At 51.3% G+C, this 133971-nt stretch overlaps 7 protein-coding genes across 14 annotated transcripts; 3 read left to right on the forward strand and 4 right to left on the reverse strand.

Annotated features, from left to right (window-relative positions):
* Positions 1–220: 220 nt before the first annotated feature.
* ADGRG1 (adhesion G protein-coupled receptor G1) lies at positions 221–13140 on the forward strand. 2 transcript variants are annotated; one of them, XM_075101984.1, is made up of 14 exons: positions 221–357; positions 6161–6248; positions 6758–7183; positions 7724–7847; positions 7930–8077; positions 8158–8286; positions 8529–8645; positions 9156–9201; positions 9567–9667; positions 9751–9866; positions 10459–10733; positions 11383–11494; positions 11760–12028; positions 12479–13140. In XM_075101984.1, the coding sequence occupies exons 2-14, from the start codon at positions 6209–6211 to the stop codon at positions 12598–12600; spliced, it is 2025 nt and encodes a 674-aa protein (XP_074958085.1). In that variant the 5' UTR covers positions 221–357; positions 6161–6208; the 3' UTR covers positions 12601–13140. The 2 variants fall into 2 exon arrangements, with proteins under 2 accessions (XP_074958085.1, XP_074958084.1); XM_075101983.1 differs by lacking the exon at positions 221–357 and adding an exon at positions 524–652.
* Positions 13141–16435: 3295 nt separating this feature from the next.
* LOC142061216 (uromodulin-like) lies at positions 16436–22971 on the reverse strand. Of its 2 annotated transcripts, XM_075101989.1 has the most exons (9): positions 22874–22971; positions 21877–21943; positions 21180–21347; positions 20189–20394; positions 19436–19596; positions 18625–18870; positions 17803–17962; positions 17251–17395; positions 16436–16571 (listed from the first exon to the last, which is right to left on the reverse strand). In XM_075101989.1, the coding sequence occupies exons 1-9, from the start codon at positions 22874–22876 to the stop codon at positions 16471–16473; spliced, it is 1257 nt and encodes a 418-aa protein (XP_074958090.1). In that variant the 5' UTR covers positions 22877–22971; the 3' UTR covers positions 16436–16470. The 2 variants fall into 2 exon arrangements, with proteins under 2 accessions (XP_074958090.1, XP_074958091.1); XM_075101990.1 differs by lacking the exon at positions 22874–22971 and having other exon boundaries at positions 20189–20411.
* A 1226-nt stretch (positions 22972–24197) lies between these two features.
* On the forward strand, positions 24198–40331 carry DRC7 (dynein regulatory complex subunit 7). 3 transcript variants are annotated; one of them, XM_075101985.1, is made up of 18 exons: positions 24198–24264; positions 25073–25227; positions 25658–25832; positions 26726–26851; positions 28051–28245; positions 28581–28736; positions 29062–29280; positions 30017–30145; positions 31085–31160; positions 31694–31822; positions 32673–32801; positions 33449–33675; positions 34564–34779; positions 35846–35956; positions 37078–37188; positions 38185–38379; positions 38870–39009; positions 39157–40331. In XM_075101985.1, exons 2-18 carry the CDS (start codon positions 25091–25093, stop codon positions 39245–39247), a joined length of 2562 nt encoding a protein of 853 aa, XP_074958086.1. In that variant the 5' UTR covers positions 24198–24264; positions 25073–25090; the 3' UTR covers positions 39248–40331. The 3 variants fall into 3 exon arrangements, with proteins under 3 accessions (XP_074958086.1, XP_074958089.1, XP_074958088.1); XM_075101988.1 differs by having other exon boundaries at positions 31088–31160; XM_075101987.1 differs by lacking the exon at positions 24198–24264 and having other exon boundaries at positions 25018–25227.
* Positions 40332–41913: 1582 nt separating this feature from the next.
* Positions 41914–62074, forward strand: KATNB1 (katanin regulatory subunit B1). Of its 2 annotated transcripts, none has more exons than XM_075101994.1 (20): positions 41914–42058; positions 42283–42423; positions 45064–45194; positions 49359–49476; positions 51275–51375; positions 51910–51951; positions 52617–52700; positions 53569–53684; positions 54212–54283; positions 54559–54709; positions 55140–55327; positions 55452–55585; positions 56508–56555; positions 56730–56806; positions 57446–57565; positions 58529–58678; positions 59014–59090; positions 59509–59583; positions 60303–60419; positions 61003–62074. In XM_075101994.1, exons 2-20 carry the CDS (start codon positions 42384–42386, stop codon positions 61133–61135), a joined length of 1974 nt encoding a protein of 657 aa, XP_074958095.1. In that variant the 5' UTR covers positions 41914–42058; positions 42283–42383; the 3' UTR covers positions 61136–62074. The 2 variants fall into 2 exon arrangements, with proteins under 2 accessions (XP_074958095.1, XP_074958096.1); XM_075101995.1 differs by having other exon boundaries at positions 41920–42058; positions 55455–55585.
* Positions 62075–63762: 1688 nt separating this feature from the next.
* Positions 63763–79179, reverse strand: KIFC3 (kinesin family member C3). 3 transcript variants are annotated; one of them, XM_075101991.1, is made up of 21 exons: positions 79090–79179; positions 78235–78349; positions 76431–76576; positions 75468–75615; positions 73326–73519; positions 70880–70945; positions 70283–70426; positions 69957–70196; positions 69548–69721; positions 69260–69407; positions 69039–69169; positions 68833–68944; positions 68393–68574; positions 68203–68307; positions 67806–67936; positions 66994–67117; positions 66412–66541; positions 66071–66300; positions 65311–65445; positions 64869–64977; positions 63763–64312 (listed from the first exon to the last, which is right to left on the reverse strand). In XM_075101991.1, the coding sequence occupies exons 2-21, from the start codon at positions 78317–78319 to the stop codon at positions 64287–64289; spliced, it is 2760 nt and encodes a 919-aa protein (XP_074958092.1). In that variant the 5' UTR covers positions 78320–78349; positions 79090–79179; the 3' UTR covers positions 63763–64286. The 3 variants fall into 3 exon arrangements, with proteins under 3 accessions (XP_074958092.1, XP_074958094.1, XP_074958093.1); XM_075101993.1 differs by lacking the exon at positions 79090–79179 and adding an exon at positions 78763–78779; XM_075101992.1 differs by lacking the exon at positions 79090–79179 and adding an exon at positions 78574–78675.
* A 13184-nt stretch (positions 79180–92363) lies between these two features.
* CNGB1 (cyclic nucleotide gated channel subunit beta 1) lies at positions 92364–119514 on the reverse strand. Its single transcript, XM_075102001.1, has 32 exons — positions 119326–119514; positions 118997–119054; positions 118795–118852; positions 118543–118678; positions 118260–118302; positions 118003–118084; positions 117832–117913; positions 117404–117443; positions 116901–117051; positions 116720–116795; positions 116133–116169; positions 112431–112605; positions 111239–111313; positions 109294–109423; positions 108898–108940; positions 106418–106556; positions 103335–103433; positions 102196–102353; positions 101859–102038; positions 100886–101094; positions 99950–100000; positions 99748–99834; positions 99317–99381; positions 98742–98864; positions 97248–97389; positions 96846–97005; positions 96160–96257; positions 95991–96074; positions 95457–95575; positions 94706–94852; positions 94046–94241; positions 92364–92721 (listed from the first exon to the last, which is right to left on the reverse strand). The coding sequence occupies exons 1-32, from the start codon at positions 119422–119424 to the stop codon at positions 92506–92508; spliced, it is 3558 nt and encodes a 1185-aa protein (XP_074958102.1). The 5' UTR covers positions 119425–119514; the 3' UTR covers positions 92364–92505.
* A 9139-nt stretch (positions 119515–128653) lies between these two features.
* Positions 128654–132678, reverse strand: ZNF319 (zinc finger protein 319). Its single transcript, XM_075101997.1, has one exon. The coding sequence runs from the start codon at positions 132359–132361 to the stop codon at positions 130700–130702; it is 1662 nt and encodes a 553-aa protein (XP_074958098.1). The 5' UTR covers positions 132362–132678; the 3' UTR covers positions 128654–130699.
* Positions 132679–133971: the final 1293 nt, after the last annotated feature.

A 133971-nucleotide genomic window follows, 5' to 3' on the forward strand; every position in this document is an offset into this window, starting at 1 on the left:
TTTCCTGCGGGGAGCACGACAGGGTTCACAGGGACACTCTGTCCCGGCTGCCTTCCCATTAATTGTTATTTTTTAATCCAGTTTTCAGCCAGGCGTGCAGCCGCCCAGCTCCTTCCCGCTGGATGCATGCCAGCCTGCAGCTGAAGGGCACTGGGATAGGGCACTCCCGACTCCCGGCTGTCCCCAGCCGTGGTCCCTCAGCCCATCCCGGTGCCGGTGCCGGTGCCGGTGCCGGTGCCGTTCCGGTTGGGCGGGGTGATGCAGCCCCGTGCTCCCGGGCAGAGCCAGGCTGAGCCAGGCTGAGCCGAGCTAAGCCGGCCTGGACTGGGCAGAGCTGGGCAGGTGCCGTGACCGAAGGTTGGTGGCTCCGCGGCTCCCGCAGCGATCCCAGGGGGTCTCGGAGAGGTCGGTGCGGCGCGACCCCTCCCGGTCCCGTCCCGCTGAGTCACCGCCTGCCCGGGGGACGGGACGGGACGGGACGGGACGGGACGGGGCGGGGCGGGGCGGGGCGGGGCGGGGCGGGCCCGCTTGTCCCGCGGCACCGCGCTGGGCGGAGCCGGGCTGCGAGGTGCCGAACGGAGTCCAGCCGGGCTGGTCTGCAAGGTGCCGAGCCGAGTCCAGCAGAGCCAAGCCCACCCCGACCCGGGCACAGGTACTGGGGGCAGCGGGGAGCAGCCGAGCCGGGCGGGGGAGGGAGGAAGAGTGGGGGTGTCCGGTGTTTGCTTTCGGGGGTCCCAAAGGCCACGGTAAGGGGCGCTACCTGGCACGCCTTTACTGGGGATGCTGGGGGCGGATGCTGCGGGGTCCTTGGTGCGGGCGGGGAGGCGGCAGGGGCAGGAGGCAACCACTGGGTGCGGGAGCAAGCAGTGCTCCGGGCCAGGGGACCCCCACGGCTCTGGGCGTGTCACTCCCTGGGGCCAGCCTAGCAGCACTGGGAGGGCACTGGGGCTCTGCGTGGCTGCAACTGGTCCCACTGGGCAGCACCCTGGGACGCTCAGTTGGCCGACAGGGCAGGGAGCAGCCTGTCCAGATGGAGCTAAGGGGTGCTCCATGGGGGGGCTTTGGGATGCACCCTGCTCTGGTAGGTACGGGGACATTTTGTCTCCCCGTGCCTGAGCAGTGGGTGCAACACCTCCACCTGGGCAGGGACCAGGGGTCTCTGCTTGTGGCCAAGGTGCGAGTTGTCTGGTGAAGCCCCCATCCCTGCCAAATGGGGCTCGCCCTCGCCTGCCTCATTGTCTCTTGCCCCTGCCCTGGAGCCAGGCTGAATTCCTGGGCTGTGGAGCCACAAAACCCCCTGAGCCACCCAGGACCAGCTGCTCGCGGCTGCTGCTGGCAGCACAGCTGAGCTGTGTGAAGCCCCTGCCGCCAGGCCAGGCCCTGCGTGTGGCCACTGCTTCCCACTCTAGGGGAACCACCAGCGTGCCCCATTCCTCCTCCTCCTCCCTCCTGGTGAAGGGCGCAGCACCCCTGTGGGACCGCCAGCATGTCTCGACAGGGTGCTCTTCCTCCCCTAAAATGCCTGTAGGGGGGATTCCTCCTGCAACATCTCAGCTTGCTGCTGCTGGTCCTGGCACGCTGATGCAGGATGCTCTGGGTGCTCCCTGCCCACAATCTGCCTGAACTACCCCTCCAGAGGACCAGCAAAACCCAGTAAGGCCAGCTGGAGAATTGAAATGAAGTCCCCTGGAATAACCTCCTGGCAGCAAGTCTGAATGGCTGCTGAGGAGGGAAGGCAGCCAAAGCTCATTTCACAGTCTGAGGGCTGCAGTAACCCCCCTCCAAGCTCCACCGCCAGTGAGGAGCCAGGAGTGTTTTGGAGATGTGGGGGAGGCAAATCCTTTAAGCCCAGGACTGCAGCCACGGTAGGTTTGCCATGCCCCTTGCTCTGGGTTTGCAGCTCCAAAGTGAATTAAGCCAAGGCCTAAAAATGCTGCATACTTGGTTGCAGTCCAGCTCCTAATCCCGTGGCCTGGGGGCTGCTATTCGCAGAACAACAGGTTTGCAAGCAACTGTGTGCTGCTGGGAAGGGGACTCCCAGGGCTGGCCATCCCCGCACCTTGCAGTGGCAGCTGTGGGTGTCAGAGGGACACTGTGCTGTGGGGTTTGCAGACAGTGGCCTGGGTGGCTCCCAGCATGCCAATGCCCACGTGGTACCAGCTGGGTGGCAGCTTGCCGACACTTGCTTTTCAGGAGGGCTCCAACCCACCAACTCCTTTCCCATCAGCTCGCTGACAGCTGGGGCTTGGCAGGGATCTGTATCCTCTTACCTGGCTTCTTGAGTACTGCAACCTTCACCCTGGTTGTGCTCAGCTTTTTTGCAGCCAGGAAAGCCTGCCAGGACCAGGTTCACCCTTGCTGGGCTCCAGTTGGCTGCTTCCCATGCTAAACCCCTAAAGCCTGGGAGCCTGATTTGGGGTGGTCCTGGGCTGCTCTGCACTGCCCTATACCTTCCTTCCCTGGCACCCACGGTGCAGGCAGGCAATGGGGACCTTGCTCATGCAGAGGGGGACAAGACCCGGGAGGGGATGCAGTGTTTTGGAAGCCATTTAAAACCCAGGGGAGTGGTTTGGGTAGAGGGAAGGTACAAGCCGACCTGCAGGAGGAGGTCAAGGGGTTTCTCCTGATAAAGGCTGAGCGGTGGGACCGTGCCATAAGGATGGCTGTCTGTATCCCCTGAGGCCAGTGCTACATGGTGCTGGGGAGGACAATGTGCACTGACTGCTTTGTTCCCATTTCAAGCTAGCCCTGAATTTGTCGCAGGTGTACCTGGTCCTTTGCAGGCTGTCTGCAGCCCCTGCCAAAGCCACAGGCTTTGTGTGCCACTGAACCAGGTGCCGTGTTGCCCAGGAAGCAGTGGTTTAGTTTGCTGTGATATTTCTGTCTGTGGTGTCTTTTAGGAAATGGAATTTTTTTAAAAGATTTTGAATATTACAACCCAACCTTTAAGCAAAACCTCCATCTCGAGAGCCTCAGAGACCGGCGGTCTGCCTGTGCCAGCGTCCCCTCTGCTCCCCCCATGCCTGCTTGGGAAGGGATGGTTGCCAGTGGCTGGTGAATGACAGATCTGATAGGGAACTGTGCCACTCTGTTGGAATCTTTATCGGGTCTGGTTTTGTTCTGTCAGCAAAACTTATCTCATGGGTGCCGAGTATTGTGTGGAACCCCACAGCCCGGGAAAAGCTGATCCTGCAGCACAGGCTTGGCACAGCCAGGCTGCCAGCGCAGCGCAGCTTCCGCTCAGCAACTTGGGCATTAACAAACATGCTGGGTCGGACCCTGCCGCCCACTGGTGATGGGAAAGGCTCGCGTGCCGATGCCGTGAATAACGGGCGGGTTGGCCCCTGTGTGTGCGAGCCATTGGCCAAGGACAAGGGCACTTTGTGAAGCAGCCGGGTGACAAACAGTGGGGCATCCCCTTCGTGAGGGGGTCTCTGCTGGGGTACCTGCCTCCTTGGGCAGCTCCAGCCCCAGGGCACATTGTTTGCACTTCCTACAGTGGAGGCCAGTCATGCAAAGCATCTTGGGGAGTCCGTCCTGGCTTGCATATCCATGCCTCAGTTTCCCCATCTGGTTCCCGAGCCCTTGCCTGGGTAACAGGCTGCGGGTGATGAGCTGTGGACTCATTAGCATCTTGAGGAACAGAGCATTGGCTTATTTTTTCTAATGGACCTGGAAGGAAAACAGAGATAAAAGTCCCTGGATCTCCCCATTTCCGGTGTTTGTTTGAGGCGTCAGATCATCTTCCCTTCTCCTCGGGAAAAACGTCACATCCAAAAGCCACGTGCCACCTCCACAAGCTTAAATACATGCTGCCAAGTCACCCAGTAAACACCAGGCTTTTTTAGGTTGTTTTCCTGTTTGCCTCCAGGTTTAGACGTTGCTGTATTATTCCTTGGCTTTCCTTTCCGAGATCAGTGTGTTCTGTCAACGGGGGGATAAAACGTGATGCCCGGGGCTGAGCCTCCCTCTGTGCCAGCAGCAAGAGAGCCTGGTCCAGCCTGTGTAACCCCAGTGGTTTCCCTGCCACCTCTTTTTACATCATCTGACTGATTTTGGGGCCAAACCAGGATGTTTTCTCTGTGTTATTGTTCTTAGAGGAGCTCAGCCCCCAGGCTGGGGCAGTGGGTAAACCCATCCTACCTTGGGGATGATGGAGTGGAGGTAGGGTTGGTGCTGAAGGGGGTCTCTGCTTGGTTACCATGATAGTGTGGGACCTTTGAAGACAGGTGATACTGGGGAAATGCCCTGGGGACACATGGCATTGCCACAGGTACCCAGGGGCAGTGATGCTACATGTCCCCCACTGCTACCCAGGGATGGGAAGATGACGGGGCAGGATCTAGCCCCAGCATGGGCTCAGTGCATCCGGCTCCCTCCAGCACTGCTTATCACTGGCACAGATGGGAACCATGTATTCCCGCTGCAAAACCACTTTCGGGGGGATTTTCTCTCACTATTGTTTGGCTCAGGAAACAGCAATCGGCGTTGGGGCGAGCGGGACCATACAGGGCTTAGAGGGGAAATACCAGCTCCCCCACCCACATCCCCACAGGGATTTCTGGTCCCGGTTGAGTAATGGCTGAAAGGGGCTCATCCTGTCCTCTGACCACCCCAATAAAATTCCAGCTGAGCCAATGGAGCAGGATGGGCTGAAGCCTTGCTGGAATTCAGCATTCTCCATCTGGAGGGGATGCTTTCCCAGCACCCCAGCTCTGTGCCATGACGCCATGGGTGGCATTGCTTGTAAGCGATCCAGGTGTTTCCTATCGCCACCAGCATTTTGCCACCCTGGATCTGTTCTTTCTGGATACTTGTGCATGATTCCCAAGTGTGCAGCAGGGCACCGGCATGCCAATTCTGTCCACATCCAGCTACTGCTGCCAAGTTGTGCCTGTGGCGTACCCTCCCAGCCCATGCTGGGGAGCCTCGTTAGCGCCACACTTAATTATATCCATGGCACCAGGTTAATTAACTACCTAAAGTCCCTGCCTTCCAGCAATAAATTACTGGAAGAAGCAGACAGGGAGGGACAGCAAGTATCCTGTGCCGGTGCAGGATGTGCCCCGGCTCTTTGCTAGCCAGAGAAAACTCTGGGAGAAACCCATGTTGGTGGGAGAAACCTGCTAATAGGGACGCTGAGTTTTCAAGCAAGTGATTTTCCCTCAGCCTTCCCTTGGGTGACCCTTGGGTGACCCTTGGGTGCCTGGGAGAGCACATAAGCCTTTGCAGGTGATGCTGGTGGGTGCCCTGGCACCTTCTTGGAGCACATGAAATGGGATTCAGCCACTTGGTGGGTTTCAAGGAGCGTGCTTTGAAAGCGGCAGAGGAGTAGGATGCAGTGGTGGCAAAGCAGATGCCAGCTTGTCTGTGGGTGTTGGCAAGCATTTGGCTCTGCCAGCTGGTCCGGCAGCCCCTGCTGATGCTGTCCCACCCTGAGGGGACTCCTGCTGGTTGCTGCACCCCGGCACGATGGGTCCCACCAGCCTTGACCCATTGCTGGGGTGACAGTAGGGCGAGGAGGAGGTGAAGCTTGGTGCACCCCAGTAGTGCTGGAGATGCAGTTCACAGTGCAGGGAAGGTGGAAAGTGTGATCGAAAGGGCTGCAGGTGCGAAGGCTGCAGCCACGTGGAACACATGGGTGTAGCAGCAGCCTAGGGTGCTTGGCACTAGCCTGGGTGCAGGTTACAGGAGCCCTGGCTGCATATAAAGTTTGCATTGTGCCCGGCTCCTCGTCTAATCTGCAGGAGCTGAAAGCACCCAAGAAAATAATTTTAGAGCTGACGAATTAGGAAACCACCATTTCCTTCTGTTCCTATCGCTTGCGATAAGAAGCCAAGGCCTGAACTGAGATGTGAAGCAGGGAGTGGAAGATGGGACCCCTCCTGTGCTGAATCGTTGGCGGTTGGTGCCTGTGGTGGGGGACCCTCCTTGTGCCAAGAATGCAGGGATCTGGCTTCTGGCCTCCCCCCTCCTTCCAGCCCACAGCTGGGTGTGATGCCTGGTGCTTGTGGCCCCTCCTGGTGGCAGAGGCACCAGGGAGCCAGCTGTGACGCCAGCTAGTGTCCCACTGGCACAGCCTTTGCTCTCTATCCCCTGACCCCATGGTATGGGTGATACCTAATATTCACGTGGCCCCTTTCCTTTTGTACCCTTCTAGGCTCTGCTTTCTCCTTGGAGGCAAAGCGAAAGCAGAGAACTGCCTGCGATGAAGGTCCTCCTTCTGTTCCTTCTCTCCCTCCTCCAAGGTAGGCTGTCCTCAGCCACGTCCTGCCCTAGCCTGAGGGGCCAGGTTTGGTCTGCTGGATGTAATTGGCAGGCCCAAAATACTGGGAGGGCATCAAGGGGCATTTGCAGCCATGGCTTCCACAGAGGTGAAATGTCTCATGGACTGACATGCCTCTGGTGGGGACTCTGGGGCAGGATGAGCCTTTTCCAGAATAAGGAGATGGTCTTCATCCATCGTATCTGGAGATGGAGAGCTCCTCTGTTGGTCTCTGCCAATGCAGGTGGTGGCACCAAGACATAGGAAGTCCTGCTGCCCCAGGAGCCTTGGCTCCCTGGCAAACCCTCCCAGCATGGCCATGAGGACATGGGGAGGTGGCCAACATCACATACCCCATCTAGGATGGGGTCAGGATGTCTGGGGCAGAGAGCCTGGCATGCCACAATGACAGCTGCTGTGGGGGTGTGGTATTTGCTGGGGGTGGCTGCCCCTCTGGCTGAACTGGCATCTCCATGTGCTTGTGCAACGCAGGGATGGGAGCCAGCAGCCACCGGGAAGAGGACTTCCGCTTCTGCGGTGACCGAAACCAGACCCAGAACAGCTCTGTCATCTATGAACATGGCCCTGCCACCATCTCCATTGAGAACACAGCCCAAGCGCTGATAATAAAAAGGCCCTTTTTGCCAAACAAGAGAAATTCTTACTACAAGTACAGCTTGCCCCCTGCTTTGGGCAGGTATCGCTTCTGCGTCTACTGGTTCAAGGCCAACAGGACCCTGAGGCTGGCATATGGGAAGCAGAACTTCCTCCTGGGTGGGGACCCATCCAGCAGCATCACCCAGGGGAAGGAGAGTCAGAAGACTGAAAGAATTGGCACCTCCATCTTCAACGTGTCTTACATCTCAGAGGGTGGGAAGAACACCTCCCTTGACAGCGCACCTGTATACTTCTTCCGCGGTAAAGACAGTTCAATGTTATTTTAAAGAAATAAAGGTTTCATTTCATCCCAAGCCCATTCTCTAGCCATCAGCGAAGCATTGGTGGTATCCCAGCACCACTAGCTGTATGTGCTACAGCATGATGGTGTGAAGACATAGCTGAAGGGTGATGGAAGGGGACATAGGTTTACTTGAAGCAGCCCAAAGGCAGCCCCCAGTATCCAGGCTCTCCAAAGATGAAGACAGAGATTTTAAAGTCTTTTGCACCCTAAAATCCTGGGAAACTATTGGCTTTGCAGAGGTCTCTGAAGGTCCCATCTGCACTGCTAGACACCTAGCTACCCTCAGCCAGCCTAGTCCTGATGCCCTTGGTGGGAGCCAAACTCTGAGTGGCAAGAGAAACTCTCTGGGTTGGGGTATCCATCAGCTCCCCTGGCTTGGGGTCACCTTGAAGCCCTCTGCTTTCTGCTCCCACCAGGGCTGTGCCCAGTGGTTCGGGGCACGGGGAAGTTGGCTTTGCCTGTGCATCTCATGGCGTTTCCTTTCATGTGCCTATCAGCCTCTCCAGAGAGCATGCCCATCTGGGAGCAAGATGTGGAGGAGCAGCTCACTGCCTTGGACAGCCTCATTGCCCAGCCCCTGGTGCCGGCTGCAGGAGCCACGGAGCAGCGGGTGCTTCGGCGGTGAGTTCCTGGCTCATGCAATTCCTGCTGCTGCCACTACAGTGCCCGCTGCATCCTGCTCACTGCACCCCTTCCCCGACAGCAAACTCAGGGAGCTGGAGAAGACACTGTCCAAAGTGGAGCTTGAAGGGCAGAATCAGACCTTTGGGAAGGCCACTGTGCGTGCGACTGTCTTGAGGGTCCAGCCCACTCAGGCTCCTTGGCACCTAGCCTTTGCTTCCCAAAGAGAGGTGGGTCCTGGGCAGCCTGCCCTGGTGGTCTTGGTCTGCCAGCATCCTCTCCCAACCTCCTGATGAGTCTCTCCTTTCAGGAGGGTGAAGAGGTTCATGGGTTCGCGGTGGACCTGCCGAGCAGCCTATTCATGATGGCGAAGGAGAGGGAGGAGGTGGTGGAGCACAGGGTGCTCCTCATGGATATCAACAGCCAGACCATGTTCCAGGTAAAACCCACATGTGTGGCATGGTGGGGTGTCCCCGCCATGCTGGGGGCTTTGGTGGTACAGTGTGGCAGGGATGCCACCCAGACCAGGGTGTTGGTGCTTGCTTGGAGAAGATGCTTCAAAGATGAGATAGAAGCTTGATGGGGAAAGAAGCATGGGATCTCCTTCATTGGGACTCTCACCCACTTCATGCCCAGCAGCAATCCTTTCCCATGCTACCATTGCCTCCTCTTCTCCCACAGGATGAAAACAGCAGCCACGTCCTGGGTGACAAGGTGATCGGCATCTCCCTGGTGGACACGGTGGTGGCCAACCTCTCTGATCCAGTGGTCCTCACTTTCTTCCATGACCAGCTGCCGGTAGGTGGAGAAACAGCCTCATTGAACCTGGTCCTACCAGGAATGGAGGAGCAAGGAGGGCTCAGGCCTTGCCAGCCTACAAAGTGGTCACAATCCGTCAGGTCCATGCCCTTGGCCTGCCTGTACAGAGTCTGCTATGACTTCTGGGGCTGTATCATGATCATGGCTTCGCCATGTGCACTGGTGGTGATGCTGCCTGCTCCCGTCCAGGAGATGCTGCTTTGCAGATGTGTTGTCTCCAGCACAATCTCCAAGGCTGGGGAAGGCTTTGAGTTAACAATCCCTTGGCTCATTCATGGCCCTGTCAGGTGCCTGCCCAAAGCCGAACCCCTTGTTTGAAAAAGGGGACCTGCGAGGAAGTATCTGCCTGGAGCCTGGTCCCATGATATGGGACAGTTTATCTCCTGAGGCCATCTTGCCTCCTGCCACGTTATTCCCTATCAAATGTGCTGGACAGGCAACAAAGCCACTGCTGCATCCTGATCAGGGCCTGTGATTTTGTCATTGCAGAGGAATGTGACCCCACTGTGTGTCTTCTGGCAGGAGGATGCCACCGGTGAGTGCTACTGCACTTGGGTGTTAAGCCAGGCGCTGCCTTTGCTCCTTTTGTAGGGTACCACAGTCCTGCTGGTAGGAGTAAAAGTCACTCTGCACCTCCCTTCCTAGCCCCAGCTCCATAAACCTATCGCACAGGGTTGATTTCATGTTTTCCCCTCCATAGATAACCTAAGAGCTTTCTCACTCCCTAGGGATGGGTCCTGGTGCTGAGGATGCCATTTGAGTGTGTGTGCTTGGCATGGGACAAGCTGGGACCCCCAGCTTTGTCCTCCCCCCTACCATGGATGCTTTGCCCTGAAGATCCACAAACCCAAAGTAGATGTTCCTGCTCCTCACCAAATGCTCTCCCTTTCTCTTGCGCAGCCAGCTCTGGGAGCTGGGACAGCTATGGTTGTACAACAGCAACAGAGAGCAGCCAGACGGACTGCAGATGCAACCACCTCACCTACTTTGCTGTGCTGATGGTGGGTAGTGCCTTCCCACAGCTCTCTACATCGTTCCCACTGGCTGTTTTTCCCCACCATCTCTCATTCCTCCTTCTCCTCAGGTATCCTCCCCAGAGATCACCTACATACACAGGGATTACCTCAGTATCATTACCTACATCGGCTGCCTCATCTCAGCTTTGGCATCCATTTGCACTATCTTCTTCCTCTACTTCAGGTATGTTCTGACAGGTGACCCCATGCTCCTTGTCTGCATCCTGCCTGTTGCTACTACACCTGTGTGGGCACAGACTCTCCAAACACAGTTGGTGGCCTGGCTAGAAGATGGTGAGGGAGCCATGCTCGAAGAAAGCAGAGTTGTCCCCTCCAGAAACCACCCTCTTTGTGAGGTTACCCACAGGGCGCTTGAAAACATCAGCTGTTTTCAATGATTTTGGAGAATCAGCTTGGTTGTTCTGGCAAGCAGAATCCTGCAAAGATCTTTTCAAGGGCCCAGTGGAGAACATGAGTGTCTTCTCCTGAGTCATGTCACTGATCCTACATGGATGATTCAGAGCTGAAGTGTGTCGCTCCCTACCCCCCATGGCCTAGACCTGAAATGCAGGGTCAGCTGCAGGGACCTGAATTTGCACATGTAACAGGTGGTCCCACCTGTGGTGTTAGGGTCTCAGTCCCTGACACCACCAGAGGGTCTCCTGGCTCTTCTGGCAGGAGCAAGTTGCCCCATGCGGAGCTGTAGGGTATTGTGGGACACCAAGGATGCTGGCAAGGCATAGTGATGAGGTCTCCGCCACTCCTTACTTCTCCAGAAGCAAGCAGCGAGACCAGATCACAAGCATGCACATCCACATGAACCTGCTGGGTGCCATCTTCCTCCTGGACATCGCCTTCCTCATCTCTGAACACTTGGCTTCCAGCAGCAGTGAGGCAGTCTGCAGAGCTGGGGGGATGTTCCTGCACTTCTCCCTCCTGAGCTGCCTCACCTGGATGGGCATTGAGGGCTACAACCTCTACCGGCTTGTGATTGAAGTCTTCAACGCCTACCATGACCAGTTCCTCCTCAAGCTCTGTCTGGTGGGCTGGGGTGAGCATGAGGGAGGCAGAGACACCCTGAGGGTCTGGGCAATGGGGGCAGAGGGGCACTTGAGTAGGTCTTTCCCACCATCTGTGGTGACTGGATGGGGATGGAGATGTAGCTGTGGGGGACCGGATGTCTGAGAGCAGAGGGGTGTCTCTGTTGAGAGACTCGCTGGAGAAAGAGACTCAGTGGCTGAGAGCAGAAGCTGGTGCTAGAGCAAGGGTGGGTCACCCTGGGGGTCACCCAGCAAGGGAGGCATGTAAGGGCCACTGCTTGGGGTCTTTAAATAGTAATTAATCCTCTTTTTCTGAAAGAAACATCCAGGACAGGCCAGAAAGATGGGCTTGATGCAGGAAACCCCCACACCTCTCTGCCGTGCTTTGGTCGGGAAGCCGCAGTAGGAAGATCTAATGATCTTTTGTGGCCTAAAATTCCACTACCCTGGGAGACACCCAGCTGGGGTCGGTGCAGCACAGCTCACTCCCAGGCCAGGGCTTATGCCAGGTATCTTGGTGCATGCTCCATCCTTGGTTCCCCCTTGGGAAAGAGGGCATTGGTTTGTACTCTGTATGGGGAGAAAGATGCAACAAAACTTCCCAGAAGGCCTGAGGGCTGGGGACTAGAGCGGCTGCTTCACTCTGTTCTTGCTGTGCAGGACTCCCTTTCTTCTGCGTGATGCTGATCTTCCTGACTAGCTGGACGAACTACGGCCCCTTCTCCATTCCTGTCTATGAATCCATTGGTGGCAAATCCACCAACGCAACCATGTAAGTAATGGAAAATGGGTTGCCTGGTCCCTAGTCTTAGATGAAGTCAACTAGCTAAACCTTCACTGTGTCCTACAGATTTTCCCTAGCCCACCTGTGGCTTTTTTGGGGCTTTGTGCAGGGTGGTGGTGGGGTATCCCCCCTCCGTGTTTAACTAATCTGGGTGCTGGGTTTGCACAACACCTTTGTGCTTCCCCCAACCCCTCCAGCTCCTGTCCCTGTGTGGTGACACAGCATAACCCTCTGCCCTTTCTGCTCCCTCCAGATGTTGGATCACGAGCCCTCTGATCCATAATGTCGTGAACCTGGGTTTGTTCAGCCTGGTGTTCCTCTTTAACTCAGTCATGCTGGGGGCCATGGTCCGGGAGATTCTCCGGCAGAACAAGAAGGGCCACAGGCTCAAGCACGTCTTGGCCCTCTTTGGGCTGAGCATCCTGCTGGGCATCCCCTGGGCACTGGTCTTCTTCTCCTTCACCTCTGGCATCTTCCGCCTTGTCTCCCTCTACATCTTCACCATCATCAACTCCCTCCAAGGTGAGCCTGAGATACTGGGCTCCTCTGAAGGGCACTGGGGCTTTCATGGGGTATTGGTGAGGTGGTGATGGAGTATGAGAGGAGCCATCCCTGGCAGGCTGGCTTGCTTGCCCTCGACTGCTGTTGGTCCTTAGAGGGGGTTCACTCACCCTTCCTTCCCTTTGGTTGTCAGTCTCTTTTCCCAAGTAACAAGTGATAGGACGAGAGGAAATGGCCTTAAGTTGCGCCAGGAGAGGTTTAGATTGGATATTAGGAAAAATTTTTTCATTGAAAGGGTTTTCAAGCATTGGAACAGGCTGCCCAGGAAAGTGGTATTTAGAAGACATGTAGACATGTTTAGACACATGGTTTAGCGGTGGACTTGACAGTTCTGGGTTAGCTGTTGTACTCAAACATCGTAAGGGTCTTTTCCAACCTAAATGATTCTATGATTCCTCCCTCCTGTCCCAGGTTTCCTCATCTTCCTCTGGTACTGGACCATGGTGCTGCAGGCGAGAAAGTCCCCTGACTCGCAGAACAGCTCTGACAGTGTCAAACTGCAGCCGAACAGCAGCCAAAGCCACCTCGGCTGAGCCCCGTGTTGGCTGCGCTGCGTCATGCCAGGGTTCCCTGTGCAGAGGATGGCCATGGGAAGGACCAACGCCGTCTGCTTTGCCACTGCACTGATCTCGTAGAACTGCTAGGAGCCCAGGGACCCACAGCAAGGCCGTCTGCCCCTCTCCTCTGCTGGCCCCCTTCCCAATTTTCCTATCCACTGCATCCTGCTGGGCAGCGGCGCATCCCTTGGCTTGGCATCCTTGGGGCAGGAGGGAGGGATGTTCACCTGGTCAGTGAGGGCTGCAGGAAGCAGATGGGGCAGGGACAGGGTCCCCTCCTGTGCCTCAAGGCCAGGGATGATGGGTGGGAAAGGCCCATCTCCAGTCCTTGCTAGTGGTCACCGAGAGGGTCCTTCCCAAGCGAAGACAGAACAACTCTGCCCTCCCAATACCCTCTAGCAACTGAGATAATCTATTTTTGTTATTTTGTTGAATGTATATTTTTGGATGGTGTAGAAGTTTAATGAGCATGCCTGCACACCAGACTTGTGCCGATTAAAGTTATTCCTGCTTGGAGTGCAGCTTGCTGGGGTCTATCTGCTAGGAACATTCACGGGCTCTCTGATTGGATCTGTCCCTTGGCTGGGGTTGTCCCATCCCCACGGCAGGACCTGGCATTTCACCTGCTGAGCTAGGACAGTAATGGCACTCTTGGCAGAGCACCGGCAACCTGGTGCTGTAGGGGTAAGGGTCATGGAGGGGGTGCCACGGCTCAGGAAGCTGCTGCAGTCTCCAGGGACTGTCACTACCCAGTGAAGAGAGAGGCTGGGGGAAGACAGGAACCCAAAGAAGGAGGCTTCACTGGAATCGCCTCCTTTGGTGGCTCTGGGGTCATACAGAGCACGGCTCTCCTGGCTGTGTCACTTGCAAATGCAGTACCACATCTTCCAACCCAGAAGTTCCCCTTCTGGATGATGCTCTGCCTGGTTCCCAGCTCCCTGCTGGGGCATTGGGACCTTCCTGGGAATGGGATGTTTCATCCCCAGCAGCTCGTGGTGATGCCTGGTGGTGTACCCAGTTTGCAGGAGGGATGCCCCGACATGTTGCTGGGCTGGTGGGGGGCATTGGCCAAGAATTTGGCAGGATGGGGTTGAGAAGGGGAAGGAAAAAAGCCCTAAATCAGACAGGGGAAGTGGCCAAGGGGGAAACAATGTGGTTCTGATGGTTATTGCTGTTGCTGTGAGCTGGGGCAGGAGGTCGTTTGCCAACACCCAGAAAGGCATGAGGAGTTCGTAGAAGGGAAATGAGGATGGATCTTTCCTCAGGAGCAGCCACAAGACCCAGGGAGGAATAGAGTCACCAGGACAAAGGGAGCAGGACATCGTGGGATGGCGGGGGTGACCAGGAGATGCCACAAAGCAGCATGAATGTACTCCTAGGCACCATCCTACTGCTCCTGGTGCTGCCCAGTGACTGGTGGGCGAGGAGGAGATGAGCACCCTTGGCTTGGGATGCGCAAGGCCTTGGCGGGTACATTTTCCCTTGAGAAAGTGTTGACTCAAAGACCATGGTGGGGTTTCACCCTGAAATGTGGTCAGGCCAGTGTACATCGTGGGATCTGCAGAGAGCTGGCAGAGGCAAGCAAAGCAGGGTGGGGGTTGCTGCTGGGGGCTATTTGAAAACCTAGGGCCAGCAGGCCACGGTCTCTTCTCTGAGCCACCCTGTGGGGCTGGATGCAATGATGTGTCGATGCAGGTATGGTGGCTTTGCTTTCACCAGCCCTGACAGCTGTCCAGTTGCTTTTTGAAGCCCGTGAAACTGTACGGCTGCTCCTTTCGAACATGGCGGCTGCCAGATTCTCCTGCCTCCCACTTCCCCTCTGGCCAGGGGGAGGACTGACCACAGATTTTGGGGTTTCCCCCCATTTCCCCACATGGTCTTCTTCCAGACACTGCTGGAAGACAGGAGAGCTGGGCCAGTGAGTGGTCCCCCCCATCCCTGCCCTCGCCCTGGTGCACACTCAGTGCCACGGCACCCAGAGATCACCCCACTCCCCTCCTTCCCAGCCCTGAGGCAGGGTGACAGGCATCACCAGTGCTGCAGCATGGTGGAGTTGGAGGAGCAAGGCAATGGGACCCCCAGCCCTGTCTCGTCCTGGTGCTGCCAGGAGCTGGGGCGCTGGGGCAGCCCATGTGTGCCTGCCTGCGGGAGTGCTGGCTCAAGTAGCGGGCAGGGGTGGCAATAGCAGGGTTTGGGGTCCCAGCCCCCCACATCCACCGGTTCCACAGCCCTCCTGCCCTGCAAGCTGCTGCAGTCAGCAGGGCCAGCATTGTACAGCAGGCTGGGTGGGATGTAGGTGCTGCTCCTGAACCATCAGCAGTGCTGTCACCTGTGATGTCCTCATCACCTTCTCCCTCATGCAGGTGAGATGTACCCCGCTCCCTTGCTCGGAAGGCCCCGTGCCTTCCAAGCATCCCTCAGTCCCTGCCCAAGGGCTTGGCATGCCATGGCATGCTCTTCCTCCACCGTGCTCCATGGTTGCATCATGGCCGACATCAGCTTTACCATTCCTTGGCAAGAAGTCACGTGAAATGGTGCTTGGGAAGGAAGAGCCCTCCCTGAGGAGCTGTCCCAGCAGCAGATGGGTAGTCAGGGAGAGAAAGAGGAAGTGGAGGAGGAGGATTGTGTGGGACCTTGTGCCTCCTGCCGACGCCCAGGCTCTCCCACACTCTGGCTGTCCCAGGGGACCATGTCCCATGGGGTGACGGTAGGTTGGGGCTCTCCTGGGAGCTGCTCCCAGCTTTGCCCTTTTTCTGCTGGGTGCTGGGGATGAGGTTCTCCCCTTTTGCCCTCAGGGCTCCTGCCAGTTGCTGAGCAAAACCCACCCGGGCAGGGCTGAATTTGTGGCAAGGTTGGTGGGTCTCAAGTAGAGAGGTGATGCTGCCAGCAAGCAACCCCACTACTGCTGTTCTCCACTGCAGGGCCCTAGGATGCTTAACATGATGGAGAAGGGGAAGGCAGGCAAAATCCAGCTCCCCAGGGAGATATTCCAGTCCCTGAGCAGCCAGACAGCGCATGTGGTAGTGACAGTCCTCAACATCCAGCAGTTTGGCATGTTTGAGGTATGAGCTGGCATTGCTGGCATCCCTCCAGCTGATGGCACTTACTGGGCAAAAATCTTGCTGGCAATTTATCATCATTCAGAAGGAAGAAATCTGTATGGATAGGTGTACATACACATGCATGCACATGCACACACAGAGTAGCCCTTTCTCTGCTAATTCTGCATCTGTGTCACACAGAACCACGCAAAGTCCAGCTTTGGTGGGCAGGTATCTAGTGTGGGTACTTCTGTCTCCCCATGCACCTGGGTGACTCTCTGGGGAGGAGGAAAGCAGGAAGAAGGAACCTCCCATCCTTTTCCTACACTCCAGGTTTCTGGAAATTATTTCTCTGCAAATGAGACCATTTTAGAAATGTCTTGATCCCTTGCTCTGCGCAGAAGGGGTCTACCCCTGCCAAAATCAACCACCTGCCCAGGGTAAGAAAGACTCTGGGCAAAAAAACTAGCTAGTCCCTCCGCTCTCTGCAATCTCTAGGCCAAGTCCAGAGGCAAGGCTTGCTGCAGCTGGATCCTGCAGAGCATAGCAGCATGCCCTTGCCTACTTTTACACCAGAGCTGCTCCTCTACCCCAGCTTTCCTGGGTACGTGGTTTGAATCTAGAGAGTGTGGGCTGAGGGGGAATGAAGTCCTAAGGATGCTACAGGGAACAGAAACACTCTGATGTGACTCATCCTTCAAGCACTGTTTGCATTCAACCACCACCTCCTTCCCCCCAAAAACCTGTAAAGACACAGGCAAGAGCCTCTCTGCTACTGCCACATTTATTTGGAAACAGCCATTTTCTACACCATTTGCCTCCTTGCACTGGCAGCTGCAGCAGCCACAGTGAGCACACTAAGTGCACACAGTAGGATGAGGGCCCCGGGGAGCCATGGATTGGGTCCTGCCAAAGAGGAGAAAGGTTGGTTACATGTCTGAGTCCCCTGAGTTGACGCTGGGCCCTGGCAGAGCATCTCTTGGCCAAGAGCAGATTCGGGGGAGGTCATCTCCTGTGAAGGGTAAGAGCCACAGGAGCTGGGGGTGCTTCAGGGCTCTGAGGGCACTAACAGGACTTGGTCACTGCAACTGGCCTCATGTGGGGCCTCCACCCGCACCTGCTGCCCAGGTGCTCCATTTAGCTTGGCTTTCATGCCTGGTCTGAGCTATGCTGTAGGTGGGCTTGTCCCCAGCCCTGGTCCTGGACCGCTGCTTGGCTCTCCTGGATTGACCTCGGTGCTCAGAAGGATCCTACCTTGCTGGGTTGATGTGGAGTTCCAGCATTGTGAAAACCCAGCCTTCTTCGCCTAGGGTGTTGCACCAACAACCTTCTGGCTCCTGGTCCCTTCCCACCCAGCTCCCCTGCTCAGCCTGACCTGTGCCTGGTACAGAGTTGCCCACACAGAGTTAGCCTCTCTGTGCTGGTTTGGCTGCTGGAGCACGCTGTGCATGGCCATGACACCTGAAAGACTCCATGCTTCTGTGCAGGGCAGTGATTTTAGCAGCCTTTTTTAATAACATGGCATTGCCTAGAGAGATGCAAGGGTTTGTGAGCTGCTTCTGCCCTCATGGAGGGACATACGTACCCCCCAGGTCCTGTTGGTCAGTCCTGGAATGGTGGGTCTCTGCTCCCAAGGAAGGAGCAGCCAGCAGGTGGATGGGCCCGTAGGAGACAATCTTATTGTACTCATCTGCCTGTGCTCGCTTGCTCCTCCAGTGCCTGGGACATTGCTGTCAACAAAGCCAAGGGAAGGTTGATAGGACCAGAGGGAAGAGGAGAAGACTGCTCCAGGGGGCAGGAGCTGTCCTGGTGGTTTCCCCCTGGCAGAGGCACAGTTGGGGCTGCAGTCAAACCCCAGAGCTGGTTCCTAAAAGGACCTTAGCCTGTTCCCCCCCCAAGTCCTAGCATAAGCCTCTCCTGAAAATACCCAACAGACAAAGGGAAATGGGAAAGAAGCCCTCTGGTGGGTTCAAGCCCTCATACCTTTAGTTCAGGGCGCTGGGTGAGCTCCTGCTGCTGGGAAGTGGAGCTGAGGCACCCAAAATCAGAGCAGAGCCCCTTCTCCAAACAGCAGGCCAAGGGAAGGGAAGTCCTCCTGTCCAGCCAGGGCACAGTGCAGACCACCAGGAGAGCTTACCTTGGCACAGGGCTCCGGGCTGTCAGGGAGACAAAGCCGGACACGGCAGTGCAGGAACACCTCGGGGTAACCAACAAACTGAAACATCTGGAAGCTGAACTTTGCAGTAGTGCTCTCTCCAATGGCATTCAAGTATGTCACTGTCTTGTCATGGGGACACCTGGAACATGACGTCTGAGTCAGCAGGTGGCAAACAAGGGGGAGCATCCCAGCCTGGGACACCAGAGCACACAGGGACCTGGTGCAGCCCCCAGGCTTTGCTGAACAGGACTATTTCTGTCTTGGTACCCATGGGAATGCCTTTCCTTGGCACCCTGCCTTGTGCCCAGCTCAGGGAGGAGCTGCCATCAGCACAGGAGCTGGCTCATGTCTTGCTCTGTGGGGCCATGGCTGCTCTGCAGGGGTGGAGTGAGCCTGGCTGTGGCTCCCACTTCCTGGATATCCACATTACTGGCTTAAGCTTGGCTGCAGCCACCTCTAAAGCAAGCTCTTCAGCAGATACCTCTAAGCATACCCCAGCAAGGTCTCTCCTCTCCCCTCCATGCCTTTTGCCTCTGCAGCTGGCCAGAGTGACACTAGAGGGAAGACAGCACTATTGGCAGCAGAGCAGGGTCAGGAGAGGGGTCTCAGATCAGGGAAGTTAGGGGCTTCATCTATGGGGCTGTTCTACCTATTCAATGATGGTGTCCACCATAGATTCCACCTATGAACAATGATGGTGTCATTTCTCCCTCACAACAACTTACCCTGAGCACCCAGCAAAGAGATGTGACTGGGCTCATGATGCAAAGAGACTGGATATGCTAGGGGTACTCCACTCACCCCTTCTCAATGAGTTCATGCCGCACGTCCTGGTAGGGGTCTGCACTTGGTGTGGCCCAGCAGTCCTCAACACTCAGCAGGAAGTACTTGAGCTGGTGCTGTCCTTCTATCTTCAGCAGAACATAGAGCATGTCCGTGATGGGGATAGCTGCAGTCGGCAGGTGATAGGGTTGGAGGTAGGAGGGAGTCTTGTATAGTCTCATGCTGACATTGAAGTGTCCTTCTCTGACTGTGAACTGCACCAGCCTGAGAGGAGAGGAGGAGAGCTCATGAGCATAACGAGAAGGCAGGAGGGTTGTAGCACAAGTCAGGCCACCAGTGCAGGTGCACCGACTCTGGATGTGCTTCTGCTCTTGGGTGTAGCCTTGTGAGAGCTGGGCCCCAAGATGCCTCCCAGCTGGTATGCCCACACCATGTGCAGACAGAAGCAAGGAGCTCCACAGCTCCCACTGACCTTCTGGCCAGTGAGGTCTACGAGAAAGGCAACCCAGGGGATCCTAACCTGCAGCTCCACAGGGGCCTGGTGGGGGGTATCTTTCAGTTCCCACCCTTTATTTTTTGGTTAGTTGGTTTCAAGAAATGAGGATAGGAGAAAGGCTGATTGTGCGTTCCCCAATTTAGCTCTGTCCCATGCCCAAACCTTGTGTTGAAAAACTATGTTGGTAAGAGAAAGGGAGACACCCTGATGTGGCATTGCTCTCAGAGCTCTCCAGTGGCTCCCCACAGCCTTTGCAGATCACCTCATCAAAGGCATCTATTTTTCCACAAGCTCACAGATACCATGTCAGTAGCAAGGTGAAGGACTACTCACTTGTCAACAGCAGTGAGAGCAAAGGGCAGCTTCACCACCTGCTCATAGGCATAGATGCAGGAGAAATGCACCTCCAGCTGAAAACTCCGGGAGATCACGCCCCTGTGAGCTTGCTGCTCTGACTCAATGATGTTGGAGTATGACACGTGGGAGCTGTTTTGCTGGAACAACACAGAAATCAAGTCTCCAGACCATGTCTAAATCCATACACAGAGCTCCAAGCTTTAGTTCAGATGGTGCAAGTCAGCTATAGATGCTTCAGGCCTTCTGGATATCTGCCTGGGGTTTTTGCTCATGCCCCGTGTCCAGGGGCTACTGGCAACCATCACCGGGATAGGCAAGAGTCAGCATATGGACCACAGGTGAGGGCCCTCCTGTGCAATGCTGAGCTGGAGCACCGGTTCCTCTGCACCCTCCCTGATCCATGAATCAAGTGAGGAACCAAGTAGCTATAGCCAGGGCTGCAGAGCTCAGAGAACGCTGCCAGAAAGCTGAGGGCTGTTATTAGCTAGTAAAGAGCACACTGAGACTTCCATTGTTGGCTGAGTAAGACAAGACGTGCTGCCAGCAGGGGTTTGGTGGAGGCAGAAGAGCTTTCTGACAGCCCCCAAGCCTTCCAAGGGGAACGAGAACTTTACAGCACCCAGATATAAAAGGGAAAGCCCCCAGGGCTTCCCCTTGCTGTCCCCACTCAGCATGTCTGTTCCTCTCATGGCTTCAGAGCTATGCAGAGAGGTTCTGCTGCATCCTCACCTGAATTATTGATCCACAGGCAGTGTGGTTTTCACCTGTGAGAGTGGCTGCAAAAAACAGCTCACCCTCTTCTTCCTTTTCTGAGACCTTGCATGCCTGGTTCTTCAAGTGGACAAGCTCCTGGGGGATTTTCAAGAGTTCAAACACCTCCTTCCTCACCATCATCTTCATGTGCTCTTCCTCACAGGCCAGCTTCAGTATCACATCTGGGGGAAAAAGCCATCTGCAATAGCAATAAGGAAGAGGCCTGAAGGAGCCCTAGGTCAGCTGTGGGATGGCACAGTCCCACTGAGCTCAACACACCCTCATCCCAGCCTTGTTGGAAGCTGCTGGTAGGTCTCTTCAGAGACACTAGGCAAGAGACAAACCTTTGGGAATGTGCAGATGTTAATGTGGGTCTGCAATTTTCTACTGGTTGCCTGAGACCTGCACAAGTCCATGGCTGCCACTACTCTGAACACACACAGGTCTTAAGCTCAAGACATCAAAGGGAGATGCTGTGGGTCTGTCACCTTTTGAGGGCTGTCTACAGAATTGCTGCAGTCTGTCAAGGGCACCAGAGAGGGAGAGTGATCCTCTCTTTCAGATGAACAAGACACAGTTTTTGGCCAGTCTCTGGAAGGAGCCTTCACTGTAGCTGTACTGGAGTCCATGTGGCTGTGCAGAGACTGTGAGCCAGCTGTGCTCCACAGCATGCCCTGCTGCCCTGACACAGCTACACCACGGCATGGCTTCTTGACAGCCAAGGTTTCCTTCTTACAGGAATTAAGACTTCTGGGGAGGAAAGAAATGGCCTTTGACTGGGTCTTGTACCAACATGCAGACAGGACATGGTGGTGGTGGTGGGGAATGCACCTGAACCAGGAGCTGGAACACGCTCTTGGAGCCCGCAGTGGAGAGCAGTGGCAATGCCATTGCACCGTACCCATAGCCCTTCCCTTTAGTGCCTGTGGACAGACTGGGGAGGGCTCACCAATGTGGCCAGCCCTACCTTGGCAGAACACCCCTGTGAAGCCTGGTTTGCAGGTGCAAACTGGTCTGTCCTTCATCACCTGGCAATCCCCCTGGTGCTGGCATGGGTTTGGCAGGCAGGTGTCCACGCTCCTCTTGAAACGGAGGACAACCCCTTGCCTCAGGCCATGTAGGCTCTCCAGCTCACCTGCAATAAGGAAAGGTGAGTAAGCTGAAACACAGCAAGAATATCTCCCCTACAAGAGACACAAGAGCGAACTTGCCCCACGGCATGAAGCCCTACACATCTTGCAAAGGTTAAGATCCTCGCCTAGAGCCGGAGCAGCACATCTGAGGAAGAATCCACTGCCTCAGCTTGCCTGGGAGGATGTGACTGAGAGCATGGGAGACCTCCTCAGCATGGCTGTAACATGGATTAGAGGTATAGAGCCTGCCACCAGCTAGCAAGGAGAGTGGTGGCATGTCACAGCACCTCTGCCCATATCCATGGGTTGTATACCATATGTGGCTGGGATGGAGAGCCTGAGGTTTCTGCCTATTTTGCCAGCTCTTGCACCCCAGTTCCTGACCCCCAAGCCCTGCTCTGTTGTCCCCTCTTAGCAGCCTTCAGCAGTGCCCTGAATGAGGAACCTGGACATGGATCAGCGAGGGTTTGACCTCTCCTTTCCATACTACCTGTCTGTGACCCAGCAGGGACAGTGTAAAGGGAGACTCACTCTTGTTGCCTTCGCAGCCAGCCAGGCGGAGGGCAGAGACCAGCAACAAACATCTCACAGTCCTTTCCTGTAAAAAGATGTAGTCTCTGGGTAACTCAGGCTTTTAGCATGCTTGCTGGAAATGTTTGCAGTCATTCAAAAAGAGCCAACCCTCAAGCATGGGTGCGAGAATTTCTCTACTATATTTCCTCCAAAAACTCTAGGTTCAATGGCACAAAGTCATTTCCTATACCAAAGGGATAGATCAGCAACATCACTCCCCCCCTCCTGGCTAACACAAGGGTCAAATTCTGCTCTGAATTTAAGTAGCTATTCCATAACGAATGCGTGGGAGAAACCTGACCTCAGACCTACAGGGATATGCTGGCAGTTATCACTTTATCAAGCCACATTTCAGTAAGAACAGGCACTTTGAATAAAACTGCACAGCTAAGGCATCAGTCCAGGCTTCCGAAAGAGGAAAGGAGTTTCTCTCTTCCCACTATAGCATTTTTGAAGAGTTAGGATTTGCAAAAGGATCCTTGCTTTTCCAGTAACACATATCCATAACAAGGAAACAATGGGATAAAAAAAAACTCCAAAGCCTTGAACACAACTAAAATTAATGCTACAAAGCCACAGATTAAGTCAATCTCCCCTGTTGGTCCAGATAATGGATTTCTTTAGGGAAATTAATGGCACGGTGCTGGATGAGCTCTGGACACTGGAGTCTCCTTATTAGAGATGCAGATATGAGTCAGCTGGGGCCAGTGGCTGGAGTGATCCTCTGCCACCCCTCTGCCCTGCAGGTGCTGTGAGAGGGGGGCAAAGCCAATGCCAAAAGCCCCACTCTGGTCTGGCAGCACATAGCATACCCCCTCCACTTGACCCCAAGCAGCTGTGACCACTGGACCTCCAGGTGAGGAAGGTTTATTCCCTGCTCTGCTCCTTCCTTGCGGCAGCATTCCTGAGAGGTCCCACCAGTGTCAAGATCTCACCTTGTTCTCTTCCCACTTACCATCACCAGGCCACTCTATGCTCCTCCACCCACCGCTGCCCCAGGTCACTCTTGTGCTCCCCGCTGCACGCCTTATATTGCCTTCTGGCAGCTCATCCTTCTCGCCCACGTGAACACACTGCCTCTGCGATTGCACAAGAGCCAGCTTAGCATCCTTCGGCAGCAGCCGCGGAGGAAAGGACTCTGCAAAAGTCCATCCTCTGCCACAAACGCCCTTCCAATTAGCCGACCGCTCACGAATGCTGACCCAATTAATGTCTGCAATGGGATCCCAAACAGGAGTATCTGCAAAATCCCCAGGAATCTGGAATTTTGTGCATGCAACTGTTTTTGTGGTACCTGCTTTTGACGCAGCAATAACAACAGATAGCACAGCAGCACATGCGAAGGCCAGATAACTGTGTCTACTGAATACACATGGTTTCGCAACCATAACATACTTTTGCTTCGGCTATTTTTTTAATTACTTCTGACAGCTAAGATCTGGTGAGAAGTAGTGGTGAGAGATGGAGGGATGAGGGCTTGGTCCTACCATGCTTTGTTTGGGAAACAGTAATCAACATGGTGCTTCTCGATGTATATTGACTCTCTCTGTGCATCCTCAGAGCTTTAATTGCTACAGTCACCATAACATAGCAGCAAACATGAACAACCATCCATACAGGTTTTTTCCTAAGCACAACGAAAAACAGAAAACAAAAATGTTTAGCACCTGACCCCCACTTAAAGCCTAATGAACTACCCATTTAAAAAAAAAAAAAAGCCTCCTCCTGCCATCCTCTGCTGCCAGCTTTTGGATGAGAATCTCTGCTTTCCATGAAGTATTTCACAAAGCAATTACCTGGGACAGGAGCATGCACAGACTTGCTCAGAGATGCAACGGCAGTGCAGCCCTAAGGCTTAGAAAGCAACAAAGGAAAAGGATGAGGAATCGGGTGGGTGGGTGTGTTTGGATTTTTTTTTTTTAAAGAGAGTGAAACTGGTGAGCCTTGTGGTCTCCCAGGGGCTGGTGGCAAAGCCATCCTGGCAGGCAGGTATTGGCCACTTCCCTCTCATTTTGCCCCAAAGGTGCCTTCTCCCGCGGGGTGCTGGGGTAGGTGTCAGGAGCTTTCAGACAGGGAGATGCTCAGGCCAGTGGCAGGGAGGGCTGGGGCAGCCCAGCGGGTGCAGTGTGGGCACCGGAGCAGCCCCCGGGGGCAGGGAGGGCACCCTGGGGGTGGTCTGTGCCCTGCCCGGGGTGGCAGGAGGCCTGCCAGGGGGCCTGAGGCCAGGCCTCGGGCAGGTCCCGGGGTAGGCTGCGGCGGAGGCCCAGGAGGGGCAGCAGGCCCCCGCCGCGGCCCCAGCCTCCTCTGCGGCAGGCGTTGTCATGGTGCGCCGGCCCGGCAGCAGCGGTGAGGCGAGGCGGTGAGGCCGGGGGAGGCGGCGGGCTGCAGGGGAGGAGTAGCTGCAGCCTAGCTGTCCTTGAGATCCGAGGGGCTGAAGGGGCGGCGGGGGCGGGAGGCCGTCGGGGTGTTGCAGAGGCCAGGGAGCAGCGCCGGGACACCCCTAGTTCTGCCACCCCCCACCGTCCCCACTGCAAGATCTTTGCCTCCCTCTTGCTGTCTGCTCCTCACGGGGTCAGCCTGACCGCAAGGAGGGAGAAACAAACAGCCCCCAACCTCCCTGAGATGTAAATAAATAATATGAACAGCCCTCTGTCCTTGGACGCTGCTGACTCGGCTGCAAAACATCTCCCTCCCTTCAAGGCCCCTGAGTGGCTGGCCAGGCTCAGTGCATGGCAGGTTCTGGCATGGGCTATCGGCAGGTATGCAGTGGATTTCCAGAGCTGATCTACAGCCAGCAGCACCCCAGGCAGGACGGAGGATGCAACATTTACATGGACAAGGGAAACAAGGGACGCACCACTGTCTGAGACTGAACGTGGGGATGTGCTCTGCCCTACCAAGCCAGGCTCCCCCGGTTTTGCCATCCTCCCCACGCTTGGTGGGGCCCAGGAACATGCAGCCATTTATTTACCAAGCCCAGACCAAACTCAAATTCAGTGCTTACCCTCTACTGTCGTAGAAATGAGAATCACACTCCTGGCTGCCTCAGCCGTGCTCGCGTACTGAATCACCACGGCCAGAGTGCAGCTGTTTCTGTGTCACTGTATGTCTGGGTCCCACCCCTGAATTTACCCTGGTGCATGCGTTTCTGTAGTGTCCAGGGGAAGGCAGAATGGAGGTCCTGCAGGAGAAGAAGGAAGAGGAGCAAAGAGAAGAAGAAGAGCTGAAGGCTTTTCAGGCCAGTGCTAAACTCCAGGACTTGGAGGTGAAGGTGCCCACGGAGCAAATCTGTGTCCCAAGTGATGTACCGTAAGTTGCATGTGTCTGTCAGTTACTGGGATGAGCAGAGAGGGTCCCTTTGGGGTCAGCGGGGAGGTTGCACATATGTGAATGGCTTGTGTGGTTCCCTTGCACAGGGAGGGGAGTTAGCGAGTTTTGCGTGCCTGGTGTGTTTGTCCAAGAGTGGGCACAAGTGAGTAAGACGATAACTCACTTCATTGTGCATTCATTCGCTGCTCTATCATGACATTATGTAAAGATACCTCTGAGCCTCTGGGTATATGTCATCTTGCCATCGCTCCGGAGAAGCTTGGCTATGGCAAAATCATGCCTTTGGGTATGATCCCTGTTTTTTCCCTGGGAAATAGGGAGCCCCTGCCACATTTTGATAGCAGGTCATCTTGCACAAATTGCTCCTGGCTTATTACCTATGTCTCTCTGCTCCCTCCTGCTGTGGAAGTGGTTTTGACTGGAGCTCCATTGACACGTCCCAGTTACCGTCCTCATACAAGACAAATTCCCTGAAAGAAAAGAAGCTGCTGCGCATCGCTGACCATTTCCTCCAGCAGTACACTTACCTCTGCCCTGACCGCAAGCCGCTCTTCCTCCACCCAGTCAACGAATGTGGTGTGGAGGTATGGGGTGGTGTGGGGCTGGGCCACAGCACAGGGGCTGCTTGGCTTCCATAGTGCTGGAGGCTGGGGAAGGACAGCAGCCCTTCTTACCCTCCCTCCTGGCCAAAGGGAATGGGAACCTGCTTGCTTTGCTCACAGCACCCTGAGCAGGCACACAGTACCCTGGGAACACCCCAGCTGTCCAAGTCCACAAGCACGTTGTACCATGTACACGGTGGTGGTGCCTTGTAGGCTGCAGGGAGCTTGCAGCCCTGCAGTGTGATGCTTAGGAAACAGGAAAGACTGCAGAAATATAAAGGAAAGTAAAAGAAACACATGAAATAGATAAGGCTCAGGCTCAGGCACAGATGGATCCTAACTCTGGATCCAGAGTTAGGTCTTATTCCGAACTTTGCAGAAGTTACAGGGATGGAAGTAAATGTGGAAGTTTGTGATCAGATTTTGTTTAGGACTGGTCCCAAGCTGCACAACTGTTGTCTAGTTCTGGACCTGATGCTCCCCCAAGCATCTGGAATTGCTACTTTGGACTGGCTTTCCCCAACATTTATTACATCATTAAAGTACGAGGCAAAAAATGCTGGAGGACATAAAAGCTGGAAAGGGTAGTAGTTATTTTTCTTGCATGAAAGCTAAGAGAAGAATTGCCTTGCATCTGTAATGTGTCTCAGATGAGCTTGAAGTTTTATCCACAGCCAAACAGACGGCCTCTCAACCCCATGCAATTTCCATCTCAGAACAGGTGAGAAGGGTTACTGATGCTGTTGATAGGCTCTAAGGAGGTCCTGAATGTGAGCTGCAACATCCAGGGGTGGTCTGAGGACCGAGGAGGGCTTTGGTCAGGAGACTTTGCCAGGCATCTGTTGGCTAACCAAAGTCCTCTTGTTGCCCTACAGAAGTTTGTGAGCACAACGGTGAGGCCAACGCTGCTGCCTTACACAGAGCTGTACCACTGGGATGGCTGTGCCAGCTTCGTCTCTGATTACCTCACCATGGAGCCCCTCAAGTCCCCTATCACACTGGTAAGAAAGGGGCTGCAGTCCCATTAGAAGCAGCCCCATAACAGAGGTGACAGAGGGACCTCTGAGCACGACACAATGTGGAAACCCCAGTGGCTGGGATTACAAAGGTCTTTGACCTCTCCATCATCCCCTCATTACTTAGGCAGCCCCACTATTTTCTCAGGACCTGTGCACTCTGTTTGGACACGTAATCCCAGTACACGTACAGTGTTGTACCCATCAAGCAATTAAGCACCATTTCTACAAGATTGGGCTTATCCCGGCTTTCAGTGACTCCAGATGACCAGCTGGTATGCTGTGGGTTGGAGTGGCTGACAAGCTTCTCATCCAAAGGCCAAGATGCCTTGCAGTAAAGGAGCACGCAAAGCCTAGGGGATGATGCTTGACCTCAGTGACCTGTTCTTAGGGGCTTTAGACATTTCTGTCCCAGTTTTGGGGATATTTTGGGTGGCTGAAGGGAGATTTCTAGACTGGCAAGAAGGGATGATGCTGGAGTTGGGGCAAGTTCTTGGCTGGTGAGAATCAGCTAAGGCAAAGGGAGAACACTTTCTGCTAGCGAGAACTGCTGATGCCCTGCAGGGTGCCCCAAACAGTCTGCACCAGATGCACACTGGCCAACGGTGTCCCAGGAGTCCTAGGGCCTCAAGAGGAACTCTGGCATTTTGTGACCATAGAGAACGTAGCTCCATTTAGAAGATGGAAACTGCCTTGATCACCTAAGGTGATGTGTGAGATCTGGGAGCAGATGTAGAACCTCTCTATATGCAGTATGGGGTATTGATCCATTTGCTTGCTCACTGGTGGCTGCTGGAAGAGAATATGTTCCCTCCTTTGAACTGTAATTTAGCTTATGGGTCTTTTGCTTTGAAATGCTGCAGACAGACCAGATAGAGATGGAGGAAAGCCCCACTCCAGAGTTGTGGTTAGCATTAGGTTTTCAGCAGTTTGATGAGCTTGTCCTGCCCATCTCTCCCTATGGTTAAATTTGTCCCCGGATTTGGGGTCAGAATTTCCCCAGAACACTTTGAAGGGGGCTTTTGGGGTCTACAGTTTATATAGGAATTTTATGCAACAGATTCCCTATGGGTGTAGGGCCCAGGGATATGGGCAATGCCCTCTCTTTCTCCCCTGCTCTCTGCCTGGTGTGTGTTTCAGCTTCACAAGACAAGCACTGCAAACATGCATCTCTCTCTTTCAAGCCCAGTTCACTCTATTCCCCAACCACCATCCTGAAATACCAGCGAGGGAATTGCTTTGACTTCAGCGTGCTGCTGTGCTCCATGCTGATTGGGGCCGGGTATGATGCCTACTGTGTGCACGGGTATGCCACCCGCGAGATATGTACCCTGGATGAGACTCTGGAGCTGTGCCCACTGCTCAGGAAGCCACAGGAGGTGAGACCTGCAGTGAGAGGGCAGGGAGGAGCCCAGCATGCACGCTCAGCCTGTTCATTTCCAGTGAGTTCCAGAGTTGAGCTAGGGGGAGCAGCTTCAGGTCCACACTGGGTTTCAGTCTGTACCAAGCAGGGACCTGACCAAAGGGATCTTTTGAGTGATTTTCCACAGTTTTGTCAGAGGCCTCGTTGTCTTCACTGTATTCCTGCTCTCCAGGTCCAATACTGCAAAGTGCCAAGGGTTGGGAACTGGGGGGTACCTGTAAGCCGTCCATTTTCTCCCTTCTCTTGATCTTGATCTCTGCTCAGTTTCACAGCAATACCCTGCTTTTGCAGAGGCAGGTACCAAAAAAGGGGATGAAGAAGTCCAACAAGTATAAAATTAAGCCCCCACCAGACCTGCAGAGCAAGTTTGAGCTTCAGCAGGAGTCCAGGAAGAAGGCAGAAACTGAAGCTGCTCAAAAGAGCGAGGAAAGAGAAGAGGAGGTCACGGTGAGTTAGCAAGGTCCACCTCATTGTAAACTCCAGGAGCAAGAGCTGAGATACAGGTAATGGCTGGCCAAAGAAAGGAGCTCACCACCCTCCGCTTTGAAGTATGACACAACCCGGATCATGGCCGTGAGCACTTGGCCTCTGGGAACACAGTGTGTGCTGGCACAGGAATATGTACTGGGTATGTACTACCTCACTCTTCTGAAGAGTGGTAAGGGCCTGGAGATCTTTAGAAGTAGGCAGGGGAGAGAATGAGATTGCCATTGGGTTGGACTAAAGTGGCAATAAAATGGCAATAATTACTGCTCTGTCCTCTGCACTACAGGAAGTGGAAAAGCCCGGGCGTGACCCTTTGCATGGCTTACGGGTGCATGCGTGGGTTTTGATTCTGTCTGGGAAGAGGGAAGTTCCTGAGACCTTCTTCATCAACCCCTTCACGGGAAACAGCCACAGCACCATGGATGAGCACTTCCTTGGGATCGAGAGCATCTGGAACCACAGGAATTACTGGGTGAACATGCAGGACTGCTGGAATGGCTGCAAGGTAATGAGCCCTTAAGCACCCCTGCTGGGGAGGGACAGCTGGGCTAACCTGAGTCCTAGGGCAGTCCAAGATCAGTGGTCATCCCGGTTTCCACTTAACCATTCAGTGTATTGGCTCTGGTCAGTTTGCTCTGATTACACAGACTCTGGAACTACTCCAGGACATCCCAGAGCCTGAGCTAGCAAATACAGATCACAACTATTAAACCCCTATGGTGCTAGAATATCAGCTTTTAAGGCTGGCTGGACACTTATTCTCTCAAACAACAGCTTTTAAGGCAGAGGATGTTTTGAGCCTGTCAGGCGTAGCTCAAGGCAGGAAAGATCTTGATTAGGCTCTTCCCAGACCTCAGCTACTCCCCAGCTGATATAAAGGTTGGGAAGCAAGGGTCAGAGTTAGAGCAACTTTCAGGCCTGTGTGAATGACCTTAGGTCGTGCAGGCCCGGAGGAAGGAGGCAGGAGCACTTCCAGCAACTTCCTCTGATCTGTGGCAGAGGCACCATGAGGAAAGGGCTCTGCAGCCTTCTAGGCACAGTGGCAGGCTTTGGGGTCCCACCAGCCAGCCAAGGGTCTGACTAGCCTACCTCACTGAGATCCAGGGTCTGTCTAGAATCCTTTACCTCTCTGATACCCAGCCAGGTCCAGAGCACCGCAGACGTGCAGGAGCAGGGTTCAGTTTCATGTCAGGCCCCTGAGACTGTCCTGTCGTTAAGTGGGTTTCTTCTGCATGGCCTAGGATCTCATCTTTGACTTGGGTGATGCTGTCTGCTGGGAAGTTATGCTTTCAGGGAGCAACAAGCCTGTTCAGCTGCTCCCAGATGCTGAGGAGGAAGAGGAGTTATCTGACAGGGACATGGATGATATGGTGAGTGACCCAAATGATGGCTCTTGTGCAGTGGGGATGCTGGATGGAACTGGTGTGTTTGTAGGCCCATACATGTCTGCCTGCCTGCTGCGCTCTCCAGGTCAGATCGTTATTGCTCTAGCTAGGTTTTGGTTGGCATGTTAGATTCCTTCTCAATCTTAAATAGTTCTGTTGCTTTTTGAAGCAGGACCTCAAGTGGTACTTCTGGTGTCCAAAGTGGCTAGGGATCTCTGTAGATCTCCAGTGCATCGACCTTTGAATGAAATAATTTTAAAAAATAAAATCCGAACTGAAATTTTTCTGGATGCTCTTTCTCTGCTGGTCAGCACCCTGCTCTTCTGGCTGCTAGGTGGAGTTGCCAACCAGATGTAGAAATAACATATATACTCTAATATACCAAAAAATGTTGCGTACTGGAAGCAAAAAATCATATGTTGTCCTGGTGGGAGAACACAGCATGAGCAAGCAGGCATTGCACCAACACAGCAGGACAGAGGAATGCCAATAACAGTACGTTCCCTCCTGTTATCTAATCTCCTCAGCCTGTGCCCATAACTGCAGAGCAAAGTGTCCTTCGTGGTCTGCATAAAACAAGCTGGCCATCAGTTTGAATGACGATTGTCACAGTCATCCCCTATCCAGCGTGAGCATTAGCCAGAAGAAGATAATTTCATTAGGCTTGACTAAGGGTATGCTAGTGAGAGTGTGGGGATGCAATAAAGCTCTCCTTCCACGTAAACTGCAGAGTGCTGCTTGCCTCGGTTCTCAGGCTGTGTGTGACCGACACAGCTCTCCTAACTGTGCCACCGTGTTCCCCAGGACCAGCACAGCCTCGCATGAGCTGAGCTCTGATTGCTGCACTGCATTCTCTAGAACCAAAATGCCTCCTGGCACAGTAAGAGGAGGTGCCAAAAATGCAAATCTTTGCTTCTGTTTCAGCAGGAAAAGGAGGTGGAAGACATGAGTTCTGACATGCCACCATCGTGGGTAGCCCCAATTCAGATATCTCCCAGACGTATGTTTTCTTCCTTTGCCTTTTTCTTGCCCTGCAGCTAGCCTTTTAGTGGATTTAGGACATTTGTGTATCTCGCTCAAGAGTTCTCCCTTCAGGATGGACAAGGTATAGCAGTGAAGTGCAGTAGATGAAGGCAGCAACAGCTATTGGTTTGAATGCCTGCTGTCAGTGCACTGTCTCATCCCTGGTGGGAACCCCCCTGCAGACACACACATGCGCGTGCACACACACAAAAATAAAAAAAATGCTTTCCTGCTAGCTGAATGATTTTACCTGGGATAGACTTTCTGTTACCGCTATGCACAAGGACCGGCCCCTGCGTTATCAAATATCTGCTTTGGGAGAGAAAAGAGTTGTTATACTATTATAACATTAAAGTACAACAGGCAGGTGCTGAACAGCTTTACTGGCAGCTGAAAGCAGTCAATAAATGCATAGTTTCCCTTAGACGATGTTTTTCCCTCTTGAATTCTTTTTCCTTGGGCTGAGTACAACGGAATCAATTTTTCTGACACCTCTCTTGCCCACTGCAGAGTTTGAGACCCGCTGTTCCCAGGGGAGGAAGGTGATCCTGTACAAGAAAGCAAAACTGGAATCATGGGCACCATACCTGTGTGGGAATGGGCTGGTGAAACGCCTCACCATCTACGCAGACTTAGACTGTAAGAGAGATGAGTGAAAACACTTGATTCAATGAGAAAACACAGCCTGGGGTATGGTGATGGGACGGGGGCGCAGTCCCCTTTCTGCTACAGTCTCTCATGTGCTTTCTTACCCTCCTTTCACATTTGTGGGAGATGTATCTACCACATCTTCAAATGCTTCATCATGCTCACTGTTTGTCAAGCCCCAGAAATTTCCGGCATTGCTACGGGTTTCTGGGAGAGTTTGAATCTGTTTACATCCCAATGATAGGCTGTTCAGTGTCACAGGTAAGCTGCTTGGATTTTCAGTCTCCAGCAAAATGGAATGCTGCTTTGATTTGATCCAGTAGTATCACTATTCCCATTGGTGTCAGCAGGATCCGTAGCTATGGACTGTGGATATTTCTGTACTCCATTCTTCAGCAGCTGGTCCAGGAAACCGTGCAGATTCCTAACTGGACATACAGTGTCCTGTCCTCAGCCCTCTTGGATTGTGTAATGCCCCTACGTCATTTCCCATCGCTCCTGATGCGATCATTAAGCATTTGGGTTGGAATCTCTCTTGCCTAATCGTAGCCATCCGCCATGCCACCTTCTCCCCCTGAGCTGATTACTTTAGTTCTTGTTGATGGAGAGGAATAAACCCTCTTAAGGTGTAATTCATCTACTCAAATATAGATTAGGATTCATCTACAACATGCCCCTGTGACTGTAATTGCCCCTGTGCCAATTCCAGTGACTGTACAATATCTGCTTTGGCTGTATTGGGAGCACAGGGTGCTTGCACAGACACTGAGAGCTTATCAGATGAATCTTGCCACCTCCAACAGGGTGATGTAAGGTTGTGAAATGGTTTGTCTCCTGCCAGGTACTGAAATAGTGGAAGTGAGGGAGTGGTTCAAAAACCGAGAAGACATGTTGGATATGAGAGAAATTAATAAACAAACACAGCTGACCACAGAGTGCTTCAGCCCAGGACACTTCCTCGGTCTCAGAGGTATTCCAGCTCATCTGGGCAGCCACTGCAGCTGATGGGACTTCATGTGGATCTCTTCTAGTGGTGGAAAAAGCCCAATGTTGTGAGGGGTGGCAAACTTGTGGGATGCATCACCTAGATAAATAATACGGTCTCCAGTGGAGAGTAGAGAATTGGGTGGTTGGTGGGTGGTGGACAGTGCTTCCCCCCAGCATAGCAGAAGAAAAACACATACCTATCACATACATAGGGTGATATAATTTACTTTTACCAGTAGAGGTGATAGAAGTAGAAACTTTATCCTTAGGATTATGTTCTGTCTCTCAATGTTGTGCAGCTGGAAAGTCCTGCAGCAGATCTGTTGCTAAAGCAGCATTTCACCCCAAGAGGCTGTGCCCATTCCTGGTTTGGGAAGAGCAGGGTCCAGGCTCCACTCACTACTGCCTTACTGTGTAAGGAAGGCAGTGGCCCTGCAAAGCTGTCCTGCCATCCTTAGGCCATGGCATATTGGTACATAGCAGTGAGAGATAACGTTCCTTTCTTATGCTCTTCTGTGCATTTGATTTATTAGCTGCTGAAGAAAATGAGACTTCCTCTGGTCACACCTATGTTCACCATATTATGATGGCTAACTCTGAAAATGTGTGCAATCTCTCTTACGTCCTTAGCTCACACCTATATGTCACTGGAACCAGACACTGAACGTACAATGGAGTTTTACAATGAGGCACGAGTTGATGGCCTCCAGAAACGTGTTGAAAATGCTAACGAGATGACAGAGTACTTCCTGGGACGTGATGACTTCCTGCATGTCCGGCACATGGAGTTTGGCAAAAGAGGAAAGAAAATACACTTGGCTGGCACCAGAACTGACATTTACTCCCGGCCTATAGTGGTATGGCCAAGGCAGGAACAGAAAAATATCTGTCACTGTGATATTTATACTATCCAAAGCAGACTGCCTAGGGCTTTAGGTTGATATTGAGCCAAGGCAAAACTCCAGATGAGATGTCCAAGCCTTGTTCAGCTGCTGTGTCTGACAGTTACTTGTCGGAGAGCGAGCTACATCATGACCTGCTGTCATGAACTGCATTGAGCAGCTAGAATGAAACTAGGAAACTGACTTGGAAAATGTGTGTCAGAGGAAAGAAAAAAAGCTTGATTATGATTTTGGAATGAAATTTTCACAAGACTAGTTCACAAAACTAGTCCAATGATTTCATGTTCTAACCCCAAACGAGTAACATTTTAGGTTCCTGATGAAGTATCCCATCACTCTGATTTGTTACAAGCAGGTGATCTACGTCTTCCTCTAGTCAGGTCTGATTTGGAGAACAGAAGAGGGAGGAAATCTGACATCTGGCAGTATGGCTCAGATACTTCACCTGCCAAGACAGAGCCATGCAGTGGCCTGCCTTTGGACCAGCACCTAACATGCTCCTTTTTCCTTCCCTGTGTTGGGGAATGTGGGAAACTTTGTTGTGCTCCAAAATACATTGCTTCCTGCAGTTCCCTCAGGCAGGGATGCATCCCAAGGTAACTTTGAGCTTGGAGAGCATACTCAGCTCCACCAATAGGAGACTTCTGTATTGCTTTAAGCAGCTTTGTGCTTTTTTTCTTGGGCACAGGAAAGAACAGTAGGACCATGGGCCAAGAGATGCCATCATAGTCCAGGAAGAAAAGCCCAATATTTACCTTGGGGTTTTTACCCAACTCTGCAAATCTTGTCAGTTTTCTGTGTTGTCTAACCTGCTTCCATCTCTTTCTTTTCACTGCTCATTAGAAAATCAAGGAGTGTTTCCACAGAAACCTAGAAAAGCCTGCTGATGAAGATGTAGCAGAACGTATCTTTCTGATCACAGAGGAGATGATCCATCTGACTTATCACCTCAAGGACAAATACATTACTGCCTCAAAGAAGGATTTCTTCAAAGCGGTGGAGAGGGATAAGGAAGGAAATGAAATTGTCATGACACCAGAAATGTGCATCACATACCAGGTATGGAGAAAAATTACTTATATCTTGAAGTTTTTCTAGATCATGAGACACAAAGAGGTGAAATGTCAGTGGAAGAACTACAAGCATTACATATTCCATGCTGCCCTGCTGCTCCATCTGCACACTCCTCTCACAGACGGCCTCCAGGCTGACAACACAAGTGCCCCTGGAGATGCATTACCATGCTGGAAGTGACTGGGGGCACAGGATGTAGCGGAGTGTGAAAGGCTTGCTCTGGTCATGCCTGAGGTCATCTTCCCAGACTTGGTCATCAGGCAGTGTAGACACAACCAAGATCTTATAAGATGCTGGTTCAGCAGCTGTTGGGCTCAGTCCTGCAGAGCCATGGCAGGGAATCTGAAATTTCCTCTGCCATTCTCTCTTGAAGAAGAGACTACAGCCGAGAAGCAGAAGCAGATACCCTGGGTTCTAGCTTGAATTCTGCCATGGACTTCTTGGGTCACATCATTGCTTAAATCTCCCAGAATTTACGCTGCAGACGCAGAACAAGATGCTGAGGCTTAATGCATTTCTGATAGATAGCCTTAAATAAAAGATATTAAGAAAAAAAAGGAGTGCTGTCATTAAGCCAAATTCTCTCATTCAGGATATGGGGGTCACTCCACTAACATAATTGATGTGAGTCTGTAACCAGGGGCAGAAGGCTGCCAGTAAATTCTGCAGTGATGCTGCACAGTTACACTTAGGAAGATCAAAGAGAGATTGCAACTACAGTATTGTTTTAAAGTTTCCATTTCCCATTGAGGTGAATACACAGAATGCAATTGCTGGAGTGCCATCCTTTAATCTCTAACCCTGCAAAACCTGTTCCAACCAAATAACAGCAGCATCAGCAAAGTGCAAGATGTGTCATCTGGCTCTCATTACTGATACAAAATCTAAATAAATTCTAATAAAATGTTGACCATGGATTAGGTGTTTCACTGGTGGAAATCAGTGTCACTATATTGACTATAGCAGAACTGTGCCAATTTCTGTTATCAGAGTACCTGTTCCCATGCATCCAAAGCACGGTACTGTCTTTCACTAGCTTATCTGCTTCCAGGCGGGGTCCTCTGAGCATGACAAGAAGCCGCTCCGTCTGTACAAATTGTTGCAGGAGCTAACAGAGGAAGAGAAGCAGCTGAAGAAACAAGTCCAGCAAGCTGAAGCAGAGGTAACAGGGAGGTGTCCACACTGTTGTCAAAGTTGGTGAAGCATGGAAACAGTTTCAGCTGACTGGTTGCCAAAGCATCTTCAGCATAAACTGTGATAAAAATAAAATTCTGGTGTCACAACGCTGGTCTCTGTGCTGAATTAGCAAGCTTGCAACCCAGGCATTTTTCAGTAAAGGTGTAGATTTAATATATTTATGGAGAGTCACCTACTTTCCAGCTCCTGCTCTTACTCTTTGTTCTCTGAGAGGAAGACAGTTTCAGAAAGCAAATGACAGCATGTGAATTGGGGCATCTAGAACCATGTCTGCCTTTTGCCTGGGAAAGAAACCAAAAAGAAAGGATATTATATGCAATGTTTTATCTAGTTGCTAGGCATTTCCAGGGAGTCCTGTCCAAAATATTGAAGTGACTTTTTGTGGGAGCAACTGTGGAGAAATACTTCATAAAATTGCTTGTACTGCTAATCACACTGTGACCAGTGTAACAAATGTGTGTTCTTAGAAGTCTTTGTAATTACTTTGTGATAAATACAACCATTCTAGCAGACGGAGGCAAAGCTATTGGATTTTTTTAAAATGTTTTTGTGAGGAAGAGGAACTCCTGAAGGAGCTGGAGAGGGAATGCTCAACTTTATTAGCATAGAATACTAGGAATAGTGAAGAACAAGATTACAAAAGTCGTTTTTATTTTTCTCCAGAAATTTGAAGCTAGTTCACTGTGACATCATGAACTACCTTGCCAAATTTCTCAGTCTTGATGTATTAACAGACAAAATATTCATATTGCTTGTGCTTTATATCCTATTAAGACAAAGAAATAAGCCAAAGCTATCAGTAGAATTTCAAAAGTAGTGGCAAGACTATGACTCCAGATGAACTTTCTTAACAGATAATATCAATAATTGTGTTCAAGAATTTCATGCAGAGCAGCAATCTAAAAATAAGACCACTATTGGCTTGATGTATCAGCAAGATATGAACATATTTGTATAGATCTTCTATATTTAACCTTATGCTACAGTTCTTGTATACAGCATCTGCTCTTTTAGCAGGTCAAGCATGTAAAAGTACTGTCATTTTGTGGGAAAGCTGAGGGGTCTTTCTTGTGATATTTTTGGAAGGTGTTAAATATTTTGAAGATCCGTGAGAATGAAGAAACGGCTGTTAAATTGTCAGTTTCAATTTATAACACAGAGAGGAATGAAAAGAGAAGGCAGCAGTATGAAGCCATGGTAGGTAGACTTTGCTAATACCAGTATTTATTACATGTATACAAAGAAATCCAGAGTAAGCTTTTTCTGTCTGAGGAATTATCTCTGAAGAGCTTTTAGTATCATTAAAATATTTTGGGCCAAATCCCTAGGAGGTGTAAGTCAGCACAGTTTCAACTGACTTCCCATCACATCACCAAGAAACATAATTGTTTCATATTGTTTAGTTAATAAAGAAAAAATTAACAAGGATTAGTTGATAATAGGGATTATGAGGGGAGTATGATAATGAATTCCAAGCTGCATCTTTCTAGCCAGGGCTCATGTTGTTAGGCAAATATGCACTTCTTTGTGTGATATGAATCGGTTATTTGTTTTTGTTATTACTTGCAAAGTCAATTTTGTTCCAGGATCTCTGTTAAGGAATTAATGCCTTATGGATGTTCTGGACAAATACAAAAAGATTCAAGAATAATTACTTGCTATTTTTCAAGATCTCTGAGATGCTTCTTGTGAATGGTTTTTAGACTGAGCTTTCCTGAATGGAGAGGTTATAAAGGTGATATTAGGTTTTAGATGCCAGACTTCTGGCATGAAACACAAGCAGGGGCAAAGATGCAAGAACCAGCTATTTGCCAGCCTACAAGCCAGTAGCACTCAAAATACCCTGTCCTAATCTCCTTCTGTCCAAATACAAATGCATTTTGTAAAGCCCTTCTTGCACCTCAGTGGATAACATGTTTTGTGTAAGAGAAGTCTCTACAATCAAGGAAATTAGGAGGAACGTTAAAAAGGACGATAGAAAATAACTACAGAAGAAAAACTGCATTGGGAAAGAGTTGGTATGCAAAGCTAATGCAAAGCACTAGTTCTGATCAAACTATAGGAAAAAGAATCATGACTTCCTCCCTGGGGGTAGGGAGGAGTTTTGGCATTTGCTTTTATTTTGCCTTATCACATGGTGTTTGGAGAAACAGGTAAATGGAACCATGACTCTTTCTGTCCTTTCCCCTCCAGAAGAACACAACGGAGGATGGGATCCCAGGACAAGAGGAACAGGATCTAGATTACTTGGCACCTTTTCTTATTCGAATTGGCCACAGAGAGAAAATGACCAAGGGTCAGGCCCTGCGCATCAGAGATGACTGCCTGACTGATTTTAAGCATCATCTCATTGATAAGGCTAATATCATCCAGGCTCACTTTGAAAAGGTATACCTAGCCTTGCTCCAGGTTGTGCTGTTACTGGAGTCTCTTCTGTGCTGGCAGGAGGGTAACACACAACACATCTCATTGTGACAGCAGGCAAGAAACAAGCGTCCTTTGATTACTTTAAGAGAGCCATAAATGTGCCTGTATTTTTTTTGTCACTAGCATGTGAGATCAAAGAACAAAATAGCTCCAGGGTGAAATTTAGTCCCTATCAGCTATCAGAGCTGATTTGGTTCTCCAGTGCTTCTTGACTATAGTGAGGCAACGCATTCAGGTTTTGCTGCCTCTTGCTGTTCCACATGTTTTGATTCCCCTTGTTTTCTGGTTCTGTGAGACCTCATCTCAAGCTTATTGCCTCCCATGAAAATAAACCAGCTCGTTTGTGGTTTCCTTCACCTTGGGTCCCTGAACTTTGAGTTGCACTTTTGTGTGTCTTCTCCTTGCTCTTCTTTCTATTCCCCTGACTTCTGTTTGCTTGCTCCCCCAACAGGCGGTGGAAGAGCTGCAGAAGAAGAGCCAGTGGTTTCAGGAAAACCAGAATCAGCTCAGTGCAGAGGAGGAGGATGACTTCCTCACCCATTACTCTGAAACCATGTTCCATATCCACATTCTAGTGCTGAGGCTCAACAGGTATTGGGAATGATTGCCTGAGTACAGTGCCCAGGGGAGATCTAAAAGGCAGCCCCCCTCAGGAACTCGGCACTGAAGCTATTCTATAAAATATTCTAGCTGATGTTCCGCTGCAGTTTTCCTCTGATATCCCCTCTCTTCTTCCAGGGAAAAGCAGACGGCACCACAGAAATACCTTGCTCTTCAAGAGAAGTTGCGCAAGGATCCTCGCCTAGCCGAGCACCTCAGTCATGCCTGATTTCTTTATTCTTTCAAGCCGGACACTGGAAATCAGTGCTGAAACCGGTTAGAAGCAGCCTGAAAAAAACATGAAAAAGTTTTCCTATTTGCCTGCAGTAAATCTTCATTATCATCAGATACATGGAGATTTTAATGAACTTGTACCATTCCACTGTCTTTTTCTTTTCCCTCTTTTAAGGCCCATCTACAGTTATATCAGTTGTCTTCTCATGCAATCCCATCATGTTTGAGACTGAAGTCTGAATGAGACCTTAGCTTTAGGGTCTGCTTCAGAAGATGCTACAAATTATGCATGCTGTATTGCAGGGCTTTTCTTCCCCAGACCTGCTCCCTAGCTGCTGACATCAGGAGCAGGATTATTTGGGAATACTGGTTCTTTTCCAACATAATATTTTAACAAATGTATAATTTGGCTTTATAAGTAGCACAAGCAAATATTTTGAACTTCTGAGTTCACAATAGATAGAAAAATTCTTTGACGTCACTTAGAGCTATCTATTAACTACAAAACCCAGCAAAAACTAATACTCAAATTGACAAACTTTGGATTTTAATGTCTTTCTCTTCGAATGCCTCCACTTACCATTCACAAATATTGGCAGACAGAATAAAAAGTCAAGAGAAATCCACAAAGCATTTCAAATCCCAGAAATTTTAGGTAATCAAGTATTTTGGTTAATAATAATTCCCCAGGATGCACAAATGGAAATCAGTATGTGTGCACCATGTATTGTTTTTTATATAAGTCCTTGAACCTGCTAGGGAACAATTTCTGGTGTCACCTGTTAGGCACTCTGGACACCTACAGTTCCCAACAGCTACAGTCTTCAAGGAACAATCTCTAATTCTTACCTTCAACGAAGACTACACCATTTGCAGCTGGGGGAAGGCAGAAACTTATTTTGCTGTGATACAGCAGAGTAAGTGACATTACACCTGAAATACAGCATGAACCAGAGCAGGCTTTTAGAGAGAAACATCCCCTGGCTGCCTATTTTATTGCAACAGAGTAATTTTCTCTTGCATTGTTTCTGTCACATTTTAAGAGGTGAACACAATATTAAAACCAAAAGCCACCATTAGCTCATCATGCCTAATCTGAATAACCAAGTCATTAAAATATACTAAATTACCCTTATAGGGAGCCCATTAATTTAGGTGTTACTTGAAGGATGCGCTCCATTTTGGGCTCAGAAATGGAAATCAGAGAATTCAGCATCTCCTATGGGAGATGGGTGCAGCATTTGACACCCACCACAGCAAATCCCCAGGTCTGCCTGGACCCCCCAACTCCCTGTTTTGGAGCTCCAGGATGTTTCACGACAATATGTCATGTTCCGAGCCATTCAACAACAGCAGCAGGCTATTTCACACCAATACAGTTTCTGACAGCTCTGCATCCCTCTGCCAGTGCTTGGCTAACCTGGTGACCTAGCACAGATGGAATCAGGCTGGGAAAGGAGAAAGCTCAGGACAGCTCACTTTTTGAGATAGGGAGTTTTTTTCCAGTAAGGACATGCTACTGAAAAGGAACATCAAGGGTTCTGGGAACTGATGTCAGCCAAAACAATTTCCAAATCACAAGGATCATGAGTAAGGACTGAGGGACCTCAGGGAACTAGGGAGAAAGGAAACGCTAAGGTCTCTGAACAGAAAGAAAAAAAGGAGCAAGCAACCCTGTGGTTATGAACTGATCAGCATTAGTTTAATACCAGCAAATACACTGAAACAAGTTATTTTTAAAAATCCTTTTTACAGGCACTAGGGACATAGAGACTGCAAAAAAAAAAAAAAATCAGCTAATACACGTTATCAAGGACTAGCATCAAACTAATTTGTTTTCCTCTTTTGATGGAGTAATTGGCTTCAGAGACAGGGAGGGGAGTGGGAGCAGCAGTGTGACTCCGTCTCAGCCAGGTTGTGAGAGCGTCCAGCAAGGCCCTGCTGGGAGGTAAAACCACCCGACGCCCCGGCGGGCCTGACTCGCCGGGGGCAGCAAGACAGAGGAGCTGGTGCTGGCACTGCCTAACAAAAAGATAGAAAGAGGGAACCCCGGGGGTCCCGGTCCCGCCGGGGCTGCGCTCGTGATTCCCGGCGAGGGGAATCATCGTCTTGACACCGGAGGCACAACTGCCACAGCCGCTGGCAGCCCTGGGGCAGTAGGCCGGGGAAGAGCCTCTCGGCCTCCCCCACGGAGGCAGTAGGCCGAGGGGCCACCGCAGCCCCGCCGCTGGCCGAGACGCGTCGGGCCAGGGCCAGGCAACCCCACCACCCCGCGCCGCAAAATGGCGGCCCCACAGCTCCAGCGCACTGCCCTCTTTATTGGCCGTGCTTGAAAGGCTCCGCCAAGAAGCTGCGTTGCGAATGGCCGGCAGCTCTATGGTCACTATAGCAACCACCCCTCCCTCAGCTCCTATTGGCCAAGCGGCGCGAGGACACAGGGCAACGGCTCGACTCGGCGCGGCGACGCCGGGTATTGGCCGGGGGACGGTGGCTCTGATTGGCGGCGGCCGGGCGGAGGCGGGGCGCAGCCGAGGCGTGTTGTGAGGGACCGGTTGTCAAGCGGCGGCGGCACCGACACCGGGGGGTAGGGGTAGGGGTAGGGGTAGGGGTGCGGGTGCGGGTGCGGGTGCGGGTGCGGGTGCGGGTGCGGGTGCGGGTGCGGGGGCCGGGGCCGGGGCCTCGGTCGCGGTCGCGGTCGCGGTCGCGGCCGCGGCCGCCGGTAGAGCTGGGGTGGGTTCCGCCGCCAGCCAACGATTGAGCGTCCCCACAACTGCTTCGGGTGCCGTTCGCTGCTCCTCATCGCCCGGTGAGTCTGAGGGCGGCCCGTGGAGCGCTTCCCGGCCGCCCCCCGGCGCCGCCCGCGGGGCTCCAGCTAGCCCGTCCCTACCGCGATGGCCGTCAGCGGTGAGGCCGGCCCTTCTCCGCCTGCCCGCCGCCTTGGCGCAGCCTTCCCGCTCCCGGCGCGGCGGCGTCGTCGCCGTGACTGCGGCCGGTTCTTGGTTTTATATTTATTTTTGTCTTTGCCTGCAGGGCGGCGCGGTGGGGCCGCGGGGCAGGAGCAGGTCCCGGGGAAGCGCGGCTGAATGGCCTGGCGGCGGTAGGACGCGCCGGCCGAGGAAGAAGGCAGAGCCATGGCCGGGGCCGTCGCCACTAAGACGGCGTGGAAGCTGCGTGAGTGGGGCCGGGCGGCTCCCCCGGGGCGAGCAGAGGAGCTTCCACCGCTGGGCGGCGGGTGGAAGAGGCTGTTTGTGATAGGAACTAGCTAATCCCTACCGCGGGTGCGGGTGCCCCGGCCCTCTTTCTGAGTTGCTGACTGGAATTTTTAACTTCCTAGAAATCCTTTTGAAAACATAGCAGCGTAGTGGAACAGCGTAGGGCCTTGCCGTTGCTATTTTCAATGGGTCACGGCCTGTACTTCTTCCAATTAGTTGCTCTAATGCTATCCTAAATTTCTAGGTGACCCCACGTGACTCTCATGTAGTACAGGAGCAACCAAGGGAGTGATGGAAACCCCCTTCAGAGCCGAGGCTGCATTGGGGAGTTCCCTCTGTGTCAGGTTGGCCTGTTTAGGGTTGTCCTTGATTGCTGCTCTCTTGTTACAGAAGATGCATTGAGCGTTTTGCTGCAGGAGGGACAAGGTGATCTTTGCAGGGCCTGTAAGTCTTGAAATTGCCTTGCAAGAGACAGTAAGAGCCTTTACATCCATTATTTTTCCTCAGAAGGAGCAGTAACCAGTTGCTGATCATCTGTTTCTAGCTGCTTCACTGGTCACTGATGGGTAATTTCATAAGGGCTGCTGAGGAATGCTTAGAAGCAATGGGAAGTGATTGGTTGTTCAGAAGCACGAGCTTTAGATCAGTGACTTGAGGTCTGGAAACTAGCTATCAGACATGTGGTATCCTTGGCTGGTAACACATGAAGGGAGCTGAGATAATCAACTTAATAATTTTGTATCTTTTTGAGCAGAAAGCCAGTGTGCCATATTATCTTCCCATCCCTGAAATGCCAGTTATAGGAAAAACTGGAAGTCGGTCAATCTCCATTCTCTTTAAGCAGGCAGAAGTTTTGATCTTCACTTTTGCTAGGCTGTGCCCCATCTTAGCATCCTCTTTGGAGCAAGAAGTGTTCTGAATGTTAGAAATGTTTCAGCAATGCTAATTAGGAGCTTAGTATTGCTGAGCTGGTGGGTAATATCTGGTGATGAATACTCCAGGGAAAAAAAAGTTTGTAGTTGTAAGGAAATTAGCACTTCACTGAGCGAGAGGGTGATGCTGTCTAGCCAAGGCTGGCATCAGGTTATAACCTGGCTTTTAGGAACAGAGGGTTGAATGCTTCAGCAGTGACTTCTAAACTTAAAATATATTATTAAGAATGAAATCAAGAGGAGGGGAAAAGTGAAGCTGCCGATGCAGTCATTTCAGCAGTGGTGCACAGCATCCATCCTTGCAATTTTAACTAGTGAGTTGGTCTATTAATACAATTGTACTCTTTGTTACCTTTCAGCCTGTGCAGACACACATACTTTACTTTAGCATTGTCATATGGAAGATTGGGCTTTCAGCTCAGTACAAGCATATTTTCAGATTTGCCCTTATGTAATTTACAGTTCAGTTACCTTTGTAATTTGTGAGGTGTTTCTCCAGCTAAAGTGAAAGTTGCGCAGTTTTGCTTTCAGAAAAACACTCTGAGAGCTTGAGATCAAAGTCCCTGTAATTATTATTTCAGCTGTCTAATATCCTTTTGGATTAGTGTTGTGTGTAAAGTGATCAAATTGCTCCTCCCGCCAAAACAATCCAAACGAAAGCTTAATTGATTGCTACCTAGCCTTTTTACAAACAACTTTCGTAACTACCAGGCACGCAGATCCCATGAACTTTCAAAGAGAACTGTAAGAGGAAGAGATTGGTAAATATATCTGTCAAAAGCCCCTGCCAAAAATTTGAGTGGATTTAAAAATCCACTGTGAATATTAGATGTCTAAGCAACGATGCTCGTTCGGCTTCTCTTTTGCCCCAGACTTGTTTCTTTATGATGAGGCTTCTGTGGAGCTCTGTCATTGCGAAGCCCTCTCAGTGTCAGAGCTTCCCCTCAGCCCCATTATTTAACGGTGTTTTAGTATCAATCACCATTGTTCTTTTGTGTACTTTTGGCTATATATTCACACGTCCTTTGTTACAGTTTTGCACTTTGCATCGCAAGTTTCACCTGTGTTACATAGTGGGAATGTAGCAAAGCCTCTGCTGAAGCTCAGACAAGGGACCCCCACCTATCCCTGCTGCTGAGTCTGACTTTTTCTGTGTAAGGTAAAATCTGTACTGCTGCTGATCTGCCAGTTCCTCTCGGGTCAGACAGTCTGCTGCTTTCTGGAACAGAATTACAGGGCCTTTCGTTCGGTGATTCTGGCTGCTGTGTCTTATTGCAGCTTCTCAGGCAGCTTGGCTTACTGATACCCACCCAGGTACAGAAGATAAAGCAGCTTCTGTGAGCAGGTTGCCAGAGATGACTGAATCTTTAAAAGCTATTGAGCTGCTGCTAGTGAGAGAAGGTGCTTTTTGTAAGCCATGTGAGTGTTGGAGTTGTGAAGCTTGGTCAGCAAATGTCTTAAGTACAGCAGGCAGATCCAAGAAGGACTGTTTCAAGCAAGATAATAGTGTGACTTCTTATCTGAACTGTGGGCTGCTGCAGCTTGTCCAGTGGAAACTGGAAGGTTTTTCCAGGGGAAGAATAATTTTTTTTTTAAGTCCTTTGGGAGGGATGGCATGGAAAATTATTATACTAGCCTGCACTAACTGTTTGCTTTGTTTTGTGCAGAAGAGATCACGGCTCATAGCAGCAATGTATCCTCACTAGTCCTGGGGAAAAGTTCAGGCCGGCTGCTAGCAACCGGAGGAGATGACTGTCGGGTCAACATATGGTCGGTTAACAAGCCCAACTGCATCATGGTAAGAAGAGGCCTGTCTTCAACTTTTGGGGGATGGGAACATTAATTCTGAGTTACAGAGCGTGGGGTTCAAGGGAAAGGATTGTTGAGTTGTAGCCTGTGGGACTTGTGAATAGAGTTTACCAACACAAAGCTGGGTGACTGGATTCTGGCTAAAGATGGGGACAGAATTCGGTAACTGGTGAGACCACTGCTCCAGAGAGAATCTGGGATGGATGGCTGCTTCAGCTGGGCCAGTGCTTGCTCAGATAATGAATACTGTGCCTTCCACTACTAGGCTACAGATAATTAAATGCAGAGTTTTGTATGAGATCAGCTAGTTTTATAGCACAAGCTACAGGGGCCAGTTTTATACCCTGGAGTTTGCCCTCAGAGCAGGAAACATCCCCAGCAGGATGCGTTCCCACCTGTCCCGCAGCCACTAACTGTCAGCACAAAGTTTGTCAGAATAGTTTGCTAACTTGCCTGTAGGGTGGGGAAGAGTAATGCTGGGCACAGCATGTTAGAGTAGGGTGGGTTATGCCAGTAGTGATCACTGAAGTGCACCATAAATATACTTAACAGATGTCTGTCCTACATTGCTTTTGCTTTGGGTGGGTGTTGTGGAAAACCATCTTTAGCAAGCATCCCTTGTCACTTTTTTAATTTACAGCACAATCATTTTGTATTATGAAAGGCATTTCTCTAGCCAGTGTGAACCTTGCGGGGAAGAAATGAAGAAAGTAGGGTGAAAAAGGCTAAAAGGAGAATGTGTCTACTTTTCCATTCTTTTACTGAGGTCAATTATACAGAGGTTGAAATGATTACAAAAGGAGTTGCTCACCTTTGGCAGTGCTGTGCTTCTTGCGTAGTGTCATTAAGCTGTGTCTTTCCAGGCCTTTGGTGGTAGCATGAAGGTAGTTTGAAACCAGAGTATTGCCTTCCACAAGAAGGGGATTGAAGGACTAAATATCTTAGTACCTTTTCTGTGGGAACTCTCCTGTGCTTCCTGGGAACCACAGGCGTTAGAAGCTGGTGTTTCTGAGAGGCAGGGACTGACTGGAACTGCTAAGGACTTGTGCCATTCTTGTATATCAGAAGACTCTTGATTCTTGGGGTTGTGCTGTATATTTTGTCCTCTGAAATGTTTATAGCGCTAGGATTACAGAAGTTTGCGTTTTGGGGAAGAGGGAGAAGAACTTTTCAAGTAGCATTGTGATTTGATTCAAGTTTGAGCTCTGTTTCTCATTAAGCAGTGACAGTTGCAGCTGTAGAGTATGTAGAGGATTTCAGTTGCATGTGAAATCCTAAGAAAGCCCCTGTCAGAACAGGCAGCTTTCAGCTGGCATTCCAGCCTCTGTACATGTGTGGGAGGCACAGAGCTAGCTTAGCTATTTAAAAAGACCTGTTTGAGGATGGAGTAAAGCATAGACTATTGCTTAACTGACAAGCAAAAAGTCTGCAGTAGTCGTATTGGTTTTCTAGAGCTAGTTTTAAATATTCTTGTGTTTTAATTAAATACTGGCCTTCTCAAAATACTTATGTAATTTGTAAGCTTTTAGATGCTCAATGATGAAAGGAACTGCATACATGTGAATTACTACCTTATACGTCAAGTTAATACTTCAGTAATAGCACCACATTATCACTGCAACACCCGCTGCTGGCAGTAACATTTGGCTTCTTGCTTATGTGAAGGTTTCGAAGTAGCCCTGCCTTTGCTCTTGCTTTGATTTTGTAACTGGTTCATGACACTTACGTGACCCATTTAGAGCAAACATGGTGCCATTGTGTTTGCACAGCATAATTTTTATAATGTAAGCGTGTGTCAACCTTGTCTGGGCATCCACACCTAATGTTTAACTGCCCACGTCTCTGTTGATGCATCCTTTAAAAATTAGTCAGTGTGCCCCAGAAAGTGGGATAACGTGGAAGATACTTGCACAGTGCTATGTGCAGAGATGGTCTTCAGGATGCTGTACCATACTGGTAGCTGATGAGGAGAAAGGATCCAGGGGCACAACCAGGTGGCCCCAAATTGTGGCTAAATACTTAAGTTACCAATTGAGTATGAACAACGCTGTTGTGGACAGGGCTGTGTCAGAAGCTGTTGATTGTTGGTGATTTTTGGTGCATCCCCAGGAGGAAGAAGTCAGGCAGAGGAGCCAGGAGACCTGCATGGATGAGCAAAGAGCTTCTAGAGAAACTCAAACAGAAGAGGGAGGTTCACAGTATGTGAAAAAAGGGACTGGCCACTTGGGAGGAATATAGGAATGCTGTCAGGGTGTGCAGAGATGTGATGATGAAGGCCAAAGCCCACTTGGAATTAAATCTGGCAATGCATGTCAAAGATAACAAGAAGGGCTTCTTTAATACATCAGCAGTAAAAGGAAGACTGGGGATACAGTGGCCCCACTGCTGAACGAGGAAGGGGCCCTGGCGATGCATGATGCAGAGAAGGCGGAGTTACTGAATGCCTTCTTTGCCTCGGTCTTTACTGCTAAGGCTGGCCCTCAGGCATCTCAGCCCACCGAGAAGAGAGGACAAGTTGGGACAAAGGAAGACTTACCGTTGGTTGAGAAAGACTGGGTCAGAGGCCACCTAGGCAAACTGGATCCTTGCAAATTCGTGGGCCCCGATAGGATGCACCCACAAGTGCTGAGGGAGCTGGTGGATGTTCCTGCTGAGCCACTCTCAATCGTCTTTGAAAGGTTGTGGAGGACAGGAGAGGTGCCTGAGGACTGGAGGAAGGCAAATGTCACTCCAGTCTTCAAAAAGGGCAAGAAGGAGGACCTGGGAAACTACAGACCAGTCAGCCTCACCTCCATCATTGGAAAGGTGATGGAACAGTTCATCCTGGGGGTCCTCTCTAGGCATGTAGAGGACAAGAAGGTTATTGGAAGTAGTCAACATGGATTCACCAAGGGAAGATCATGCTTGACCAACCTGATAGCCTTCTATGATGCTGTGACTGGCTGGGTCGATGAAGGGCGAGCAGTGGATGTTGTCTATCTCAACTTCAGCAAGGCATTCGACACTGTCTCCCATAGCATCCTCACAGGCAAGCTAAGGAAGTGTGGGCTGGATGAGTGGACAGTGAGATGGATTGAGAACTAGCCGAATGGCAGAACTCAGAGGGTTGTGATCAGTGGGGCAGGGTTTGGGTGGAGGCCTGTCACTAGTGGTGTTCCCCAGGGGTCTGTGCTGGGTCCAGTCCTGTTCAACATAGACATCAATGACCTGGACGATGGGATGGAGTGTAACCTCAGCAAGTTCACTGATGATACCAAACTGGGAGGAGTGGCTGATACACCAGAAGACTGTTCTGCCATTCAGCGAGACCTGGACAGGGTGGAGAGCTGGGCCGAGGGGAACCTCATGAAATTCAACAAGAGCAAGTGCAAGGTCCTGCCCCTGGGGAGGAACAACCCCATGCACCAGTACAAGCTGGGGGCTGAACTACTGTAAAGCGGCTCTGTTGAGAAGGACCTGGGAGTGCTGGTGAACAACAAGCTGACCACGAGCCAACAATGTGCCCTTGTGGCCAAGAAGGCCAATGGTATCCATCCTGGGCTGCATTAAAAGGCCAGCAGGTCAAGGGAGGTTATCCTCCCCCTCTACTCTGCCCTAGTGAGACCATATTTGGAGTACTGTGTCCAGTTTTGGGCCCCCCAGTTTAAGAAGGACATGGAACGGCTTGAGCCAGTCCAGCGGAGAGCTGCTGAGATGATCAGGGGACTGGAGCATCTCTCTTAAGAGGAAAGTCTGAGAGACTTGGGTTTGTTCAGCCTGGAGAAGAGAAGACTGAGGGGGGATCTTATCAATACTTATAAATATCTAAAGGGTGGCTGTCAGGGCGATGGGACTGGACTCTTCATTAGTGCCCAGTGACAGGACATGGGGCAATGGGCACAAGTTGGAACACAGGGAGTTCCACCTCAGTATGAGAAAAAACTTCTTTCCTGTGAGGGTGACAGAGCAGTGGAACAGGGTGCCCAGAGAGGTTGTGGAGTCTCCTTTCCTGGAAACATTCAAAACCCTCCTGGAGGTGTTCCCATGCCCCTTGCTCTAGTTGTCCCTGCTCAAGCAGGGGGGTTGGACAAGATGATCTCCAGAGGTCCCTTCTAACCCCTATCATTCTGTGATTCTGTGATTCTGTGGTCGTGACTCATGGTTTTCTTTGCAGAGCTTGACAGGCCATACAACGCCCATTGAGAGCCTACAGATCAATACGAATGAGGAGCTCATTGTTGCAGGGTCTCAGTCAGGGTCCATTCGAGTTTGGGACCTGGAAGCTGCCAAAAGTATGTTTCCATGAATTTTGACTTCTGTTAATGCACGCTTTTTGGAATATCCTTATGCTTAATATCTATGCTGACCTGAAGGTTCCCAGCTTAAGAAGGAACAGGAGCCTGGCATTGCTTTCATCCTAATTTCCATCCCTCCTAAAGGGCTTTTATGCACTTCCTCCTGAGACTGTAGAGCTGTGTATGCATGCTTGAGCAGAAATGTGTGTGTGTATTGTGGAGACTGATCTGAGGAACTAGTTTCTAGGTTTTGACCTGAGTGTGTTGAAATCTGTATTTCAGATTGGGTTCCATGCATGTATAGCGTAATTAGGCATACAGAATTTGTATTCAGAGCCTCAGCGTAAAATTGTAAACGTTAATAAAAGGATCTAAAATAATATTGGGATTTTTAAGTGTATTAAGTTCTGCACAAGCCCAGGAATCCCCTGCTTGCTGACCTCTTGTTCTTGTTCTTAGGTTCTAACTTTTCTTTTTTTTCCTCAAGTCATTTTTCTCTTCTTCTGCTCTTGCATGGCCATATAAATAGACAAAGACCTAATTTCTATTAGATCATAAAAACTATGAACTCATCAAGCACTGATCCTTTAAAGGCCAACTGTTGAGTCATGCTTTGTTTATTGCATTTTTCTCAAATTGTAGAACAAGTCTGCAAAGGTATCATGATCACTTGAGTGCATTTCAGCATGAATACTATAAAATGACTGAATATTTCCTATAGGTTGCTACTTGTTCGTAGAAAAGAATGTGTAATGAAAATAGACTTACACTGGCTAAGCTAAGAAGGCAAACAGCAGGTGACATAAATAATAAAAAGTGCTTTTGTTGTTCAGACAGTTAGAATCAGGTCAGTTATAAAACAGTTTGGCTCTACCTGTGGAGTGTAACTGATCTGGCTGAATTTATTAGGAGACCTATGAGCCAACATCTGTGCAAATGACCACTCCAGGTCTGGCTCAAGAGCCAGTTTCTGCCAGGGGAACAACAGTCCCAAATGATACTGTTCCAGATGATGGAGAGAGGTGGCCCTTGTTATTATCTGAGCAATTTTTCTTCCTCAAAGTTGAGTTCTGCATTTGTCTCTGCTTTCAAAGATACTGGTTCTACTGGTCCTTTCTGGTTTCCGGAATTACAAGGGGTATTACTTGGTTGATGACTTGTTGAAACACTGTGATCATTTCTTTGTCTCATGCTTCCTAAACATTGTTTCCCGGTCTTTGGGATGCTTCTAGCAAGGGGCAACTGAAGGAGTCCAAGGTGAATACTGGAACCCAGGAGGCAGAAGTCAGGCTTGTGCCTGGACAGGGGTGGAGAGTCCTGGGAAAGGGTCTGTCTAATAGCTGCAAGGTGAACCATACAGACAATCAAATGTCCCTTTCACTTCCTGGCTAAAACTTGTCTGTCTCTTACCCCCATTTTGCTCTGTTTGTAACAAGTGGAAAGATACACTGCCTGAGAGCTGCTTCAGAGTGTGGCTTTTTAGTTTTATTTTCAGAATGGAGACCTGTGGAGTTTTATTCATAGCTCCCACATCTAAGGACAGGACTTTCATTAGGGTCCTTGAACATGGGCCCTCTTTTGCTGTTTCTTTGCATTGCAAGGGTAAAGTTATAAACACTTCCATAAAACCATGTATACAGATGAATAAACAAGATATGGCATGTCTAATATATGTTGTATTAGCCTGTGCTTAATGGTGAGGGTAGTATGGCTAAACTTCTGCATGGTGTCTGGGGAAATGAACTAAATATTTGCTCCCTATTCCTTCTCCCTGCTCTGCTGCTCTTTTTCCCAGTTCTGCGTACCTTACTTGGTCACAAAGCGAATATCTGCAGCCTTGATTTCCATCCCTTTGGAAGCTTTGTGGCATCTGGCTCTTTGGACACAAACATTAAGGTAAAACTCAGGTTACCCTAGAGGCTGCCCTCTTTACTTGAAGTATCTTTGTTTTAAAGAGTGCCAGAACCCATTTCGTGCCAAGCTGTTGGTAGATGCTGTATGTCATCCTTTTCATGTGTGTGGGCAGGTGTATTTGTGAGTGCTTGTGAAAGTTGAGCATGTATTTTCATGGTGGTAGCTCATGATAGTGACTCCTCTCTTGTGGAATGTGGCTCCCAGAAAGGTGCCAGCTGAGACCTGGTTTCAGCAAGTGCAGATGTCCTGATTGCTGTGGTTGCATCTGCTTCATTATGCTGGTACTTGACTGTAGGAACTGAGCTCCTGTAGTAGGAAATAACTGAGAGAAATGATTCCCACTTGGGGAATTAGGGTAGGAAATACCCCTGAAGCAAACAGGGGTTCAACAGCTCCCTCACTGTTTTCATTCTGCAGTGTCTACCAGCTTGGTGACAGGGAGAGCTCTTGTTCTGATGGGACTCTTGGGCTTCCTGCATACTGCTCTAAGGATATCTTTTGTTTGCTTCCCTGTAGCTCTGGGATGTAAGAAGAAAAGGCTGTGTCTTCAGGTACAAGGTAAAATACTTCATTAGTATTCAGGTGAAGAGGGGAGAAAAATTTCTGTTGAGGAATTGTGGGCAAACCTTAATGTGATTATGTACAGTTAACTTCTTAGCTTTCCAGTACGAAAATAAGATCTGCGCAATTTGTGAAGTGGCCTGGCAAACCTCTGCAGGCCTCTGAACTGTATGGGAATATGAAATAGATATCATAGGAGTCGATGTGCTATAGTCTGGTTGGCTTCAGTGGGGGATGGGGAGCCTCCATGCCTGTTTCCTTATACTGTGACTGATATTCTCATGCAAGTCCCCACTGCACCAAGGTGGTTCTATTCCTGGGGTCTTTTTCTACTTACAGAGCTTGCTGTATATTAATTTCCTTTAGAAACCAACTTAGTGGCACAGCACTTCTATCTGACCACATATAAATCTGTGTAATTTAAGATTGATTCTTATTAACTAAGTCAGAAATATCTAGATAAGAGAGATCACACGCATTTAGTGTGGATGGGCGTAGCTCTTGAGTGTGGTGTTTAGTGTTCTGCGAGCTGTGGACCCTGTGAAAGTTACTTGATTTTATTTTATTATATTGTATAGGATTGAAAGACAAAATCCAGAATTCCCTCTAAAGGAAGGAAGGGGGGAGAAAAAGGAAAATACTATTTGTTTTTCTCATTTCAGGGTCACACAGAAGCAGTTCGATGTCTCCGCTTTAGTCCTGATGGGAAATGGTTAGCCTCTGCTGCTGATGATCACACTGTAAAGGTAATGTATTGTGACACTCTCCTTATGTGCTTGTGGCACACAGGAATGCTGGGATCATCTTTTCACCAGTTGTTACCAGCACTTGTTCAGGCAGCTAGCTGAGCCTTGTGGCTTTGCAGGGACTAGTTTATTTGTGAGGATCATGTCCAGTGGCCCACAACATCCAGAAAAGAGCTGTGTGTGTTGAAATGCACTTATCCAACAGAGACATTGGCACTTTGCACATGGAAGTTCAAGTTTTGGTGGTGGTAGAGTTGTGATACCTGAACATTGGCTTCAGTCATCTCAGTAAATGTTACAGAATGAGTTGCCTGCAGCATGTTACTTCACCATACCAATTTCTGGCTCCGCTCAGTTAATTCAGTAGGAATGTATTATCATACACGTTGTGCAGGATTATCAGTCTGAAAATTGCTGTCAGGACTGAGCAGAGCAAGAGAATGAATTCAGAAAAGTATCGACTAAAGGGAATGATTTCAATAGTTTAATACGTGGCATGGAGGAATGTGGGTGAAGGGCTGATTTATGTTTTCAGTTTCAAATGCAGTAATCTGATCAGTCATTTCACTCTGGATTTTTCAGTGGAGACTAGAGCACAGGAAGAATGAATTGCTAAGGGATTCAGAGCTTTGGGGTTTTTGTTCGTTCACTTTTGAGATATAATCTGTGGGGACAGGTGGAACTGCTGTATTTTATCCCAGTCTCTAAATATAAACCAGAAACTTCTAGGGGGTAAATTAAGTGGAAAATTTAAGAGAGAATGAAAAAAATAAGGCAGCCTTAAATGACTGGGACAGTACTTATTCCCTGATCATTGCTTTCTTTGACAAACTTAAGCCGGCTTGTCTGTGTTCTTTCCTTCTTCCAGCTGTGGGATCTGGCTGCTGGGAAGATAATGTTTGAGTTTACAGGACATACTGGCCCAGTTAACATTGTTGAATTCCATCCCAATGAATACCTTTTGGCTTCTGGCAGTTCTGACAGGTACATATGGGGAGGGAGAAAGAAGGGAATTGTATATGTTGGTTCCCTTTTCTGATGACCTTCCTTTTAGGAACACGCAAAATGGGAATGTCATGCAACTCAAACATGCCATTGCAAGAGCCTGAAATCTAGCCAGCAGCACATCACATCTGTGATGCGCAGAACATGGAGATCTTGCCTTCTCATCCAAAATTGATGGCACCTTCTACCTCACTAGAAAACAATGTGATAGCCTCAGGCATCTCACTAATCCAGCTGACATCCTCTCTGAACAGCAAACAGCCCTGCTCAGCTGGCAGGGTGTTCTCTTAGCTCTGGGTCATCTCTAAATACCTATCCATATCTAGAGCCATTAAGCATCTGTGGCTGGATTCACAGATCTTAGCTAGACTAGCCTTCTTTGTAGGTTCATCATATGTGCACAACAGCGGAAGTCATTCTAGCTGTTAGCATATTATTTCAATACTGATTCCTACAGCAGATTTCCAGAGGGGTGAGCAATGATTTTTGTTCTGTTGTGTGTACAGGACTGTTCGGTTCTGGGACTTGGAGAAGTTTCAAGTTGTGAGCTGTATTGAAGAGGAGGCTACCCCTGTCAGGTATATTAAATTCCTACTGCAGTGTACCAGGCAGACTAAAGTGGGGGTGAAGGGAGGATTTTCCTGAAAGATGAACTTTACTGGGGAGAAGGTTGGGCTGCAGGAGATGTTGCAGAGGCCCACCAGGTTGCACAGGCGAACACCATATCAGTAGGTTCGTTGTTAGAAACAGGACTGGAGGTTTTCAGTGAAGTCAGGGATACAGCCCTGGGGTCATTGTGAGACTGAGCAAGGTTGGGAAGCTGTGCCTAATTCTCTACCTGCCTTACTCCCAGGTGTGTGCTCTTCAACCCAGATGGCTGCTGCTTGTATAGTGGCTTCCAGGATGCGCTGCGTGTGTATGGCTGGGAGCCAGAGCGCTGTTTTGATGTGGTCCTGGTGAACTGGGGAAAAGTAGCTGACTTGTCTATCTGCAACAACCAGCTGGTAAGTCGCTGCTCCTGAGGAGTGGGGAGATGGCTGCAAAACACGAGATAAAATTTTCCAGCCCCTTGCAGGCCTTCTAACCTTTAAGCTTATGCCAGACTGTAAGTGGTCAGGGCTTGCAGTGTGCCCACACTTAGACAGAGCTTCTGTGCTTTTGCTTTCAGCAGCCGCGTGCTCCACTTCGTCTCTCTTTGGCTTCTGGAGGAAAGAACTGGGACTTGGTTTTACCAGGATTTAGAAACTATTCTTGGCAAAAGTTTTATCGTAGCCCTTCATAAAACATTGGCAGCTTCAATTTGAAAAAGCCAAAGTGCTGAACTGAGAAATTCTCAAGCATGTTTGCTCAGGGTCACTCCATCACACCCATTCTCAAAAAGGCTGGCATGCACCCTGCTCCCTGGTGAATTACCTTGATGTTTTGCCTCTGCAGATAGGAGTTTCCTTTGTGCAAAGCACAGTTTCTTCCTTCGTTGTGGATCTCAGCAGAGTCACAAAGTCGGGTTCCATTCCTCATGGGCTGCTCAGGGACAATGAACCTCTTGTGCCACCTACCCCCACAGGGTCCTCCCTTCGCCGCATCTATGACAGGCCCTCAACTAGCTGCAGCAAGCCACAAAGGTACGTGAATTTGCTGGCTTATTGAATTTCAAGATTTTAACAAAACATACAAGGAGCTTAGTGCTCTCACTCCCTCTGACAGAGTCCATATGACTTGTCCTTGACAGCATCTCTTTTTCCACAGCAGAGTGAAGCACAACTCAGAGAGCGAGAGGCGCAGTCCCAGCAGTGAAGATGACCGGGATGAGAAGGAATCAAAGGCTGAGATCCAGAACGCAGAGGATTACAAAGAGATCTTCCAGCCCAAGAATGCTATCTGTCAGTACCAAGGTTTATTGTGCTTTTGAGCATTGTTTGGATTAGAGCTATAGGCACTAAACTAGTTCAGTAGAGGTGAGCTTTGGCTTACTGTAATAGAGGCTTTGCCGGTGACTGAAAGAATTTAGAAAACTTTTATTCGTTATTCTGTGCTTGGACTCTGAACCACAGATCATGTTGAACTGCTGAAAGGTGGCACCTTTACTAGGGTGAAGTGATATCTGGTTGAAGCCTGGCTCAGAATCCAGAGCTCCATTGTAAGCATGCTGCCTTCCTGTCCTGATTAGAAAGGACTACTGTGGTACAAGATCTTTATTAACCTAGAATTTTGATATGTATAAAATCAGCAGCCTCCATTAAAGAAGGAAAGGCAAAATGTTTTTTATTTTAAATGGAGATTGTTGTTTAGGAGGTGTAGTGCAATACCTGTATCTCATTTTTATGTAAACGAGAAAAATGAGATACTCCTTATAAAGAGTTAAAGGTCATTACCTTCTAAATCAATTTAGAGGGAGGTGAATTCTTTCAAATATAATTTGTTGTGACAGTGCCTTTTCTTGTGCTTCACACCTCTACATCAGCGATGAACTACACAGGTCAGTTTTGTCCCTCCATGAGTGGAGGGACAAAATGATGAAACGTTTGTTCAAAAAATGATGAACCCTTCCTATGCAAAGACTGAAAGCCTTTGGCTAAACTCAACAATAGCATCAAGGTCCGAAGGAGATAACTCTGCTTGTATCACTGATGGCCCTAATCTGTGAAGTTGTTTGAGATCTCCCAGCTCCAGGGTTGACCTGTCACTAACCTGTAGCCTTGGATGCTCCTTTGTTTTAGTTTTTTTTTTTTTCTTGTTTGGTTGAGTGGTTGGTTTATTTTTTTGTTTGTTTGTTTGTTTGTTTGTTTGTTTTTCTCTCTGTAGGTCGAACTCCTCCTCGAAACGAGCCCTTTCCAGCCCCTCCTGAGGATGGTGAGTATGAAAATGATCTCTTGGTGGAAATGGGGTTAATGGCCTTCAAAAGAGGGAGAGCTGCATGGCTGCAGAAATGACCTCTTGTAGTCTATCTATACAGAACCTTCGCTCACAGCTTCTCTTGAAAGGAATAATCAGCTTCTGCTTTCCCACTTCCTTCCATCTTGGTAGAGCCTGTAACTGCAAAGGAAGCGGTGAAGTCCAACCCTGCTGCGGATGTCCAGACCCCATTGCCCAAGCAAGAACTTGTACGTACTGTATGATCTGTTAATAGCTGTTCGTGCTCCCACTGTGAAAGATATGTGAGTGCTGGAGACTTTACGACTTGTAATCAAGCTGATTTTCTTTAGGGAAGAACAATAAAAGTGCAGCTCCAGTCTTTATCCTGCCATGTGTCTTGCCTGAGCAGTAGAATTGAAGGCCAAGCCTCCAACAGGCGATGGGTCTATTGCTTTTGTTTGCTTCCCACACTTGCAGTGGTGTTTCTCCTTGCATCTCAAAATTGGGGTGCTCTGAAGAGAACCAAGTGCCAGATTTCTGCAAGTGCTTGAACTGAGGCGATTTTGTAGCCAAAATGGCGAGCAGCCATAGGCCAGGATACATTATACTGGCTGCTTTAGAATTCTCTCTTCACCTTCAGGCTGGCCATGGCCCATTGCCTGAATTTTAGATGCTGATAACAACAGCACTTGGCACTTCCACTGCGGCATCCCCATGTTCTTTGCAAACCTTAATTGCATCTTGTTGTGTACCTGAGAGATACTTTATTGCCTCTTACACCACGCTTCTGCGTTAGGACCCTTCTGTGAAAGTGGGTCAGGGAAGAAGGACATCAGACTGGGGCCAGATAGTTGCTGCTGGAGCTTTTATCCCAATTTCTCCTGCAGCCTGATCCGGTTCAGAGGCCACCTATTGCTTCTTCAACTCCTTTGACTAGAACAGAGCCGTCGGTGATTCCTGCAGCCAGGAATGAGCCCATTGGCCTGAAGGCCTCTGACTTTCTACCGGTAAGTGTCTCTGGACAAAAGTTTTCAACCAGTTTCTGTGTTGTGTAGAATCAGGAAGGGGGTTCTCTGAGGTGCAGAATGTCCTAGATGTTTTCCACAGCCTGTAGTCCTCAGTACTGGGTGAGAACATGTTATCTCCTCCTCTCCTTCTGCTCACTCGGTGCTTCCCCTGCCAGGTTACGCTCCTGCTGCCCAACCGCTTTGACTTGCACTTCCTGTGGAATTAGCACCTCAGGGTCGCTGCACCCAGCCCCCATTGGAATTGATGCGAACACAGCAGCGTTGATCCATGCTCACAAAGAATGTGTTATCAAAGCAGAGACCAAGGGATGAGACAAAAACACTGAAAAATTCCACATGCTAGACAATTATTAATTTAGAAAATGGTGTCTGCCATTACACCTACATGATTATTTGAAGAGTCTTACCCTCTTGAGTCTTGGAGGCCTCTTGGCCTTGCTCAGGAGGGTATTCCCTGTCCCAAAAAGGGGGAAGGACCAGAGCATCCTTATGATTCCAAATTCCAAATGTGAGCAAAGGAAGAGAGATTCCAGCATGGTGTGGGTGGGAATCAAATTGAGAGTCTAATAAACTGTGCGAAGTTTAGGCTGTTGATTTCAGATGAACATTTCACATAAACAGGGTTTGCATTAACACATTTCTTCACCAAAACACTGGTTTTGAAAGCTTACTTTTAATTAACTTTTTTCAATTTTGAGAGTTTTTCCAAAGTTTCAAATGTGTTTGTAATGACACAGTAGAAGAGGCAAAAGGGAAGTAGCTGAAATTGGAACAAATAGAGCATTTCCATTTCAAAATGTTTATAAAACAATCTGCAAGGAAGTCAGTATTTCCTATCTCTCTGTACAACAAAATTAGCTCTCACCTAGGGCAGAGAGAACTCCTACCCTTCTCTGCCATCCTGCTCTGTTACCGCTCCTCCATTAGTGTCTGTACTTTCAGGCTGTGAAAAACCAAAGCCAGACTGAGCTCGTGGATGAGGAAGCCATGTCCCAGATCAGGAAAGGCCATGAGACCATGTGTGTGGTCCTCACCAGCCGCCACAAGAATCTGGACACCGTGCGGGCTGTATGGAGCACTGGTGACATCAAGGCAAGGATGTGGAGATACCTGAGGCTTGTGATGGGAGCAACTGAGCAGCTCTTTTGGCTTGTCTGCAGCTGAATCTGCCCCTTACACAAAATGCAGGGTCTCACAGCTTTTGTCCCCAGGGATACACTGCAGAGTGCTGCTGAGTCCCACCTGTGGCTGAATGGTCACAAAGAAAAGTGGAGAAAACTTTCTCATGCGAGAGTTATCTTCTCTTCCCTAGCCAACTCCATGTTTCCTCTACGTTGTTTTTGAAAAGCAGCAGTTGATATTAATTGCTTTAGTCTAGCCAGTTTGAGCTTTGCAGTAGATGACTACCTCTTCCCCTTCTCTCTCAGAACTCTGTGGACTCTGCAGTGGCGATCAACGATCTGTCTGTTGTTGTGGACCTCTTGAATATTGTCAACCAAAAAGCGTGAGTGCTGGGTGGGGGCAGCCCTTGGGATGCCCGAGGGCCATCTGGGTGGGCGCTGGGAGTGCTGCATTCCACCTGCCTCATGACCTGTGGCCCATGGCAGCATGAAACGTGTGTGCTTGTAGACAGATCGTCAAGTCTGCAGTGCCAGTAACTGCTGGAGTTGTATGGGGCTTTTTCTGTAGGCAAATGATGTCTCACAAGGAAAATTAAGTCTTGGGGCTTCATAAGGTGATTCTGCTGAGTCAATAAAATATATCAGAACCTGCCACTTCCTATCACAAGGGGGAGTCAGTGAACTTGCTCAGTAAACTTGAGTGCTGCTGCTTGGGATTTCTTACCAGAAAGCATTATTTGTGTCAACTCAGCCTTGTAAGGTCTTGGTCTCCACTCTCAGAATGCGTCCTTTTCTTTTCAGGTCTCTCTGGAAGCTAGATTTGTGTACTATAGTGCTGCCACAGATAGAGAAACTACTCCAAAGTAAATATGAAAGGTGAGGCCCCAAGAACATGGTATGCTTGGGGGACAAGGTGTGGATATTCATAGGAGACCTCCACTCGGTATTTTGTAACTGAAAGAAAATCCTGAAAAATCACAGCAGATACAGTATAATGCTGATATGATGCCTGGAAAAGAGCAATGGAGTTGTCATGTGTGGGAAAACATATGGAAAGTATGCAATGGCCAGGAGAGCAGGATATTGAGATCTGGCATAGGTGTGTTGGACTGAAGGCAGCTCTGGCAGCTGGGAGGGGTCAAATTGGTGTAGAACAAGAGGGCTCTGTGGACTGTTGACTTGAGACAGGGGGAATGAAGTCCTGCAACAGCCTTGGGGTCACTTTGAAGATTGCTTTGAATCTCATCATTAGGTGGAAAAAAATGCAGCCTCTCTCTTAAGATGGAGTTTCTGCCCTTCCTACCAGAAGAGAGGCTCCTGCTAAATTCCCTCGGCAGGACATCTCTGCTCTTGAGCAGAAAGGTCCCACTTAGCAGCGTATATGCCAGGACATTTTGAAAGGGCTCACTTTGTCAGTCTTGACTTGAACCAAGACCGTGTTGGTACTTGGCTGTTGTTCCCCTTCCCAGATTACAGGTGGTGGAGCAGGGGGTCATTTGAGTAGGTTATCCCCAGTGACTGAATGTGAGTGAGGGCTTTGTGCTGGAAGGAAAGGAATGAAATTCAAGTGGAACCTGATTCTGTTTGTGTTTCAGTTACGTGCAGACTGGCTGCACCTCCCTGAAACTCATTCTCCAGAGATTCCTGCCACTGATCACTGACATTCTCGCTGCACCACCATCTGTTGGTGTGGACATCACCAGAGAGGAAAGGTGAGGCACTTACTTCCACTTGCTCTCTTTTTGAACCAGCCTTTCTCTTGGGTGAGCTTTGCTCTTGGCTATCAAGATACTTGACTGGCCTTGCCTTCCTTTTTGTCTGCAAACACCAAACCTTCCTGCTCTGAGAAAAAGACCAAGGCCTGCTTTTCCCTCTGTCACTGTGTATTGAGTCATACCTAAACAAAGTGTGAGTATGTAATGAGTAAAACCACCCTGTAGCTTTACCTTCTACCTCACATGAGTTGTCAGGCAGGCCCTGGCTTTCTAGTTCATTCACAGGAAAGCTCTGCTCTGAGAATTGGCCTTCTAAAAACCAGCACCTCCTTTCTCCCTGGACTTCACTGCCAAAGGGGAAAAGAGGAGTGAAAGAGCCCTTGTGTGGCTGCCATTCTCTTGAGTCATTAGGACGTGGGCTGAATATGTGGTGTTTCTGCAGAGCCATGCTCACATTTCAGCCCCTTTAGGCCATTTGTGTTTTTTCCCCTGCTTGAGTTGCATCTTTGGCACTGCAGGAACAAGCACAGCTCTTAAGCAGCTGAGGATTCATGCTGTGTCTGCTGTCTGGTTTTTGTAGGCTCCATAAATGCAAGCTGTGCTACAAGCAGCTGAAAAACATCAGCAACATTGTCAAGAACAAGTCTGGGCTCAGCGGCCGCCATGGTAGTGCCTTTCGGGAACTGCATCTCCTCATGGCTGTCCTGGAGTGACAGCTGCTGCCTCCTCACGTGAAAACAGGTGGCCAAGCTCTCCTCTGCTCTTCGTCTGGCTGGATTTCACCTCTCTCCGTGGGTCCATCTTCCCCCCACAGCATGGTAGGGAAGTGGAAACTTGCCAGCTGGTCACCTGCCCAGCCCCAGTGCCTTACGGGCTGAATGGAAGACCTGACTGGAGAGATGCATATGCTGTGTGAGAGGAACTGGCTGGTGGGGGCCCCTGCAAAGCCCCTGGAGGGAAGCAGCTTCATTTCAGCTCTTCACCTCATCACATGTGCTGTTAGTTCTTATTGCTTGGCTCTGGGGGCTGGGCCTGGCTGGCCCTGCTCCCTGTGCAGGGCGCTGAGGACTGTGGCATCTGGACCACAAAAGCCTGCTGTGGGGTGGGGTGCCCCCTTTCCCTGCAGAGGAGACTTCTTCAACTGCCATGTGGGACCAACCCCTTTGGCTTGCTTCATCAAACAGGAGCTGGGCCATGGCCTGGTGGAGTCTCAAGGACCTGTAGCAGGAGACTGTCTCTTGGGTTCTCAAAAATCCCTGCTGGCACCCTGGGCCACACAAAATTAGTATCTTCAGACCATTGCTGGGAACTGAGGTCTACCTGGATCTGCTAAAATATGTGACTTAAACAGGACTTGTTGTATGTGTTTGCCTTTGGGGTTAAGGATGTGGGAAGGTGGAGGCCCAGAGGGACATGGACTAATGTCTTTCTACATCCACTGGACCATGCTTAGAGGTTTTCTTTTTCCCCAATAAATGTCTGTCAGAACCTTTCTGTCCCTCTTTCTTCTTTCCTGTGGGGAAAGAGGTTTCTGTTAGTGCTTCCCCTGCTCCTCCCAGCCTGACTCCCATTTTTATACACTGGAGCCTGTTCTCTGGGAAACTGTAACTTAAAGTGAATTTTATTAAAAGATTTGTAACTTTTTAAAAAAAGTTGTGTTAAATGCCTGAATCTCTTGAAGTACTGTTCACCTTGGCACAGCTCCTGGCTGGGAGCGTCCAGGGAAAGCAGGGCTTTGTTGCCTGTGTGTCCCACGGGGAAGCTGGGCGTTCTCACCCGTCCTGCTTGGGAGGCTGTGATGAGTAAGTGGATGCAGTGAGCAAGTGGGAGACAGCACTTGCCTTGCCAGGTGGCTTGCTGAAACCCTGGGGGAGGTTTCACTCTGCTGGGTAGTTCCCAGCCCAAAGTGCAACATTGTAATTTGTGGCTTGTCCTTTCCCTTCTCCCCCCCCCCGCCCGCTCTCCAGCAGATCTTGATGTAGTTGCACACAGATGTGCAGTGCTTGGTCTATGTGGTTTTTCTGTGAGCTCTTGAGCCAGCTGTGGGTGTTTGGGGATGTAAGAGACCTTTTCAGGTGTGTATGGTGGGGCCAGCAGGAATGCTAAAGGCAATTCCTACCTTGCTGATAATTCCTCCAAACATGGTCAAGTGTTAGGAACAAAGGGAAGCATCCTGCGCTGCTCCGTGGCTCACACAGCAAGAGGTCCTGGCAATGTGCCATCGCAGGACAGCATGTCCGGGGCTGAAGATGCTACCTGCTTTGACCACCAGGGAACCTATGGTGCACATCCTGCCCGCGCTGCAGTCGTTAGCTGCCTCGCCCAAGGGTTCTCTGGCAATAATCCCATGCCTGGACCTGCCCAAGGTGTAAAAAGACTCCGCAGCCTCCTGTCTTCAGACCTGAACAGCCCACAGAGGTGGAGCAAGATGCTGCAGTGCTGGGGTTTACTTACTTACGGTTTAATAACTCAATCTCCTGCTAATTAAGGGAGCCTGATAGCTGCAGTCTGGGCAAGCCTGGCAGAGCAGTGCCCCCCTGCCAAGACAGCCACAAGAGGAAAGATTTAATGGGCTTTTCCAGCTATGGGGGAAGATGCTGTGCAAGGGGTGCAGGAGGCAGCACCTGCCCTCAGCAGGGCTCAAAGCCCCTGCAAGGAAGTACCAGCAGCACCAGACTGGTTTTAATAATTTATTTAAAATAAGTTTTGTTACAAAACAGGATTTTTTCCTTTAAATTATTAAAATACATAGAAACATCTAATCTTACAAAAGGCTAAATTTATTTTTCCCTTTTTTCTGTTAAATAGAATATACTGCGGAAGAGTGAGAGGGCTGCGGTGGGAAAGAGCCATCAGTGCATCCAGTTGGTTATTTGCAGCAGGAGGCAGCGTACCCATAGGTGGGTGCTCAGAGGTGCAGGGGCGGTGCTGTCTCCTCCAATGCCCCTGCCAGCTGCTGTCCCAATAAGTAAGCCAACAGACTTTTGGGCTGGAGGTTTGGGGGGTTTTTTGTTTGTTTCCTACTTGGTTTCCAGTCCAAGACCATGTAAACAGAATAAAACTATTTCAAAGACTTTCATCTTGACCACACTGATCTCTCTTGACAACTGGTAAATAACTTTACAGTAGCTTCATTTTAGACTGCTAAATCCAGCCTGGTGCTGTGTAACACAGGCAGCCCCACAGCCTGTGGGGCAGTCCACAGCCCCACAACCGCTCTCTCTCCATGCCAGAGCAGCCGGCACAGGGCCCAGGCAGCACCAACACCATGACGAAGGGCAGCTTGGCTCAGGCACAGCCCCAGGGCACCTTCATGCAACAACAGGGCTTGAGAAACCTATGGTGAAAGGGGCTGCTGGGATTTTATTCTGGCTTAAAATGGAGGAAGTGCTGCTTCAAAAGACATCAGGCAGCTGCCTGGACACAGTCTTGGGGGAACTGGGACCAGGCTGGTCCCCTGGGAGTAGCAGAGACATTTCTGTGGGCTCACCTGGCTCCAAGCCCCTGCTCCAGCCATATACCTCTACTGTTATAAAAATAATGCTGGAGAGATGGAGAAAGCACCCAGCAGCTCCCTGCTCTGGCTAAAAACATCCTTCCAGCAAAAAAAGAAAGTCACAGAGCTGAGTGTCTGAGGATACAGCTCCCTGCCCAGCATCACTGTCCCCCACCCTGAGACAGGGGTCTGGCTACTGGGAGACCTCAGCCCCACGCTGCTCATGGTGAGAGGTGCTGTCACCCTCATCATGGGCCCTGGTGGGCAAGGGAGTGGCACCAAAGCCTTTGTGTCTTCCAGCAGCCGGGCTCTCCGTAGCACTGAGGGGCTGGGTCCTGCAGCAGGTTTGGTGCTGGGGCTGGCATTTGTCACACAGGGACTGGCCTCAGCTTCCCTGGGGGGAGACATGCATGGGTCACACAGCGCAGGGGTCACAGCCAGTGCTACCCCGGCCCCATCTGGCAGCATTTCAGCGGGTGCTGCGTTGAGCTGGTACTGCAAGCATTACCGCAAGCATCCCCAGAAGCATCCCCATGAGCAGCACAGAACAGCACCCCTGCCTGGGAAGTGGGGCTGAAGCAGAGCCCTCCACCGGCTCCCAGCCACAGGCACTCACCTGGCAGCCATTGCTGCCCCTAAATTCAGGCTGAAATCGAAAGGGAGAGAGGTTCAGCCCAGGGGCATGGCCCACAGCATTGCTCCCCCTTCACACCTGGAGCTGCTGGCAGCAGCTTTGCACCAGCATGCTCTTGGGGAAGTGATAACCAGGCTCCCAATGGCTAATTAACCATTAGTTAATGAGCTGACTACAGATCAGCTAGCTCCCCCCTGCAGGCTTTGCCTGCCAGCATCTGGCTGGGACAAGGCTGGCAGCAGGAGCCTCCTCTGACAAAGAGACCCTGGCTGGGCACCCAGGGTGCTGAGTGGGGCCATGGTGCCCCACCACCCACCTGAGGTCTGGAGCTTCCTGCGGATGGAGGCGGCACGGCTGGAGAGCTGCCCTGGGCTGGGGGACGCATGGCCCCGGCCAGAGGATGCTGTGGTTCCTGGTGAGTCACCCTGGGGGGAGACGGAGCACGACCTCAGGGTCAGCCCACGCCAGTTCCCCAGAGGGAAGGGATGGGGAAGGGGCTTGTAGGCAGATTGTGCCTTCGTGGGCAGTGGTGTCCAAATATACCCTGGGGGTACCACAGAGTTGCTGCAAAACAGGGCTTGGAAGAGCCAAGGTGTCAGCATCAGCTGGATGCCGCTGCTTGGGGACAGCCCATGTCCCGCTGGGTGATACTCCCCAATGGGGGTGGCTCCAGGGAACACCCAACAGCAAACAGCCCTGGGAAACACACACAGGGGCAAAATGGGGAAGAGGAAGGGCACTGGTGGCCCCTCAGTTACCTCCAGCTGCTCCTGGCTGGGCCAGGAGGCCAGCTCAGCCCTGCGGGATACAGGACCCAGCTCCACAGAGCGAACCCTCTCAGCAAACTTCAGGGAGCACAGTGTCTCGCTGGTGTTTTTCTCAGCGGGGGAAACCTGCAGTAAGGCAGGAGCAGAAAGACAGCTTGCTGGCTGCCTGCACACCCCCAGCATGCCCCTGCCCTTGCAACCGTGCTGCTGCCAGGCCAATGAGATGCTATTAATTAACCCAGGACAGCCCCATCCACCTGTGCCCGGGACAGTGTCTGAGCCAGCTGGATCCCCTGTCACTACGCAAGGGACAGCTGGGAAAAGCTTCAGCAGGTGGCAGGAGCTCAGGCACCCCCCAAGGGGGCTCGGGCCGGGTGCAGGCAGCTGGGGGGCAGTCACAGGGCAGGTATGGAGCAGCTACCAGAGCATAAAATCCTCCCACCATGAGAGGGGATAGGAGATGCCAATGTGCAAGGAAACTGTGCCCATAGGGATGACATCCACGTGCAGGCAGAGAGGGCAGGATCGTGGACCTCTGAGTTCATCCTCCACATCTGGGATGCAGAAATTGAGGCAGCGCTGCCATGGTACCATGGTTGGAGACAGGAGGACGTCCCCATGTGCGAGCCCAGTCCCCTGGTCCAGGCCTCCAGCATCACACTCCCACCTGCCCCAGCACCGGGGTGAGCAGGGACCAAACCCACTCCAAAAACTGCAACAGCTGGCTGCAGAGATGCTGATGGGCCCCTACCTGCACCATCATGAGGGTCTTGCTGTCACCGCTGAGCGAGTCCTGCAGCAGGTAGGTCAGCTTGGAGTTGCGGAAGGGCACATGGCCCTGCCGGGAGCGCAGGGCATAAATGACATCACCCAATGCCGAGAGGGACTTGTTGATGTACTGTGCCTCGCGGAGCCGGCTGCCCTCTGCACCTGACCGCCCGACCCGCTCCGATCCTGCCAGGTCCACCAGGTTCAGCTTCCCTGGGGACACACAGCCAAACCCCTCCAGCTGGCATCAACGCCTGGCCCCGCACACCCTGGGGATGCCACAGCCCAGATGCCCCAGTGAGGGGCTTGCCACATGGCACCTACCTGTGGTGCGGAGCCCTGTGCTACGGTCAATGCCACAGACAGTGACAATGAAGAGGGCGTGGGAGCGGGAGCTGTGCTCATTCAGGTTGGTGCACTCCGTCGCCCGGTTAACATGGCCGAACTCGAAGACCTAGGGGAGCCCAGGGAGGTGGGGGGTGAGGCCAGTGTGTCCCAAACCCACCACATCTCCCGTGACCCAAGAACCCCCAGGGACGTAACCAGACGAACAGCCCCCCACAAGGTGCCTGGTCCATCTAGGTGATGACCGCTGTCATGTCTCAGCCTGAGTGATGCACTGAAGGCAGAGGGTGACAGGCAGGGCACTGCAGTGACAGCCGGCATCCCGCTAATCCCCTAGGAGCTGCCCGGGCCCCACACTTTTATTTTTAACCCCCTGCAGCTCACCCCATTGGACAGTGACTGTCACATCGTACCCAGGGACCTATTTTGGTCTCTGTTGCTCCCCAGTGCTTCAGAAATACTCCCGAATATGGAGGTCATGCACCAGAGATTCCACCCCCCCCAATTCATCACACCCCCAGTGCCACCCTCCTGCTACTGATGCCCCCCATCTCCCTGCACCTTGTTGATGTCCTCCACGCTCTGCACACTGAACTCAGTCAGTCCGGGCACATAGAGCTGCCCGCTGCCGTCGGGGCACAGCTTGATCTCCAGCTTCTCCTGTGGCTCCTTCCCTAGCAAGTCCCTGGGCAAAGGGGTACCCATCAGCATCCCCACCCCAGGCAGCTGATGGGTGCCAGCTCCCCTCCAGCACGGCATCCCTGCCATGGCTCAGGGATGTGTGCCAAGGCTGCCAGAGCAGCCCTCTCCTCCCGGGGATGGTGCACATCCTATGGATAGACCTTGGGTCTCTGGCTTCCACCATCACACCATGTACCCACTCCAACCTGGACCACACTCCCACCCCTGCTCTTTATTGCCACTCCTGGTCCCCATTATCCACAGGGATGCACTCCCAGTCTCCTCCTCACCCCTCCTGCCTATGGCTGGGCAGGAGAGGAAAATATTTCTCATGCTCCCAGCTCCCAGTTAGTAATTTCTAAATATAACATCCAGGGAGGCACGACAGCAAGGAGAGGGGGATGCCCCAGCTGCTACATCAGGGCCAGAGGAGCAGGAGCAATGGCAGGGCTAGGAGCCTGTCTAAGTAACAGAGCTTGAGATAGAGTGCTTTGAAAGGGTGGCTTGCATCAAGAGTTTAAAAATAAATCCTTGCATGGTCAAATCCTGTGCCCAAGGCCCTGGGAACAGGCTGTGTGGCCAAGGCAGGGCTAGTGGGAGGGGATGAGAGCAGCATGGGGTGATGCCCACTGATGCCGGATCCCCAGCAGCTCCACCTGCCCCAACAGAGAGCTTTTTCCCCCTCCCTATACCTGAGAGCCTCGTTGTAAATCTCGGCGACGCTGACGCTGATGGCGTAGTCCCAGTCGGCTGCCTTGCCCCGCACCTCAGAGAAGAGGAGCTGCAGGGCCCGCTGGTTGATCCCTGGGTTTGCTGCTGTCCCCTGATGGATTGGGGTGAGAAATGGGGGGGGGGGGGGGGAACACACCACCTTGCATTTTAGTCTGCATTTATTTTTTCTGGGCAGGAGCAAAGCCCAGGGAGGTGCCATGGAGGACTGCACAAACTCCTTGCCTAGCAGCAGTGACCATCGCTGGTGCACTCCAGGTCCAAGCTGGCTACCAGCCTGGTTTAAGGAGGTTACTGACACTGGGCACCACAGGATAGCAAGCCAAGGAAGAATAGGGAAGCAAAGCCAGGCAAATTCACCTCCATTGTGTAGGTTTTTCCTGCCCCTGTCTGCCCATAGGCAAAGATGCAGACATTGTAGCCATCAATGCAGGAGGTGACCAGGGCTTGAACCTCCTGAAACACCTAGGGGAAACAGGGGAATATCAGAAGGTGGTGGCTGTATGTCCCCCTCATGCCAGCAGCATTTCCATCCCCATGCAGCACCCACCTCCTCCTGGGACGCTTGTGGGGGGAAGACCTTATCCAGCTCAAAGGACACCTGCTTCCCCTTGTGCAGGAGATGCAGGACAGCGTCATCATCAGCATCGAAGGTCACCACATTGGCTGCCTCCGGGCCCTCACCGTCCTCCTTTGTGATGGGGCGGACTCGCCCAAAAACACGGATGTTTCCTTGGGTGGGGAGATGCAGAGATGACATCAGCCCCCGTGCATCCCGCTGCCACCCCCGGTTACTGTCAAACAACAGGTGGGCTGAACGCTGTACTCCACTGCCAACTGAAGCATCCCATCACCAACCTGAGCACCTTATGGGGATGCAGAGCATCCAAGCCATGGTGCTGGGGTGCAGCAGGGTGATACTCCCCTGCCCATCCTGCCCCCCACAGGGACATACTCTCCTGTGATGGGACCTGCCACCCCCCTGCACACCTTTCAGCCGCACCAGCTCATTGTGACACTTCTTGCGGAGTTGCAGCTCCCGCCGGTACTTGCGCAGCAGCTCCCGGTTGGTGCTGTGCACATCCTCGATGGCCTGGCCGATCTGGCAGGGGGATGGAGAGCAGCAGCTCAGCAACCCCCCCAGTATCCCCAACCCATATGGGGAAGAGCTGAGATGGTGGTCCCAGGGAACTCACCTCAGCCCTGGCGCTCCGCAGGGTCTCCTGGAGGAGCAGGGGGAAGTCGCGGACCTGACGCTTCAGGCTGTTGTAGTCATGGGTGAGGGTGCGCAGAGCTGGCTGCAGCGTCAGCAGGTTGGTCCGTACACCTGCAGGCACGAGGTGGGGTGAGGGGCAGGTGGCATGACCCCACCCAGCACAAGCCGGGCAACCTTATGAGCCCCTCACCTCCTCCTCACCTGCCAGATTTTCATGCACTGCCTTCATCTCCACTTGGGCACGGGAAAATGCCTCTTCGATGGCACGGTTCTTCTCCTCCTCCATGGCCTGCATCTCCTCCAGCATCTGCCCATGGGCTCGCTCCAGCTCGGCCTCGTATATCATGATCTGGGAGGGGAGTAGGGAGGGTAATGCTGAGCCAGCGACCACCTGCTGCCGCATCGCATCACCTGGCAGGCACCATGCAGGCAGAAACCACGGGGGATCTGGGTGGGGTGATTTCTGATTTACACTCATTGCACTCGGACCTGAGCTCGGAGCTGAGCCACCGTCTTTTGGGAGCTCTGCAGCTGTTGCTCCATCTCCTTCAGCACCTGCCTCTGCATCCCCACCTGCTCCTGCAGGTACTGGTTTCGGGACTGGCTCTCGCACAGGGCTTGCTTCGCTTTGGCTGACTCCACCTCCACAGTCTTGATGACGTACTGTGGGGGAAAGCACCCAGAGATGGGGCGTACTGTGTAAAAGCAGCACCCAAGGGGCCTTAGATGGAGCCATCATTGGCCCGGGGGAGCTACGTTACAAAATCATGGTGCTGTGCTGATGTGCTATGGGCAGAGGGATGGGTGGCATTTGCAGGGCACCCACCGGGCACCGCTAGGCACCCAGCCCAGCTCCCCTTGCCCAGCCAGGAGAGATGGAGAGCCCCGTGGTGCTCACCTTTATCTGCTGGGGCTGGGACTTGAGGCTGGCAATGGTCTCCTGGCTATCCCGCAGCCGCCGGCTGAGCCGCTCCTCCTCCTCGGCTCTCTCAGCCAGGGAGTCCTTGAGACGCAGTTCCACCTCAGCCAAGCGGTTTGTCTTCTGCTGCACCTCCAGGTCTAGCTCCACCAGCTTCGTCCGCATCTCCTCTGCCTCCCTCTGCAGCTGGGACAGCCGCTCCTGCAGCCTGGTGTTCTCCTGGCCCCAAAGCAGCACAGCCAAGGCTGCGTCACCCATGGGTACATGTCACTCTGCCACCACCGCCACCACTGCCAGCGACTCACCGGGAGGTGGGCACAGTCCCGGCATGGCACCTGCTGCTGCCGCCGCAGCTCTCGCAGCTCCCCCTCACACGCCTTCATCTCCTGCCGCAAGCGCTCGTTCTCAGCCACCAGCAGGTCCCGGTGCTTCTCCACGTCCGTGCCACCCTGCCGATGGGAGGTGAGGGAAGCCGGATGCACCCTGGGGAGCCCCAGCCTGCCTCTCCCAGGGAACCTCCTACCTGCTGTTCTCGGGGTGCCCCCAGCCTGCTATGTGGGGGACCCCCAGCCTACCACGTCAGAGAGCCCCCACTCTGCTGCGCCTGGAGAGCCCCAGTCCTCAGAGGGGTTTTGCTTCCCCCCTGCCAGGGTGACAGTGCCGGGGAGCCTCTGCCTGTTGCACCCCAGGGTCACTGATCATGACATTGCATTGGCCAGAAGAATCCCACAAGCTTTCATCCTTCAATGTCCCCCTCCCAGCCTGCAGGGTCCAAACTGCAGCCCTGAGGAGGTTTTAATACCTCTATGCCCTCCCCATGTGCCCCCTTCCTCCCCAGGGACCCACAGCTCTGGCATCCCTTGGGGCAAGGGTGGCTCAGCCCAACCCCAGTGGCAGCTCACCAGCTCCGAGCGCAGCCGGCTGATCTCCTGCGCCTGCTCCAGGACCTTTGCCTTCAGAGTTTCAACCTGTTAACACAGGCAAGGTCAACCAGGAGGCATCTCAGCAGCTTTCGGAGGACACCCCGTGGCGCCACCCAGGCCACTGACGTCCAGTCTGGCTTGCACCTTCATTATGCCTTAATTTTCCACCTTGCTCTGAGCGCCTGATTCACATGAGCTGATTAAAATGAGCGTTAATGAAAGGCCTGCTTTGACCTTGTTCAACCATGGGTATAATTTGTCCATGTTGAACATTAGCAGAAACCATTATTAGAAAAAAAATAGCATCGTCTTTGGAGAAGAAAAAAACAAACCTATCCATAATTGTGTTCAGGGAGCCACAAGTGCCTCATCCTGCCCTTGCAACACAGCTTTGCTTTTCCTTCTCTACTTTTCTTTCTAGGAAAGTTATCTTGGGAGAAAGAGGGAGCAGGAGCTCTTTGAGAAGTCTGTGTGTCTGAGTCCAATGGGAGGATGCTCTCTGGCTACCCCTATCTGCCCATCTCATGCGAACCAGGCTGCCCTCCTCCCAAACCAGGTGGATTTCAGAAATCCTTGATTTTTTGGGGGCAGGGACCATCTGTTCTCATCTCTCCTTTCCTCCCCACTGCAGCAGCCAGCAAGGCTGTAAAAAAAAAAAATGTCGTCTGCCTTTATTCAAGTTAACGTTGGCAAACGCTGGTTGCATTTTTATGGGGGTTGCCTGCATTCTCCATGCCTCATCCCTGCGCCCAAAAATTGATGGCTGCTGGGTAAGCATTACTGTCTCCCCAAAACTTACCCTGGAAATAGATGGACCTGGCTGCATACTTCACCACAGCCCCACAGATTCCAGCCCCACTCCCAGCTTCCCTGGTAAGCCAGTGCACCACCAAACCCTTTGCCTGATGCGGCAGGCTATTGCCCCATCCCAATAACCAGCTTTTTCTAAGCAACTGGCCCTCTGTGGACCATAATTAGGGACTGCTGATTAATTAGAAATGCAGATGTGCTGACATGGTGCTATAATTAATTATGGTAAGTTATCAAGCTACGCCCTTGCAGAGACGGCAGCATGGTGGGCAGCACCTCCTGTGCAGCCCCTCACATTCGGCAGCGCACAGCTGGGGGTTCTGCGGGTGAGTTCTGCATGGTGACGGCCACAATCTGGGGAAGGAGGCTGCTCCCTGTCAGAGTTTGGAACCCCCCTCCCTCTGCAGCGGAGCTCTTCCACTCTGGCTGGGGGGCTGAGCCTGCGCCGAGCGCACCAGCATCACACCTGAGTGGGAAAATCCCATTTCCATATTCAATAAGGTAGATTATTAAGAGATTATTTTTTTTTTTTTTTTTTTAAGTATTTTTAAAAGAAAGGAGGGACCAAGACAACAGAGTCACAGCTTGTTACAGAGAAGTTGCCAACCCAGCTGGCCAACGCACATGCCAGAGCCTGCCCACCACTCCCCATGCCAGCAGCACCTTGAAACACTGATGCACCTCCATCCCCTACCTGCTCAGGCATCTCCAGCTGCATCCTGCTCTCTGGAGGCGACAGGGGCTCCTTGGCAGCTGTGTCTGGCTCGAGCCATGGCCCGGCCATCTCTGAGCTTTGGAAGTTTGGGTCAGCACTTCACTCTGGCCAGCGTCAGCTGCACTTGCTGCCAAACTGGCCAGCGCAGGGCCGGATCCTGCCGGCACTCACGCTTGTGTCATGCAGAGTATGCCAACCAAATGCAGGACAATTACCTCCGCCTTTTTGACACCCGTGGAACAAGCAGAACCTGACTGTAACAGCTTCCACAACAGCCGCATGCAAATACCTTTACAAGCAGCCGGAATTTCAATCTCCCTGGGACGACACAGGTCCTCACACCAAGGATGCAGCCATACCAGTGCAAGAGATTGTTTTTACGGGGAGGTTCTGGTCACAGCAGTCAAAACGCTTTCCCCTTCAGCGGACAACTCTGTGCCTTCACATTCCCTTTCCACCTCCTGACTCTTGAAAGTCACTAAAATTAATCTGCTGGGTTGGTCTAATGAGCTTATCCTGTGGCAGTGTTACTGTGCTGGGAGGGTGGACAATTGCTGCAGGGCTCCGACCCTGAAGCCAAAAGCCCTCCTGGCCACGCCATGTCCAAGGAGCCACGTGTCCTTGCCAGCGTTATTGCTGTGTCACAGTAATGTCAACTGGGGGGGCTGCAAGTATCCCGAGGGAGGGGCAGCAGAAGCTGGTGGGACAGCCGCAGGGCTCAGGAGCACCCAGCTCCCAGATCTTCCCTGCACACCCAAGCAGAGAAGATGCTCCATGATCGAGGTCCTATGCTCCTTCCAAGCACACACCTCACTAACTGCAAGACACAGTGCTCTGGCCAAGCCACAGCCTGAAGCTGGGTAACCCAAAGGACCGTCGCAGCCACCGTCCGTGTTGTACCTGGTCTTGCAGCTGGAGAGAACGGGAGAGCTCATCGCTCTCCCGGGCAGTGAGCTTCTCCTGCAGCCCCAGCAGCTCCTCCTGCAGCCGCAGCTTCTCCTGCAGATGCGCCATGGAGGTCATCGCCTTCTGGATCACTGGGAAGGGCTGGGCTGCTGGCAGGCTGGCACGTTTCCCACCGCAGAGCCTCCCTCCTGCAGTGGGAGCAAAGATTAAGCCAGTCAGGATCCAACCACCTTGCTGGGGAATGGGATGCCAGCTATGGGAAGAATTCCCAGGGGCTGCGGTGGAGATGGGATGGTGGGAAGCAGGACTTGCAGAAATCCCACAGAGCGCAGTAACATGCATGGGGCACATCCTGAGTGTCATGTTGCTGACCACAGCTGGTCAGGCTAATGGTGGGGATCTGGCCAGGTGAGCCCCTATGTGGGATGGAAGCTGGAGGGATCTACCAATGCCAGCAGAGCACCCCAGGCTGCTCACACTCAGTGCCTGCCCACGCCACCGCGCCGTGACCCAACCCCATCACATGCTGAGATGCTGCTGCCTCACTCAGATAACAACCGCCTTCACCATGGCGCTCTGATTCATCTCGGCATCGTTTTTTCTGAATGAGCAGGTGCCGATGGAAAACGAGTATGTGATCATGTTATTAAAGACTGCATCATTACACACAAATATAATGGAAGCCAAATTACAATTATGCGGGTACCTTGAATGGCTGTATTGCCTCATTCTTGTGCATTTGGCTTTCTAACCTTCCTAGTATCATTTCAAACATGTTTTTTCTGCGTGTTAATAGAGCCAGGATGCTGACAGAATCCAGCCTGGCCATACATCAGAGTCTACCAAATGAATCCCTGAATTACTTGGTAGTTCCCAAGAAGAAATGAGCTGGCCTGACTCATTAACAACGTGGGGATGAGGCACAGCGGCGGGCGAACTGGTGGCCAGGATCCTGGCTGCCCAGCGCCCTTCCCTGCCTGCCATGGATTTCATCTGCTGCCACCAGAAACCTGGGGTTTTAAAGGCAGGAGGCAATGCTGGTAATCGCTTTGCTGCCTGTGCACAGGTGCCGCCTGCTTTATAGGAAATGTCCTGAATACAAGAAGCAAGACTTTTTCTGTCTGTGAATCAGATTTTCTACCTTTAAAAGGAGCAGAGCAGGCAAAAAAATTAAATGCTGGGACCAAATCAGAGCTCTGCTGTCAACTGTGTGCCATAGGACATATCTGGCAACGTCTGCAGAAGTGATCACTGGATTCTGTCTTCCTGCCTTGGGCTGGATACCCTGAAACAGTGCCAATGAACACCAGCTTTTCTTTCTTTCCGTGCCCAAAGCTCAGCCCAGCTTAGGCAGGGGATCGTGATGTTTCCTTTAAACCCTTCCCGCCCGACACACAGAGACCCACAGCGACCCCATGGGCAGTGGTGATCCTGCACGGATAACGTGCTCCTCCTTGCTCCAACACCTTACTCCTGCAAGAGCATCCTTGGGAGAGGAGATGTCAGCCGGACCTGTGTTACGTCTACAACCAGGCAGACGCGCTCGTGGTGACACCGTGTCTTAGTGCAGTAGGTATGGCACGGTGTCCCTCCTGTTTTACAAAATGCTTTCAAACCCATTTAGAAGGGTGGCTGTTTCCATGGCTGTGCCCCATTACCATTGCCACGCACACTCCCTCCTGCATCCCCGCCCCTTCCCACCAGACACCCTGTGCCAGGGGATGCAGCCAGGGACCACGCCAGGAGTAGCTCCTGGGATGTGACCTGACAAGCCCAGATGATTCGGTCCTGACAGAGAAATAGGGGAAACCACAGGCATTCACCTGCCCTGGCACAGCCACGTGCATTGCAAGCATTTCCACAAATGTTACATTTTCCTTAAGAGGGAGGAAAGTGTGGTGGGTTTGCTGGCACTCACCTGCTCTGTTCACCTGGTTAAATAATCGGTCGCCTGGCATCACACGATAGCTGGCTGGTGTTGATCTCTACCGAGACCCGATCCCCCCCAGTGAGCACAGCCACATGTTTACATGCACCCCGAAAGAGGAGAGGTCCCCCCAGTATCCACTGGCAGCTACCAGGTGCTCCTCCCATCACACCCCTCCTCCCAAGCACCTACTGCTGCTTCCCCCTTACCTGCTTTCTCCAGGTTCATGGTGGAGGCTGCCTGCACCAGCGTGGCAGTTGCTGGCTCGTGGGGAGATGCTAGTGGCTCCTCTATGGCTGGTGTTGGGGCCTGGTGCAGGCTCTCCTCCTGCCGCTTGCCCGCTGTCCCCTGCAGGGCCTGTGTCCACAAGATGAAACAGGATGGAGAGCTGAGATGCAGCGACTGTGCACATTGCAGTGGACACGGTGCTGGCAGCTGGTATTTCACCAGGCTGGCCAGGAGGAGCAAGCAGGGAGGAGGTTGCAAAGGACAGGACGGTGGGACCTGGGGACACCCTCCATCTGAGGGACTTTGGTATCGGGAAGCTGCTGCAATGCATTTATCATGTTGCTTTTAGTTCTCCCCATAAACAACTCCTTCCCTCAGCCTGGTGATGCAGTTATACTGAATATTACCTATTTTTCTCTTTATGGCCTCAGAAAAAAAGACCCTGGCCTGCAGGCAGCATTGAATGGCTGGTGTGAGATAAGAAGGTGTCTTCCTTCTTTTCAAAGAAGCGGAATTTAAATTATTTGCCCGAAGCCCAGAATGAACTGGCGGAAGCAACACCAGTGCATGGTGTCCTGACAGCGTCCCCATCCATGGTAGCCTTCCTCCTCCTCCTCCATCTGCTGGCAAACCCCATCTCACAGTGTGCTGCATTTTCTTATCACCCTTCTGCCTTGAGCTCTCCTGTCTACATGATTCAGAAGTGACCCAGAAAATGTTATTCTGGGCTGTTCCTTGTGTTTTTTGATGCCTCCTGACTCTCTGGAGATGCTCTTCCCTTCCCACCCAGGCAGCAGTGAACCAGAGTTGAGGACAAAAAACTGCTGCAGTGATGGACCCGCCAGCTCCCACCAAGGGATGGTCCAGCAGGGTGCAGGGCACCCTTCCCACCACCCCAAAAATGCCCACCCCACCCAAGCCATGGCTGGCTCAGTACTCCTCACCTGGAGAGCCAGGCAGAGCCTGCGGGGATTTGCAGCGTCTGGCCAGCTCACGCTGAGGATTTTATGGTGAACCAGTGCAGGCAGCAGAGGAACCTGGGAAGAGGCACCTGCTCTGCTCCTGGTGACAAGCGTGTCCTGCCCACGGCCTGAGATGGAGCAAAAAGCATCACTGGATCAACCTGAGAGCCCAGGATAGACGCAGCCTTCGGCCTCGCTCAGCAAAACCACCTCCTCCTCCCTGCTGCCACCACCACACCAGTGCAGTGGAGATGGTGCATGAGTATATTAAAAATGTTAATTAGAAAAATTAGCCCTTTGGGGGGTGGAGACTGGTTGCCAATGACTAGTAATGAGAATTCAGGGTGTAGCATCCGTCTGTCCCCTGCAGGACCAGTCCATCCCCCTGCTGGGGACATCTCACCCCTGCCCCTCACCAAGCCACTCCGCTTCCCACGATCCTGTCTCAGAAAAGCTGCCAAAGCTGGCTTGCATCACTGAAACCAGACGGATGGACCCTGCCAGCATCACTCCCCTCCAATGCCCCCAAATATTTCCTTCATTTGTCACACAGCCAAACCCGAAAGCAGACAGAGCAGCAGTCCCCTGCCCTTCTGAGCTGCACAGAAGGAGAACAGCATCTTGAGGAATTTCTTCCCATGGCTGTGTCCTCTTCTGCCACATGAAAAGCAGCCGGCGAGGGTTACGTCGCAACAGGACCTGCCTGGGGACCCTGTGCCCTGTTCCCATCCACCTGCTACAAGCACTGCCACCACCATGGGCAGCCAAATGGCTTCTCTGGTAGGCAGGGGGAAAAAAAAAAAAATCAACATCCCACAAATAAAACCCCACTAATGCAGTTTTCTTCCCTAAAATCATCCGGACGCTCTTGGGCCAGAGATGGAAGCAGCATCTGGAGGGAGATGTGCCCCAACAAAGTCAGTTTGTTGCTCTGAACTTCTTCCCAGCCTGTAATTAGCCATAACATTTTGCACGCGCCATGAAAATCAAGCGTTTCCAAAGCGCTGGCGAACGCCCAGATAAAAGACAATGAGTTCCCCATCCCAGCATGTGCAGTGGCAGCCACTGGGCAAAGGAAGTGCTGAAAAAAACCGTTTTCAGAGGCTTTGATGATGACAAGCATTCATCTGGGCTGGCCCAAATGCCAAGGAATAAGCAGGACCTGGACACACGGCTGCTAGCACATATGGAGAGCAAACACTGAAGCCAACAGCAAAAAAAGCCCAGGTGGGGGGGTGTGTGTGTGTTTCAGCCTCCCCCTTTGCCAAAACCCATCCGGCAACACCAGCGAGGGAGGTGGGAAGAGCTGTTTCCCAACAAGCGGCTGCAGGTTGGGGCAAGCAGCTGCCTGCCCACCTGCAAAACAGCTCAGCTGCGTGGAGAAAAGCCCTTGACTAAACTCACCTGCAGGGTCTATGCAGCAGGGAGAGAAAAGAAGCCCTTCCAAGGAGCTGAGGCCAGGGAGAATTGAGGGCCTTGTATCTTCCCTCCCATGTGTATCGCTCCGTTTTCTGTCTCACATGTTAAATTTTAACCTTTCTCTCTACACTTTCTGCTCCAAAGGGCCAGGAGGGAAACAGAGGCACCCCTCTCTGCTCACCCCCTGGCTGCCAACTGCTTTGTGCCTGCTTCTGAGTCTCCGTTTCTCAAATCCCAAGATTCATCCAGAAAGAAATGTGAAAAATGCAGGCTGGCCTGTTTCCGGCCTCTCCTTCCCCAAGCGCGAGCAAGGGCGTGAGCATGACAGGCTGAGCCCCAAGGGAAAAGGACAAGCCACCGTACTCACCGTCTGGGGCAAGGTCCTTCGTCTTCCAGGTGGCTCTCGTGGAGGGCATGGATCCTAGATCCCAGGTTTTGCAGGATGTGATCATGGCATGGGGGTCCCAAGCACAGCGACACGTCTGCGGATAAGTGCAAGGAAAGACCTCTCAGCCCACCTCGGCTTCCAGCCGGGAAAGCCCAGGGGACCGTGCTGGAGCAAACCACGACGGCAATACTGTCCCCAACTCCTGAATCCAGAGGAAAGTTGCGTCAATCCCGATTTCACTCCCGGGGTGCCGAAAGCCCCCGGGTCCCTCTGTGCTCCCGGCGGATGGGACATAAACCGTGGCTGTAATTAATTTACTCATTGCCGAAGCTCTTCCAGGCTCCTCCTGCGAGGTGGGGGTTATTTATTTACTGACTCCGGAACAGCGGGCAGCCCCCGCCCGCTGGGCACCGCAGCCCCGGGACCGCGGGATGCCTCGGCGGGGGAAGAGGTCGCGGAGCCCCGGGTGCCGCCCCGCCCGCCCCGGGGGTCCCTTTTTTTCCCAACCGGCGGCCGCGGTGGCGCCGGCGGTCCCGGAGGGGAGCTCCCGGTCCCGCTGCCGGTCCCGGGGCACAGGAAGCGCAGCCCCGCCCCGTGCCCCCCCCCCCCGCGATGCCGGTGCTGGTCCCGGTGCGTAGAGGCCCAGCAACGCCCCGCCCCGCTGGTCCCGGTGACGGTCCCGGCGGCGGCGCCGCCCGCTGCAGGCTAACGGGGAACCGTGCTCTCGCCGCCGCCTCGGGTGCTCCGTGCCGGGCGCCCCTCAGACAAAGGGAGCCCCGGTCCCGCCGGGCTCGCCCGCCCCTCCCGCTGGTGCCGCCCCGCGGGGCCACTCACCGGGCGCGGGGCGGCGGCAGCGGCGGGGCAGCCAGCGCCAGCCCCGACCCCGCCCTCCCGGGAACTTCGGTAACGGAAACGCCGAGCTCCGCCCCCTCTTGTTGCCACGGAAACCGTCGAAACCCCCCGACGGGCGGCGGAGGCGGGGCTCCTCCCTCGTCCCGCCTCCCCGCACCGGGCGGTGGCGGCGGTGCCGGAGCTCCCGCTGCCCCCCCCCCCAGACCCTCTGGCCGGAGCCCTGGGGAGCTCAAGGGACCCTCGGTGTCCCCCGGCTCTTCCTAGGGCCACCCGATCCTCCTGTGCTCCCCTGACCCCCGTCTTGTCAGATCCCTGGGGCCTCCCAGTGTGGCCTTGTTACCCCCGGTGTCCCTCCTGCCCTTCCCACACTGGTCCTGGTGCTTTCCGGGGAGCCCCGGTGTACCCTCATCCCACCCTCGCACCCCTCCCCGCCCCTTTCCTCCAGCACCGAACTGCGGCATGGCTGCTGCTGTGGCGCACTTCCCTGGGGGATGATGGGGACAGAGCCACCAGCACCACCAAGAAAGAGACCATGGTGCTGGTGACCCACATGCCAAGGACCAGAGGTGGCAAGGCGTCCCCTCTCCCTCCGCCATGTCCTCACCACTCCCAAACACCGGTGCTAGCACCGATGCCGACCAGTTTGCTGGGGCCTGGGGACCCAGATTTCACCAGGAAAACAACCTGTTTAACCCACAGGTACGAAGAAAATAGTATAACGTGCCCTGAGACCTCTCCAAAGGTCCTGCTGTCAGAAAGGTAATAAGAAGTTCTGCTTTAAATATAATTTATACACATTTTTAGGGTATGATTTGTATCTACCTGTCTGTATTGCACATACAATCACCATGTTAATGGCTGGTTTGGGTGACACAAATTACTCATGACTTGTTCATGGTAATTAACCAGCAGTACCGGATATTTCCCACAGCAAAACTTGGCATCCGTGGTGGCAGCGGTGGCGGGTGCCCGTGCTGATAGCTCACATCCACCTGCCTGATGTCGGGCTGACCCATGGGGCGCCATGGGAGCTGTGCAGGTTCAGAGATGCAGGGGTGGTGGACCCTTGGGAGATGCAGGTTTAGTGCCAGCCCTGTGGGACTGGAAAAGAGAAGGCTCTGCCAGCCAGTGGGGTGTGCTCCCCTTGGGCCGTGAGTCCTCCACCTCCCACCTTGATGCGCTCAGCCACAGCCTTGCACTCATTCCTGCACAGGTTTGAAGCAGGATTCGGCCTTGTCACTTCATCCCAGCGTCTTCCTCTTGGGCATCCTCAGAGGCCCCCCCCAGTACATGCCGCCCCATCCCCTGCCATGAGCCAGTCCCACAGATGGGGGGTGATGGGGAGTCACCAGCGGGGGGGACAACAAGCCACTCCAGCCACTAGCCCCATGGAAAGGGGGCCGGAAAGGGTCACTTCCATGTCCCCATGCCACATTCCCCTGGCACAGTGCCTTGTCCCTGAGAAGCAAATATCATCTTGGCCTGGCAGCTGCCTCCACCTCTGTGCTGCGGCTGTCTTCCTGCTGCAGCCAGTGCAGCAGAAAAAAACCCAGCAAAAACATCCCAGCCTCTGCAAAGTGGTGCCTCTCTTTCACTTCAGCTGAGTTTTGTTGGTGTTTCCAGCGCAGAGCCCTCGGTGTGGATGGATATGTGTGTGTCTGCCTATACACACATATATATGTATATGTACGCACCTGTAGAGTCCCTAAGCAGTTGTGCTGATTTGCATAAATATCTTACTATCTATGCAGCTCCTTTGGCTGGTTTGGTGATAATATTGACACACATAAAGTTACTTTCTATATTCCAATAGCAGCTGTAATGCCATATCATCCCTGACTTCATTTACAAGCTGTAAAGGTAAAATAAATGTTTATGTAGATTACTTTAACTGGTAAGTGATTTCCTGGCTTTTGAATGCTTCAGGTTTTTAATGGTATTGCAATTATGCAATGCACATAAGTTGTATCAATTACATAAAATAAATCTAAATTAACCAGGCATATGTGTGAATTCCCCTGTTTAGAAAAATAACTTAATGAATAGGCATAGAGCAAAGTTTGAGATGCAGAAGGGGTTTTGTGCCAACAGCCACATTCAAATACTCACCTGTGAGCATTAAAAAACCCATCCCTCCAAGCTGCGGGCTGATTTTCGGCAAGGACGGTGTGGCTTTCCCGCAGCCCCAGCACACCAGGGACATGGATCCCCAGGGATCCAGAAGTGGGGTTATTTAGGGTTGGATGCATGCTGGTGGCTAGGTGCCAGCTCCATTTCCCTTGGCCTCAATGCTGTTTAGCTCAAGGGAGCACTGTAAATCCCAGGGGATGCCTGCTTGCACGGGCTGGGGGGCTGCAGGCAGCAGGGCAGCATGGGACCCCATGCAGGCAGCAGGTACCCTGCCTCTCTGCAGAGATTCACCTACACTGGCTGGGATAATCTCAGCCTGGTCCCCCAGTGACGTTCTGGTCCTCCTTTCCTTGGATGTCACGTCTCCATGACCTGAGCAAGCAGTGGCTGACAACATCACTGAAGGTATTTTTAGAAACGCTGCTTTGCAGGCAGGCAGAGAAAAGGCAGCAACCAGCAGGGCTCACCGCCAGCAGCACCCTCCTGCGAGTGCCCAGCAGGTAGAAGGAAGGCTCGATATATCGATGACCATCAATGCTAAAACACAGCTGCCCTCCATGGACAGCACCAGCAGCACTGGCCTGCCACGGGGCATGCTGCTGGGGGACGGTGACCCTGGTGCAGGTTTAGCTCTTTGCTGTTGCAATGCTGTTAAGTCAGGCAGGTTAATTTGCTTTTTACTTGGGTGAAGGGAAGCTCCAGCAATCGAAACACATTGCTGAGCAGGGCCTTTTGCATTAGGCATTTGTTCTGCCCCGAGCAAATATTTAACCTACATCTGCAAGACAGCTAAAAAAGTCCCCTAAATCCCAGCAAAAATTTAGCTCCCCCTCTCCTCCCTTTGAGCAACCCAATAACCCAATAATGCAGGCAAGAGCATATCTGAAGCCTCTTATATGTTGGGATGCTCCCTGTAGGAGATTCCCACCAGAAGCACCAGACATCGTGAGAACGTGTCCCCAGAGCACAGTTAATTATAACCCAGTTCATTATTCTAATTTTGCTCCTCCTTGAGGAGGTGAGGGGATTTCTCAGTGTTGCTGAGGCATGGTTTGCCAAGCCAACATGAAACGCTTACCAAAGCAGGAACAAACCCCCTGCATTCCTGCCTTGCCATTTTGAGAAAAGATAGGAGTTTTAATTAAGTCTTAGCATGGTCCTGGGAAATTTAATACTCATTTTAAAGTTCACCAACTGAATTAATTCAAGCTGGAGGCTCCAATCCTTGAGATGGGGTTGCATGAAACTGGGTGGAGAGTGGGAGCTGGCAGGGGGTGTTGCAACGATCGTTGCCTAAATCCAACACATTGGGGTGCTGCTGGCCTCGACAGCAGCTTCAGGTGGCAGGGGGCTCTGCAGCTGCCTGGCTCAGCCCCACCCCAGCCAAACCCCATGAGCTGGTTAGGCCAGGTTTAGGCTGCCAGGGTGGTAGGGTGCAGTCCAGGGCAGTATGGAGCCTGTCCAGAGCCAAGGAGCTGGCTGGATTGGCTGGGAGCTGCTGCACGCCACGGCTCAGCTCTGCCTGTGTGCCCCCATGCAAATCTCCTTTATATCAAGCAAAAGACAAAAGTAACATCTTTTTCAACCTGCTGTATTCAGGTAGGGAAAAACTCTACTCTGCATGCAGTTAGGGGAGTGCAGTGCAAGATGTAGCAGACATCAGATGGGCAGCTCTTCCACCCTCTCCAAACTTCCTACCTTGGACTGCATTGCAGAGCCATCTAACCAAAACCTCAGCCTCTGTGTCTCCCTTTTTCTTACCTTTTTTCTTCATCATATTTTTCAGCTGGCTTCAGGTACAACTTGGGTTTGGCTTTAATACTGTGCCTCCCCTAAGCAAAGCACTGCCGGGCTCATCCTGTGCCACACAGCTGCTGGGGAGCTGGGAGCTGCTCTGTGGGAGGACCACAGCTCACCTGCTAAGTCATTAAAGTTTCATGGCATTAACTAATATGGGCTCCTGCTTATAAAGCTCTTCTTAGAAACAAGCCTAAGAATAAGCACGAGGTGTCCTGGCCAAGGCTAAAACTGTTCTGTCAGCTGAGGGATGACCACGCTGGTTTGAGCGGACCCAGCAAGGAGGCACCTTGATGCCAAGTAAATTCCATCTGGGGCATTTTATTCAGCAAATAAAAATTAAGGCCATACTGGTTAAGATGGCTGCATCTCAAGCAGGAGGCCCTGGAGCTCCTGGCCTGGTACGAGCCCACCAGTGGTCCCCCAGCTGGTCCTTGGAACCATCCACTTGGGACCTCGGGTACTTCCTGCAATTCTTTTTAAATTAAAAAAAAATGTATGAAGATAGAAGCTGCAGGTGGGCAACTGGGATTTTTTTTTCAGAGTTTTGCTACTTCTGCTGCTCAGTTTCTCCTTGAAGCCAAGCCCCGACAGTGCCACCAAGCCCCTTACCCTGGCCGGGTAACCCTGGTAACAGGGTGTGCAAGACAGGGTTAGGCTTTCCTCTGCACAGGCAAAAGTAATGGGAGCCATGTCCTTGAAAACATACATTCAATTCTCAGCAAAACCATTTCTTTTTAGTGCCCTCCAAAGAGTGGTTGATTTCAGAGAAGAAATTAAACAAAAGCAGTAATTCTGAATAATTTAGGGAATAGAGTTTTGGGGCTGACGTAAGTGGCTGTGCTGTGCCAGGGTGGCTGCAGGAATGCAGGGATTATTAATAATATCCAGCTAGTTTAGGTGTGGGCACAGGTAGATCAGTAAGACCCTCTACAGGGAAGAGGGAAATACCCCTGTGGTCATAAAGTAAATGCACCCATGTAAAGGGAACTACTGTGATGGCAGGTAATCCACAAATGGGCTTAAATGCATCCCGACTGCAATGTGAAAGCTGCACCCGACACAGAGATGAATGTGCAAACAAGGTGGGATTTTCTCCAATGGAATTAAATAGCCTTACCCCTAACTGGCTTTGACTGCTCAATATTGAGCTGTCTGCAAAATCCCACTGGGTACAGCCGCGCTGGTCCACCAGGTCGTCGGCGCGCTCTGTGTCACCTATAGATTTTAATGTGCCCTAGGGATGTTCAGTGGGAACGCTCCATCTGCTCCACTTGTCTCACTGTGTCTCAGTGCCAGCATGTGTGGGATGCCATACCACTACCACTCTGCAGCTTTGACACCAGAAGTCCTCCAGCAGGACAGAAACCCTATCCCCCCATGCATTATTGACACCCATTATATATATGATGGATGTCCCCATGTTTGCACTGGCGACGCAGCTCAGAGCCCTGCAGCAGCGGTGCCTGTGCCAGCTCCCGGGTGGGCATCAGCAGAGCCCCTTGGCTGCAGGCTGGGCATGTCCCAGCTCAGCTGTGCCCAGGGGATCATTTGCATCCAAGCTCCCTGTTTCCCCGGCGCCACAGGGATGCTCCCACCACCTCCATGCACTGCCAGGTGATGTCTTCCCTGCTGTTATCTTCCCTGAGCCCGAGTATGCCAGCCTGCTCTGTACTATCGCAGCCTCCCACTTAACAAGGAAAAAGGCTGGAGTCTTTCAAGTTTAACTTACTGAAACATATTTCATGGTGATTTTATTATTGTAGACCCAACTGGGACCATATTTTATTTTTTTTCCTTCTAGATCTTTGAGATGGTGAAGAAAACTGCACTCAATTGATAGGAAGAGTCACCAAAGAGATCCATGATCTACCTGCCAAAATTTCATGGGTAAAACTATTTTTTCCTCTTAAAACTTAACACACAAATAGATGCACAACTACCACAGAAACTCATCCTATTTCAGAACAAAAGCAAAATTTCTTGTTCCTGTGTTGGTGCTTTAAGGGTATCATTCTGTCACAGCAGACTACAGAACTGAGAACTGCAAATAAAGTGCCAGGATCTGTCCTCAAAGTAGGCTTTACACCCAACAAGGGTGTTCTGCTTCTTGGCTAAGCGAGTGGAAGCTGGAGAGGCAATTGAAGTAAACATTAAATTCCAGCCTCTTGCTAGGGTTTAGGGAAGATGGAGCAGCATGGCACTGTGCAAGGCTATTTTAGAAAAGAAAACTTTTATGTCTATGCCCAATGAATACTAGACAGCCAAATGCTCTGACTCTGCCACCTGTGCCCGGTGCTGCATGAGCAGATTTAATTTGTCTTTATGAAGAGAAGCGGATCCACACCCATATTCTTATGCATATGCCTTAGAGATGAGCGGGATGTGAAGGCTGAACCCGCGGCCTCTCTGCCAGGAGATTCCTTGAGCAATCACTCACAACTGGAAACATGAGGACACGTTAACGAAAATCTGGCAGAGCAGGCAGGAGGGTTTATGCAGACTCACATGGAATAACTGCCAGCTTGCTGCTTTTTTTTCATGCAAAACTTCCCAGGCCTTCAGGTCTACTTGGGGATCCTGGAGAGGTGTGGAGTGAAAAAAATAAGGATCAGAAGGAGAAAGGAATGGTGCATGAGGTGGGACTGAGGCACAGCCAGAGTGCTCAGCGTCCCAGGTGAGGTGGGACCGGGGCGCTCTCATCTCTATTCAGCTATCCATCTTCAGCCCACCCGACAAAAAATGCTGCTTCATTAACCCCTTGGGAAACAGCAGCACAAGAAATACAGAGCCTGTGTGCAAACATCTGGCCATGTTTTATGAAAACTACTCCATTCCAGACGCATTTTGCTGGTTTTCATCCCCAGCCTTTGATTTTGATGCAGACTTTGATCTGCTTGCCCCCCAGCCCCACCCCACTGCTCTCACCTGCAGGCCTGTCCAGGCTAACCCTGGTCCCGGGCACACTTTTTGGAAGCATCCTCCTCCATGGGCCAGTCTCCTCATGATGCCCATGGGTCGGCAGAAATACACCCTGAGGCCGTGGTGCTTATCCTCCTCACCATGGGCAGGGATGCTCTCCGCAGCCTGTATCCTGCTCCTCTTGCTGCTCCCGTTGCTCCAGCCCTGCACTGACAGTCCTGCCAGCACACACAATGTGTGCACGGCACCACACAGCCCTGGACAGGGTGATGAGCTCCAGATATGCCCATGTGGATGCCCACTGCAAGCCTCCCTGGGACCCTGGGAACAAGCCGGGTTGGTGCAACTGGGCTGGTGTGGCCAATGTTGGCAGCAGCTCTCTGCGGTAGGATGCTTCACCACACTTTCCCACACATGGTACCACACAACTGGCATGCTGGCACTGAAGAATCGTTGCCTTTTCATCAGGGGCTTTGTCAATTCTGTCCCAGTCTCAGGGGTCCTGGGATGAAGCCCCCCAGACAGTTTTTCTCTTCCCTTGTTAAGGACCAGTAAATGTGTTTGTAAAGATGGTCCATAATGGTGCATGGTTCCAGAAGGGTCCCAGCAGCTGATGTAGAGCCAGGGTGGCAGAACCCACCAGGGATGCTCTGCTCTTTGCCAGCCTCCCCATTGAGCAAAGGCAGAGGATGGCTTCCTCCACCCAGCATCACCTTTGTTGCTGAATTTCTCAGCCCACACAAACCTCTGGTGCTCTGATCCATCCATGACTGGAGACAGTGAAAGCAACGTGCCTCCGCTCCCATCTGCCAGCGCATTAAGAAAATGAGAGCTGATTAAAGTCTGGCCCTTCCTGAGCACCATTGGTCCTGGGCAAATTGCTGACACAACTTATTTAGTAGCACGGACTACTCCCCGCTCAGATATTCAGATGGGTTTGGGGTCGCTTGGGTCTGCTGCTCTGAGCACTGGCTGTAGTCAAAAGAAGTGGTATAATTGCACAGAATGAGTGTGTTAATTGGATATTTTTTTCCCATCACCTGTTAAAAGGTGGATCAGGCAGTGCCTTTCCTTGCAGACCTGCTCCTTCACTGAACACCATGAGAGGATGCTGGGATGGGATGGGAAGGAGCTCAGAGGGAAGTGCTCCTGTGTGCCCACACCACACCATGAACCCACATCAGCCGGAAGGCCCCCGTAATGACAAAAACTCTCCTATTTCTTCAGCAGGCAAGCTAGAAAGCCTCATTTCCCTCCTGTTAACCTCCACCTTCCAGCACTTTCTAGGAGGCAGCCAAGAACAGTAAAACCAGGGCGAGTTGCAAAATAAACAGCGATCAAATACAAAGACCTTGGTTCCTGCTCTGGACCGTGTCTCAAGCTAATTTACAAAAGAAAAACTGCTCTAATTAGTGTTCAGGAAAGCACTTTAATGACAAGTGCATTAGTGTAAAAGGTGTGAGCACCAAGAGGTCAAGTCATTCCTAAATGCCAGAAAAACAGGAAATGTGGCAGAACTGATCTCTGCTTGCTTAGGCTGCAGCACCATTTTTTCACTTTGTTAACAATATTTCAGGTTATTAGTGAGGAATTTATAAAACTCAGCACCTAATGCTCAGTGACAGGGCAGAGACACTGTATGCAACAAGCTCTGAGCATCATCATGCCAGATATGGCCAGCTCACCATGGGGAGGGTTAGGCAGCCTTCGCAGACATCTCTCCTCAATTATGTGGCACAGCATATATTTTATGGCTGGAATTTCCCCTTGCTAAGGGGAGACCAGAAGCCATGTCAATGCTACGAGTCCCACCTCGCCAGCGGCTGTGACAACAGCTAGTAACCATGGCAGCAGAGAGATTTTCACGTGATATTGGTATTTCTGCAGCACAAGAGAGTGTCTTGTGTAGAATGAGTAACTAGTCTGGCTGTTCTTCATTCCTCCAGTTATTGCTAAGACAGAGTGGCATGGCACAGCCCACATGATGCTTACCATGGGGCAAATTTGGACCATCCATGCCTGGGATATATGGATGTAAAAGGATGCTCGCACGGGCCCTGTGACAACAGTCCTGCTGCGTGGAGGCAGACCCAGCAGGGTCTGAACGGTTAAAGCCAGAAAGGCGGCAGTGGGCATCCCAGTGAGCTCAAGTTTGCAATGCAAGCAGCTGCAAAACATGTGAAGCACGTTGGACCATGTCATCCCCTGGATGTTGCAGCCCAGAGCTGGCAGGGATGTACCCTGGCTGCCCCGTAGCATCTCCACAACCTGATTTGTCTCACTTGCCAGTTGTTTATACTTCCCCCCAGATTTCTTCTAATTTATCCAAGAAAACAGTTTCTAGACTTTAACTGTTTGACTTCCAGCTCTTCTCATTCATAAAGTAACTTCTAATAAAAAATGCATGAAATAATGTAGGTATTTAACCCTTACTTCTTCAGATGGCTCAAACCCACTGGCTGTTGCTTAGATCTCCCCAAGACATTCACCCTAGGGTATGAAACAATGCTGGAAAGCTTCATCCCAAAATAAGAATGGGTAAATGAGGAAAGAATGAGAAAAGGAAAAAATGTCATCCAGCCTGAGCTAAGCTTAAGCTGCTGTTAATAAATGCTGGTGTGGGCACCTGTCGGCTTGTGTACCCCTACGTGACCCCTTCCCAAATGGTGGTCTGGCTTTTTTTCAGGGTGTTAACTCCAGTGGGACCATTACTGCAGTTAAAATGAGCTGTGTGCTCAGGGCAGAGACAATCAGACTTGTGTTAGCTCCATTTTAGAGGAAGGTAAAAGGGATTCAGGGGGATTTAATTGCAACCATGACTCAAAGCAGATCTACAAAACCTAAAAAATATATATAGCCAGAAAAAGTGGTTTACAGACTGTTCCCAGAATTAGGAGCATGTTCTGCTGGTTAAAGTCTCCTGGTTTCAAGGTTAAAGTACTTAATTTTATTTCAAGCTTTCTAATTAAACACTATTTAACTAGGCTTTCTATTTATCCTGCAACTTCTTTTTGGACCCGATTCTAATCCCCAAACTTGCTTATTCATTTTTACTTTCGTTATAACCTTATCTGTGATTAACCTGTAATTGCATTTAATTTTTTTTAAAAATTGCTCCAACTATAAATACAGAGAAGCTACCTGCCCTGTTTCTACCCAGAGGAAAACAACTTCCTCCACAGTCGGATGTCTATGGTGGGTTTTATTATTCCTTTTGTAAGTAGATTTTTTTTATGAGAGACATTTGTCTTCTCTAACTTCACACAGAACATTAAATCAGTATCACTTTTCTGAAAGACATGGCACAGGCCACAAGGAATATGAATACCCCTCTAGTATAAAAAGTATATATATGTGTGTGTATAAAAATGTCTCTCTATAAAAGTGTGTGTATATATTAAAACAGTATATATAAAGCCTCCAGTAGAGATGCTACTTGTGATAGTGAGGCAAAACCTAACACATTCCTACAGATCAAACAACAGCAATCTCTGCTTCTTCCTTCGGCCATTATCTATTCCACTTACTTCAGTCAAAAGCAGCAACAGCTAAAATATCGTTGCAAGAAAACCTGGCTTCTATGGCTATAAACCTCTGAGAATCTGTTAATTAGAAATATAAGTCAGGAGGAAGACTGCAATGCAGAATTTCCAGGGTGCTGGACTGGCAATAAGCAACTGCCTGGCAAGATCCCCCAAATACTGCATTAATATTATTAGAGGATCTCATATTGGATAGATCTGACACTTAAGGACATCAAAGCAGAATGAGCAAAAGCTAATAAGAAATGCAGTAAAGGTACATGAAGCATTACCAAATCCATCAGGAACATTACAAAGGCAGTGGAAGGAACAGACCTGTGATAAGTGTAAGCTGCAAGATATTTAATAGGAACCAACACCAAGGAAGCCCATTGAAAATACAGCAAAACTGGCAAATGAATGGACTTACAAAATTCAGCAGAAAGCCGATTTATGGCAACCCCCAAAACAAGAGACACTAGAGGAGCTGCCCATCTCCTTAGCCTACCTGTCATTTCTAAATAATCCTCCACAACGAATAGATCTGAGCTCAACTCTCTAACCCAGCCTGTAAGCCCAATCCTACCTTGACCTTAATTATTACCTGAAGAATAATCTCTCTAAAGAACTAAAGCCATAAACAGATCTCAGGAGGACAACTTCAAATCTCCCTGTGGTTCTGGAATTACCAGTTATGTATCCGTCTATATCTAATGCTGCATGTTGAAAACTAAGATCTTCATGCAAGTATTTGCCATCTAACAAAGATTTTTCCCCTCCTTCTGGTGATTCAAAAAATAATACAATTGTACTAGCAGTATTAGGTGACCTCTGAGTCTCTAAAAGGTTTATTGGAAAGTCTCTGAACCATGCATGGGGACCTTTCTGGCTCCATCAGTGCATCAGTGAGCAAAAAGATAGAAAACAACTAAAATAAAATAAATTAAAACCAAATAAATCCATAACAAATGAATGGTAATCTATGTGGTGTTTATCGTAGAGATAGTGAATTATGAAAACCATTACAGCCATTAAACACTTTTTCTAAACCATATCAAATTGCAGCAGCAAATCAGAACCCTAGTTTGCCTTTTGCACATTTCCTGGTTTGATTATATAAATATTTATATAGTGAAAAAAAATACTTTGTACTCCCCGCCAAAACCTTCTACCCAGCAGGAAACCACTTGCAGATGACTGAGGATGAGAAATATTTAGGGAGGTTTGGGTGAGTCCAGCTTTTCTTCTGCAAGGTTAAGGGCAGTGGTGGCTTCAGACCCTCCTGCATTATGTTGGAGTTCATTAAACTTGTTTGAAAGGGAGCAAGCCATTGTAAATTAACACTAACTTATATTCTGGCTTTTTCTGTCACAGAAACCCATCTATTTTGCAAAAGAGGGAGAAAACGCAACTAAATAAGAAGCCTCCATAGAAGGTGAAGAACAGCCCCAGGCTGTTGATGGGTAGAGGGATCTTTCATGCACAGGGGCAACGCCGATGCTGACGCCCTTCATGAACAGCCTGGCCGCCTCACGGCCAGACCTGCAAAACCTGCAGCACTGCTCACAGTATTTGCTGAACACCTGAAAAGTCCCTTGGCCATGGCTCCAGGGCTGCTCCCTGTGGCAAAACCTGCCCCAGCTTTTCCTCTGGAAGATGGAAACTGGCTCCTCTCAATGGAGCCATTGGTGCCACAGTGACCTGGCCAGCTGAAGCCCTGGGGAGGGTCTGCATCGTCTCATCTGGCACCATCTTGCCCACCACTATTTGCCACCTCTCAGATCACCAGCAGCTTTCTCCAGTTGGCGCTGGGTTTGAGGAAGACAAGGAACAGGTGGTGCTGGAGGAAGACAGGACACCTTGAGCCATCAGTTGGGTGTGCTCACTGCTGACCAGACATTCACCTTCCCATCCACCACCTGGTCCCAGCATGATTGGGGGAGTACCTTCACAAGTGCCCCACTGCAGTGATGAGCAAGACCAGAGGGGCTTCTTCATGGGAGAAGTGACCAAAAGGGGCTGGAAATTGGCTGCTGGAAACGTGGCAGGCCGCCGAGGTCCAGCAATGAGTGCAGCGGACCGCCTGCATTCTTGTGCACACATGTTTGCACACTATGGGCTCTGGCCTGACTCTGAAACATTGGCTGGGAGAGGAGAGCACTTACTGCACTTCTTTCCCATCCCAGCTGGAAATCGACATGGGTCTCCGTTCCTGCACTCATTCTATCCCTCTGGCAGCAGGTAGTTGGTGCACCCATGGAAACGCAGGGCTGGAAGGGATCTCCAGGAGCACATCCTCATCCAGGACTGTGCTTCTCCATCCCTGAAAGATGCTTATCTCTCCATAACAGCCACCAGCAATGGAGAGCCCACCACCGCCTGCCAGCCGTCCACCCTGCGGAACTCCTCAGCATCAAACCCAAGCTGGTCTTGGTACCATACAGGGAACCTCAAGCATCTTACAGCCTATGCACACCGGGATGGACCTCAGCCTTCTTGTGACAGTGTGATTCAGTCTGTGCTTGGCCTGTGAGCATAGTCGACATCCTTTTTGGATGAATCACTCTCCAGCTGCTGCTCACAACCTTGAACCCAACAGAGAAATCTTGTTGTTTTTTTTTCCCCCTGGTTGTTTCTGGCAAGCGGTGACTCAGCCGTCAGAGGTGAATAACTCTTCATGCTCCATCTGAACACTCATTAGCCATCCAGAGCCATAAAAAGCAATTTCTTCAGGGCTCCCTCTCTGTAAGGCTCAATTTTGAAGCAAAAGGGCTGGCCTGAGATTTAGTGGGAATAGCCATGAAGATGCCCGATAAAAATACATCTCCAGAGCACAGAAACCTTGTATCGGTCTGAGTCATATGGCAGAGGGTTTTATCAACAGTGAGTGAAGGTCTAGGCAGAAAAGCAGATCCTACCCACAGCAATTAGCTAAGCCTACAGCCACTGTGGAAATTGTTAACAACAAAAAGCTTCTACTCCAGGCATTTGCCTGACCCCTACTCCTGCCCCAGGACCTGCTTGTTTTTCATTTCTCTTCTTTTTCTTTTTCTTCTTTCTCCAAAATCTCAGCAGCAAGGATTTCTTCATCTTCTTGTGCTGTAGAAATCACATGAATGGTGACTAAACTGTCAGAAGATTTTGAGAATATTTCTTCTCCCAGGTGGGTACGTGCTTTTTGGGAGGTGACAGGTGATCTCCGGTGCACTGGTGATTTTGGTGGGATCGGACTGAAGCTAGAGCCCTGTAATCCAGAAAAAAAAAAGAAGGCAAAAATCAACCTTAGCAGACCATCATCCACTACCCCCAACCACAGTGTTTGTGCTGTGCAAAGCCAGGCAGGTGATCAGCAGAGTTTCACCGCACCAGACCTCATCATTGGGATATCAGCTTGCTGCCAAAGATGACCTCTGTGAGAACAGCTGGATTATATCCTGCACATCTGGAAACAAGTGCATAGAGATGAGAGCAACACTCACACCTCCTGCACTAGCTCTTGTTTTGCTCCTGAAGCATCTGGAGGGGTTGATCTTGGCAAAAGCTTGGCAGAAGTGTTGTGAGGGAGCAGCCCCGGATTGCCCTGTCCTAAAGCCTCCTTTAGACAGGAGCTTCAGAAACCTCACCTACAGATGTGCCATGGAGAGGGATGTCCTTCTAACAGGGTCCTGCTAACCCCATTAGCAGGGTTATCTCCTAATACATGTATCCCCCGACGATGGGTCCTGTTGCCACTACCGTACGGAGCATGTGGTACCACTGTTCACTGCTGCCTTTAATGGGTTATTAATTAGTGTGAAGCACCACATTGTGTGAAACCTTGTCATGCTTTTGTGAAGGACTGCAGAAATGCAGTTATGCTCAGCGTCTTGATATTTACCCAGCCTCAAGGCCACCGCACACTCCCTATCAGTTGCTCTTTCACCTCCTTTTACACGTCCATATGTGATAGTCTGCATAACTCCATGGTAGGAAGAGTAACAACAAGGACTGCTTGGAGATACAACCTTTTTTATAACTGCAGCAGAGAATATTGGAAGGGGGGAAAAAAGAAGACCAGGGCTGTTCTCATGACAAAAAACCAAGGGTGATTTCCCTGCAGCTCATGCGGAGCTGGCAGAATGCTGTGCCTGCTGCTGGGGGCCTCGCCCCCAACCACACCATGAAATCTTTGCAGATATTGACTGGTCTGTGGATGCTGGATGCCAGCATCACCCTCCATCCCACCAGCACATTGATTAAATACAAGTGGCTCTGTGGCACAGAAGAGATGTTCGTCTGCAACTATAGCCAAGCTAGAAATTAGACTCAGGCTTAGCATAGCTGGGCATAAAGTCAATGTATTTCCCTTTTGTGTTGCAAAACAAACTTTGTGGGGCAATAACATTCTCCCAAGGCTGCGTGTAAGATGCTGGACCACCCCTTCCCATTTGCCTGCCTTATGTCAGACCCTGATGACCTGAGCTCACTCCTTTATGGCACCTTAATGACAGTCTCTGGAGCTGGTCAGGGAAAGCAGTGACTTGGCATCTAAGGAAGCAAAGCCAAATTGTCATCCTCCCCAGACTGACCTGCATCTCCTGCATCGCCTTCAGCTCCTTCAGCCTCCAACGGAGCTGCACCAGCGGTCCTTTGCCCCCCATCCTCCCTGTGGCAGCCAGGGCAGCTTGGAACAGCTTTGGAGTGTCAGCTTTTGGGGGGATGATCAGAGGGTCTCCAGGTGCTCCCTTCTCATCTTTGGGTTTATTGTTGTTTTTCAGCATTTTCCTACAGCAAGGCAAAGGAGAGATAATTTCAGTCCAGGGACATGTTATATTAGCTAGATATTATAATGCAGAAAAATCAGACTTCAAAAGGACAGGGATTTTTTTTATGCCTTAGGAAGGACAGAATAACAAATCTAAGTAATGCTAACAACAAAAGTGAATATTTTAATAGATTTTAAAATGAATGCACTTTGGCCATGTTCGTTCCTGAGTTGCACCCACTTTCAGAAATGAAGCTTTGCAGCAGGGCTGGGCTGGCTCTGGGCTTTTCCAGCCTCCACAGCCCAGCGGCAAAGGACGGGTGCCCTCTGCTGAAGCACAGCAGCTCCAGCCCAGCTCTCCTCCAGGGACCTGTGCCCTGTGCTTGGCACCTGCAGCAGAGAAAAATTTCCCCCACGATCTTAAAACCTGTAATCTGCTTTTTTTAAAAGCCCACAGGCTAGATGGCAGCAGCCTGACACACACTTGGCCTTTTTACGCAGCAGCTTCTGAGACTCCGGATAATGCACCAAAATCTCGTTCAAGTCCTTCTTATCCAAAATGAAGAGGTTAGCGAAGCCATGAGCTATGACATTTGCTGTTCGGCGATTTCCCCCTCCTGCCGCCAGCAAGCTGAGAGAGACACAGCAAGACATTAACACTGTTATTAACGGGCTCAGCACATTTGTAATTTAAAATCTCCCCTCTCCTATCTCTCTCTTTCAGGGGACTCAGAATTTAATTTTCACCCCCGATGAAATTTTCCAAGCCCTATTTTTAAAGAATGCTGAGAAATGTTGGCATGGAGCGCTATATAAAAAATAATTTGCCAGTTTGAAGGTTTAAATATTGCATTTTACACCATTCTAGTGTCTGCTGGGCTATAGGGATGCAAACTGTATTACCAATTGCTAAATGACTTTACATGCCCATGAAATGGGCAGATTAATGGCGGGGAGGCTGTTCTAGTGAAACATCTTTTCTTACTCATTTTCCCTCCCTCCATATATCACTGCTTACTGTCACTAACTCCCCAAGAAGAAAACAGCATGATGACAAAAATAATGGAAAAGCTCCAAGAAAAAAAGCTGTCATGTGTGTAGCAGACACTGCTCAGTATTCGTGGCTCTCAATCACAAAGATTAATTAGGGTGTTGCTGATCTCCTCACCTCCCACCCTCCTCTCCCAGAGCCAGCCAGCTGTATTTCCCTGGCTCCCTCACAATGCTTCACTCACCTTATTTCTCCAAACACAGATCCAGCTTTCAGAGTCACCAGCACCGTTTTGCCATCAGGTCCCCCCAGCACCTGCACTTGTCCTGCCTGAATAATGTACGTTTCACGGCCGATTTCTCCCTGCAATGAAGAAGGGTGCTGGGTGGGGAGCCCAGAAACAGGGACCTTATGGATGCCCTAACCTGCATCTTACGGGAAACCCCCATGACCATACTGCCTTCTCCAAGCTCTCAAAACGCTCTGTCCTGATGGTGCTTGCTCCCAGACATCCTCATCTAAGCATCCCAAAGGCTCCCCCAGCTCTGTGGACGCTTCCCATCTCTCCTGCTGTTCATGGCTGCAGCAGCATAGGTCAGTCTTTGCACAAGAGCAGCTGCAATTGAGGATGTTTTTGCTCTTAATTCCCTCCCTGTGAAGAGGCTAGGTGCTATGGTGATGGGCCAGGCCCGGGTTTCCCTGCTCTGCATTGCTCCTAGTGCCCTGCACAGCCCAGCCGCAACACCAGGGATGGGAGGGCACCCAAGCATCTCATTACCTTCTTACAAACGTAGTCATTAGGCAGGTAGACCACTGATCTGAGCCGCTTCAGCATATCGAAGATCATCTGCCTGTCACAGCCCTGAGCCAAAACAAAGCCAATAGCACTGTTAGTCTGCACTGGCATGCCAGGCTCCACCAGCCAGGACCTGCCCTGCAGGAGGTACCTGAAAGAGGGCCACTTTGCTCACGATGTTGTAGTTCACGTCGATGGCCATGTCCAGCCTCATCTTGTCTGGCAGCTGCACCAGCAGCTCTGACTCATCTGTGAGAAAAGCAGAAAACTGGCTTTTTCCAGCACTTGATCTGAGAGCGTGTTCTTGGCGTGGCAGTGGGAAAGCAGCACCTGTTCTGGTAGCAGAGGGCAGGAACTAGCTCACCCAGAAGGGTCTCCTCCCGCCTCTGCCCTCCCAGAAACCTGCAGGTCTTTAAGCCTGGATGGAGAGTCACTGTTTGCATTAGCCCTGCTCTGACAGCTCTCAGATACAGACAAGTAAGCCGATGCCAGCATCTCTCTTGGCCAGGAGAGTGGGCAGGGAGGTCCTGCCTGATGATTTACTGATAGGGTGAGCTAGTAGCTTTGCTGTTGGACATGCTTTCACCAGCAATTGCCAGTCACTGCCCTCTCCCAGGGACTGGCATGTGGGATGCTGGGTCACCAAGGTGCTGCAACCCTATGGCAGCCTGTATACTCTACTGGTGGGCAAACAAGCCCATATAGCAAGGAATAAAGTAAGCCACCCCCTGCCCCAAAACTGTAGTGCTATTTGACAGTAATGTTTCAGCTCTGCAAAGCAACGGCAATAAAACACGTGTGGTGCAAGTGTTGATCCTCAGAGCAGTTGGATCTCACCTAGCATGCCTTGTGAATGCCATGTGTACTCGTACCATGTTTTCACCCGGTTCTGAACGGTTTTGGGGATTTTGTAGAAGTTCATGTATTTAATGGTACTGTCCATGCAGCTCCGATAGTAAGTTTGCCCTGCAGTAGCGGCACCAACCACATCTCTCATCTGAATGGGAGGAAGGGGTGGAAGACATGTTTTAATTGCTGTCGCTTATCCATCATGCAGGTTAAGCAGTCTAAACCACATATGCTGAGTCCTAACAGCATTTGCCAAATCCTTTTTGACTTCCACCAATGCAGGGCAGGTCCTTGCACAGGGAAAACAAACTTGGAGATACAAACCTGTGGACCAACCCCAGCAAAACCTTCCCCACCTGAGGCTGGGGACCCCCCACAGCTGCCGCTCACCTGCCCTATCATGACGGAGAAAGCAAAGACGCCTGTGAAATAGTTCAACAGCTGAAAGACAATCTCAAACAGGGTCCTGGGGTCTGGCAGGCCCCCGATGGTGATGAGGGTTTTGACTGCCCAGTAGTAGCAGCGGATGTAGCTGGGAGGAAGAGAGGAGACAGCTTTGAAGGCATTTCTGGCATGAAGGCCTGTTTCACCCCTTGGTACGGAGGTCACGTCCTCTGGCTACAGCAAGCCAGAGCCTGCTGAGAGCGATTACAGGTGATGAAGGGAAAACTAAGGGGCTGCAGTATTCCCCCCCTCAACACCTGCAGGTTCTTCTGGAGATGCTGCAGGAGCAGGAGGACATAGGGACCCTCCAGAAACATTTGCGTTGGATGCTTTGGCTACTCCCATTTTCTGCTTATTTCAGCCTCGCTACTGTAAACCAGCAATGTATTTTCAGCAACATTTACACTTTTAGAAATAGTCAGGGGGAAAAAAAGGTTGTGAGCAAATTGTTGGCATGGGACTCAGGAGATGTCAAGTGAATTCTTGATCCACTGGTCTTGGGCACTCCCTTGGATCTTATAGTTACACCTAGAGATAGATACAGATATGTATATCACACAAAATAACTATTTAGCAGCCACATTAGCATAGGAAGTTGAGTGCTTGAGTGCTTGAAGGGAAGGCAACACCTGCACTAAGGCTGCCTGCATAACAGTCACTTGTCCCCACATACACCCCCACCTCACAGTAAGTCTTTGTCTTTACCCATGCCTTTTTTACAGGAAACTCATTTACTGCACGATACTAAATTAGTTAAACATCACTCAGTATTTTGTTTTGCTCATATTGTACAACTTGCAGGTGCAGCCATTCACTATGAGGCAGCATTCAAGCTTGTGAGCTGAGTGTTGTCCCTGTAGCATCCATCACCGACAGTGCAATGAACATTTAACATGTGTGTCTTGGCAATGCCACAGCGAGGGGACGGGGTGGCCACTGTCCGTGGGAATGAAGGTGCTGGCCTGGTCAAAGGGCCTGACACATGGCACCTAGAACCCAATTCATGGTGTGTATGATGCTACATCAAGCTATTAGGTTCAAAGCACAGCTCTCTATCTCCAAGCACAGCTTCAAGCCTCCATCCTGAGCTGGCAGCAGGTCAATGCAAACAGAAATGGGGCTCATACCACCATCCCACTCAGTCAGGGAGTGTTTCCTTGTTTCCCAGCACAAGGCTCCCAGTTTTTTTGGCCTTTTCAACCTGCCATTGCCTTCCATCTCAGCCCAGCTGCAGCCTCCTTGTTTTGCAGTATTCTATATCACTGCACATCCCAACCCTCCTATCACCATCATTCTCCCTGGCTCTGCATCTTCTCCTGGCACCTCCAACCCTTTGCTTCAGGAGTTTTTATAAATCCAGCTGCATCTTAATACCTTCTTTCTTGCTCCAGCTCATCACAGCAAGCTGTGCTACGTGAGGACCCAAGCCCTGGCTTGTACCTGTTTCCTTCCCCATCGTAGACCCAGGTGGTAGAGCCCAGTCCTTCATAGGCTGATGCCCAGTAATAGAGGCAGGAATTCACATGCAAGCTGTACAGCAAATAGGCAGTGGTCCGAATCACTCTGCAAAAAAAGGAGAGAGCACGAAGGGACATGATATCATGTCTGCCGGGAGAAACACATCAGATCCCCCCAGCATCACAAGGAGCTTTGAAGTGATGAGCTCAGTACTAAATATGCAGGTCCCACCAATGCAGGAACCACAGAGCACCCAAACATGCAGCCCTGCTGCTCCCTCCAGCAGCCCTGCAGCTCCAGAAGTGCCAGAAAAAGCAACTTATCTGCTGGTGCCTCTTCACTGCCAGCATCCCTGCCCCACTGGATCAGGGAGAGGTGGTCCTACCCACATGGGCTCCAGGACCCCCACATCCGCCTGCATCAGCCAACTCCCATGTCAGCCAGTCCAGGTACAGGGGGAAAATAAATCAGAAACCCGAAACAGGTGCACACCAAAGTGAACCTTCTTCCCCAGTAGCAAACACCAAGTCCATACTCGCTCCCTCCCTATCCCTCACCTGTAGATGTATGCCTTGCTCAGGATAGCCTCCAGGCGGTTGTTGAACTCGAAGAAGGCCATGTACTGGGAGGAGAAGAAAAGCAGCATGCTCCAGCTTCCCGCGGCCCCCAGTGGGAGAGTTACATCCCCGTAAAACCCCACTCCCCTCCATTTCCCTCCTGTGACCCCTCTGCAGCATGAACTGCCATGGACAGGTTTGATTCCATCTATAAGTGTCCTTTGATTCAAATGTGAGCATGTTTTAGGATTGAAATTAAGTGTTTGACTAACAGCCCTGCAAAGCCTTCGGGATAAGACTTCCCCTCCATTTTACAATTCTTTTGTCATCACTGATGAATCTAGCAAGCCATAGCTTACCCCAACCAGCGTGGAACTCCTTCACATCCAGTGCAGCTGGTGTTCTGCCTGATTTTGTAAGCTCCAACTCACCTTCAGACAGCGAGGAAAACGTAGAAGTGGGTTGACACCGACTTTGAAATAGAAGAAATCCAGGGGCAGGAGGCATACCACATCCATCTGAAATCCGCACAAAGAGAGGAACCTCTGTGGGGACCTGCAGGTGTGGTGGGGTGATGCTGCAAGCCATGGGTCAGATTAAAGATTCAGATTAATAAATAAAATTATGTCGAACCTTAAAGCGCCGTGATTGCAGGTAGTTCGCTTTCATGGCCTTCTTATCGGTCTGGTGGGGAATAGGAGGGGGAAAGAGACAGAGAGATTGATCATTGCTCACAGAAGGAAAAGTCATGGCCAACATGGTCATGCCTGGATTTCCTCTTCTGCACAACAGGGAAGATGCTCCCTTCTTGCCTTGGAAGGGGAGCAGAGCAAAAAGAGCAGAAGACAACCTGTCCATATGCCATCTTCCCATCCTATCTTGGGACATCTTGTGCTTATTTTGCATCCCAGAGAAAGCACATCACAGTGCCAGCACCACAAATATCAGAGTTTACAGGTGAAACCTCCCTGTCTGAGCATTTGCATGGGCAATAGGAAGGCTGTAGCCTCAAGGTTTTATCTTTCACAGCTTATTTAATTGGATATGGAAATGAAATCAAGGGCTTTCACTTATCTCAGGTGCATGATCTATGTATTCAGATTGCAATCGCTTTTGTCATATCACTAATGCATTCTCCCCAGCTGTGCTTCTGAAAATTAAACCCAGAGTTCATTATGCCATCTGCTTACAGTTAGTAGTGTACGGCTGTGCTGGGGCTGGTCAGCGTGCACCTGACTGCACCACTGGCAGGACCACCCTATGGAGCGGCACCCCCTGAGCATCCCTACCCACGAAAGGGGCCACCATGGATCATACACTTTCTGGATGGGCTGCTATTGACTTTAGGGGAAAAATATGTAAGTTTGGCAGACAAAAAAGACAGCTGGCTTATCCACTACACGGCAGGAGAGGTGCTTGCAGTCCTCCAGGAGTGGACACAGCCCTGATGACCACAGCCATGGTGGGAGAGCTTGTTGATCAGTGACCAGCACCATCCATGCCACTCGGGGCGATGGGAGGTCCCCACAGCCAGTCCCCCATGGTGGGATGCAGCGTGCTGCCACTTACTATTATATCTCCCCCCCGGACAAACTGCAGCCGAGTCTGAAAGACAAGGATGTCCAGCAGATAGATGAGGTCACAGACGTAGTCCACAAGCAGCCAGTAGTGGATGTTCGCTGGCGTCTGGTAGGGGAAAGCCCAGCGGATGGGGATCAGCCAGCAGTTCCAGTTCCAGGCCATGACAACGAAGAACAGCCACAGCACGTACATCAGGTCTGCACACAAGGAACCACACCACGATTACCTAGGCACATATCCCTTTTCCATGTCAATCTGCTATGCAATGGGGTTTTTATCCCCTGGTCTGCCCTAAGTGCAAGGAGGAAACCTGCAGGAGGTCTCCTATTGAGGGCATTTAATTGCAGGAGAGCTGGGCTTTAGATGCAAAGTGAATACCACCAGTTGCAGAGCACATTGCTTTTTATCAGAAAGTCTCTGCTAACTTTGCTGGTTATACTAGGTTTGCTTTTGCTTTGCTGCCACAAATACTGGCTTTCTTGCTTTGCTTTTTTCCCCTTGAGGCTGTGCTGAGCCAATGGCTGGATGCCCGAGCCTGGGGGCTTCAAAATGTTTGTGAAATACCAAAAACTAAGGAAGGAGCTGCATTCCTGTGGTGTGTCCACCAGACAGTGAATTTTTCTTCTATGATTTTTATTTTTATTTGTGGTGTCCACACCACAGGGTCAGTGTTTGCCCACTAAAAAGCCTGAAAAGCAGAAGGCAGCTGCCCCTTCCCTGCCTGGTCATGCTCCTGACACCCACAGCTATCGGGACGTATTTAGGAAAGCCTGTGCCTTGCAGGGGAATTTAAAACTCTGGGTTTTTTTGTAGACAGGTGTGAGCTAAGTTGCCCCTTCCATACTTGTCCTCCCCTCTCTACAAGGTTTCATCTTTTATACCTCCTCCCCTTCTTACCCCCCTCCCCTGGCCCCACCAGCTTGCTCCCAGCCCAGGCGCATGGCCATGCTCCATCACTCACTGGTGAGTGGGTCGATGCTGCTGGGGAACCGGTAGTTTTTCAGGCAGTCCAGCCAGGGCCGGTATTTGAATGTGCAGCACAGCATCTCACAGTAGTGCTCATCCCCTGATGGCTTGTCCTCCTCTGGCTTCCCTCCCAGGGGAAGCACCAGTGCTGCTGCAGGTGCTGGCTTGGCAGGGGCTGGGAGAGGCCACACAATTACTTTAAAGGGCAGAAAATCATCTTATGGCAATTTGTTTTAAGGTCTTTAAATTGTAAATAAAGCAGCTGTCTCCCTGAAAACACGGCCTGTGTGGAGACTCATCAGTTAAACGCCCCCAGGCCCTCTTGAACTCACATGCTGCAGGGCTTTCGTCATCTGAGCTGACATCAGGGTCAGTTAGCTTCTCCTTCACCTTCTCAGTCCTCTCTTTGAAGAGCTTCACCAGCTCCTGGAGCCGGTTGTTGATGATGGTGCTGCTCACGCTTGTGGCTGAACTGATGCGCTCAGGGAGGCTGCAAGGAGACCATCAGGCAATCTATGCAGGTAGGAAAGCCCAAGGGCAGGTTCGTGACCCATTTTTTAACTCACAGGGTCCTGAATTAGGATTTATCCATATTTATTTGGCTATTGTGTAATCAGAAGAACACAAGTTAAGGTGGTTTTAGTAAATACCATCAAACAGCACCAGCCTGAGCCTTGTCCTTGCCCTGGGGTGTGAGGTGCTCTCAAAGGGAATTGGGAAGTACCAAGATCCCAGGCTGGATTGCATGTATTTGGAAGAAGATCTTAGAAGAACTATAAGGTGAAAATGTGCACCGAGCCCCTGAATTTATAAGCTATATAATCTCTTTTCAGCCTCTTTATTAAAACTAGGTCGGATTCAGACCTAGCATGACTGACAAGCATCACTATGAGGGAGGACAAAAATAAGCTCGTTTGCTGTAGCTCCAGGCTGGTTCGTTGTGATAATTGGCACAACATCTGCCCAGGAAGAAGGCAAAATCCTGCACCATGTGGAGGTGCAGACCCTCCCCATGACTTTGTTTCCCAGGTAGGGCAGCTCCCTCCAGGGCTGTCCGGGGGTGCAGGGAGGCCAGGACCTCGATGTGATACAGAGCTTGTGCTCACTTCCTACATGGAAGAAAAAGGTTATTTCTCCACAACTGGTAAAAACAAGGTATCCCCATAGTGCTATAGCTTATGTAGATCAAAGGTGCATCTTCTCTGTGGTTAAACCTAGCCTTAAGAAGAGTATTTCTACCTGGATATGGGAAAAACAAGAGAGCAGTTTCTGCTCCAGGGACCATTGTGATAATTTTTTCCTGGAGAGGGGGTGCATTACTTCTTACACAGTGCTACATCAGCTGCAGGCATGGCTCCCTCTCCCTTTGGTCTCCCAGCACTCATAGGATCTTTGCTATTCCCACCCAAGCCCTAGGATCTGAACAGCTGGGAGCTTGGCTGATCCAGACCCCCTTGGTCCCACCACTCACCTTTCCCTCTGCTCCTTGTCCCAGCCCAGGAGTGCTTGGGTGGGGAACTGGCTCACCAGTCCCTCCTCCAGACTATCTGCTGGGGCCAGCGGCTTTTTCCTGTGGACACAAACACGGTGACTGAGGCTTGGCTTGTCCCCCATTCTCAGCAAGCTCCTCTCCCTCCTCCTTCTCCTCCTCCCAGTTCTCATCTGTTTCCACTTCCTCTTCTACCAGGGCCAGTTTTCCCCTAAATTTTGTCCATGCCTGAAGTCAGCGGGAGCAAACCACCCTGATCCTTTGCTACTAAAGCCCTGTTCCTTCCTGGGCACCTCTGAGTCCATGGCATGCAACCCATTTTGGGCACCTCACAAGATGGCCAGAAGACAGGCACCACTCTGTGCTCGTCCCCAGTGCCACACCACCACACCACTGCACTTCAAGAGGCAGGCAAAGAAACTGCAGTACCAGTAAGGTGGAGCAAGAAAGTTAAATCTGGAAAAAAGGGAGGGTACTGGGCATACCACCTGGCTCTGAGCTGACCCCATAGCACGTTAAACCTCTGAGACAAAGAGTGAATTGCAGAGCAGTGGGTATGTAACATGGACCCTCTAATGGCTGCTGATGCCTGCAAAGTCAAGCGCAAAGTGCAACAGCCAAAAATGGCTCCAAGTTCAAGAGGAACACTATAAATGCTGTCTTGGTGATGCTCAGTCAGTGCCAACTGATGTCTTCTGAGAAGATGTGTCCTAACAAAACTGGTGGCTCCCTTTGGCACAGATGGGTTTCTGAGACAATTCCTTACCTGTGGGCAAGCAACGTGGCAGAGAGAAATCTGAATATGAAGATGACAATCACAGCAAAAATTGAGTTTCTAAACCTGCAGTCAAGTCTAGAGTTTTAAATGTGCCAAGAAATTGCCTTCTGCCTCCACAGTTATTGCTCTAAATTAACCAGGATTTCACTGCTCCTGGTGCAAAATGGCTCTGTGGTGCATGTGGAGCAGGAGCAAGCAGGACACTGAGAGAGGTTGTCCTGCCATCACAAGTCTTCTGAAGAAAGCCAAATGTGATGAATCTACCCACCTCCAGCCTTGCTGGCTCTCAGGCATGCTACACTGGGAATGAGAGCAGATGTACAAGGCCAATGAAATCTTCATTCCCCAAGCATGCAGCACAGGGGCAGAGCAAAACCACCAACCCCCCTGTTAAAGTACCCTCAGATGTGGATGAAGATGTTTCCAAAACCACATCAGTTTGGAGTCCTACCAAGGTCCATGATGTTGTTAGGACAACGTCCATCCCTTCTCACCGGTCTCCAGCTGCCCTTCCCCTGCCTCTGCCCCTTTTGGGACACCGTGCTGCCCCACTGCCCATCTGTATCTATGAGCAAGCCCAAGATGCCTACATCGACAGCTCAATGGCCTCTTGCTCTATAAGGGAGACCCTACAGAGAAGGTGTCACTGTCCTTGCTCTTTGCCTGTGGCATGGCTCCCCACAGGCCACAGAGCTCACATGGGTGCCCTCTGAGTACATGCAAAGCTTTGTGTATCAGCATCCATCTAGGAAAAAATGCCTCTTTTTGTTTCAGATTAACGGATGCCCTTGGAAAGATATAAAAGGAGATAAACATCCCTAGGAAGGCTGTAAATCCAGAGGCACAAGAAACATCCCTTGGTATTCTGTGGTGCCTGTAGATCACCTGCCTTCCCAGCAGACACAGACGTGAGAGGAAACAGGAGCTACTTAAAAAGCAACACAAGCTTCAGCAGATGTTGGAAACTGGGGGGTGAAGGGCTCAGAGGGAATCTGTGACATTACATTAAGTCCCATGGAGATGATCATGTATGTGCAGCCTAAGTCCAAAAACCTGGCACGTCTAGAAATTTCTCAGTCATCTGTGGAAAAAAAGGAATCTGTGTGATAATTCTCTGGAGAACATTTAGTCCACTGATACAGTCCAGTTTCAGGGGACGTTCTTTGGGTCAGGACTGCCAGACTGCTGGTCAGAAAGGCACTAAACCCCAGATTTTTTTCCACTGATCCATGAAGACTTCAAACTGCACCTACTATACAAAGCAACCCAAAAGATGCATAGCTAGTGAAGCAGAGTAGACCAAGTAGAAGCTAAAAGTGAAAGATTAAATAAATAATTAAATACTTAAATGAATAAATTAATAGTAAATAAATTAAGAAGTAGAAATGCACAGCACAGGTACAAAGAATTCACAAACCCCCTTGCACAAATGCAGGAAGCCAAGTAAGAAAGAATTTGAATACAAGCAATAAAAATGTAAATTGCTACCTCAAGGGACCAGGTAGAGAGTGCAATTGCCTATGTGAAGCTATAGGGAGAGCAACATGAGGCTGGCAGCCACTGCCTGGGCTTGGCCATTGGTGTGGACCGTGGGTCACTGTTCTGATGCTTACTTGTTTACTAAAAGATCCAAACTATTGAGGATGAATATAACACCTGGTTTTCAGCACAGAAAAAAACAGCCTCATTTTAATTTTTAATCCTCTGCAAGAATGAGCCTCAAAAAGACCTCAACAACAACCAAAAGAATCACTGGCTTCATCCAACCACAATTTTAAAGCTCAGTTTTAATCCTCCTCCTCTCTGAGCACCTTTGATCTGAAGGTGCAAACCCAGTGGGAAGATACTGCAAACCCTTCCAGCAAAAATGCAAGAAGAAAATTGTTGACTTTTATGATGAAGGCCCATTACTCAGCACACCAACCACCCCGTGCTCTGAATTTGAGAGCACAGATGTGTGGAACAACAGACAAATGGGATCTGACCATGGCCTGGGGATTGAGCCCATCTCCAGAAGGACACACAGACAGGGTTGCTGCCGGCCCCCAAAAGCTTTTAAATTTTGTTTAACAAAATTTAACCATTTAATTAAAAAACACAAAGGAGAGGCAAGGCTTTTGACATCTGCCCTGCCTTGCATGGGGTGACACCCGCCGCACATGCATCACCCTGTCCCACTGTCAGAAACAGGTGGCATCACTCTTTGAATAAATTTTCTTGTACCGGCACCACTGGGGTGTGTGTGAGACCCCTGGGATCCAGGTACCGCGCCTAAGCAGAGCCATACCTGGGGGATGCTGGCGCCATGCCGGGCACTGCCAGCGTGTTAGGAGCACTGGTGGTGGACACCGGTAAGTGGGCACCATCCTCCTCCAGAGCATCGCCTCCACTGTCCACATCCTTGATGTCCACAGCTGGGTAATTGCCTGGCCGATGGAGAAGGACAATAATTGCGGGTGAGAAGGGCTCAGGGTCCAGCCTGCAGCCACGATGAATCCCCAAGTCCCATCACCTCCATGGAACCCCCAGACCCCACAGCATGCTGGAAGGGCCCTCCTTTTCCCTCCATTCCCTTCTTTATCCTAAAGGTTTGGAGCATTTCTTTCTCCTTTCTGCCCAGTTTTTAACACTATAAAAAGCGTCACCTGCTTCCCTTCTGCTTTCCCAGCTGGCAGTGATTGCAACTACTCCGTGCAAGCTCTGGGTTCCTGTGGTTCGGAAAATGATGGAGACGAGGATTATTGGCTGCAGGTGTTATGCAGGAACCCAGGATTTCCAGCTGCAAACCTGCCTCTCAGGGTTTAGAAAATCTCCTGGGTCTTCTGAAGATAAACATATGGATCATGCAAGCTCCAAATTACAGGAGCAGTTGCTTTTCATGCAGAATAAGGCACTATTTAAACAAGCGCTTACGGCCTCTCTCCTTTGCAGAGGTAATAACTGTTTCCTGCTATAAGCAAGGTTAGAAGCAGGAACGTTGGATGTTTATAGTGAGTAAAGAGAGATGTCAATGGCCCAAGGGAGAAATGGTGCTGAGGGTTGTTTTGACTAGACCCCGCAGCCAGCTGGGCTGTGAAGTGTCATCCCTTTTCTTAGCTATATAATAAAATGCACGATGCAATGCATGAGCTCCTGCAGGATTTCTTCTAAGGGGGGGTTTTCACATGTCTGAAAGACCCTGTGCACCTCCTTCTGTCCCATGCTGATGTGGGACCAGTGGATCAGAGCATGGCTCAATCCAATCATAAAGAAAAGGCTGTTTGGGTTGCAAAGTTAAAATCCCATTGCACGCAAGAAAAAGCAGCAGAATTTGGCTTGCTGGTCAAAAACAAAGCAAAACAAAGCAAAACAAAGCTACAGAAACATAATTTGTACTTCTGGGTTAAAAGGCAGAAAACCTTGAACAGCAAACCTCCATCTTACTGTCCTCTAAGCATGAGTGTGTTGCATGAATGTAAGGGAGAAAATTGCATGTGCAGTGGATATTTAACCCTCTGCCTGCAGGTCCTTTGGGAGAGTTTTTGGCCAAGCAAGTCAAAATATATAGCATGCCATTTATGGATATTTGCAAATGGTCTCTAAGGGTTAGCTAGAAAGGCACATAGTAATGAGGCGGAAGAAGAAAAACACTAATTTTGTTCCCCAGCCTCTGTGCTGCTACACGAAGCATGCTTTTATTTATTTTTTCCCAAAAAGCAACAAAAAGCAACTACTCCAGGAATAACCCCTTGCCCTCGTCAAGCTATGCAAGTCTGCTGTCAAAGCCAACATCTCTTATACCTAGTGGGGATTGCTCCTCGTTGCAAAAATTGGGGTTGACAATTCCAGCCTTTGGCTTGCTGGTGACAAGGACGGGGATGAGGGAGGCAGCAGTGGCGCGGTAGCTGGGGACATTGGGGAGCTGCTCTAGTGCACTGTGGCCAGGAGGGGAGGTGTCCCCACCATCGAGCGGCTTGTCGTGCACCAGCCAATCTAGCTTGACGTCTCGGGCATGCTTGGACATGCTGCTAGGTGCCTAGGTGCTTCAAGCAAAGGACAAGGCATCTGAAGCTGCAATAAAACACAGAACGGTTTGAGATGGGATGGTTATGTCAGTGCAGAGACATGCAGGGTTACTGGGGTTTTGTTGCCATCCACTGCTCACAGATGTTGGTAGCACAGCAGAGTGGTGGTGAGCATCCTACAATGTGCTTTTCTAGCATTGCTGCAAGATCAGGGTGCTCTACAAGGGCTGCATGAGCAGAGAAATCTCCAGCCTGTACCAGGGCTCAGGTCAAGCCACCCCTTGTCCAACTCCCCAATGTTGGTGGAGTTATGCCAGGAAGTGCCTTTGCTCACTCAGGCTGCGATGGGAGCTCACCACCTAAGTTTCATTACCGACCTGTTATCTCCTAAAAGGTTATATTAAAATGCACTTTATGCCACTGGCTATTTTCCAAATTGAGCAAAGTGGTAGAGAAAATCCTTTTCATCCCCCTCTACATTCTTCAGCTGAAGAAGGAACTCTTATTTCACATCAGAGGTTGCTTAATCAACAAGACTAAGTACTGCATAAGCACTAGCCTTTCAGAGCTGGCTCTAGCTGATGACAATAATTTCCATTGCACTGTGCCCACAGGATGCTTTAAGCTAGAGAAAAGCCTCGACTGCCCACACAGGCCCATGATGCAGAAAACTCAGCTGCCCGCTCCCAGACAGCAAGCAGCAGGGAGGGAGAAGCCTGCTTTGGTTCATCTTAATTTGACATTACGCTTCTATATATTATACCTTTGGCATCGGTTTCAGTAGCTTCAGCTGTCTCCTCTTCCACCTTCAAAATTAAAAAAGCCATTTTAAGGAGAAAAAGACACGCTCTGTCAGTAAAAGAGCTGACTTTGCAGCTTGATTGGGTGCCCCATATCCCCTGACGATTCGCCAGCCTCTCAGCTTCTTGTTCAGTGCCACATTTTAGGGTGAAAGCATCCCTCCCTTGGTGCACAGCTAGTGTTGCTGTCTCAGGTTCAGAGATGGGGACATCTCGGTGGCAAACATTTCCAGTGCCCATCCTGGTCCCTGCTCCTCGCCAGGGCACTGTGTCCCCTGGGCAAACTCTGAGCTCCTGGCACGTGCTGGGCAGCAAGAGCTCATTGCAGACCTGAGCCCAAGCAGGGAGTGATGCCGTACCTGTACAAAAGCACCTTCGAGATCGCTTATCTCAGCTTCTTCCAGCTGCTCAAACCTGAGGTCCTCCTCTGCAAAGTAGACTTCATCCATGCCCTCATCATGGGGGAGACAAGACGACCAGAGCAGGGGTCTGGATGGTACAGATCAAGCAGAGACAAGTGCCTGAGCTTGTTTTTGCCCTTTCTGAGGTTGGGCACATTGCAGATGGGGGGGGTGTCAGTTCAACAGGGATGATGCACAGCTCTCCCTGTTTCAGGGAGCACTATTCCTCCAGCCGTGCAAGCCCCATTTGCAGGCGAACAGTACCACAGAAAGCTTAGTTTAATACAGTAGCAGTACAAAAAAAATTTATGCTTAGGGACTTGGAAAAAATACTACATGGGAGACCAGGTGAGAGGTGCATAAATAATGCTGGGCATTGCATATACATAAGCAAAAACTGCACATGCAGAATGATACAGGCATTATGTTTCCCCTGCTGTGCATAATAACTTCTCATATAATTAAAATTTGCAAATAAAAAGCTGAGAGTCTGATTTCCAGTCAGGGCTGCCCTGCAAGCACCATGTGAATCCCATGTTTGCCTCTGCAAGATACCACCAGGACACATAATTCTCATTTTCCTTCAGCAGCAAGCACAGACCTCAGCTCCACCATTCTGACGAAAGGGGATCACAGGAGGAATTTTATTGGTTTAATATAACTTACAACTGAAAAAAAGTGAGCCTCATCATGTTGTTCTGTGCACTTATCTCCCGATTTGCTCTTTCCTGAAGAGAGATGCAAAGCGGGGATTGGGGATAATGAAAAATTTTAAGACAGCTGAATGTATGAAAAGTGAAAAACTACCTTTCTTTATCCTTGGCAGATCCTAAGTCAGAAGATTTATCTAAGAAGCAGTGGGTACTTTTTATCTTTTATCTCCATGTCTTGAAAAACTGTTATTTTCCAAGGTCTCTTTTTTTGTTATTATGTTTAATTATTCCATCCCCCCTCCCACCCCATTTTTTAATTAGGCTCCCTTCAAATGCAACTGCAAGTCTTTTCATCCTAATCTAGAAAAGCCATCGGTGTCTCTCTTTTCCCATAAGCAGACAAATACACTGAAAGGTGGAGCAGCATCTTGTTCACCCATCAACTGAAGTTCAAGTTTCTATAGAAGAGCTCCAGGAACAGATTTTGATGAAATAAAAAGTATGGCTTTAACACTGAATAATCATTCATTTTCAGCTTCTTCCTGAGAATCTAGCTACCTCAGAGAAATTAACAGAGAATAATATTGTAGCACTAGGTGACAAATCCCTAAATGTTTCACTCACATGAAATCAGAACAAGCCACTAAACTAAGAGGAAAGGTTTTTCTAAATATCATCTAGACCAAAGTCACCACCCACAACAGCTGACAATAACTCGACTATATTCCACAACAGGAAGAAAAGTAAAATTGTACCTACTTGTATTAAGAAGCATTTGCCGGTAGAGCACATTTCTGTCTTTAAATTCAGCTCTGTAATACTCATAATAATCCCGACTGCCTTGAATTAACAGATATGGTTTTAAATAACATGGATCCTCTCCAGGAGCTGGGTGCTCCCAGCTCCCGATAAAGGCACAAGCTGGGGCTCCTGCTTGGCCAAGCTGACAGACCCCGTGGGAGGGAATGGCCAGGGGCTGTGGTTGCTACGGGCAGCCGTGATGGAGATGCAGCCCGTGTCACCAGGAGACACTCGCCTGTCACCAGGTGCCGCATCAGCAGGTTGCCCTGGGGTGAGCCGGTTTGCGAAAGCATCCCTCCCAAATGCCAGCCTGGGGAGCTCTGCTCTGCCAAGAGGAGCTTGCTCATCCGTGGTTGTTTCAGCCTCTCCGGTTTGTGAATGCAGCTGAAACAACAACTGCTTTCACGCTTGTTTCCAGCAAAGCCATAAAGGCAATAGTAGCCACTCACCCTGCACTCTCCTCCTTTTTCTCCTCCTCCTTTACCTCCTCCTCCTCAGCAGTGCTCAGGGAGCACAACCAGTGTCTGAGAAGGAGAATCTCATCAGGTGAAATCCAAAAAGCATGTCTGAACCTTACAAGAGGAGCACTGCCAGTCTCCACATCCCCTTTGGCTAGAGATGCTCTCCCTCCACCCCTCCAGCCAACATCCTGGTAGGGACACGCTCAGGCACACTGGGATATGCTGGTTTACAACCCATTAGTGTCTACAGTCCCAAAGAGGTGGGAGGAAAAATGGGAAAAAGTTTGGGAATGCAAAACCAGAGTCCTAGAGTCTTCAAATTCCCCTATGGCACAGGGAGAGGATGTGCTTAGGGGTCACTTGTTGCTGATTTTGACCATAACCTCACTGTTAAAGAAATCCACTCTCCAGGACAGGATGTGCTTGCTGCCCACAGCTTTGCAGGCTCATATACTAAGAGCAAAAAATATCTGAAAAATATTTTTATAACCTGTCCAGTGTTTTCTGGCTGAGCAGAAGAGAGCTCTGATGAGTGAATGCAGCTCTGGGCATCACTTGTGCTTAGTGCAGTTGAGCATTGCCCATGTCGGAGGTGGGGAACGCTGCACTCACCATCACCTGTACGTGTGCTGGGAGCATTTCGGGGGCTCCCAAAACCTTTGGGAATGCGCATGGATACCTCTTATCTTCCTGCTCCAATGCAGCCCACTCCCAGCTCTGAACGCATTGCCCAGCCCTCAGGAGGACCTCAGCAGGGATTTCTTTTGGAAGAAGTAGGATGAATTATAGAGAGAAGGCTACCATTTCCAAATGTCATGACAGTTGGATGTGCAGTTGATAGGAATGAGGTTCAAACCATCTTGCCTTAGGGCCAAAATCTACTTATGGGAAGCCTAAGCAGAGCATCCTTCAGCTGTCCTCTGCAGAGCAACATGAAGCATTGCATTCATGTCTCTGCCTCTGCCTGCCCAACCCAAGTCTCAACACCAGAAGGAAAGGCTGTTTGCTCAAAAACCTCTTGGGTCCTTCTGGTACTCCCCTTTTTGGGAATGGGCACCTCAGCTGCCCACTGCCAGCTCCCCCACCAGCGCTGGCGAGGAAGGATGCCCCCCTCCCATGGACACCATGCTGGTGTGCGGAGAGCATGCAGAGCTGCTCATCAACAGCATCTCCCTTCTACCTGTTTTCTTCTTCCTGAGGTTCCTCCTGTATGGGGGGAAGGGGATGAGCATCTGCCACCAGCTCAGCCTCACGACCCCAGGCCATCATTTCACATGTGGCTTCATTAATCCAGTCATCATCGATATCTTCCAGGATGAGGTCAGTCTCCTTCGGTTCCCCAGGGACTATATGAACTGAAACGGACACGGGGAAAGTGAAGCAATGAAGTGAGAGCAGCACATTTACAAGAGGCCAGGGGTAGGGCTAGGACAGATCCCACGTTTTAGCTGCTCAATACAGAGGTGCTGCTGCATGCCAGGACCGAAGCACCTCTTGGCCTGCAGGGGCCTGTGCAACCCCAGTCCCCCGAGCTGTGCCGGACAGATGCCTTGGGCACTTTTGCCAGAAGAAAGAAGAAATTTCAGAATTTTGTGCCAAGCACAGTCAAAGCCCTATGAAAAATACAACCCTTTGCATACAGATGCCTGTTGGCTTCCCTACGCACACAGCAACCTCCACCAGCAGATGATTTGGCCCATCTCCAGGCCACATTTTTGATCTCCTTGCAAACAGAAGCAGCCATGGGAAGAACCCAAAGCCTTTCCCCTTGCAAACCCCAAGCAAAACATTGCACTAGCACAGCCTGAGGGCCCTAGTTTTGCAGAACAAGACTCAACCCAGAGCCCACGTTGGAATGCTCTGAGCACCATGCTGTGTCTGCTCCGAACACTCCCGTGGGCACAGAGTAGGAAGCATCCTGGATGACCCACCACTTCCCAGCACTGCTGGGGGAAAATCCACGGTGGGTTACTCAGGAGGTTGTCAGACCAGCTACAAAGCTAAAAGCATGGGTCTGGCCCATGACCAGCCCTCACCGTGTCCCAGAGGTACCCATCCTACCATGTCAGGCATACACTGGAAAAAAAAGGAGGAGGAAATGCATCCACGCACTGTAAAACCAGTTTATTTTGAGGTCTGCCTGACAACAAAACGTACATGTCCACAGCAAAGCTAATAGGAAACATGCAAACTCAACTACAGAAAGGCAGGAAACCCACACACGCTCGGCTCTGTGCTGTATTTACCCACCCCACAGTGCCCACATTGCCTTTAGCCTGTTTGCTCTAGATCTCTGTTAAAACATGGACCGCATTCAGGGAGATGGCTTTTAAAACACACCACAATTTTTGGATACATTATATGAAAATGGAGCAAATACTAAAACTGTAGCCTGGTATCAGTGGGGTTCGTTAGAAACACAGGGGATGGGGCTCAGGGTGGTTGCTTGGCTCATGACTCATCATATGGCTGCCTAGATTGTCCTAAAGAAATGCAGTGAGATGGTGGGAGACCTTAACATGGCCTTTCAATATATCAAGGGGGCTTAAATGAGAGATGGAGAAAGACTTTTTACCAAGGCCTGTAGTGACAAGACAAGGGGCAATGGTTTTAAACTGAAAGAGGGTAGATTTAGGCTGGACATAAGGAAGAAATGTATGATAAGAGCAGTGAGACACTGGAACAGGTTGGCCACAGAAGTTGTGGTTGCCCCATCTTTGGAAGTGCTCAAGGTCAGGTTGGATGGGACTTTGAGCAACCTGATCTAATGGAAGATGTTCCTGCCCACAGCAGGGAGGTTAGACCAGATCATCTTCAAAGGTCCCTCCCAACACAAAGCATTCTGTGATTCTAAGGTCTGTACTAAAAACCTGGCACGTATGGGCTGTCACCCCATCCAGTCTGGTGTGCCTGCATTGGCTACGCCTGCCCACACACCTCTGGGCTGGAGACAGCTCCTGAGATCCTTTTCCTGCCAGGACACTCCTGCTGCCATAGTTAATGCTGCATCCAAAGGGCTCTGAGCTTTGGGAGGGAGCAGCCATAGTTGGGGTTAAGGAGAGTTTGTGGCAAGTTCTCCTACAAGGAAAGCCTGGGGAAAGACTTTTAACCATTAACTCCTACTCTTCACCTAGAGATTAACCTCACCCACCTGTATTTGCTGCTGCTGCAAACTAGAGCTCCTTCCACTTTTTTTCATGCAGAAGAAAAGCAATAAGCAGCTGACAACAGCTTAAAGAGCTTTATAACGTTACACCTCGGAGGCAGAAGTTGACTAAAAGAAGCCAGTGGGCTTCAGCTGGAGGTCTAAGGGGTGACTATTCAGATGCTAGCGGGGGGTTGAGAGGGCCAGGAGTGCTGGGAGGCTGCAACAAGAGGCTTTCTGCCTCCGAGGTGTCCCAAGTGATGCTTTTCTACCTTCCTATAAATTATAGTTCCCATTTCATAGATATTACCCTGCAAAACCAATAGCTCTGGTTCCCGGAGCCAAGAGGGAACAGGATGGGGCAGCCCTGGGACTGGAGACACACAGCCAGCATCCCTGTGCCAGCCTTGGGTCCCCGCCACTGTGGCTGGGGAGGAGCTAGAGACCATTTGCAGATTCCCCTTTGCTTTTCCCTCCCCAGCTGTGCTTTCTCCTTGGGTTGGTCTCATTTGGTTGTGGGAAGGGCTGGCTCACCACGGTCTTCGTTTTCCATTTGTTTCAGAGGCACTAAGCCCCTTTGCCCCCTGAAACAAAAGGAGAAGGAAAACATTAATGAGTATGCTGGCAGTTTGGTGCCAGAGCAGATCTCTTGCTCAACCCAATTGCTCCCTTCCTCAGGTAGATTAATTGACCTTGAGATGCCTCAAGGCACCAAAGCAAGCTGTAACACAAGCCAGCTGCGCACAAAGGGTGCAACTGCCCTGCACATGCAGCAACTTCCCACTGGCTTTGCCTCTTTCCAAGGTCCGTGGCAGCACTCAGGTCTCCAGTTTGTACAAATGTGTGGCGAGATGTCTTCCCACAGGATTTCCTGCTCCGAGATCCCACCAAGTGGCTGCTGACTCAGTGGAAGCAACCAACGTCCCAGCATCTCCCTAGAGGGGTGCACAGCCTCTGTGGGCTGCTGCAGGTCCCCACTCCTATCGGCAGCTGCCACAGCCCAGCCAACCACTGCTTCCCAGGGACAGAGCTTGCACGGGGTTGTGTGACGTTTCCCCTGCCCAGTCCATCCATGGAGGCAGCTGTGGCTCCCAGCTGGGCTCCCCATTTTGCTCAGCATCTCACAACATGGCTCGTGGAGGGAGCCAAGCCCGTCTGCCTGCAGAGCCAGTGCTTGTTCCCCTCCTTGGGCAGGCAAGCAGCAGTGTGAACCCTGCAATGTTTTCCTACAACCATGCAGACTTAATCTAACACATCTAATCTAATCCCAGGATTCTGTTTTTCTGAGGTACCTCCCCAGACATCTTGCACCAGGCTTGGCAAACACCCTCCAGCTCAGCAGCAAATGTTCCAAAGGTGGTGATGAAGAGGGCAGATTTGAATTCCCTTCTAATTCTTTGATAAAATCCCACCAGCTTGGCAAACATCCTCCGGCACAGCTCGAGGACAGACCTTCATAGCAGCACTAACCTCAAAACCTGGGACCTGAGGATGCGGGATGCTGCACTCTGAGACTTCCCTGGCCTGAGTTTTACCAAGCCCGCCCCACAACTCCTGATCTGCTCCTGCATCTTGAGGAGCAACAGCCTCTCAAGGCTTCTCTGAGGGATTTCAGGGGCTCCTGAGCTGGCACCCATGGCAAACCAGGGGATAAAAGGCACCAGCGGCCCCTCTTCCCAACCATCTTTCTGACCTCAGGCAAGCTAACCAGCATAGTGAGATGGAGCAACCACTTACTTTCTTCCACAGGACTCGAGGTTGCTGTGGCTACTCCCTGCCATAAGGAAAAAGGAAATGTGAGACCTTGGCCATTTTCAGTAAACCTAAACTTTTACCCTGAATGCCCCATTTTCAGTAAACATGGCTCTTTTACCCTAAATACACCATGTGATTTCTTGGGGCAGGTTGGATGGTTTGGCCATGGGCACAAGCATCCACACACACAATGGTAAAAGGCAGGAGCACATCAGTGAATTTGCCTGGGTGCAAGGGAAGGAAAGGAGAGTGTGTAAAGCTGCTGCTGCTTCTCCTTAGAGCTGGACCATACCTGGGTGAGATGCCAGGGCCTGGACACCACCAGTGCCATGCAGGAAGAAAACAGTAAACAAAGCACATGCTATGGGCTCTCTCGCTGCTTAGAAGCCAAATCCTGGTTTCATCAGCTAAGCAGGTCATGGGGATTTGTTTTCTTGAAGGAGCTGGGTGACAGCCCAAACAACAGCAGGTCCTGCCATTGATCTGGTGGTATCTGCATGGCAGGGGATGCCCTCCCCACCAGGGACATGGCATTTATGTGCCCTTTGCCAATCCACTAGACAGCATACCTCTGTGTCCTGCTTCTCCCTGGTCACTGGCTGTGGCATCACCTTCTCCAGCCCCTGGACCAACCAAGAAAACACCCTGGTGACCAGAAACCACTGTTAGACCTGGCTGCCAGAGCATTTGCTCCCACAGGAGCCATCCCTCTGGCCACGGTGTCCACGCAGAAGTTGCTGCTGTGGTTACCTGCTGCTGTCCCCAGCCAGGGACTGAGGGATGAGGGTGGCCACTGGCTCAGGCTGCCCCTCGGCCACTGCCAGCTCCACTGCTCCTGGGATGTTCTGGGCAGCTGAAACACTGCTTTTGGACTTTGCCTGGGTTTTAGTCCCTTTTGTGCCTGCTCAGATTTATTTGGAAGGAGAAGAGGGTAGGCAATGCAGCAGTCATAAATTGTTGGGGAAGGGGAGCAAGCAAGGAAGGGTCATCTCCCACAGAGGGACAGGCTTGGGGGACCTCCACTCCCTGAAAGACCCAGCCAGGGATAAGGACATGGATGGTCTGGGAACAGACATGGTGTAGGGCCAGCGCCATGATGCCAGGACTCAGTGTGCCCACCACTCTTGGCACAGTTGGTACCCTGCGCCATGGGGATGGAAGGCAACCCCAGTGCTGGTGCCTGCCTGCACCTGACCTCTCAAAGGTGGAGTGTCCCCTCTGAAAGGGCCACCCAGGGAAGGGGGATCACTCACCTCCCACCGTGGCTTTGCATTTCTGCTCCTTCGGCTCTGGCTGCAGAGGGACAGAGGGATAGATGGACATGGCAAAGCACAGTCTGCTACCCATATCACCTCAGGCAGGTATGTCCCCCACCCAAAGGGGACCCACAAGCACAGCCCCCATACCCTCCACTGTGGTTTTGGCCCCATTTCATTGACAAGGACCATTAAACCCAGACTCTTGCATTGCTGGCACCAGTGGGTCCCAAGTGGAGGGTTGTCCAGCATGCAGCCAGGTCAGGGAGCACCAGGACAGCACCCCGAGGTCTCTCATTCTGCTGAATTCCCCTGGAGTTTTCCTCCCCAGGTGCCAGCCAGGGCAGGTGGGAGGATGAGCGGCCTGTTCCACTGTCATCTCTGCCCAGCAGCTCCCCAGTCTCCCCCAGCCGGGTGGTGCTCACCTCTGACTTTTTCAGCATATCTGGCTGCGGCACCATCCTCTTGAAGCCCTGCACCAGCCAGCTGAGCACCTGCACTCCTGCCCTATGAGAAGAGCGCACCACAGTTGGGGAGCTCATCCTGTGCCCCTCCTGCCCTCTTGCATCCCCCTGCCAGCCTCCCCGAGGACCCACCACTCCTCTGTGCCAGTATCCAAGCCAGCCTCAGGCTCGCAGACGTCCACCTCATCCTCCTCCGGATCGAAGGGGCTTATATCTGCAAGGAGAGTGGTGCTGTGGGGATGGGGGAGAGCCAGGACCTGTTCTGCTTCGGGCTCCTTGTCCCCCATCAGGGACAATAGCACCAGCATCACTGACTGGGGAGGTGGGATGTAGGAGTCCCAGAAAGGCCCCTGGGATACCACAGGCTGTGGGCTCTCAGCTCTTCTTACCCAGTGCATCCTCTTCCTCATCTCTGAGGATCTGGACCTCCGTCTGAAAAGCCAAACAGACTGTCACCTACCCAGCAGCTGACAGGGGACTCATCCCACCAGGCGGGGAGGGAAACCTGCCCTTTCCCCAGGGATGAATGAAGGCAGAAGCTGAAACAGGGCAGGGTTAGCGCTCCCACTTAACACTGGGAAAGTGATAGGAAGGAAAAAGAAAAAGAGAAGAAAAGGTAAAAAGAGCTAGAAGCCCAAATATGCCACACTGTTGCCCAGATCTGTCACATACCTGATCAGGAACGTCGATGCTAGTCTCAAAGCTCTTCCTGAGTGCCTGTGCCTGCAGCATCCCTGGGGCCTGGACTGGCTGAGGAATCACCTTCTCCAGCCCCTGGGAGAGCCAGGAGAGCACACTGCTCCCCACACTGCCAGGGAAGGGGGTGAGTCAGGCTGGGACTGCCCATCCCAGGCATCCAGCCCCTGACCAAAAGCAAAAACCCAAGCAAACCGTGTTGCACACTGGAGGATGCAAAAGCAATACCTCTCAGACACAAAGCCTGGGTCCTTGGGGACTGCAAATCCCACCTTCTTTTCCATTTCTTCAATGGCAGCAGGAAAAACAAAGGAAAATGCCCATCACCGCTCCATCAGCCCCTGGCATGCTGGGCAGGAGGGGTACCAGCCAGTAAAGGAACACTGATCTGCTGACCGAGCCAGTGTATTCCCCATCCACGGGGGCTTACCTTTCATCTGTGTGCGTTCAGCAGCATCACCAGGGCCACCAGCCTTTCCCATAGGTGCCTTCAGAATAAAAGGCAGAAGATATCAAAGAGTGAGGCACAGGGGACAGTGTCCCCTGCTCAGAGGTGGCTGCAAACCCCAGGGACTCCCCACCCTTCCTGGTGCCTCCCAGCACCTCGGAGGGGGGATGCATCCTGGCCCCCATCCCTCCCAGGGATGCTGCAGAGTACCTCTGGGTGCCGCAATGACAGGGCTGGATGCAGAGGCACCAGGCATCTCTCCACCACACTTGTGGGGTCCCTAGTACCTCCCAAACTGGCTCTCTGCTCACCTTAGCTGGCTCCAGGTCCTGCAACGGGGCTGGTGGGGTCTCCTTTGTCACATGGAGCACCGGGGGCTGGGGAACCACCCACTCGATCCAGCCCAGCATCCTGCCACCTGCGGGTAGCAAGGAGGGGTCTCTGGCCAGCAAGAGGCCAGCACTAGTGGTGCACGTTCCCTGGGGAATACTAGGTGCACCAGCTGCTCACAGTGTCCCCAGGGTAGGTAAAAAAGATCCTTGGTGTCCTTCCGTTTCCACGTCCTGCTTATGAAATGTGGCACTGCAGCACAGCCAGACCAAACCCAGCTCAACCCCTGACCCCTCACTGTTATTGGGAGCAAACTAAGCCCTCTATTCTAAGCTCACGGGCTCAGTTAAACTTGATTTTCCTACATGTAACCACTCGTCTAGGTTGTTATGGTTTTTTTTATCCACAACCCTCCACAGCTAGGGTTGCACAGGGAAGAGTGCTTGTGAAACTGTAGGAGATAGATCTCAGAAACTGTGATGCGCTGCTCAGGGCCCCCTACTCTCCCCCTCGTTTTTCATTCGAGGGATGAAAAATAACAGTAATTTGAGCAGAATTTGTTTATAGGCAAGTTCACACACCAACACATGTATCAACTCGTTCTGCCCCTAGGAAACAACTCTGCTGCATCACCTTTCAGCCATGGCCCAGGGTCATGGTGGCCGCTGGGGCAGGCACCTGCCTGGGCAGGCAGCAAAGGCAGCCAGGGCTGACTTGCAGTGGCTGCTGAGATGTTGATGGGATACGTAAAAATAAGATGTTGCAGAGCAGGGATTCAGCTGTTAAGGCTCTGTTTGCTCAGTATTTTTGGGTCTCCTCATCCCTTTTCAGTGCAAGTCTGGGCTGGGATGCAGCACCAGTGAGCCAAATGATGTTGCACATTCCCATGCTTGGGTACAAGACAAGAGCTGGGGGATTTTGCCCAGCTTAAACTGGAGATGTTTGCTGCTGCCGCCCCTCCAAAGAGCTCTGCTCTGCCCAAAATGTCCCTCCAAAGACACCCCACTCTGCTCAATGAGGGGCTCGGGAGCATCTCGGGCAGCCCCCGTGCTGCTGCTCACAGGAGACACCCGTGAAGGGCAAGAGAAAGCAGATCCCTGAGCTCAATCTAGCCCAGCCAGGAGACTGCACAGGATCTTTGATCCCAGGTTAACACATGACCACATACACAGCAGGTTATGGACAGGAAGCTGCTCAGTGCCAGGCTCTTTGCATTAACCCCTCTTTCAGGTTTTGGGCATGCAGAATGCCTTCAAATCTCTCAAGGCGGTTCATCAGGAGCTGTCCAAAGCCTGGCACCTTAAATCTTAACGAGCTGAGGTTCCCGGGCAAGGTGATGTGCGTCCTCAGCTCTTTGCTTGCCCCCACCTTGTGCAAGCCCAGAAGCCGTGTTTGGATGCGGCACCTGCAGCCTCTGGCATGTCACAGGCAGGTTCAGCTCTCCCAGAGACCCCCATGGCCCCAAAGCGGGACAAGATGGCTGTAAAACACCTCCCAGGAGGCCTGATGACCAGAAACCAATTAAGAAATTGCCTTTTACCTCCCACTAGGTATAGAGATTAAGAAGCTGAGAATGCCTCAGGAACAGTAAGGAAAACCCGGCAGCGCCATGCAGCACAGTGGCATTTCCACCCATGCTTTGGGACCTTCACAGGTCCCAAAGAAGCCCACGGCTAATGCGCATGACTGAGGCCAAGCAAACCCTGAGAAAGCCCCCAGGGCTGGAGCGAGCCCCCTGTGCAGCCGAGGTCTCCTCTTCCCTCAACATACGCTTGCACAGCTGTAAAAACCTGGAGCTCAAGCTTGTCCTTGGCCTGGGAAGGAAAGTGGAGAGCCAGGGCCATTCCTCTGGCACATCCAAACAAGAGAGGAACAGAAATATTTGTCAAACACCCCAAAAAATAGTTGCTGGAAGAAACAGAAATAACCAGCCAGGATTTGCCTGCAATGGCACTGAAGAGTGGGCAGCCATGTGTATACTCCTGTGTTGCAGGCACTGGCTGGTGCCACTGCCCACTGTGCCAGCTCTGTGGTGCTTGCACCGGTGGGTGAAGGGCCCCAGTTTCTGAGAGCAAGAAGCAGGGTGCATACCTGCCATCCCCATTTGTAGCAGGGAGCACTGCAGCCTTTCCCTCCACTCCAGAATCTGATCAAACCCCTCCACGTTACCCAGCTCTGCTGCCCTTGCAGCATCACTCCCCATGAACCTGCCATGGCTCATCTCCAGCTCTGTCAGAGCACCAAACCCTCCCTGCAATGTGCAGAGGTGGCCCCACAGAAACCCCAGCCGCGTCCCTCACCTCCATCGCTGCCACTTACCCCCACACGCTCACCACCGCCTCCCCAGGAAGCCACCCCAGGGATGCGTGGGCTTCCTTGGCCACCACAGCTCGCCACTGACCCCCCAAACCTACCCCAATCCGCTCAGGGATCTGCAAGGATTAGCTCAACTCTGCCGGCAAATGGGATTACTGGCACCCAGCTGTTCTGAACGTCGCAGCTCCCTCCCAGCAGCCAGCCTGGCTTTGGTGGAGAATAGTGCAAAGACCCCAAAATCAAGCTGGTTTGCGTATCCTCAAAATCTCTGGAGCCACCAAAGCTACCCCAGGCACTCACCAGCCAGGCACAAACCCAGCAGTGCTGCAGGGAAGGCTGTTGTCTCGCCCAGGTGCAGCTGGGCACAGGGATGTGCAGACGAGCAGCAGTGGAGCTGCTGAACCCCCTGTCGGGCAATACAAGGGTGATGTGCTTAAGGGTGATATGCCCAGGGATGCTCCACCCGTGGCTCCACCCCAACCCTGAAGGACCTGGGGCAGGAGGCAGCAAATCTGTGCCAGGCTGAGCTAAACCTCCCCTTGCTGACCCTGCCAATTGCTACTTGATCCGTTTACCTCCAGCCCTGCATGATTGCCAGGCTTTCCCATCACCCTTAATCTCAGTCGCAGTCACACCCTGGAATCCTGGTATTGGCACAGCCTCACTGCTCAACCTCCAGCCCCAGCTTCTGTCTTTGGCCAGAGCTCTCTAGAGCAGCACCAGAGCCCCCGGCCTGATTCCTCCCTTCCCCCACCCCATGGGTGTCACCAGCCTGGCAGGCATCCTGTCTGGTTCCAGCCCAACACCTCTGCAGCTTTGGCTCACAGCTAGAGAAACTGTGGCACAGAACAGTGGTCTCCCAAATTGCACCTTGTTCCCCAGCCACAGGGCCAGTGGAAGCCAACTGAAAAGCATCCCTGTATTTCTGAGATACTGTTCACTCTGAAGCAGAGTGATGATTGCTTACAGCCCAGCATTGGCCACTGGTTTTAATGGTAGAAACACAAATCAAAGGTGCTTGCCGCACTGTCCCAGGCCTCTTGGCTACCAAAGCCATTACCCAGCCTCAGCTCACCTCATTTTGCTTCCTGTGACTCTGGCTGGGAGCACTGTCCCTACCCCAGCAGGAACTGGCAGCAAACTCTCCACAGTGGCCAGGAGAGGAGCTCAGCCCTCCCATCCTAGGCCAGGTAGCCCTGATCATCCCAGTTTCCCCTTCCTTGGGGTGGGCTCAGACACCCAGCCCATGGCTGTCACAGTGCCTGCTTAAAACTTCCAGCCCCAGCAACTCTATGGGATCAGGGTCTCCCCGCCATGTCCCTTTGCCTTCCCAGCCACTCGTACTACCAGCCCTGGCGTAGCCACTGGCCAGTGATGCTAAGGGGCAAGTGAGGCAAGCTGTGTCCCCAAACATGCCAAAGCCCCATATGCATGCACCATCATCACACAGAGTGGATGGGCCACTGCCGCTCCTCCCCTGGCCCAGCCTACACTGGAAAGGGGGATGAGCCCAGAGATGGCCACCATTGGCATGCTGCCTCCATCACCAGGCTGCAAGGGCCGGGGATTGCTGAGTGCTGAGGGCAGAAGATGCTCCAGCACTCTAAAAAAACCCCCAAAACCTCAGTTTAATCTGTCAGCAGCTTCAGCTGATCCCAAATGCACACCTTGATGCAGGGAGGCAAACCCTCTTCTCCCCCTGCAGGATGGGTGCTGACCCCTGCACCAGGGCTGGGGGTGTCAGGGGAGCTTCGGCTCTGAAAGCAGGCCACAAGGGCTGCTGCATAATGCCTTGAAAACCCTGGATCACCAGGAAAAACTACCCCTGTGAGGGGACCAAGCTGTGGCAGGCCCAACAGCAAGATCCTGGGGAGCAGTGGTGGCTCCTGGACAGGCGCAGGGTTAAATCAGCTTGTTGCCCCCACAGCATGATCAGCAACAGAAGCAGCACAGGCCCTCGTCCTGTGCCTCTCGGGGCACAGCCTGGCCCAGGTCCCACCTGAGAAGATGGTGCTGCCTGGAAGAGCAAAGCAAGGCAGGGCCAGTTTCAAGTGGACTTTTGCAGGCTCAGGTTTACAAAATCCTGCAGCGAGGGGTTTAAAAAAAAAAAAAGCAGCATCACTGATGGCTAAACCTGCACCTCCTTCAAGGACACTCCGGAGACACTTTGTCTTTGAGCCAGACCTGTCTACAAAGGTCTTTGACTTATTTCTGCAAGCAAATGCCCCAGAGGAACCCCAGAGAGGAAGGGGAAGGTTCTACTCCTCACCTGGATGATGTTTCTAGCACTCCTAGAATGTTTGCTGCAGAACTGCTTTCCCTCCACTTCTGCTATCCTTTCATTTGCATCCCTAGCTTTCACATTTGTGGGCTATGGCAGGAGGGATGGGCGATGATACCTGCATGGAAAACAGCTGCCAAGTACGTATGGTCTTCTGGAAAAGCAACCAGACCTTAAGAGGCTCTTAATAAGGTACTGAGAAGATGCTGCTCCCACCAACTGCTCCTGGTCCTCCCCCAGCCGGACCCTGGGGCTCCGGCAGATGCAAAAAATTATGCAGCTTTGCTGCGATATAGGGAATTGAAAGATGAGAAAGTAAAAGCCCACGGTAAAGCACCAGTGGTGCTGATGCAGTTTGGCTGTCTGCCCTGAGGATATGGAATATTCCTCAAAATGTGAAGTTCAAACATGGGCACAGTTTCGGACTATCACCTGCAGTTCAGCTTTTTGTATTCCTGTGGAAATCATCCAGTCAGGAATAAGAAATTAGAGCAGCTCTGAATGGTATCATCCTTCTGCCACCAGGCACGATCCCGCTCAGTGGCACTAACGCTCTCCTGGGGCTCAGCACAGCTGCCACGGAGGGACTGGTGACCAACCCATTATTAGCATCAGCTGATAGGGACATCCCTCCTCCTCCTCCCAAGCACCTCTACACTATAATTTAAGGAGCTCTGAATGGAGCAGCCAGCTGAGAAGGGATGCTGAGACATCTCCCAGCAGTGTGATCCTGGGCGAGTGCTGTCCTCATTCTGGCCTCGGTTTCCATCCCACCTCATCCCCTTCCCAAACCTTCAGCCAGAAGTGCTTTCTTAGCGATCCAGAGACAAACACACATCTTACCTGGCCTGGGTGTGGGATGGAGCAAGTCAGGTCGTGTGCAGGTTGCTAGCTCCTCTTGCTATCACAGGGCGAGGGGAAACAAACCTCTGGGAAAAACAGTTGTGCATGGGGCTGGGGTCTTCAGAGAACAACATGCATCAGCTTCTCCCTCCTAAACAGTTGCTCCTTTCTAGCAGACAGAGAATCCTGCTTGCTTCTGCTCTGAAGCCCCAGCAGCAAGCCATGCTCTGGGGAGGGAGCAGTCCACCCCTAGGCAGGGGTAAAACCCCATTGCAGACTCTGCCTGCTTTTGGTTTTTGGCCCCTAGGAGCCTGTCCGTACCCTGTGTTTCAACTTCTGGTTACCAGGCAGATGAACCATCATTTCTCCATCAAAAAAGTTCAGGGGAAAGAAAGAAAATGTGAAAAAAAAAAATCAAGCAGAGTCAGACAGAGCTCAGACAGACAGGGGAGGTGGTGCCCAGCACACAGTCTCCGCTCCAGAAATCTTACACATCCACAGGAAGGTATAAATAACTATAAATTTATTAGTAAAGCAAAACCATTTGACACTCACACAGAAGAGCAGGATGTGTTAATACAATATATATACACACATACATGGAGTATCATCTTAGAAACACATGGAGAGCAGTGTTAAAGGCACTGCAAGCCACACAAACCTCATCATCCTTGGCTGCAACTTCCCACAGCCCTGGGAACTCTGCCAATGGCACAAGTGCAGGTTAGGAGGAGCCCAAGTACCTCACCAGCCATGAAATCCCTCAGATCCATGGCTCAGAGGCATTCAGAGACAAGCCCATGGTCCAGCTCCCACCTGTGGTCCTGCTTTCCCCGCCAAGCACCCCAGGCATGCTGCGAGAACAGCATCTCCACATCCAGAAAGTGGCAGAGGCAGCTGCTAGGAAATGCTGCAGAGGGAGACTGGCAACTTGGGAGAAGCCAGGCCATCCCCAAACCTTTCCAGCCTACTGTTATTGCATCTCAGTGTTAGGCCTGCATGTGCAGGAACCTTCCCACACATGAACTCACCACCCAACAGAGGAAGAGTCAAACTCTGAAGAACAACAGGGATTTTTTGCTTGTTATTAATAGCCAGGCTCTGGATGCAGCCCGGACTTGATGGTAAATACCACAGGGAAGTGTAGATAGCGCCCTCCTCCCTTGTAACAGTGCAAGGTCAGGCTTGAGCACTCAGAGATGGTCCCAAACCACTGTTCAGAGGACGCTTTTCCCCTCACCCCCTACTCCAGCACATGGGCCCCAAGACCAGAGTGTGTGTTTGTTCCCATCCACATCACTGGGATGGAGTCTGCTCCCCAGAGAGCTGGCAGGGGCACCTGGGCATACCTACAGTCCCAGGGATGTCCACACTATGGCTAACTCAGCTCAGCCACCTGCCCAATGCACACAGCTGCTCCACAGGCATTCCCAGGGGAACTGAGAAGTCCAGCCCCACCCCAGTCCCATGACTCCTCCCTAGGAATGGGTGACAGCCCTTCACCAACTTACTCCCCACCCTTGGAGATGTGGCAAAGGGACCCACCACGGAAATGGCCGCTCTCACCTCAGTGCCTGTTTCCTACAGCTCTGCTCTGGCTCCTGTCTGTCCTGGCTTGGACTTGCTTGCCAGAGCCAGCTGTACCACAGACATGACCCAACTAAGCCAAGCTGCCAGGCGACAGGCATCATCCATGCCCAGTAAGACGGGCGACCTCCTGGGGGAAGGACCAGAAGCACCTGCTGGTTTCCAGCAAGATTTGGGTTCCAAACACCTGACCTCAACACCAGTGGTCTGGTATCACCCGAATCCAGCCTGGGAGAAGAACTGGGCAGAGGGGAAGGGGAGGAGAGGGGGAAGAGACCTCACAATCAAAATTATGAAAGGGATGAAAACCAAACCACTGCTTACAAATAAAGAACTGAACAAAGGGCAAAGAAGCCTAGAAGGTCTTATAAAAGTGTAAGCAAAATAGCTGTGGAGAGAAAGGGGCTGAGACACAGCTAAAGGCATCCTGTAGGTAGGGTAAAGGGAAACAAATATGGAAAAAAAGCCCAGGTAACAGACTACCTTCTTCCTGGACCCAGGAAGCCAGAGGAACAGCAGCCCTAGAGAGCAGGATTTATCTCCTGGACAACATCCACACTGCCTTCAGCCAGCCTAATTCTCCCTGCTACCTCCCTAGCGGCACCCTATGCTGAAGCTGCCTGCCAAAGAGAACAACCCTTCGAGAGGGACCATCCCCTACTCTAACCCTACAGAGCAACCTCAGGCAGTCTGGCAACCAGGTCTTGAAGACACTCGCAAGCACTTGTCAAGAGGCTGGCGAAACACCAGCTCCAGCACGGCAACCCTCTTGGGTGCTGTGGGGCGATGAGTGATGTGAGAGGCAAAGTGGAGGCAGCATGAAGAATCCTGAAAGTCTCTTCAAATAAACGTAAGAAGCGAAGTGCAACACAGGGACAGAGCAGAAACGTGTTTTACTCCCAAGAGGCTTTGGCCACAACTGCTCTTTGGTTTGAAAATGGAACACCAGCAATTAGCAGAGAGCCCTTCATGGTGTGATGCCCAGGGCACATTGGCCCCCCCAGGCCAGCCCCTGCCTCCCCACACAGCACTGCGCACTCCTGACACTCATGTGCCTCCTGCTAGTTCTACCACCTCTTGGTGCAAAACAAGACCCAAAGGCACAGCAACGGAGATAGACCTGCTCCCCCAGCCCACCTGTATGCAAGACAGCTGCTTCCAACTCAACAATCTCCCAATAAAAATATACCCGAGGCTCTCGACAGCTGCTCAACCACCCAATCCACACAGGTCCTCCGCCTGCCAGCACCAAGGTCTGGCAGCAGAAGCCACTGCAGGTTTCTACTGGATTTGGGCTGTTGCAGGGCAGCAAACAAGATGAGACTGAGTCACCATGGGCCCACAGCCAGTCCTACTTAATGACGCTCTAACTCTGCACCAAGATGTTTTTGAACCTGAAGGCCCCTACTCACAGGCACTGGCTGATGACTGGGACCTGGGCTCATCCCCTCCAAGCTCCCCACAGCATTCCCTCTCCGCCAGGCACAGACCCCCGAGTGCACAGCCTGATGATGCTCTCTCTGCCCGGCATGCTGCTCGGCTGTTTCCAAGTCCTAAGTGGAGCTGGAGCTCATTGCTGGGACACCAAGGGCTTTCCCAGATGCTCAACATGAGGGAAATGCTCCCCAACAGTCCCTGCACCCAGCTGGTACCAAGGTGACAGGATCCGACAGCTCCGTGGCCAGCACATGGTACGAAGCTATGTCTGGGACCCACCACAATCCTCTGCCCCAAGCACCTGAGGCTGTCCAGCCACCCAGGCCCCTGAGGAGGGAAGAGAGTGGGGCACAGCCATTCGGGGGCCACACTAAATTTCTTCAAACCCCTCCTCTAGCCAGCAGCTGCCCTAGAAAGAAATACTGCCACAAAGGCCCCCAGAGGCTCTGCAAGCTCCCAGCTCTGGGCACTGATCCTGGCTACCAGTGCTGTGCTCAAGCAGTTGGGGCGACCCCTGAACCCCCACCTCTGTGGGACCTGTGGCAGCTGCACCAGGCTGCTTCAGGCAAGAGCAGAGCTAACCACAGCCCAAGGTAGGAACAGAGCGAGGGTTCAGATGGGTGCTGTGCTCCCTGCCTGGCTGTCCCACAGTCACAGCCTCTGTCACCACCAAGCCCTCCTGTAAAGACAAGATTAACCTTCCTTGGTTTTACTCCTACAGTAAAGCATACACTGAACTTACTACATATTAAACGGCAAAAACCAGCTACCTAGAACCAAAGAGCTCTTTAGAAATCCAAATTATCACATCTTTTTTTTTAAAAAAGATCCAGTATGACATCAGGTTAAACTATACAGTATTTTTTAATGAATATTAACGAACTGCTTTAAAAGAAAGGCAAAAAAAAAAAGGAAAAAGAAACATAGACAGAAAACTTGGTAGGAAGTTCTACATTTCTGAGGCAGCGTGAAGTAAGATAACCATCGGTCCCTCTTCCTTGGGCAGCACAGAGCAAGATCTGCTTTAACATCCTTAAAGCTGCACACAAAGAAGACTTAGCCCCCAGACCTCTTCGTGAACTGTCCCAGCCCCTAAAAATGCACCCTGTTCCCCCTCAGCATGCTGGAAATGGAAATGAAAGCATTTCTCCACCTTTCAGATGAGCATTCCCTACCACCAAAGCAGGCACAGCCCAACTCTTTGCAAGGTTAATCTGTCTATACTTGCTGTGAACAACATATATTAATCTTGTCCTAATCACCTGTGCAGCTCATGGGCAGCTTACTGGCTGCTGTTCACTATTGCTCGTCACAAGACTCCTACCTCATACAAGGGACAGACAAGACACAGAAGAGCTGAGGCTAGCAGGGACATCTGGATATCATCTAGTCCAACTCCTTGATTGAGCAGGGTCAGCTACAGCAGGTCATCCAGGACGGAACCCTGTCAGGGCTTGAATATCTCCACAGATGGATATTTAACACCTCAATATCCCCAAAGACAGAGAGGGGAAGGCTGGTGGGCAACCTAGTAAGCACACCTTCAACCTCCAAGGCATCTAACTGGCACGTCACGGGTCTCTTGGTCATGAGAAGCCAGCAAAATCCTGCAGAGGAAAACACCTGAGGCTGCATCAACCTTGCTAGGGGGAATTTATTTTTAAGTGATGTTTACAAGAACTGTGCAAAACCTGAAAAATAAAGAAGAGGTAAGGAAAGAGTAAAGGGGTAAAACAGGACTCCTGCAAGAGGGGGGAAAAAATACACTCCTCCTTTACCCACTGCTAACCTTCCTCTCCCTGTGGAGCAGAGCCTGCAGGCCAGGAAGGACTCTCCTGGCTTGCCCTGGTTTCCCCCAGCAAATCAGACACCAACCTGCCCCCTCAGCACACGGTGTCAGCAATGGTAACGCCTCCAAGGTTGCAGGTTATTAGTAGTGTTCACCTCACCCTTTAGTGTTTGAACTTCTGGGTTGGCCCTTTGCCTGACACCCCTGGAGGTACGCTAACAGCCCAAGCGCTACAAGAAGGGAAAGGGCCTGGGGGCTGCAGGTAAGTCTTGGCAGGAGAGCTAGGTCGCTCAGGAAGCAGCTCTTAAATGCTAAGCTCTTAGCCGGGTGTACGGCACGGAGGCTCTCCTCACCATGCTCTCTGGTAGCAGTGTAGCACTTGCTCCTCTTCCCCATCCTGCTGGCAGGGACAGGGGGTGGTCAGGCTCGCTCAGAACCCTTGCAGAGTGTGACAGCCAGTCACTGCAAAAGCAGCAATGCCAAAGTGCTTTTTGGAGCTGTGCAGCCCCATGGCTTTTCCCTTTCTACACTCTAGAAAAAGGGAGAGCAGGGGAGGTTGGGGCAGTCAATCAATGCTAATGATCCAAAATGGTCCTCTCAGCTGAGCTCAGACCAAGAAAGTTGGGAGATCCCAGCAGTGGAAACCTGCTACTCCCTTGCCGAGCACCGCACACCAGGAGAAAAGAGAGCTGGCTCTGCCTTGCTGCCCAGCCCTGTGCAGGAGGAGAGCTACCCAGCTGTCCCCACCAGGCAGGACAGGGGAAAGAGACCACACACACGAAGGGCTGGTGGCCACAGTGGGCAGCTGAGCTCCCAGCACTGGAACTGCAGGTACAGCGTGAACTACAGCCCAGGGGACGCCAGGCAACTACAGGCATCGTTTCCTCTCCCCCTCTTTGAGCTCTTCACATCGTCCATCGCCCCTGATATACAGGTGACATATCAACCACAGAGGCCAGAGGAAAGTTTACCTGCCCACCCCACCATACCTCCCCTTTCCCACAAACTCCCTGGAGGCTGTCTACAACCGAGGAGAGTGAAGGGGAGGCCGAGGCTCAGGAGCGTCACATGCAAGCTGAAAGCCGCTGAGGGGTGGGGGCGCTCACGGCAAGCAGGCAGCCACCTGGTAGGCACCCTCAGCCGTGTGCTGGACGCTGTGCTCCTGCAGCAGGCCCAAGTCCAGGAACCGTTCCCCACACCACATGCACTTGTACTGCTGCTCCCGGGCGTGCACGCTGTGGTGCTTGTTGAGGTGCTCACGCTGCTTGAAGGCCTTCTCGCAGGAGGGGCACTTGTAGGGCTTCTCGCCCGTGTGCACACGCCGGTGGCGCTGAAGGTCTGAGGCGTACTTGAACCGCTTTTCACAGTCAGGGCACTTGAGGGGCTTCTCGCGGGCTGGGTCGCAGCGGTGCTGCACAAACTCAGAGGAGGAGAAGAAACGTCTCTCACAGAGCGTGCACTTGAGTGGCTTCTCAGCACAGTGGGCCAGCTGGTGCTTCTGCAGAGCCGAGGCCCGCTTGTAAGACTTGTTGCACACCGCGCACTTGAAGGGCCGCTCTGCATTCTGCACACACTTGTGCCGCAGCAGCTCTGAGGACTGGTTGAAGCCTTTCTGGCACACGTTGCACTTGAAGAGGTTTTCTATGCCATGCACGTGCTGGTGGTACACCAAGTGCGAGGGCTGCACAAAGCCCTTCTCGCACAGGTTGCACTTGAAGGGCTCCTCGGCCTTGTGTGTGCGGCGATGGCGCATAAGGGCGTACTGCTGCTTGAAGCTCATCTGGCAGAGGTCACACTTGAAGGGCCGCTCCTCACTGTGCGTGCGCTCGTGCTGCCGCAGGTCTGAGGGGCGCTTGAAGGCCTTCTGGCACTCACCACAGCGGAAGGGCCGTTCCCCACTGGGCGTGCAGGGGTGCTGCAGCAGCTCCGATGACTCCTTGAAGTGAAGCTCACAGACATTGCACTTGAAGAGGTGCTCACCTGAGTGCGCATACATGTGGCGTACCAGGTGGGAGCGGTGCTTGAAGGTCTTCTCGCACACCGTGCACTTGTAGGGCCGCTCTGAGCTGTGCGTCCTTTTGTGGTGCACCAGGTGGGATGACTGGCTGAAGCTCTTGTCACACAGCGTGCATTTGTATGGCTTCTCACCTGTGTGGATGCGCTCATGCCGGGACAGCTCTGAGAGGTGCTTGAAGGTTTTCTGACAGATGGAGCAGCTGTAGGGCTTCTCAGAGGGGTCGAGAGGCTGTGAATGCTCTGCCTCAGGAGGCTTGTATGTCTTCTCACAGATAGAGCACTTCATGGTGTTGCCATTGTGGACATTGTGGTGCTGTGCCAGCGAGGTCAGGAGGGAGAAGCCCATCTTGCAGACGCCACACACAAAGGGCTTCTGCTCCACCTGGATGCACTGGTGTTCAAGGAGGTCAGTGGCCTGGTGGAAGATCTTCAGGCACTGGGTACACTGGAAAGAGCGGTCATGGCCTGGCAAGCACTGGTGCTCATGGGGGTTGGAGAGGTGAGCGAGATCATGGCCACACACACCACATTTGTGGGATGGCTCTCCAGCCTGGATGGGGGCGTGCTGGTGGTGCTGCAGACCGGGGTCTGGCTGGAGCAGAATGCCGTAGACAGCACAGCCCAAGGGGTTGTCAGCAGTGCTGGGCGGGATGGAGTGCTCTGGGAGGGCGGCTGCCCCAGTGTGGTGCTGCTGCGGTGGCGGCGGCTGCTGTGGCTGCTGCTGTTGCTGCTGCCAGCTTTCTGACATGCTTGGGAAAAAAACCCGTGATTTTAGCAGTGACAGCTTCAGCTTCTCGGTTGAAAGGATTCAAGTAAAAACAAAAATCAAAAGTATCCAAGATCCTCTTTCCCTGTAGCTGATCCCCTGAAGTCAAGGGCAGAAAATCCAGCCCACACCCAGGATCTTGGGAGGCAAAGAGGTGACTGAGATTCCACTGCCTCCTCCTTAGATCAGCACAAGTTCTTTGTAGACTGGTTTGGTTTGGCTTTTTCTTTTTTGGACAAAAGAATGGGAGGCAGAAGCAAGTGCCTTGAAGACAAGAGGAGGCCCTTCTCTGTGCTGGCTGCGATGTGCTCACATTTGGGAAGGGTGAGGGAGGCAGCCCAGGGAGCAGCTCTCTCTGCAAGGAAGAGGACAGCTCATGTCAGGTCTCGGAGGAGAGACAGGCCTAATCTAATCTAATGAACCTCCCCCCACAGCTCACTCTGAAAACTTTCCTGTGTCCCTGCCAAGCTACCAGGAAGCCTGTGTGGAGGAGCTAACCAGAACCAGAGCCCCCCTTGCTGCTGTGCAAAGGGCCTGGGACAAGGCATACTCAGGCTGGAAAGGGTCAAGCACTGCCAGGCCATAGCCAGGCACATATTTGAGCACTGTGCTCTCTCGAGAGGCAGCACAACTGCCCAGGTCCCATTCAGCTCAGCCACTACTCCATATGCTGTCAGCTGCTGGATCTCCCAGCCCCACCAGTGGCACTGGCTGAGAACACTGGTCTTTGCATGGGCTGAGGCAGGCCTAACACTATGCCGTCAAGAAGCTACTGGGTTAGATTTTACAGATATCAAGGCAGATCCCGACCTGATCCCACCCCAGCAAAGCAGTTCTGCTCCTTCTGCAGCTCAGGTCTCAGGCACGTTACCCAAAGGATGTACGTAAGAGATTTCCCCCTCTCCAGGCAGCACCTGGAGTCTAGAAAAAGCCAGAGAGCTTAGGGGAAGCTTTGCCCTTAACATTATCCTATCCACAGACAAAACACAACCTGCAGGTATCGTGCATAGCACTCTCTGTAAAGATAAAAGCAGGCGTTAACGCAATGGCTCGGCTGAACCTCCTACCAAACCGTGGAATAAAAGTACACTGGAGCCAGACAACCTATACCAGAGGTGCTGCCTGGCCTTATTATAGCACATCACAGGGGTTTTGCTCACTGAAAAGTTCTGGTCTTTCTAGAGAGGTCCAGTAAAACCTGGTATCAATTTAAAGAAGGTAAAACCCACCAGTGAGCAGCACATAGCAGCAGGGCCAACACACCTCAAGAGAGATGAAGGATCCAAGCCTTGGCAAGCAGCAGCAGCTAGCACTCCTGGGCCACGAACCCTAACCCTGCAAGAGCACATCTGTTTCTGCATCAAACCGCCCGCCCTCACCCAGGGCAAAGAGAACACTAGTCCTCCAGGAAGGTGTTTGCTGTATTTAAAACTAAGCGATAAGGAGCATCAGAGAAACCCATCTTCCCAGCCTCCCCACCTCCTCCAGTGCTCAGCTGAGACCTGATCACATTCCAGTTTGGGCCGCACTTCTGCCTGTGGGGACACAGTGCTTTACTTCATCTGCTGACACAGTTTTGGGCAGTAAAATGC

Source organism: Phalacrocorax aristotelis, chromosome 8 (assembly GCF_949628215.1).
Source record: "Phalacrocorax aristotelis chromosome 8, bGulAri2.1, whole genome shotgun sequence".
Taxonomy (NCBI): domain Eukaryota; kingdom Metazoa; phylum Chordata; class Aves; order Suliformes; family Phalacrocoracidae; genus Phalacrocorax; species Phalacrocorax aristotelis.

What these genes read in the sequence shown, in the direction of transcription:
- KATNB1 (XM_075101994.1), top strand. Translation starts at nt 42,384, where the DNA reads ATGGCCGGGGCCGTCGCCACTAAGACGGCGTGGAAGCTGC. An exon ending in GCTGTGTCTTCAGGTACAAG is followed by an intron (nt 51,952 to 52,616) that starts GTAAAATACTTC and finishes TTCTCATTTCAG; the next exon opens with GGTCACACAGAAGCAGTTCG. An exon ending in GGAGCACTGGTGACATCAAG is followed by an intron (nt 58,679 to 59,013) that starts GCAAGGATGTGG and finishes CTTCTCTCTCAG; the next exon opens with AACTCTGTGGACTCTGCAGT.
- LOC142061216 (XM_075101989.1), bottom strand. An exon ending in CCTGTGGATCAATAATTCAG is followed by an intron (nt 19,597 to 20,188) that starts GTGAGGATGCAG and finishes GTGTTGTTCCAG; the next exon opens with CAAAACAGCTCCCACGTGTC. An exon ending in TGACCAACAGGACCTGGGGG is followed by an intron (nt 16,572 to 17,250) that starts GTACGTATGTCC and finishes CCTCTTTGGCAG; the next exon opens with GACCCAATCCATGGCTCCCC.
- KIFC3 (XM_075101991.1), bottom strand. Translation starts at nt 78,319, where the DNA reads ATGATCACATCCTGCAAAACCTGGGATCTAGGATCCATGCCCTCCACG. An exon ending in GGGACTGTGCCCACCTCCCG is followed by an intron (nt 70,197 to 70,282) that starts GTGAGTCGCTGG and finishes CTTTGGGGCCAG; the next exon opens with GAGAACACCAGGCTGCAGGA. An exon ending in CCAGCCAGGAGCAGCTGGAG is followed by an intron (nt 64,978 to 65,310) that starts GTAACTGAGGGG and finishes GTCTCCCCCCAG; the next exon opens with GGTGACTCACCAGGAACCAC.
- DRC7 (XM_075101985.1), top strand. Translation starts at nt 25,091, where the DNA reads ATGGAGGTCCTGCAGGAGAAGAAGGAAGAGGAGCAAAGAGAAGAAGAA. An exon ending in AAATGTGCATCACATACCAG is followed by an intron (nt 34,780 to 35,845) that starts GTATGGAGAAAA and finishes ATCTGCTTCCAG; the next exon opens with GCGGGGTCCTCTGAGCATGA. An exon ending in TCCAGCAAGCTGAAGCAGAG is followed by an intron (nt 35,957 to 37,077) that starts GTAACAGGGAGG and finishes TATTTTTGGAAG; the next exon opens with GTGTTAAATATTTTGAAGAT.
- CNGB1 (XM_075102001.1), bottom strand. Translation starts at nt 119,424, where the DNA reads ATGCTGGGCTGGATCGAGTGGGTGGTTCCCCAGCCCCCGGTGCTCCAT. An exon ending in TCGAAGGTGCTTTTGTACAG is followed by an intron (nt 108,941 to 109,293) that starts GTACGGCATCAC and finishes TTAATTTTGAAG; the next exon opens with GTGGAAGAGGAGACAGCTGA. An exon ending in AGGCGATGCAGGAGATGCAG is followed by an intron (nt 92,722 to 94,045) that starts GTCAGTCTGGGG and finishes TCTGGATTACAG; the next exon opens with GGCTCTAGCTTCAGTCCGAT.
- ZNF319 (XM_075101997.1), bottom strand. Translation starts at nt 132,361, where the DNA reads ATGTCAGAAAGCTGGCAGCAGCAACAGCAGCAGCCACAGCAGCCGCCG.
- ADGRG1 (XM_075101984.1), top strand. Translation starts at nt 6,209, where the DNA reads ATGAAGGTCCTCCTTCTGTTCCTTCTCTCCCTCCTCCAAG. An exon ending in ACAGCCAGACCATGTTCCAG is followed by an intron (nt 8,287 to 8,528) that starts GTAAAACCCACA and finishes CTTCTCCCACAG; the next exon opens with GATGAAAACAGCAGCCACGT. An exon ending in CTGGCAGGAGGATGCCACCG is followed by an intron (nt 9,202 to 9,566) that starts GTGAGTGCTACT and finishes TCTCTTGCGCAG; the next exon opens with CCAGCTCTGGGAGCTGGGAC.